This window comes from Pinus tabuliformis, chromosome 8 (assembly GCF_031772625.1).
Source record: "Pinus tabuliformis cultivar Carrire ecotype Pingquan chromosome 8, CPIR1, whole genome shotgun sequence".
Lineage (NCBI taxonomy): Eukaryota > Viridiplantae > Streptophyta > Pinopsida > Pinales > Pinaceae > Pinus > Pinus tabuliformis.
Genome location: NC_142294.1, coordinates 1,983,410,934 through 1,983,555,112, shown reverse-complemented (window position 1 = coordinate 1,983,555,112; position 144,179 = coordinate 1,983,410,934).

Genomic DNA, 144,179 nt, shown 5'->3' with positions numbered 1-144,179 from the left:
GTGATTGGAAAATTCCAACCTGTACCTGGAATCTGCTGCTATCCCTGTTTATCACTCGTTCCTCAAAAGACGAGTCTTCTTTGAGCTCTTTTCATCTGACTCGAAAAATATGAAAAGTTTGCCGAGTTTTGGCCTTCCAGCTCGTTAAAGTGACCGGAAGAGCTATCCCTCCTCTAGATTTTAATATTTTTGGACCTGAGGGATTATTACACAAAAAGGTCGAGTGCTTGTTTTTATTCAGCTCGTTAAAGTTATCGAAAACTCATCCCTTCTGTATTGTTTTATACTTTTTCGGACTTAAGGGATTAGATGACGAAAAAGGAATTTTGGAGTTAACTTTCTGTACCTTTTCAGACTCTCTAAAAATGAAAAGGACCGAGTTTTCTTTGTCGTTAGACTCGTTAAAATGATTAAATAGCGACAAACTTGTCTTTAGACGAGAACGATTTTCCCTATCGCTAGGCTCGTTAAAACATAGCGATGGGCTTGCCCGAAGGGCAGGTTATAGAACAAGCATATGTTATCCTCCTCAAGCTTGACAAAAATAAAGAGGTACTGGTCAGAAATGACTGGGGAAAAATTGGGAGAACCTCAAAGCTTTAATGGTAGCAAGTCGCTCTTGAACATGACACTTTGTCCTCCGTATCACATCGGGTTGGGTTGTTTTCATTCACCGGTCTCATCACCATGGTCCTCGCCAAACCATCCACATTTGGGGTAATGCTACCGATCCATCACATCAGTGTCGTTATATGTTCAAGAGATGTTGTTCAGAAAGAGTCAACCGTGTCCCATCCACTGCCATACATTATCCTTCATCCACCCATGATCGCCACCCTGAATCATATCTCACAGATTGTTTTCACCTCCACTAAAATCATTAGCTCCGTTCCGTGTCATTGATGTGGGATTCATTAAGGCCCTCCTCTGACGGATCGCTTCTTGTCGACTTTAGCTCATTATCCAAGAAGTTGATCTAGGAACAAACCCCCTCAGTACTTTGAAACTTGCATGCCTCAATGGCAAGTTTCTCACTTCCGGCGACAGGTATACATCAATGACCTTCGACCAGAAGATTTTGCGTGGTGTTCGACGCCAAGTCCTTTATTCACACCACGTGAATTGTACTGCAGTACCTTGAGGGTCATTGTCATTATTGGTGATTCCTCTCGCGCTTGTTAACGGTTTACATTATTGACCGGTAATCAAGCGATGTCTTTCCATGTTCGACTTCAGCGCAATTCTCACATGGATCGACTTGTACTTAGAGTGAAGATCGAACGAGTTTGAAGACCCCGGATCTAGTTTCATCCATCCGGGCTGCGATATATATTCAGGAAAAATAAAGACATTTGACATGTACATCATTGCAGCAGATGATCATCCTACTCAAAGGATGATAATTTCAGCAGAGAATTATCAGTCTACCATCAGACGATCGTCTGTTCTATGTACCAAAATGAATTTATAAAGCTGAGCATGGGAATGCCTGCCTCAGCTAGATCATGAAAGCAGAATGAAAAATAATTTATTGTATTGTATTTTATTACAGGGCACCTCTCAGCAATTGAATGAACTTCGGATCCTCCTGATAAAGCATTTCACCTGATAAACGACCTCATACTTTAGGGGGCAACTGTTATAGACATTTTTGTGCCTAACAGCATGAAGCATGAAATGTCGATTATCTAAGGGATCCAAAGTCCCTAAACATGTTGTTCCTACCCCTAGAGGAACAAGGTCAGCAAACCACAGCACTGAAAATCAGTTCTCCACCTGAAAACACTAAAAAACAAGCTATTTCTGGATCATGTCAGCTGCCCCACTGAGCATCTGCGCTGAATGTCAACTGCCCCACTCTGTACCTGCGCTGAATGTCAAAAGCAATGAAGGCTACCTGCGCTGGGCGAGATTGGCCAAGTGGCACAGTCATTCTGCAAGGTGTCAAATGCCCAGGAAGCTTCCAAAATGACACTTGGATCAGGGAATTCGCCTTGTGATGAGTAAGAGGATCTAGATCTCCAAGTGGAAGCAAGAAACTCCAAGTGGACTCAAGAACTAAATTATAACTGAAGTGGGAGAGGACAATAGTCAGCTTCATGTCAGTCTCAAGCTGACTCATCCTTTCTCTAAAACTTCTATATATAGAGCTCTCTCATGAGGTCTATAGAGGCTGGAATTTTGTGCAAGTAAGGAAGTGCTGTTGGTTTGAGTATAGAACTATTGGGTGATTGCTTTGAAGGAGGTGAAGAGGAGATTTCTTTCTGCTGGGAGGTGTTGCTGGATTGGGCCTATTATGGTTGTAACACTCTCAGAACTTTACTTCTTCCATTAATAAAGCATTTGAGGTTCTTCTATATGCATGTGTCTTAATGGTGTATTGATGCTTGTATATTTGATTTATTCTAATCCTTGAATCAATTATGGATGTATGCTTTTTGTAGTTTCCCTTTCTTGTGCTTTTGCAGGATCTTTGTGTAGCTGGGCTAGTGAAAGAGCAAGGAGCTGGGAGCAAGCAGCAAAGAGGGAAGATTGGATCAATCATTAGCGGAAGATAACGGTTAGTGGATCTCTTCCTCCTCTCTCTTACATCTCATAAAGAAGTAATCTTAAATAGCTTTGCATTCGGTTGTTGCTGAGGTACTATCACCCTTAGAGTGGGATAGGGTCATTCCGTATTGGATACTTTTCCCAACAACACTTCACCTCATCCTCCTATCTATAACACAATCCATATCCCGATGTGCCTCTGAGATAAAGCAATACATGCTTGCTTGCCTTCCAGAAGAGCTTGGTTCGCTTAACCATAGCTTGTGAAAGCTGGTTAACAACATAGAATATATCGGGTCATGTATTGACCAGATACATAAGCAACCCCCCCAACTGTCGATAAACAGTGGCATCCACTACCTCCGCTGAAGTAGCATCCTCCTTCCTCCAACCTCGAGGAAGAGGAGTATCAACAGGTTTGCAACCATGCATGTTGAACTTCTCTAGTATCTCTCGGGCATACTTACGCTGAGAAACAAATAGTCTATCACTGCGCTGCCAAATTTCCAATCCCAGGAAATAATGAAGGAGGCCCAAGTCCTTCATCTCAAACTCTCTAGCAAGATCCTCCTTGCATGAAAGTATCAACAGCTCATCTCCCATCAAAATCAAATCATCTACATAAAGTACAATGATCAGAAACTTACCCTCCACCACAATCTGGTATAGGTTAGGATCTGCTTCACTCTTGGAGAATCCAAGTCCAGTGAAATAACTGTCTATCTGTGTGTACCAAGCACGATGTGCTTGTTTCAACCCATACAACGCTCTCTTGAGCCTGCACACATGTGACTCACTACTGAAGATCTCAAAACCTTCAGGCTACTCTATGTACTCCTCCTCCTCATTGACTCCGTTGAGGAACACAGTCTTCACATCCATCTGATGGATGTGCCACCCCATCTGCACTGAGAGAGCAAGAATCGTCCGTATGGAATAATACCTTACGACAGGTGCAAAGGTCTCCTCATAATCGATCCCCTCTATCTGTGAGAAGCCTCGGGCAGCAAATCTTGCCTTGTACTTCTCCATACTCCCATTAGCTCCCTGCTTAACTTTGTAGATCCATCTCGAACCCACCACTGATTTCCCCTCTGGTCTTTGGACAATATCCCATGCACTGTTTCTGACAATCGAATCATACTCTTCCACCATGGCATCTACCCATGCAGGATCCTCCACAGCTTCCTTGAAAGAGGATGTCTCAGTCACGACACATTTTCTCACAAGAGCCATGTATCCAGTGTACTGATCAGGTGACTGTCTCTGTCTGCGCTGTGCTGTAGGTGGTCCTACAACCTTCTCTGCATCTTGAGCCAGTCGCTCAGTTTCTGTAGTGCCCTTTTGCCCTCTGATGGTTGGCGCTTCATGAGTGGTCTCTTCCACTCCATGAACTTCATCTTGTGGCTGATCCACATCCTAAAGCTCATCCTTAGGAACTAATAGCTCCTCATTTGCATGCAAGTGTGGCTCCCTCTCAAGCGAACACTTCATGGCTTTCTCCTCCTGAAATTTGATATCCCATCGCACAACAGTCTTGCGACTGTCTGGAAAATACACACGATAGTTGTGGGGCGTATCAGTGTACCCCACAAATATCCCAACCTCTGCGGTCGGCTCCAGCTTCTTCCTGGCATCCTTCATCACATGCATGTAAACAGGAGAACCAAAAATCCTCAAATGGGAAATATCAGGCCTCTTACCAGAATAAGCCTCCTCGGGTGTACTCATGCCAAGTATCTTGTGAGGACAACGGTTCTGCACATATATTGCAGTATTTCATGCCTCTTCCCACAAGTGAAGGGGTAGGCCCTGATCATGCAACATCGCCCGTACAACACCCACGATCATTCTGTTCTTCCGCTTAGCAACCCCGTTCTGCTGTGGGTTATGGGGAGCTATGAGCTCTCTTAGAATCCCTTCCACGCTGCAGAAGTCCTTGAACTCGCCAGAGATGAATTCACCACCATTGTCGCTCCTAAGAGCCTTCAACTTCTTCCTTGATTCCTTCTCGACCAGTGCTTTGAACTCACAGAACTTTGAGTATGTCTCGCTCTTCTTCTGCATGAAGAAGATCCAGCACTTTCGAGAGAAATCATCGACAAAGATCACATAGTACTTGTGCTTTTCTGTCGAAGCTACTGAGAAAGGTCCACACACGTCTGTGTGAATTCTCTTAAGGATCATCTGGCACGACTATCCTTCTCGTGAAAGGTGGCTTTCACAAATTTTCCCAAAGTACACCCCTTGCACTGATCTGACTACGCAAGAGTGCCTTTAGGAAGCCCAGTAGAAATCTGCTGCAGTATCTTCAAGACTCTATGGTGAAGGTGGCCCAATCTCTGGTGCCACATCTTGCCATCATCCCGGCTCACCAATCCTTCTACCTTGCATGCCATTGCTGTGTAGCCATCTACATGCAATTGATAAAGGTTCTTGACTCGAACCCCTATCTTCCGGGTTTCTCCAATTGTCTTACTGCACAGGAAAGCCTTTCCCTCACTGAAGACAACATCATATCCCTTGTCTTCTAACATCGCCACAGAGATAATATTCTTTTTCAATCCTAGAACATGCATCACTTCCTTCAATACGAAGGGTTTACTAGACTCCCTCTCAAAGGAAATGGTACTGATACCAGTCGCACTATATCTACCATCATCTCCCATCTCGATGTGCACTTCAAGATCTTTCTCATCCAGATCATAAAACAAATCTTGATCTCCTGTCATGTGAAAAGACGCACCACTGTCCAAGAACCATACCGATCCCATCACACTTGATACCAAGCATGTGATCAATGAAAAATCCAGCTCAAACTGAGAGGCTAAGGCCTCTCCCGCTGCAGATCCAGCAGCTTGCTTATTTTTCTTCTTCTGCAGATAATTTGTGGCATAATGTCCGTGCTGGTGATGGTGAAAGAACTTCACCTTGGACATGTCCTGCTTCTTGCCTTTCACACCGGAATGAGAAGCTTTCTTGTTCTTCCCCTTCTTTGCTTTGGCATCAAAAGCGCAATTTTCTTCATCAGATTCCTTTGATGAAGATACGTCCCTGGTATTCTGCCCGATCTCCTCTTGCACAAGATCAAACCAAAGTCTCTCCCATCCTGTCAATTTCTCTCGACCATTGACAGAGTCCTGATAGGAATGCCAACTCTTTGGAAGACCAAGGAGAGCCAAGCTCACCAATTCCTCATCATCAATAGTCACCCCCACACTTCTCAGCTCGTCCTGACATTGGGTGAACTTCGTGAGATACTTGGGCATACTGTCTCCTTTCTCACACTTAATATTTCTGAGTTTATCCTTGAGCGCCAACTTCCTCTGGTCGCTCTTGCTTTGGAATAAATCTGTCAATGCTTTCCACATCAAGTATGGAGATGCCTTTCCATGCAGGCTGGATACAATGTGATCCTTCACGCCCTCCAACAGAATCCTTCGACACTTTGTTGTCTTCTTTTTCCAAGCCTCAACTTGAGTAGCACCAGTAGGCTTTGGGACCTCAGCATCTATGAACTCCTTCAACCCATTGTCATCTAACACCGCCTCCATTCAATCTTTCCATGCAATATAATTCGAGTTGTCTTCAAGGGCATACTCCAATCACAATCCGTTGAAAGACATTTCAACTTCGACACTAGGAAAACACTACTGCAAATTCAAATTCCACCAACTCAAAACTCAACCACTTCTAATCTAAAATTCGTGAGAACAAAGTATTTCTCGTACAAAGATTGACTATATGGACATTTACCAGATATCTCACCTTCTAGAAGAAGGATGAATCCAGATCCTACCTGGCCTGATTACAGACTCTGCCTGAAGAAATAAAATGTAATCACTTTTTGAATAATAGATCTGATGATCATCTTTGCTCTGATACCATGTAGAAATTTGAATAATATAACACTTATTCACAGAGATTATCCTGATTATACACTATTTGCGGAATGCATGCATAATACATAACCTCCTCTACCATTGATCATCAATTTGCGGAATTAAAAAAACAATCGCATGCGCACATTGAAACATCAATCACACATATCAACATAGTATGTAATGGGGAAAGCATACAGCTGAAAACCCCCAACTATCTGTATATTATAATGATAGATAACATGTAACAATACATAGTACAATACTCCTCACAAGTACTTAGTACTATCTCCACATGCTACACACAAACTAGCTTAGATCTGAACAAGTCATGGGTTCAAATCTCCTCCACTGTTTTCCTGCCTCTATTGCGCAATCCAAGTTGAGAAAGAAGATCCAAGTTCAAATTCCCTTGGCTTGTACTGCGCAATCCTCATTGGCAATCTCAATCAATGATTGTGCAAATCTCATGCACAACTATAGTTACAATTGATAGTAGCCTCACCCTTTCACCCACCTCTAACACTTTTCTCCACTGAACTGTCCATGCACTGAGTTAACTGATGTATTATTTAGTTGATTTATGAGTTAATAATTAGTGAATTAATTAATAATTAATTCACAGCACTCATCGCTAGTGTATTTGGCAGTTAGACTAAATACAACTAGTTCAACTAAGTCAAACTGAACACAACTCCATCAACTCCTCAATCAACTCCACCAAACTCAATCACTTGAGTTTTAACTGAATTCCATCATGCAATAGCTCAACTAACCCATAGGAAAAGTGTATTTCCTTCTGGCAGTTGCATGTGCCACATCCGTAGCTCGAACTGAAGCGCTGCAAGAGGATAAGATAATGTTTATAGTCCAAATATTATTAAGAGCTAATAATATTCGACTATTCTATTTTTTGACTGGCAGTCTAAAAACAGACTTCGCCCATATGTCTAAAATTAGAGGTCCATCTATTTTTACCAACATGACCAATCATCCATAAATAGCATCCAACAACTCATAGACCATGATCCATATGTCTAAAAATAGACTTTGCGCCAAAAATAGCCTGCGGGCCCACTTAGTGAAGGCGACTTCTTTTCACTAAGCTCCATCATCTTGTTGCATTTTCAACAAAGTCAAGTCACCAAGGGAGGAGCAAAAGCAAAATTCTTTTTGTCTAAATCTCAACAGAAGGCATTCACAAAGTTGAAAGATCACCTCTGCTTGGCACCAGTGCTCGCATTACCAGACTTGCAACAACCATTTGAGGCTGAGTCAGATGCCTCTGATTATGCTATTGGGGCAGTCCTTACTCAACAAGAGCATCCACTAGCATATCACAGTGAGACACTTTTAGACACAGTCTGGAAGTATCCCACTTATGACAAAGAGATGTATTCCATTGTGCAGGCCTGCTGACAATGGAAGCATTACATTTTTGGGAAGGAAACGGTCATCCACACAGACCACTGACCCCTGTAGTTCATAAAGACCCAAGGGAAATTGCAGAATGATCTCCATCAGAAGTGTTCCACATAATTGCAATAGTTCCATTTGAATATCAAGTATAAGAAGGGCAGCACCAATAATGTTGTAGATTGCCTTAGTCAACCACCGATCTGGCATTAACCACTGTACTCAACTCTTGTGGGCATGATACTTCTGATTGGCCACTTCTCTACAAAAGTGACCCAGAATTTGGCCAGACATACCAGACACTCTTGGAGGGTCAACATGTTATAGATTTTCACCTTTACGATGCCCTATTATGCTACCTGGGTCACCTTTGTGTTCCTTCACGCGAGTGTGCCAAGATGATTTGGGAAGCGCACTACATTCAGGCTGCTGGGCATTTGGGGGTCGAGAAAATGGTGGTAGTACTACAGAATTATTTCTATTGGCCGAATCTTTGACAAGATGTCGGGAAATACATCAGATCATGCACTACCTGCGCCATTTCCAAACCGACCATTAAGAAGTAAGGCCTCTATACCCTGCTGCCTACCTCGAGTCGACCTTGGCAATCCATATCCATGGATTACATGTCAGGCCTTCCTTCCACTAAGCATGGAAACAACTGTGTTTTTGTGGTCATCGACAAGTTCTTGAAGATGGCCATTATGGTAGCCTGCAAGAAGAATATCACAATAGAAGCCATTGCTAAACTCTTCCTTGAACGAGTGTGGGTACACTTTGGGATCCCATTGTCTATCATCTCAGATCGGGACCGCAGGTTCCTCAGTACATTTTGGTCCAGTCTCTGGTCGATGCTAGACACCAAACTCACTAAGTCACAACCTTCCATCCTCAAACTGATGGTCAAACAAAGGTTGTCAAGAGGATGATCATACACATTCTGCACATGTACAACTCAATGCATCCACACACATGGGATGAGAGCCTCCCCTATGTTCAACAAAGCTACAACCGGGTTCTCCACAGCTCGACTAGCCACAACCCTTTTGAGGTGGGCTTGGGATTCCAGCCACTATGTCCCATTGATGTGGCCATGCCATTTGCAACTATTCACGCAGATTTGGCTCATGTCCAGTCCGAAACAGATAAGGCAAACAACTTCATTGAGCACATCCAACATATTCGCCAATAGGTCCATGAAATTCTGGAGAAATCAAATTCCAAGTACAAACAGTGACATGATCAACATCGGGTGCCACAAAAGTTTCAGGTGGGCGAAAAAGTCTAGTTGCATTTGCAAAAGGAACGCCTTACAGGAGCCTATCGAAAACTCAAACCACTTCAATATGGTCCTTACACCATTACCAAGGCTATGGGAGACAATTCATTTGAGCTCAACATTCCCCCATTCCTTGGCCAGCAACTAGTGTTCAATTTGGACCACCTTCGACCATACTTTCCACCATTACTAGACACATCCAACATTGCAGAACAACTCACACCTACAGAGTTAAATCTAGATTGCATGGAACAAGCTACAACTGATTGGATCATGGACACACAGATCAAGAAACTCACGAGCAGAATATCCAACTATATCGAGTTTTCAAAGCAAGCCAACTCCTTCACCAAGGAAAGTGGCTCACTAGGGACCAAGTTCAACAGAAGTTTCCTCATCTCATGGAGGAACTCAATGCAATGGGGACCATTGCTTCCTAAGGGGGGAGAAATGAGCCAGGTGGATATTGGTGGCCACCCGCCAAGTCCACTTGGACCCCCACCATTGTTTCTTTCAACTTTTCAGTTTCCTTAATTGTAGCACAGTTTACTATTTTTAGCAATTTTTGGGGTCCTGAACTTCCGAAGCCGTTTTGAGGCCCTAAACGACATTTTTTGGGAAAACTAGGAGTAACATGGATCCATGGATGTTACACTAAAAAATGTCACCATGACTATTTACAGTTAGTATGGCTCAATCAACAGTCATGCTACCCTCTTAGGCAAGTCTTATGCCTCTGCTCTCCATGTCAAACTCAAAAAAGAGAGAAAGTCTTGTATAAATGTATTTATCTCTGGGGACGCAGGTTCTCTCAACCTTACCTGCGGGGACGCTCTCTATGTTCACAAAAACTGCGTCTTTGGACGCTCTGTATGTAAAGGGACAGGTGCGTCCCCCTGTAAAGGTTAGAATGCGCAAGTTTCATCTTTAAAAAGTTACTTGTGGTCATTTCTAGAGCATTCTAGAAGGTTGTTCGACGTGTATTGGGCGCCTCCAGATGGTTCATGCACTCCTATCAAAGAGGAACTTATCCCATCAATAAGGGAGCTATCCCACCCAAAGAGGGGATTATCCCATTGATGGTGGACCTGATTAACCTCCTATTGAGCACTATAAATACAGGCATTGGGCCAGAAGGAGGAGAGGTTAGAGCTATACATTTTCTAAGGGTAAATGCTGCAGGAATTAGGACTCCCATTTAGAAGCTTGTGAGGAGAGATTGCCATCTTTGCTTGTTCTATTTGGAAGTGGGTGTGCTTTGTCAAAGTAAAGGAGAACTCTTGAAGGACCCTGGGAAGGACTTGCACAACACCAAGGCTCAGGTTGTATTTTTTCTTTTGTTACCTATTAATGCAAATGAGTCCATTCTTCTCAATAACTTGTTGTTTATGAGTTATTTCATGTACTCCTTGGTCTACATGTTGAATATGATTTGTTTTATGTTATAATCAGGTGCTATTTAATTGTTTGACTGTTGGTGATTGCAGGTTTTGGAAAAAAGGAGGAGCTCATCCAGATCAACAAAGCTTGGACTTCTACAACAGCGTTTGGACAAAGGTAAGAACAAAACACTTGATATCTCATATTATAATGCATGTTTAGAGAAGGATAGATCTTGTTTGTCTTGTTTGTCACTAGAGAGTCTTAGGCTCCTAGGGAGGTTGGTTGTGTCCGCACAATCGACTCTTTCCGCCTGACAAATTGGCGACTCCACTGGGGAATCCATGAATGAAAAAGATTTTTCCTTTGAATGAACTTTGCTCTGAGAAAATTGATTTCTTTTTCTGGTTTTTTGACTGTGTGAATTTGTGTTTGGGTGGATTAGCTTAGCAGTAAAATAGATTTAGTTTTTCTTGATTTTTACAGTCGGATGCACCCTCTTAGTATTGCACAGTGTGTCCCTGGACGCACTTTTGCTGTGCGCACAGAGCGGGTACACACCTGTTCTAACGGGTTGCCTGCGTCCTCTGCTAAAATTTGAGAAAATTCCATTTTTCATATTTTTTCCTCTTAAATTTTGCTTTTTTATAGATTTTGCTGCCCAGATCCATTAGTATCCTGTCAAAGATCCTTCACCTGAATTGGTTTTCGTAGCGTTAAGTGTTTTAGTGGATTTCATTGAAATTTAAGCCTAGGGTTTGATTTTTGAGTAGATCCTGTAGTGACTTTAATGGTGGAAGTTGTCAAGCCTTAGATCTCTCTGGTTTGGTCAACCTTCTTAAGATTCGGATCTGTCGTAAGAATACCCGTGTGAGCAACCAACCTGTTGAGTTGTCTCTTTGGTCAAATTTCAAAGTGCTTGTTGATTAAGTCTTGATTTCCATTTTACAAAAAGAACAAAAAGATTTGAGTTTTGTTTTGATCAGCTCTTGATTCTGCAATAGCTGGTCCTTGATTTGATTTTGGTCAAGTAAAACAACCTAGAAACATCTTTGTAGGTTTTGGCCTCGTTAAGTTTGCTTAGAGTAAATTTACCTTTTAGTTTGCTTGTGAGTGAATTTTCGTAGATTTTAATAGTTGTTAAGATTGATTTTTGTTAAATTAGATTTATTTGCTTTATTAAAAGAAAAATACAAAAACATCTTTTTTAAAAGTCTTGTTTCAAGTAGCTTTTTGATTTTTGAAAGAGAAAGGAGTTTTTTCGTGCAAGTATTAAATGGTCCTGTTTGTATGCTTTGAAAGATTAAGAGCTTTATTTATTTGATTTTCATTGCAAAAGAGAGTTGTTTTTTATAAATTTGCATTCTCTAAACTTTCTTAGCTAAGAATTTCATTGAAAAAGAGAAAGTAGAGTAAATCATCTTAGGTGCATTTTTGTAGTGGTTTGAGTCGAGTCTACACACCACTGGTTTCATCTCCGCCACCTTTTGAGTTAAAGAAAAACCATAAAATTCACGCTTAAAGTAAAATTTACATAGTAACTTTTCTTTTACTAGGGCTCTGAAGCACCAACTTAGCTTAGGCTAGTGTCTTGGAGTAGGTGAGTACTTAACTCTCCAAGACAGTAAAACCAAACAAGTAGCTGATCTTGAGTTAGAATCAAATCCAATTGTTACATTTACACTCTGGGAAAGCTCCTCTTAAAGGAGAAGCACGAGCTCGTGTCCAAACCAGTGAGGGGATCAATCCTCCCTCGTTGGGAACGACGCCAGACAGTACATATTACAAACGGTAAACCTCGGATTAACCATTGTCGAGGAGCCAGGGGTCACTTATCGGTAAACCTTGGATTATTGTCAAGGAGCCGGTAAGGGGATTGAGCTTGTTACTCTGCCCTTGCGTGCTGTCGGAGTTTAGACTGTTCCCCCAGGTGTACTTGTGGCCGTTGGTAACCTTAGTGACCGTAATCTCTAGGATTCTACCCAAGGTGACGGTGGAGGGAAGATCCCACTGTACCTGGAGCAGACGTCGGTTATACTCACTTGGATTTTCCGGGGGGTTCGCTTCACTTCGAGACGGTTAAAGTGGAGGAACTTGTGCCGGTCTATTCATTAAGCAGGTTGCCGGGGTAACTGTTCCACCCTCCACTTCTGTACTGAATTCGGCGATGTTGGGTTTCATCTCCAACTAGTGTTTTCGGTCCGGAAGGCTACTGTTTGTGTGTGGTTTGACGCCCTAGATTCTTTAGGCGTGTGCATCAAAATTTGTTTGGTTCTTTAGCGGCTTTAGGTGGTTTGATTTGAAATTTTTACTTTGTTTTCATGTGTAGTAGTTAAAAGTCTTTAGCTGTGGCGGAATTACCGAGACAGTCCCGTAGACTTCGGGGCAAGTCTCCTGAGATTGTTACCGGAATAGATTTGTTAAGAAAACTCCGTAAATCGCGGGGTGAATCTCCTGAAGACATTCCGGGTCAATACGAAGGGTTAAAGGTCCTTGTAACTCCTCCTAGTGACAGTAGAGTAGGTTCACCTGAAGAAGGAGAATCTTCCTTGGTAGTCCATCCAAATTACCAAAGTTTAGAGACAGGTTATAATCCCGAAGCTGTTTCAGTTTCTGAACTTGTTGGTAGTTTTTCGTCTGCTAGTGATACAGGCGAAGAACCTGAAATATCTGAACTTGTTACTCCAACTTCTAGTGTTCCAGATTCACCGAGAATAGAAAGAATTATCACCGAAAATCTCCCTTCTGGTTTGATTGCTATAGAAGAACTTGCTCCAGAAGAGGATATAGGTGTCTCTAACCTTGAAGGTCAACTTACTATTGATCTAAGGGAGCGTGAATCCATCTCTTACAGTCCTCCTAGAAGTACTTCTTGGTACCTTGCGTTAACCAATTTTTTAGACAACTCAGTAGGTTTTTCTACACCTCGTACTCCTTTTCCACCTGGAGGTATTTATACTCCTGTAAATATGTCTGGTCAGTCGTCCGTGTTTACTCAAAGTCCTGAATCTTTTTTACACGGCGGTCCTTCTGTTCCCACTGGGTATCAATCACTTTCTGGTACCTTTGCGGGGGCATCTCCTCAACCCGTTGATCATGGGTTATTTGCTGGAAACAGTGGTAATATAACATTGGGTGTAGGAGACATTTACATGATGTCAGGTTCAGTTCCCGTTTCCCAACCTCAAGGTGGCCAATTAACGCCTGGGGGGCAACCGCAGTTAACGCCTGGGGGGCAACCTCAAGGTACACAAATCGTGTCTGGGGGGCAACCTCAAAGTCAGTATGTACCTATGGTGCAATACATGCCTCAAGGTCAACCCCAGCCTCAATATATACCCCAAGGTCAACCTCAGTATCAATATCAACCTCAAGGATGGCAACTTCAAGGATGGCAACCTCAAGGGTATCAACCCCAAGGTTATCAACCTCAAGGGTACCAACCTCAAGGTCAAGGTCAACCCCAGTATCAGTATTTACCTCAAGGTTATCAACCTCAAGGTCAATATTCGAGTCAAGGTTATCAACTGCCTCAAGGTCAGTCATATGTTCCAAGTATGGGAACTGCACCTTACAATTATCAATCCTACCCTCAATCTGGTTATGGATCTCAGTATCCTCAACCTGTTACGGGTCAATACCCTGGAATGTTAGTATGGGATCCATCACAGGGTCAACAGGTGTTGCAGCCAAGTATACAGATGGTTCCTCAAGCTGGACGATCCGTAGTTTCTGGTCCAACCCAGCAACCGCAACCTGTCCAGTCAAATGTTCAAACTTCTGTAACTTCGGTAGTTACTCAGCCGCCAGTTGCACCTAGTACTCCATCTCAAACGGCTGCTGCAACTACCGCTACATCTACCATACTTACTTCTGGAGTATCGACGGCTCCAGTTTCTACTGTCCCTGTTACCACACCTCAGACATCTTTACCGTTGTCTGGATCTACGATTCAAACCACGGTCCAGATGCCTGTAGGTCAGCCTGGTATAAGTACGGTTGTTACTACTCAACCTCAATTTGTTCAACCTCCGTACCAGGGACAGTACCAACATGGGCAAGCTGTCCAACAACCGGTTTACCAGTATCAACCGTATCCTGGGTACACTTATCAACAACCTCAACAACCCCAGTACGGTCCGGTTAATCCTGGTTTTCCAGGAGGATATAATATCCCAAATGCGACTCCTGTTCCTAGTTATCCTGGATATCCTCCTCCTGGGGCTGGTATTGTGACCCAGAGTTTTAGAGATCCTAACCGGCAGTTACCGTTTATCGCAACTTTGGATTTACCAGACTTGACGCGCCTAACGAATGATCCAATTCAATATCTTCAGTTCTGGCCGCCAATGCCAAATAAGTTGCCCAGTGATATACCCAAGTTCGAAGGTAAGTCTGGAGAGGATCCATCCAATCACGTGATGACTTACCACCTCTGGTGTGCTTCAAATTCTATTTCGGATGATTCGATCTGCTTACGTCTTTTCCAGCGTACACTCATTGGTCTCGCGGCCAAGTGGTACATTGAGTTACCACGGGCCTCTTTTTACAATTTTAGCCAGTTAGCTACCTCGTTCTTAACTGACTTTCAGTTGCCGGTCAGATACGATAACGGCACGGAGTTATTAACTTCACTAAAACAATCGACGTCCACGTATATTTCTGATCACATTCATGAGTGGAGACGTCGAAGAAGACTAGTCAAAGTTTTTATCCCAGACCAAATCTTAGCTGAATGGTTTGTCAAATCATTATTACCGAAGATTACTGAAGATGTAGCTAAGGCCGGAGTAGTTACTGAGGAGAAAGTCATTGCTCAGGCACAATACCTTAACTTAGTTTACACTCAGTCGGGGACGTTACACGAGAAGATTCTGGATCTTCCAAAGTCGAATCAAATCGCTGCTGCTCCTTCGGGATCTCATGCCGCTGATGGTATGATTGGTATCGTGAATACGAAGAGCAAGAAGAAGTCTTCCAAGGCTTCAACTACTCCAATTATCACTTTGCCTTATTCTCCGACAAGAGAGTCTTCTCTTGAACTTACCGCCGATATTCACGCTGTAGAGTCATCTACGGCCAAATCAAAAAACGGTGGAAAGAAGAAAGGAAAGAAGAAGGCTAAAGCAGACAAGGCTCCAAAGGAGAAAACTGAAAAGTCAGAAACCAATGACGAAAAGCGCAAACCTCGATATCCTTGTCTTATTTGCGAAGAGGATCATTTTACGAGAGATTGCCCTCATCGGGCCGAGGTTGTGAAAATAGTCAAAGGTTCTCCCACTCCTGTTGTGTTAAAAAATCCATTTCCAGAGCAGGAGAATAAGATGATAGGTTCTTCTTCGAATGCCAGTGAAGCACCCATTTTGATGATGTCTCATGTGAGGATTGCGACTCGATCGCAAGATTATGGTAGTAAGGCTCCTGTTGATGGTAAGGAAGCAGAATCTTCTCATTCTAACCCATCAACCTCAGCTCCTGGTTCCGATCCACTACAGATCGAAAAACCTAACCCGGACTTAGTAATTAAACCGCCCGCCAAGGGTGTACTTTGAAGGTCTGCTTTCAATCCACATGCGAGAGCAGCCCAGAATTACAACATTGTTGAGGACTTAGCTGTTTCACCCTCCGCAATGTCAGCGTTAGAAGTGCTGCAATCATGCCCAGCACAACGAAAATTACTTTTGTCAGCTATCGGAGCTGTTGATGTTCAGGACCCGAACCTAATAATCTTCGATCTAGAAAATAGTACACCGCGTCTCCCCCATCAAATGGCTTTCCAAATTCCAGTGATAGTCAAAAACAGGCCTATTCATCGGACTGTGATTGATGAGGGAGCTTCTACGTGTATTATGTCGATTCAATGTTGGAGATCGCTTGGTTCTCCTTCATTGAACCAATCCCCCACCATCCTTAAGGCCTTTGATGGCCGTGGGTTTCATCCGTTTGGTATTCTGCAAGAATTGCCTATAGGGGTAGAAGGTAAAACCGTTAGTCTGGATGTGGAAGTGGTTGATGCCCCTCTAGACTACAACCTTCTTTTGGGTCGAAGTTGGTCATATGCTATGACAGTGGTCGTTTCATCGGTCTTCAGAGTAATCAAGTTTCCATATAACGGTAAGATCGTGACTATTGACCAGCTGACATACTTTTCATCCGACCCAGCCTCTTCAGAGAGTATCCAGCATGTCGGTAAGACGACCATCCCTTATAGGGACGTTGGTGTAGGTTTAGTTAAGGATTCCGGTTTACTGGGAACTTTTCCTCTCCCTCCACTCAGCGTAGACCCTTCATTTGCAACAATTCATATGATTACATCAGAAAACATTATTTATGATGATCCTTGGATCGTCCCATCTGACTCTGAGATAGACTCATTCGGTAATGCTATGCCTTTGAGTCCATATGAGATCGCTTATGAAGCCGTCATGTCTTTTACCGACTCGCGTTCAACCGAAATCGACCAAATGAATGTGGTCAGTGAAGAATCACTTTTCACCTCAACCTTAGAACGGATAGCGTTTCCCGAAGTCGTGTCATCTGACGAACAACTTCGCGAAATCCTAAGTGTAGACGATCTACCGTGGGAGGATCTCCATCATAGATCTTCGTTTTTACCTAAGGATGATGCATTTGAAAATGATTTTTCATCTATCTTTACCGCTGAATATGTCAAAGACGCTCAGGATCCAATGAAACATTCTGATTCAGAGTTGAATTTAGGGAATATTTCTCGTACTATTCCCATTGATATTTCAGTGAAGCCCGGAATCGAGGAAAACATTCATATAGGTGACGCTTGTACAGAAGATGAAATCCAAACTTACAAGGCCCTATTCCAAGAATTCCGCGATGTGTTTGCCTGGTCTTACGAGGAAATGCCGGGAATCGATCCTGCCATTGTTGTTCATGAAATAAAGACCTACCCGGATGCTAAACCCGTCCGGCAATGGTTGCGTCAGATTCACCCTCGAAAAGCGGCTGCAATTAAAGCAGAAGTCGAAAAGCTGTTGAAAGCAGGTTTCATATATCCGATCCCGTTAACGGATTGGGTATCGAATATTGTTCCGGTTAACAAGAAACAAGGAACAATAAGAATCTGTATCGACTATAGGGATATAAATCGAGCTTGTCCAAAAGACAACTATCCTACGCCTTATATCGATCAAATTATTGATGATTGTGCCGGAAGTGAAATGTTTTCCTTTATGGATGGTTTTTCGGGCTATAATCAAATCAATATTCTACCTGCCGACCAACCATTCAGGACTCCCTGGACTCATTCATTCACAGATTTAGAAGCTTGTGAGGAGAGATTGCCATCTTTACTTGTTCTATTTGAAAGTGGGTGTGCTTTGTCAAAGTAAAGGAGAACTCTTGAAGGACCCTGGGAAGGACTTGCACAACACCAAGGCTCAGGTTGTATTTGTTCTTTTGTTACCTATTAATGCAAATGAGTCCATTCTTCTCAATAACTTGTTGTTTATGAGTTATTTCATGTACTCCTTGGTCTACATGTTGAATATGCTTTGTTTTATGTTATAATCAGGTGCTATTTAATTGTTTGACTGTTGGTGATTGCAGGTTTTGGAGAAAAGGAGGAGCTCATCTAGATCAACAAAGCTTGGACTTCTACAACAGCGTTTGGACAAAGGTAAGAACAAAACACTTGATATCTCATATTATAATGCATGTTTAGAGAAGGATAGATCTTGTTTGCCTTGTTTGTCACTAGAGAGTCTTAGCCTCCTAGGGAGGTTGGTTGTGTCCGCACAATCGACTCTTTCCGCCTGACAAATTGGCGACTCCACCATTTCTGGCAATCTGTTACACTAAAAAATGTCACCATGACTATTTACAGTTAGTATGGCTCAATCAACAGTCATGCTACCCTCTTAGGCAAGTCTTATGCCTCTGCTCTCCATGTCAAACTCCAAAAAAGAGAGAAAGTCTTGTATAAATGTATTTATCTCTGGGGACGCAGGTTCTCTCAACCTTACCTGCGGGGACGCTCTCAGTGTTCACAAAAGCTGCGTCCAAAGACGCTCTGTATGTAAAGGGACAGGTGCGTCCCCCTGTAAAGGTTAGAATGCGCAAGTTTCATCTTTAAAAAGTTACTTGTGGTCATTTCTAGAGCATTCTAGAAGGTTGTTCGACGTGTATTGGGCACCTCCAGATGGTTCATGCACTCCTATCAAAGAGGAACTTATCCCATCAATAAGGGAGCTATCCCACCCAAAGAGGGGATTATCCCATTGATGGTGGACCTGATTAACCTCCTCTTGAGCACTATAAATACAGGCATTGGGCCAGAAGGAGGAGAGGTTAGAGCTATACATTTTCTAAGGGTAAATGCTGCAGGAATTAGGACTCCCATTTAGAAGCTTGTGAGGAGAGATTGCCATCTTTACTTGTTCTATTTGGAAGTGGGTGTGCTTTGTCAAAGTAAAGGAGAACTCTTGAAGGACCCTGGGAAGGACTTGCACAACACCAAGGCTCAGGTTGTATTTGTTCTTTTGTTACCTATTAATGCAAATGAGTCCATTCTTCTCAATAACTTGTTGTTTATGAGTTATTTCATGTACTCCTTGGTCTACATGTTGAATATGCTTTGTTTTATGTTATATTCAGGTGCTATTTAATTGTTTGACTGTTGGTGATTGTAGGTTTTGGAGAAAAGGAGGAGCTCATCCAGATCAACAAAGCTTGGACTTCTACAACAACGTTTGGACAAAGGTAAGAACAAAACACTTGATATCTCATATTATAATGCATGTTTAGAGAAGGATAGATCTTGTTTGCCTTGTTTGTCACTAGAGAGTCTTAGGCTCCTAGGGAGGTTGGTTGTGTCTGCACAATCGACTCTTTCCGCCTGACAAATTGGCGACTCCGCTGGGGATTCCATTAATGTGAAAAGTCTTTTCCTTTGTATGAACTTTGCTCTGAGAAAATTAGTTTATTTTTCTGGTTTTTGGCTCTGTGACTTTGTCTTTGGGTGGGTTAGCTTAGAGTTAGAATCCTTTTCGTTTTTCTTGAATTTTCCAGTAGGACGCACCCTCTGAGTATTGCACAGTGCGTCCCTGGACGCACTGTCGCTGTGTGCACAGAGCGGGCCCGCACCTGGCTTAACTGGCTGCCTGCGTCCACTATTAAAATTTGAGAAAATTCCATTTTTTGCCTTTTTTCTTCTTAGATTTTGCTTTTTCTTAGTTTTTACTACCCAGATCCATTAGTCTCCTGTCAAAGATCTTCACCTAAGCTTGTTTCATTGGCATTCCTGCTTTAAGCTTTCATCAATTGGGTGTTTTGAGTTTCTTTTTGAGAAATTCTTAATTTGATTTCCTTTGGTCATTACTTGGAGGTTTGTCTCAGTCCTTTCACAAGTTTGCATCTTTTTGCTTCTGTTTTTGCAAAAAAAAAATTCCCCCTCATTCGCCGGGGGGGGGGGGCTAAATTGTGTATGAGTGTTAATCGCCTTTGAGTGTTTTTATGTTTTGATCTTTGGAACTCTCACCCAATTTTCTCGACTTGCACTTGATTGGTTCTTAGATCACATTAGAATCGTCTTGTCTTTGAGAATTCTCTTGCATAGACCACATTTGCATAATTAGAATTCTCATTTTCAGAATATGAATGAAAAATGTGCATAGATTACATTTGCATACTTTTCAAGTGAATTGTGCATAGATGACAATTGCATAGTTTACATTCTGAAAAATTAATTGTAGATTTAGATCAGTTTTCTTTGATTTGAATTTACACAAAATTAAAATAAAAAATGGTTTGGAATTGATTTGCATTAGTTTTTCTTGATAAAATTAGTGCATCAAGTTTTTGCGTTGTTGGAAGTGAATGGAAACTCTCTCCTTACTTTAGTTAGGATTCATCGAATTGAAAAGATTACATTATCATATTCGATTGCATTCAGTTGAGTCGGGTCATAACACCATTGGTTTCATCTCCATTTACCCATTTGAGTAATAACAGCCTTAATAACATAGCGCTTAATTAAAATTCATCTAGTAATTTTTACATTTCTAGGGCTTTGAAACACCAACATAGCTTAGGCTAGTGTTTTGGAGTAGGAGAGTAATTAACTCTCCAAGACAGCAAAACCAAACAAGTAGCTCATCTTGTGGTAGGATAAATCCAATTGTTTCATTTGTACTCTGGGAAAGCTCCTCTTAAAGGAGAAGCACGAGCTCGTGTCCGAACCAGTGAGGGGATCAATCCTCCCTCGTTGGGAACGACGCCAGACATGCACGTATTACAAACGGTAAACCTCGGATTAACCATTGTCGAGGAGCCAGGGGTCACTTGTCGGTAAACCTTGGATTATTGTCAAGGAGCCGGCAAGGGGATTGAGCTTGATACTCTGCCCTTGTGTGCTGTCGGAGTGTAGACTGTTCCCCCAGGTGCATTTGTTGCTGTTGGTAACCTTAGTGGCCATAATCTTAGGATTCTACCCAAGGTGACGGTGGAGGGAAGATCCCACTGTACCTAGAGCAGACGTCGGTTATACTCACTTGGATTTTCCGGGGGGTTCACTTCACTCGAGACGGTTAAAGTGGAGGAACTTGGTCCAGTCTATTCATTAAGCAGGTTGCCGAGGTAACTGTTCCACCCGCCATTTCTGTACTGAATTATGCGATGTTGGATTTCATTACCAACTAGTGTTTTCGGTCCGAAAGGTTACTGTTTGTGTGTGGTTTGACTCCTAGATTTGATAGCGCGTGTTAATTTGTTTGTTCTTACTTTTAGAGACCATAGGTGTGAATTGTGAATTTTAATTGTTAGGTGTGAATTGTGAATTGTTAATTTTAGTTATAAATTGTTAATAAAATTCACTGAAGTTGAATATAATGGCAAATGTTCCGGAATTTATCAACCTAGGAACCCCTCCTAATGAGAATCCTAGTACTTTTCCTTATTTTGGAAATGTTGGTCCTCCTTATATGGCTACTTTGTCATTACCTGGATTTACAATAGGTTTACCGATATGGTTATTTTCAACTTCGTTGGCCCAAAGTACTCCAATTGTTCCACCTCAACCGGATGCTTCACCTCAACAGAGTTCACCATCTCAACATCACCAACCTTCTATTGACCCTTTACCTTCTTCGCCTAATTTTTCTTCCTCCATTTCTTCCTCTTCGCCTGGTAAAAGCCTTGATGCTAGTAACCAGGAGGCTAAGAAGAAGAAGAAAGGGAAGAAGAAGAAGAAGAAGAAGAAGCAAGATAAGAAAGAAGTCAACCAACCAACCATGGCTGTAAGTGTTAGTTGTGTTGAGGAAAATTCCGACATGCACCGTAAACCCAAATACCCTTGCAGGCTTTGTAAGGGTGACCACTTCCTTGTCAATTGTCCTGGTATTCCAAAGGTCTTGGAAGTATGGTCAGAAAAATCTCATCCACTTTCCGTTGATCCATCAACCAGTGATAGTCAGGTTCCTGGGAAAAAGAGTAAAGTTAGGTTTCCTTGTAAGTTATGCAAAGGGAGTCATCAAACTCACATTTTCCCTCACATGGATGAAGCCTCAACATTGTTGGAAAAACTTACTGTTTCACAGCAAGAATTTCCAACTAGTTACCGTAAACTTTCTCCCAACCTACCGTCAACTGACGGAGTGATTGATCTAAATTCAAGTACGGTCGATCACACTCTTCCATTGGAGAGTGAAACTCATGTCACTCATGTTGATGATCCATTAGTTGATCAAGTGGTCGATTCAATTTCACAAAGAGTCGATCCCACTTTCCCTTTAGAGAGTGAACTTCATACTGCTCAGGTTCTTCTTGTTACATCAGATTCTTTTATGCCGGGGGGCATTTCACCTGTTTCTATAGAACCCCCTCCAAGCACTGAGGTCTTTTCCTTTGATTGGAATAGACTGACAGAACCTCGTCTTCCTTCCTCCATCCCTTTCCAAATCATTGTCAAGGCTGGTGGTAGGGACATACATCGTACTCAGGTAGATGAAGGTGCTTCTGTTAGTATTTTATCCTCAACTGTTTGGAAAGCTTTGGGTTCCCCTCAGCTTGCGCCTATTACGCAGAACCTGAAAGCTTTTAACAGAACCATTAGTGAACCTTTAGGGATCCTTCCTAAGTTTTCAATTACCTTGGAAGGTAAGACTGTTTGTATTGATCTTATGGTAGTTCGAGGTCCCTTGGATTTCAATTTACTCCTTGGGCGAGATTATGTTTATGCAATGAAAGCTGTCGTATCGACACTCTTTCGTGTGATGTCTTTCCCTCACAATGGCCGTATTGTGACTGTAGACCAGCTTTCATTCCCTAGTCTTGTTTCAACTACCAATAATATGACAGCCCTAAATGTTCCTGATTCTAAAGTGGTATCTACCCTGCCACGGGTTAATTATGTGGCAACTGATCCCATGTTTTCAGTTACCAATGTAAGTGAGCCTCTCACTGGTTGCTCATCTTCCTTTGATTTAGATATGGTAATTGACATGGAAAACTCTATGGGATTACTTGAACACGATGTTCTTATCCCTTTTGAGTCCCTTGACATGTGTTCCTTCCAGAGAACTATTCTTCCTTCTGATGAAGACCTCTTGGAAGCCATGATCAAGGTGTGTCCATTGACATGTCTTTCTTCCAGTTGGAAGCCATGATCAGTGAGCAAGAGGATAGTTTGTTCCTCTCTCAACCTCGTTAAAAAATGAAATTGGATGTTATGAGGAAAGTTCCTGTTACTGAGTCAACCTCATTAAAAAATGAATAAGGTAGATAGTAGGATTAGCGAGGAAAGTTCCTTTTACTGTGTCAACCTCGTTAAAAAATGAATCAGTGTGTTCGAGGACAGTTCCTTTTCCTGTGCCAACCTCGTTAAAAAATGAAACAAGCTACCTCATTAAAAAATGAATCAGCTAGATTTTAGGCTATATAGATTGTAGAAAGTAGGATTTTGAGGATAGTTCCTGTTACTGAGTCAACCTCGTTAAAAAATGAATCAGGTTTGAGGATAGTTCCTGTTACTGAGTCAACCTCGTTAAAAAATGAATCAGGTTTGAGGATAGTTCCTGTTACTGAGTCGACCTCGTTAAAAAATGAATCAGGTATGAGGATAGTTCATGTTCCTGAGTCAACCTCGTTAAAAAATGAATCAGGTATGAGGATAGTTCTTTTCTTGTGTCAACCTCCTTAAAAATGAAACAACTCCCTTTTCAAGTTAAATATTGAAAGTAAACCTTCATTTCATGCAGCCGGTTGAATGCAATGAAGCCTGGGGGGCATGTACCTCGCTTTGCCTCATTATGCTGGGGGCATGCGAACTTCTTGAGCATAGTTCCTTGTCTTGTGTCAAGCTCGTTAAAAAATGAAACAAGGGTAGGTTAAGTAGGTAGACTGTAGAGTAGTTATGAGCATAGTTCCTTGTCTTGTGTCAAGCTCGTTAAAAAATGAATCAAGATTTTTAGAGCATAGTTCCTTCCCTTGTGTCAAGCTCGTTAAAAAATGAATCAAGGTTTTTAGAATAAAGTTTTTGTTAGGTAGATTGTAGAGAGTAGTTATGAGCATAGTTCCTTGTCTTGTGTCAAGCTCGTTAAAAAATGAAACAACTCCCTTTTTCAAGTCGAATCTTTTCAAGATCTTGAAAGTAAAGCTTCATTCCATCCACCTGATTGAATGCAATGAAGCTTGGGGGGCATGTACCTTGATTTGCGTCATTATGCTGGGGGCATGTGAACTTATAACAAGCATAGTTTTTCGTTTCAAGCTTGTGTAAACATGAAACCGAATCCGAGCATAGTTCTTTTCCTGTGTCAAGCTCTTTAAAAAATGAAACAAATCCTCCTCTACTTGAGTCGAGAGATTGAATAGATCTCATAAATGTTAAGTATTTAGGTTAGTTATTTCAGTGTTTTGCATTATTTTCTTACAGTTTTAGGTCGAGTCTTTCAAATGATCTCGTTCATGAACCTTCATTTCATCCAACTGGTTGAATGAAATGAAGCTGGGGGGCATGCGCTCTAGCAGTTACGCTTAGGGGGCATCAAGCACAGTTTTCTCTCTGTTTCAAGCTTGTGTAAAAATGAAACTACTTTGAAGCATAGTTTTTCTCTGTTTCAAGCTTTTGTAAAAATGAAACCTAGCTCGAGTCAATTTAAGTTATTTTCAAGACTCGTTAAACTCATGAAAATCTCGAGATTATTTTTCTATCTTTCATTCTCGTAAAACAAATGAAAATGCCGATTCCTTTCCGTCTTTTCCTGCTCGTAAATTAAATTGAAAGTCGGCCATATGAGTACATTTTTATCATTTTTTCGAACTCATTAAAATTTACGAAAAAGTGAAAACCCTGAGTATGTTTTTATCATTTTTCGAACTCGTTAAAACTTACGAAAAAGTGAAACATCAGAGTCATCTTTTAAGCCCTTTTCTGACTCCTAAAACATGAAAAGATTGCCGAGCGTTTCTTTTACACTCGTTAAAACGGAATTAAAAGACGGTCCCCTTATAGCTCTTTTCTGACCGTAAAATCAGGAAAAGATTGCCGGGTTTTTGTCGTTTCAAACTCGATAAGGAAATAAAACGACGTGTCCTTGATTGCTTTTTACTTTTCAGGTCAGTGGCACTAATTATGAAAGTACTCCTTGGTCGCAAGATCAAGCGGTTCCCCCAGGTATTATTTTATACTTTTTCGGGCTTGAGGGACACAAATCTACGAAAAAGTTCAACTTGGAGTCTTCTTAAGTTTTTCAGACTCTCTAAAATTGAAAAACGCCGAGTTTCTCCTATACTGGGCTCGTTAAACATTTCACAGTAAAGGACCTGTTCCATTACAAACAGGAACGAACCACTCCTTCCTAGGGTTCGAATCAAAACTAGGTTGGACTCATCCGAAGGGTGAGCTTATAATCAAGCATATGTTATCCTCCTCAAGCTTGTTAAAAATAAAGAGGTACTTGCCAGAAATGGTGGGGGAAAAGAGAGAAGAATGAACCTGTTTGTTACCTTTTGTCTCAAAAGAAACTTTATTACCACTCTTGAACACGACACTTTTCATTCACTTGGGTTGGGAAATCTTTTACCTCACAGTTGATCAAACCACTTTGAAAGTCTTTAGCCGGGTTCCGGGGATTAACTTTGAGTTATTCGTCACCAAGCCATCTGTCGTGTCGTTATATGTTCAAGAGGTCTGCAAGCAAAACTTTCATCTGCAAAATACTTGTCTTCCATTTGACCATCCCTGAGTCAGTCCTTACAGCAACATTTCTTCAACTTGAACAATGATTTCGTGTTGCGGGCTTGCCTGCAACGGGTCGCTTTCTATCGACATCAGCACATTATCTAGAGAGATGACTTAGAAATCGTCAGTACCTTGAAGTCTGCATGCATCAATGGCAGGTTTCTCGCCTTTGACGTCAGTTTACATCATTGACTTTCGATCGAAGGATTCCGTGAAATGTTCGACATCAACTCATTCATTCACATCTCATGGATTGTACTGGGTACTTTGAGAACCATTGACATTACTGGTGGTCTCTCTCACGCTTGTTAACAGTTTACATCATCGACTGGTAATCAAGTGGTTTCTACCATGTTCGACATCAACTCATGTATTCGCATGGCTAGAATCGTACCAATTCGGGAAGTAGAAATGAAGACCCTGGATCTAGTTTCCACCATCCAGGCTGCGAGGAGTTTTGTATTCATTATCTAAGTAGACTAATCATAAACAGATGGCTGCGTCCATACTGTGTCTACAAAAGTCTATGATTGTGATGTATTGCAAGATCATTCCTGTATCAGAGTAGTTAGTCTGTTAGTTAAAGTTTTAATCTGAGTATGGGAATGCCTACCTCAGTGATGATATAATCTTATACATGTATTTTGTGTTGAAAATTGCAGGTTCTGACCAGGCTCTCCATGGGATAATCCTTGAAATGATAAAGCACTTCACCCTTCCTAGATATTACAAACCCTAATCTATTCCAGGCTTCGCACTTTAGGGGGCAATCTGTTACACTAAAAAATGTCACCATGACTATTTACAGTTAGTATGGCTCAATCAACAGTCATGCTACCCTCTTAGGCAAGTCTTATGCCTCTGCTCTCCATGTCAAACTCCAAAAAGAGAGAAAGTCTTGTATAAATGTATTTATCTCTGGGGACGCAGGTTCTCTCAACCTTACCTGTGGGGACGCTCTCAGTGTTCACAAAAGCTGCGTCCAAAGACGCTCTGTATGTAAAGGGACAGGTGCGTCCCCCTGTAAAGGTTAGAATGCGCAAGTTTCATCTTTAAAAAGTTACTTGTGGTCATTTCTAGAGCATTCTAGAAGGTTGTTCGACGTGTATTGGGCACCTCCAGATGGTTTATGCACTCCTATCAAAGAGGAACTTATCCCATCAATAAGGGAGCTATCCCACCCAAAGAGGGGATTATCCCATTGATGGTGGACCTGATTAACCTCCTCTTGAGCACTATAAATACAAGCATTGGGCCAGAAGGAGGAGAGGTTAGAGCTATACATTTTCTAAGGGTAAATGCTGCAGGAATTAGGACTCCCATTTAGAAGCTTGTGAGGAGAGATTGCCATCTTTACTTGTTCTATTTGGAAGTGGGTGTGCTTTGTCAAAGTAAAGGAGAACTCTTGAAGGACCCTGGGAAGGACTTGCACAACACCAAGGCTCAGGTTGTATTTGTTCTTTTGTTACCTATTAATGCAAATGAGTCCATTCTTCTCAATAACTTGTTGTTTATGAGTTATTTCATGTACTCCTTGGTCTACATGTTGAATATGCTTTGTTTTATGTTATAATCAGGTGCTATTTAATTGTTTGACTGTTGGTGATTGCAGGTTTTGGAGAAAAGGAGGAGCTCATCCAGATCAACAAAGCTTGGACTTCTACAACAGCGTTTGGACAAAGGTAAGAACAAAACACTTGATATCTCATATTATAATGCATGTTTAGAGAAGGATAGATCTTGTTTGCCTTGTTTGTCACTAGAGAGTCTTAGGCTCCTAGGGAGTTTGGTTGTGTCCGCACAATCGACTCTTTCCGCCTGACAAATCACAATCGACCTCCCTAGGAGCCTAAGACTCTCTAGTGACAAACAAGGCAAACAAGATCTATCCTTCTCTAAACATGCATTATAATATGAGATATCAAGTGTTTTGTTCTTACCTTTGTCCAAACACTGTTGTAGAAGTCCAAGCTTTGTTGATCTGGATGAGCTCCTCCTTTTCGCCAAAACCTGCAATCACCAACAGTCAAACAATTAAATAGCACCTGATTATAACATAAAACAAAGCATATTCAACATGTAGACCAAGGAGTACATGAAATAACTCATAAACAACAAGTTATTGAGAAGAATGGACTCATTTGCATTAATAGGTAACAAAAGAACAAATACAACCTGAGCCTTGGTGTTGTGCAAGTCCTTCCCAGGGTCCTTCAAGAGTTCTCCTTTACTTTGACAAAGCACACCCACTTCCAAATAGAACAAGTAAAGATGGCAATCTCTCCTCACAAGCTTCTAAATGGGAGTCCTAATTCCTGCAGCATTTACCCTTAGAAAATGTATAGCTCTAACCTCTCCTCCTTCTGGCCCAATGCCTGTATTTATAGTGCTCAAGAGGAGGTTAATCAGGTCCACCATCAATGGGATAATCCCCTCTTTGGGTGGGATAGCTCCCTTATTGATGGGATAAGTTCCTCTTTGATAGGAGTGCATGAACCATCTGGAGGTGCCCAATACACGTCGAACAACCTTCTAGAATGCTCTAGAAATGACCACAAGTAAATTTTTAAAGATGAAACTTGCGCATTCTAACCTTTACAGGGGGACGCACCTATCCCTTTACATACAGAGCGTCTTTGGACGCAGCTTTTGTGAACACTGAGAGCGTCCCCGCAGGTAAGGTTGAGAGAACCTGCGTCCCCAGAGATAAATACATTTATACAAGACTTTCTCTCTTTTTTGGAGTTTGACATGGAGAGCAGAGGCATAAGACTTGTCTAAGAGGGTAGCATGACTGTTGATTGAGCCATACTAACTGTAAATAGTCATGGTGACATTTTTTAGTGTAACAGATTGCCCCCTAAAGTGCGAAGCCTGGAATAGATTAGGGTTTGTAATATCTAGGAAGGGTGAAGTGCTTTATCATTTCAAGGATTATCCCGTGGAGAGCCTGGTCAGAACCTGCAATTTTCAACACAAAATACATGTATAAGATTATATCATCACTGAGGTAGGCATTCCCATACTCAGATTAAAACTTTAACTAACAGACTAACTACTCTGATACAGGAATGATCTTGCAATACATCACAATCATAGACTTTTGTAGACATAGTATGGACGCAGCCATCTGTTTATGATTAGTCTACTTAGATAATGAATACAAAACTCCTCGCAGCCTGGATGGTGGAAACTAGATCCAGGGTCTTCATTTCTACTTCCCGAATTGGTACGATTCTAGCCATCCGAATAAATGAGTTGATGTCGAACATGGTAGAAACCACTTGATTACCAGTCGATGATGTAAACTGTTAACAAGCGTGAGAGAGACCACCAGTAATGTCAATGGTTCTCAAAGTACCCAGTACAATCCATGAGATGTGAATGAATGAGTTGATGTCGAACATTTCACGGAATCCTTCGATCGAAAGTCAATGATGTAAACTGACGTCAAAGGCGAGAAACCTGCCATTGATGCATGCATACTTCAAGGTACTGACGATTTCTAAGTCATCTCTCTAGATAATGTGCTGATGTCAATAGAAAGCGACCCGTTGCAGGCAAGCCCGCAACACGAAATCATTGTTCAAGTTGAAGAAATGTTGCTGTAAGGACTGACTCAGGGATGGTCAAATGGAAGACAAGTATTTTGCAGATGAAAGTTTTGCTTGCAGACCTCTTGAACACATAACGACACGACAGATGGCTTGGTGACGAATAACTCAAAGTTAATCCCCGGAACCCGGCTAAAGACTTTCAAAGTGGTTTGATCAACTGTGAGGTAAAAGATTTCCCAACCCAAGTGAATGAAAAGTGTCGTGTTCAAGAGTGGTAATAAAGTTTCTTTTGAGACAAAAGGTAACAAACAGGTTCATTCTTCTCTCTTTTCCCCACCATTTCTGGCAAGTACCTCTTTATTTTTAACAAGCTTGAGGAGGATAACATATGCTTGATTATAAGCTCACCCTTCGGATGAGTCCAACCTAGTTTTGATTCGAACCCTAGGAAGGAGTGGTTCGTTCCTGTTTGTAATGGAACAGGTCCTTTACTGTGAAATGTTTAACGAGCCCAGTATAGGAGAAACTCGGTGTTTTTCAATTTTAGAGAGTCTGAAAAACTTAAGAAGACTCCAAGTTGAACTTTTTCGTAGATTTGTGTCCCTCAAGCCCGAAAAAGTATAAAATAATACCTGGGGGAACCGCTTGATCTTGCGACCAAGGAGTACTTTCATAATTAGTGCCACTGACCTGAAAAGTAAAAAGCGATCAAGGACACGTCGTTTTATTTCCTTATCGAGTTTGAAACGACAAAAACCCGACAATCTTTTCCTGATTTTACGGTCAGAAAAGAGCTATAAGGGGACCGTCTTTTAATTCCGTTTTAACGAGTGTAAAAGAAACGCTCGGCAATCTTTTCATGTTTTAGGAGTGAGAAAAGGGCTTAAAAGATGACTCTGATGTTTCACTTTTTCGTAAGTTTTAACGAGTTCGAAAAAATGATAAAAACATACTCAGGGTTTTCACTTTTTCGTAAATTTTAATGAGTTCGAAAAAATGATAAAAATGTACTCATATGGCCGACTTTCAATTTAATTTACGAGCAGGAAAAGACGGAAAGGACTCGGCATTTTCATTTGTTTTACGAGAATGAAAGATAGAAAAATAATCTCGAGATTTTCATGAGTTTAACGAGTCTTGAAAATAACTTAAATTGACTCGAGCTAGGTTTCATTTTTACAAAAGCTTGAAACAGAGAAAAACTATGTTCAAAGTAGTTTCATTTTTACACAAGCTTGAAACAGAGAGAAAACTGTGCTTGATGCCCCCTAAGCGTAACTGCTAGAGCGCATGCCCCCCAGCTTCATTTCATTCAACCAGTTGGATGAAATGAAGGTTCATGAACGAGATCATTTGAAAGACTCGACCTAAAACTGTAAGAAAATAATGCAAAACACTGAAATAACTAACCTAAATACTTAACATTTATGAGATCTATTCAATCTCTCGACTCAAGTAGAGGAGGATTTGTTTCATTTTTTAAACGAGCTTGACACAGGAAAAGAACTATGCTTGGATTCGGTTTCATGTTTACACAAGCTTGAAACGAAAAACTATGCTTGTTATAAGTTCACATGCCCCCAGCATAATGACGCAAATCAAGGTACATGCCCCCCAAGCTTCATTGCATTCAATCAGGTGGATGGAATGAAGCTTTACTTTCAAGATCTTGAAAAGATTCGACTTGAAAAGGGAGTTGTTTCATTTTTTAATGAGATTGACACAAGACAAGGAACTATGCTCATAACTACTCTCTACAATCTACCTAACAAAAACTTTATTCTAAAAACCTTGATTCATTTGTCAGGCGGAAAGAGTCGATTGTGCGGACACAACCAACCTCCCTAGGAGCCTAAGACTCTCTAGTGACAAACAAGGCAAACAAGCTCTATCCTTCTCTAAACATGCATTATAATATGAGATATCAAGTGTTTTGTTCTTACCTTTGTCCAAACGCTGTTGTAGAAGTCCAAGCTTTGTTGATCTGGATGAGCTCCTCCTTTTCTCCAAAACCTGCAATCACCAACAGTCAAACAATTAAATAGCACCTGATTATAACATAAAACAAAGCATATTCAACATGTAGACCAAGGAGTACATGAAATAACTCATAAACAACAAGTTATTGAGAAGAATGGACTCATTTGCATTAATAGGTAACAAAAGAACAAATACAACCTGAGCCTTGGTGTTGTGCAAGTCCTTCCCAGGGTCCTTCAAGAGTTCTCCTTTACTTTGACAAAGCACACCCACTTCCAAATAGAACAAGTAAAGATGGCAATCTCTCCTCACAAGCTTCTAAATGGGAGTCCTAGGTTAATCCGAGTAGAGATTCAGCATTTACCCCTCAAGGTCAACCCCAGCCTCAATATGTACCCCAGGGTCAACCTCAGTATCAATATCAACCTCAAGGATGGCAACCTCAAGGATGGCAACCTCAAGGGTATCAACCCCAAGGTTATCAACCTCAAGGGTACCAACCTCAAGGTCAAGGTCAACCCCAGTATCAGTATTTACCTCTTGTAAATACTGAATAACCTAGTACTCTACTCGGTATTTACCCCTCCTAATGAGAATCCTAGTACTTTTCCTTACTTTGGAAATGTTGGTCCTCCTTATATGGCTACTTTGTCATTACCTGGATTTACAATAGGTTTACCGATATGGTTATTTTCAACTTCGTTGGCCCAAAATACTCCAATTGTTCCACCTCAACCGGATGCTTCATCTCGACAGAGTTCACCATCTCAACATCACCAACATTCTGTTGACCCTTTACCTTCTTCGCCTAATTTTTCTTCCTCCATTTCTTCCTCTTCGCCTGGTAAAAGCCTTGATGCTAGTAACCAGGAGGCTAAGAAGAAGAAGAAAGGGAAGAAGAAGAAGAAGAAGAAGAAGAAGAAGCAAGATAAGAAAGAAGTCAACCAACCAACCACGACTGTAAGTGTTAGTTGTGTTGAGGAAAATTCCGACATGCACCGTAAACCCAAATACCCTTGCAGGCTTTGTAAGGGTGACCACTTCCTTGTCAATTGTCCTGGTATTCCAAAGGTCTTGGAAGTATGGTCAGAAAAATCTCATCCACTTTCCGTTGATCCATCAACCAGTGATAGTCAGGTTCCTGGGAAAAAGAGTAAAGTTAGGTTTCCTTGTAAGTTATGCAAAGGGAGTCATCAAACTCACATTTGCCCTCACATGGATGAAGCCTCAACATTGTTGGAAAAACTTACTGTTTCACAGCAATAATTTCAAACTAGTTACCGTAAACTTTCTCCCAACCTGCCGTCAACTGACGGAGTGATTGATCTAACTTCAAGTAGAGTCAATCACACTCTTCCATTGGAGAGTGAAACTCATGTCACTCAGGTTGATGATCCATTAGTTGATCAAGTGGTCGATTCAATTTCACAAAGAATCGATCCCACTTTCCCTTTAGAGAGTGAACTTCATACCACTCAGGTTCTTCTTGTTACATCAGATTCTTCTATGCCGGGGGGCATTTCACCTGTTCATACAGAACCCCCTCCAAGCACTGAGGTCTTTTCCTTTGATTGGAATAGACTGACAGAACCTCGTCTTCCTTCCTCCATCCCTTTCCAAATCATTGTCAAGGCTGGTGGTAGGGACATACATCGTACTCAGGTAGATGAAGGTGCTTCTGTTAGTATTCTATCCTCAACTGTTTGGAAAGCTTTGGGTTCCCCTCAGCTTGCGCCTATTACGCAGAATCTGAAAGCTTTTAACAGAACCATTAGTGAACCTTTAGGGATCCTTCCTAAGTTTTCTATTACCTTGGAAGGTAAAACTGTTTGTATTGATCTTATGGTAGTTCGAGGTCCCTTGGATTTCAATTTACTCCTTGGGCGAGACTATGTTTATGCAATGAAAGCTGTTGTATCGACACTCTTTCGCGTGATGTCTTTCCCTCACAATGGCAGTATTGTGACTGTAGACCAACTTTCGTTCCCTAGTCTTGTCTCAACTACCAATAATATGACAGCCCTAAATGTTCCTGATTCTAAAGTGGTATCTACCCTGCCACGGGTTAATTATGTGGCAACTGATCCCATATTTTCAGTTACCAATGTAAGTGAGCCTCTCACTGGTTGCTCATATTCCTTTGATTTAGATATGGTAATTGACATGGAAAACTCTATGGGATTACTTGAACACGATGTTCTTATCCCTTTTGAGTCCCTTGACATGTGTTCCTTCCAGAGAACTATTCTTCCTTCTGATGAAGACCTCTTGGAAGCCATGATCAAGGTGTGTCCATTGACATGTCTTTCTTCCAGTTGGAAGCCATGATCAGTGAGCACGAGGATAGTTTGTTCCTCTCTCAACCTCGTTAAAAAATGAAATTGGATGTTATGAGGAAAGTTCCTGTTACTGAGTCAACCTCATTAAAAAATGAATCAGGTAGATAGTAGGATTAGCGAGGAAAGTTCCTTTTACTGTGTCAACCTCGTTAAAAAATGAATCAGTGTGTTCGAGGACAGTTCCTTTTCCTGTGCCAACCTCGTTAAAAAATGAAACAGGCTACCTCATTAAAAAATGAATCAGCTAGATTTTAGGCTATATAGATTGTAGAAAGTAGGATTTTGAGGATAGTTCCTGTTACTGAGTCAACCTCGTTAAAAAATGAATCAGGTTTGAGGATAGTTCATGTTACTGAGTCAACCTCGTTAAAAAATGAATCAGGTTTGAGGATAGTTCCTGTTACTGAGTCGACCTCGTTAAAAAATGAATCAGGTATGAGGATAGTTCATGTTCCTGAGTCAACCTCGTTAAAAAATGAATCAGGTATGAGGATAGTTCTTTTCTTGTGTCAACCTCCTTAAAAATGAAACAACTCCCTTTTCAAGTTAAATATTGAAAGTAAACCTTCATTTCATGCAGCCGGTTGAATGCAATGAAGCCTGGGGGGCATGTACCTCGCTTTGCCTCATTATGCTGGGGGCATGCGAACTTCTTGAGCATAGTTCCTTGTCTTGTGTCAAGCTCGTTAAAAAATGAAACAAGGGTAGGTTAAGTAGGTAGACTGTAGAGTAGTTATGAGCATAGTTCCTTGTCTTGTGTCAAGCTCGTTAAAAAATGAATCAAGATTTTTAGAGCATAGTTCCTTCCTTGTGTCAAGCTCGTTAAAAAATGAATCAAGGTTTTTAGAATAAAGTTTTTGTTAGGTAGATTGTAGAGAGTAGTTATGAGCATAGTTCCTTGTCTTGTGTCAAGCTCGTTAAAAAATGAAACAAATCCCTTTTCAAGTCAAATCTTTTCAAGATCTTGAAAGTAAAGCTTCATTCCATCCACCTGATTGAATGCAATGAAGCTTGGGGGGCATGTACCTTGATTTGCGTCATTATGCTGGGGGCATGTGAACTTATAACCAGCATAGTTTTTCGTTTCAAGCTTGTGTAAACATGAAACCAAATCCGAGCATAGTTCTTTTCCTGTGTCAAGCTCGTTTAAAAAATGAAACAAATCCTCCTCTACTTGAGTCGAGAGATTGAATAGATCTCATAAATGTTAAGTATTTAGGTTAGTTATTTCATTGTTTTGCATTATTTTCTTACAGTTTTAGGTCGAGTCTTTCAAATGATCTCGTTCATGAACCTTCATTTCATCCAACTGGTTGAATGAAATGAAGCTGGGGGGCATGCGCTCTAGCAGTTATGCTTAGGGGGCATCAAGCACAGTTTTACCTGTTTCAAGCTTGTGTAAAAATGAAACTACTATGAAGCATAGTTTTTCTCTGTTTCAAGCTTTTGTAAAAATGAAACTTATCTTGAGTCAATTTCAGTTATTTTCAAGACTCGTTAAACTCATGAAAATATCGAGATTATTTTGCTATCTTTCATTCTCGTAAAACAAATGAAAATGCCGAGTTCTTTCCGTCTTTTCCTGCTCGTAAATTAAATTGAAAGTCGGCCATGAGTACATTTTTATCATTTTTTCGAACTCGTTAAAACTTACGAAAAAGTGAAACCTCAGAGTCATCTTTTAAGCCCTTTTTAGACTCCTAAAACATGAAAAGATTGCCGAGCGTTTCTTTTACACTTGTTAAAATGGAACTAAAAGACGGTCCCCTTATAGCTCTTTTCTGACCGTAAAAACAGGAAAAGATTGCCGGGTTATTGTCGTTTCAAACTCGATACGGAAATAAAACGACGTGTCCTTGATCGCTTTTTACTTTTCAGGTCAGAGACACTAATCATGAAAGTACTCCTTGGTCGCAAGATCAAGCGGTTCCCCCGGGTATTATTTTATACTTTTTCGGGCTTGAGGGACACAAACTTACGAAAAAGTTCACCGTGGAGTCTTCTTAAGTTTTTCAGACTCTCTAAAATTGAAAAACGTCGAGTTTCTCCTATACTGGGCTCGTTAAACATTTCACAGTAAAGGACCTGTTCAATTATAAACAGGAACGAACCACTCCTTCCTAGGGTTCGAATCAAAACTAGGTTGGACTCATCCGAAGGATGAGCTTATAATCAAGCATATGTTATCCTCCTCAAGCTTGTTAAAAAATAAAGAGGTACTTGCCAGAAATGGTGGGGGAAAAGAGAGAAGAATGAACCTGTTTGTTACCTTTTGTCTCAAAAGAAACTTTATTACCACTCTTGAACACGACACTTTTCATTCACTTGGGTTGGGAAATCTTTTACCTCACAGTTAATCAAACCACTTTGAAAGTCTTTAGCCGGTTCCGGGGATTAACTTTGAGTTATTCGTCACCAAGCTATCTGTCGTGTCGTTATGTGTTCAATAGGTCTGCAAGTAAAACTTTCATCTGCAAAATACTTGTAATCCATTTGACCATCCCTGAGTCAGTCCTTACAGCAACATTTCTTCAACTTGAACAATGATTTCGTGTTGCGGGCTTGCCTGCAACGGGTCGCTTTCTATCGACATCAGCACATTATCTAGAGAGATGACTTAGAAATCGTCAGTACCTTGAAGTCTGCATGCATCAATGGCAGGTTTCTCGCCTTTGACGTCAGTCTACATCATTGACTTTCGATCGAAGGATTCCGTGAAATGTTCGACATCAACTCATTCATTCACATCTCATGGATTGTACTGGGTACTTTGAGAACCATTGACATTACTGGTGGTCTCTCTCATGCTTGTTAACAGTTTACATCATTGACTGGTAATCAAGTGGTTTCTACCATGTTCGACATCAACTCATTTGTTCGCATGGCTAGAATCGTACCAATTCGGGAAGTAGAAATGAAGACCCTGGATCTAGTTTCCACCATCCAGGCTGCGAGGAGTTTTGTATTCATTATCTAAGTAGACTAATCATAAACAGATGGCTGCGTCCATACTGTGTCTACAAAAGTCTATGATTGTGATGTACTGCAAGATCATTCATGTATCAGAGTAGTTAGTCTGTTAGTTAAAGTTTTAATCTGAGTATGGGAATGCCTACCTCAGTGATGATATAATCTTATACATGTATTTTGTGTTGAAAATTGCAGGTTCTGACCAGGCTCTCCACGGGATAATCCTTGAAATGATAAAGCGCTTCACCCTTCCTAGATATTACAAACCCTAATCTATTCCAGGCTTCGCACTTTAGGGGGCAATCTGTTACACTAAAAAATGTCACCATGACTATTTACAGTTAGTATGGCTCAATCAATGGTCATGCTACCCTCTTAGGCAAGTCTTATGCCTCTGCTCTCCATGTCAAACTCCAAAAAAGAGAGAAAGTCTTGTATAAATGTATTTATCTCTGGGGACGCAGGTTCTCTCAACCTTACCTGCGGGGAGGCTCTCAGTGTTCACAAAAGCTGCGTCCAAAGACGCTCTGTATGTAAAGGGACAGGTGCGTCCCCCTGTAAAGGTTAGAATGCGCAAGTTTCATCTTTAAAAAGTTACTTGTGGTCATTTCTAGAGCATTCTATAAGGTTGTTCGACGTGTATTGGGCGCCTCCAGATGGTTCATGCACTCCTATCAAAGAGGAACTTATCCCATCAATAAGGGAGCTATCCCACCCAAAGAGGGGATTATCCCATTGATGGTGGACCTGATTAACCTCCTCTTGAGCACTATAAATACAGGCATTGGGCCAGAAGGAGGAGAGATTGAAGCTATACATTTTCTAAGGGTAAATGCTGCAGGAATTAGGACTCCCATTTAGAAGCTTGTGAGGAGAGATTGCCATCTTTGCTTGTTCTATTTGGAAGTGGGTGTGCTTTGTCAAAGTAAAGGAGAACTCTTGAAGGACCCTGGGAAGGACTTGCACAACACCAAGGCTCAGGTTGTATTTGTTCTTTTGTTACCTTTAATGCAAATTAGTCCATTCTTCTCAATAACTTGTTGTTCATGAGTTGTTTCATATACTCCTTGGTCTATATGTTGAATATGCTTTGTTTTATGTTATAATCAGGTATGAGGATAGTTCTTTTCTTGTGTCAACCTCCTTAAAAATGAAACAACTCCCTTTTCAAGTTAAATATTGAAAGTAAACCTTCATTTCATCCAGCCAGTTGAATGCAATGAAGCCTGGGGGGCATGTACCTCGCTTTGCCTCATTATGCTGGGGGCATGCAAACTTCTTGAGCATAGTTCCTTGTCTTGTGTCAAGCTCGTTAAAAAATGAAACAAGGGTAGGTTAAGTAGGTAGACTGTAGAGTAGTTATGAGCATAGTTCCTTGTCTTGTGCCAAGCTCGTTAAAAAATGAATCAAGATTTTTTAATTTGCAATTGGCGACTCCGCTGGGGATATCCATTGTTGTCAAAGTCTTTTCCTTTGAATGAACTTTGCTCTGAGAAAATTGGTTTATTTTTCTGGTTTTTGACTGTGTGAACTTGTATTTGGGTGGATTAGCTTAGGATTAAATTAGTTTTAGTTTTTCTTGAGTTTTTTAGAAGGACGCACCCTCTGAGTATTGCACAGTGCGTCCCTGGACGCACTGTCGCTGTGTGCACAGAGCGGGCCCGCACCTGTCTTAACAGGCTGCCTGCGTCCCCTGATAAAATTTGAGAAAATTCTATTTTTTACATTTTTCCTCTTAGATTTTGCTTTTTCTTAGTTTTTACTGCCCAGATCCATTAGTCTCCTGTCAAAGATCTTCACCTAAGCTTGTTTCATTGGCATTCCTGCTTTAAGCTTTCATCAATTGGGTGTTTTGAGTCTCTTTTTTGAGAAATTCTTGATTTGATTTCCTTTGGTCATTACTTGGAGGTTTGTCTCAGTATGGGGGGGCTAAATTGTGTATGAGTGTTAATCGCCTTTGAGCGTTTTTATTTTTTGATCTTTGGAACTCTCACCCAATTTTCTCGACTTGCACTTGATTGGTTCTTAGATTACATTAGAATCATCTTGTGTTTGAGAATTCTCTTGCATAGATCACATTTGCATAATTAGAATTCTCATTTTCAGAATATTGTTGAAAAATGTGCATAGATTACATTTGCATAATTTTCGAGTGAATTGTGCTTAGATTACCATTGCATAGTTTACATTCTGAAAAATCAATCGTAGATTTAGATCAGCTTTCTTTGATTTGAATTTACACAAAAAAAAAAAAATGGTTTGGAATTGATTTGCATTAGTTTTTCTTGATGAAATTAGTGCATTAGAGAATTTGTTATATTTTCTCTTAGTGATCAATTTTTGCATTGTTGGAAGTGAATGGAAACTCTCTCCTTACTTTAGATAGGATTCATCGAATTGAAAAGATTACATTATCATATTCGATTGCATTCAGTTGAGTCGGGTCATAACACCATTGGTTTCGTATCCATTTACCCATTTGAGTAATAACAGCCTTAATAACACAGCGCTTAATTAAAATTCATCTAGTAATTTTTACATTTCTAGGGCTCTGAAACACCAACATAGCTTAGGCTAGTGTCTTGGAGTAGGAGAGTAATTAACTCTCCAAGACAGCAAAACCAAACAAGTAGCTCATCTTGTGGTAGGATAAATCCAACTGTTTCATTTGTACTCTGGGAAAGCTCCTCTTAAAGTAGAAGCACGAGCTCGTGTCCGAACCAGTGAGGGGATCAATCCTCCCTCGTTGGGAACGACGCCAGACACGCACGTATTACAAACGGTAAACCTCAGATTAACCATTGTCGAGGAGCCAGGGGTCGGCAGGTAGAATATTGATTTGATTATAGCCCGAAAAAGATTACAGTCCGTGTAAAAAAGATTCAGGACTTTGAGTAAACACGGACGACTGACCAGACATATTTACAGGAGTATAAATACCTCCAGGTGGAAAAGGAGTACGAGGTGTAGAAAAACCTACTGAGTTGTCTAAAAAATTGGTCAGTCGTCTGTTCTTCTCAATAACTTGTTGTTTATGAGTTATTTCATGTACTCCTTGGTCTACATGTTGAATATGCTTTGTTTTATGTTATAATGAGGTGCTATTTAATTGTTTGACTATTGGTGATTGCAGGTTTTGGAGAAAAGGAGGAGCTCATCCAGATCAACAAAGCTTGGACTTCTACAACAGCGTTTGGACAAAGGTAAGAACAAAACACTTGATATCTCATATTATAATGCATGTTTAGGGAAGGATAGATCTTTTTTGTCTTGTTTGTCACTAGAGAGTCTTAGGCTCCTAGGGAGGTTGGTTGTGTCCGCACAATCGACTCTTTCCGCCTGACAAATTGGCGACTCCGCTGGGGAGTCGCCAGTGGAGTCGCCAATTTGTCACACGGAATCAGTCAATAGTGCGGACACAACCGCCCTTCCTAGAAGTCTAAGACATTCTAATGACAAACAAAACAAACTAGAGCTATCCTTCTCTAAACATGCATTATGATATGAGATATCAAGTGTTTTGTTCTTACCTTTGTCCAAACGTTGTTGTAGAAGTCCAAGCTTTGTTGATCTGGATGAGCTCCTCCTTTTTTCCAAAACCTGCAAACACCAACAGTCAAACCATTAAATAGCACCTGATTATAACATAAAACAAAGCATATTCAACATATAGACCAAGGAGTATATGAAACAACTCATGAACAACAAGTTATTGAGAAGAATGGACTAATTTGCATTAAAGGTAACAAAAAGGAACCATTACAACCTGAGCCTTGGTGTTGTGCAAGCTCCTTCCAGGGTCCACAAGAGTCTTCCTTTACTTTGACAAAGCTCACCCACTTCCAAATAGAACAAGCAAAGATGGCAATCTCTCCTCACAAGCTTCTAAATGGGAGTCCTAATTCCAGCAACATTTACCCTTAGAAATGTATAGCTTCCAACCTCTCCTCCTTCTGGCCCAATGCCTGTATTTATAGTGCTCAAGAGGAGGTTAATCAGGTCCACCATCAATGGGATAATCCCCTCTTTGGGTGGGATAGCTCCCTTATTGATGGGATAAGTTCCTCTTTGATAGGAGTGCATGAACCATCTAGAGGCGCCCAATACACGTCGAACAACCTTCTAGAATGCTCTAGAAATGACCACAAGTAACTTTTTAAAGATGAAACTTGCGCATTCTAACCTTTACAGGGGGACGCACCTGTCCCTTTACATACAGAGTGTCCAAAGACGCAGTTTTTGTGAACATAGAGAGCGTCCCCGCAGGTAAGGTTGAGGGAACCTGCGTCCCTAGAGATAAATACATTTATACAAGACTTTCTCTCTTTTTTGGAGTTTGACATGGAGAGCAGAGGCATAAGACTTGCCTAAGAGGGTAGCATGACTGTTGATTGAGTCATACTAACTGTAAATAGTCATGGTGACATTTTTTAGTGTAACAGATTGCCCCCTAAAGTGCGAAGCTTGGAATAGATTAGGGTTTGTAATATCTAGGAAGGGTGAAGTGCTTTATCATTTCAAGGATTATCCCGTGGAGAGCCTGGTCAGAACCTGCAATTTTCAACACAAAATACATGTATAAGATTATATCATCACTGAGGTAGGCATTCCCATACTCAGATCAAAACTTTAACTAACAGACTAACTACTCTGATACAGGAATAATTTTGCAGCACATTATCTAGAGAGATGACTTAGAAATCGTCAGTACCTTGAAGTATGCATGCATCAATGGCAGGTTTCTCGCCTTTGACGTCAGTTTACATCATTGACTTTCGATCGAAGGATTCCGTGAAATGTTCGACATCAACTCATTCATTCACATCTCATGGATTGTACTGGGTACTTTGAGAACCATTGAATTACTGGTGGTCTCTCTCACGCTTGTTAACAGTTTACATCATCGACTGGTAATCAAGTGGTTTCTACCATGTTCAACATCAACTCATTTATTCACATGGCTAGAATCGTACCAATTCGGGAAGTAGAAATGAAGACCCTGGATCTAGTTTCCACCATCCAGGCTGCGAGGAGTTTTGTATTCATTATCTAAGTAGACTAATCAAAAACAGATGGCTGCGTCCATACTGTGTCTACAAAAGTCTATGATTGTGAATTTGTCAGGCGGAAAGAGTCGATTGTGCGGACACAACCAACCTCCCTAGGAGCCTAAGACTCTCTAGTGATAAACAAGACAAACAAGATCTATCCTTCTCTAAACATGCATTATAATATGAGATATCAAGTGTTTTGTTCTTACCTTTGTCCAAACACTGTTGTAGAAGTCCAAGCTTTGTTGATCTGGATGAGCTCCTCCTTTTCTCCAAAACCTGCAATCACCAACAGTCAAACAATTAAATAGCACCTGATTATAACATAAAACAAAGCATATTCAACATGTAGACCAAGGAGTACATGAAATAACTCATAAACAACAAGTTATTGAGAAGAATGGACTCATTTGCATTAATAGGTAACAAAAGAACAAATACAACCTGAGCCTTGGTGTTGTGCAAGTCCTTCCCAGGGTCCTTCAAGAGTTCTCCTTTACTTTGACAAAGCACACCCACTTCCAAATAGAACAAGCAAAGATGGCAATATCTCCTCACAAGCTTCTAAATGGGAGTCCTAATTCCTGCAGCATTTACCCTTAGAAAATGTATAGCTTCAACCTCCCCTCCTTCTGGCCCAATGCCTGTATTTATAGTGCTCAAGAGGAGGTTAATCAGGTCCACCATCAATGGGATAATCCCCTCTTTGGGTGGGATAGCTCCCTTATTGATGGGATAAGTTCCTCTTTGATAGGAGTGCATGAACCATCTGGAGGCGCCCAATACACGTCGAACAACCTTCTAGAATGCTCTAGAAATGACCACAAGTAACTTTTTAAAGATGAAACTTGCGCATTCTAACCTTTACAGGGGGACGCACCTGTCCCTTTACATACAGAGCGTCCAAAGACGCAGGTTTTGTGAACATAGAGAGCGTCCCCGCAGGTAAGGTTGAGAGAACCTGCGTCCCCAGAGATAAATACATTTATACAAGACTTTCTCTCTTTTTGGAGTTTGACATGGAGAGCAGAGGCATAAGACTTGCCTAAGAGGGTAGCATGACTGTTGATTGAGCCATACTAACTGTAAATAGTCATGGTGACATTTTTTAGTGTAACAGATTGCCCCCTAAAGTGCGAAGCCTGGAATAGATTAGGGTTTGTAATATCTAGGAAGGGTGAAGTGCTTTATCATTTCAAGGATTATCTCGTGGAGAGCCTGGTCAGAACCTGCAATTTTCAACACAAAATACATGTATAAGATTATATCATCACTGAGGTAGGCATTCCCATACTCAGATCAAAACTTTAACTAACAGACTAACTACTCTGATACAGGAATGATCTTGCAGTACATCACAATCATAGACTTTTGTAGACACAGTATGGACGCAGCCATCTGTTTTTGATTAGTCTACTTAGATAATGAATACAAAACTCCTCGCAGCCTGGATGGTGGAAACTAGATCCAGGGTCTTCATTTCTACTTCCCGAATTGGTACGATTCTAGCCATGCGAATAAATGAGTTGATGTCGAACATGGTAGAAACCACTTGATTACCAGTCGATGATGTAAACTGTTAACAAGCGTGAGAGAGACCACCAGTAATGTCAATGGTTCTCAAAGTACCCAGTACAATCCATGAGATGTGAATGAATGAGTTGATGTCGAACATTTCACGGAATCCTTCGATCGAAAGTCAATGATGTAAACTGACGTCAAAGGCGAGAAACCTGCCATTGATGCATGCAGACTTCAAGGTACTGACGATTTCTAAGTCATCTCTCTAGATAATGTGCTGATGTCGATAGAAAGCGACCCGTTGCAGGCAAGCCCGCAACACGAAATCATTGTTCAAGTTGAAGAAATTTTGCTGTAAGGACTGACTCAGGGATGGTCAAATGGATGACAAGTATTTTGCAGATGAAAGTTTTGCTTGCAGACCTCTTGAACACATAACGACACGACAGATGGCTTGGTGACGAATAACTCAAAGTTAATCCCCGGAACCCGGTTAAAGACTTTCAAAGTGGTTTGATCAACTGTGAGGTAAAAGATTTCCCAACCCAGGTGAATGAAAAGTGTTGTGTTCAAGAGTGGTAATAAAGTTTCTTTTGAGACAAAAGGTAACAAACAGGTTCATTCTTCTCTCTTTTCCCCCACCATTTCTGGCAAGTACCTCTTTATTTTTAACAAGCTTGAGGAGGATAACATATGCTTGATTATAAGCTCATCCTTCGGATGAGTCCAACCTAGTTTTGATTCGAACCCTAGGAAGGAGTGGTTCGTTCCTGTTTGTAATTGAACAGGTCCTTTACTGTGAAATGTTTAACGAGCCCAGTATAGGAGAAACTCGGTGTTTTTCAATTTTAGAGAGTCTGAAAAACTTAAGAAGACTCCAAGTTGAACTTTTTCGTAGATTTGTGTCCCTCAAGCCCGAAAAAGTATAAAATAATACCTGGGGGAACCGCTTGATCTTGCGACCAAGGGTACTTTCATAATTAGTGCCACTGACCTGAAAAGTAAAAAGCGATCAAGGACACGTCGTTTTATTTCCTTATCAAGTTTGAAACGACAAAAACCCGACAATCTTTTCCTGATTTTACGGTCAGAAAAGAGCTATAAGGGGACCGTCTTTTAATTCCGTTTTAACGAGTGTAAAAGAAACGTTCGGCAATCTTTTCATATTTTAGGAGTCAGAAAAGGGCTTAAAAGATGACTCTGATATTTTGGTTCGTGAAAAATGACAATTTTCCCTCTAAATCCCTTTGTCCTGCACAAAAACAACACATTACTCATACCTGTTTAAGATAGGCAAAAATACATCGAAAAACATCTTTTCATGGTAAAAAATGAACAAATTCATCCAAAAAACCTATAAAAAGACTTTTTACCATGTCATTTTTACCATTTTACTGTTGAGGTTGAACAAAGGGCTTTTGACAAGAAACTTCCCGTGGTCGCTGCGGAAAATCCGACCGTCAGAATCGAACGCCGTCTCTTCCAGGTATTTTTCAACATCCTACTCTTCATTTCTATCCGATTAAAATTGTTTTTTAGGCTTTAGTTTTGTTTTTTGGGAGGGTTTAGGTTTCAAAATGCGCTCCTCGGTGGACGCAGGTGCCCTTCGGGTGACCTGCGTCCCCCGACTTTTTCCTATACAGGAAAATGGTCGGGGGATGCAGCCCACCTTCAGGCCAGCTGCGTCCCGACGCCCTGTGTTCCAAACGCGGGGTGCGTCCTCCGTGGAACGCGGAATTTGAAACCCCAATCTTCACAAATAACCATTTAAATTTCCCCAAATTAATTCTAATCATTATTTCTTGGTGTGTAGGGCACTCACCATGTTGGATTGGAGAGAAAGAGAGCACGAAGAGGTTGATGAAGCTGCAATAGAACACCAACCTTCCCTGGATGCCCTAAAAGCATGCGGGTTATACAAATACTGGGCCATACCGGGCATGAGGGCTCAGGTAAGATTTTTAGAATGGCTGGTTGAGAGATGGAACGTTCAAGAGAAATGCTTTTACATAGGAGGGCACCAGCTCGAGATAGAGCCCTTGGATGTATACTTTCTTACTGGCTTGCCAAACAGAGGCGAGCAACTCAATCTAGCCGGGACTAGGCCGGGTGGCCAATCCCTTGTTAGTCTCCGGGAAGATTGGTGCACTCCTGGGGCACACCATTCGAAAGGCGTGGAGATCAAACACATCTCTCTGCGTGAACTCAAAGTGATTTCTTTCACGGTTACCAGAATTTGCGGCGCAGCCGCTTTGCACATTGCTTCTGGGTCCCAAATGCGGATGGCAATTGACTGTTACCAAGGCACCATTTTCAACTGGTGTGATGCTGTGTCGGCTAATATGAAGAGCCAACTGACTAAGGCAAAGAACGGACGACTGAAAACTTTTGGATATGGGCCTTTAGTCGTGAGCTTTGCCTTAGAGAGAGTTCCGATGCTGATCCCTCAGCAACTCACTGTTGATATCTTGGGTCCTCGGGAGCCAAAGCTGGTACGATGGGTTGCGGTGATGGCCCGGCATCCTGACGAGGGCGCGACGGTTGTTCGATTCACCGATAGTTATTTTCACTGGTTAGAGGACCAGGTTTTTTCGATCCAGGACTTTCCGTATGCCGGAGTAGACTTTCGACATGATCCGGACATGGTTCTTCCACAGGGAGAACAATGGGATGACATAGGTACTTTATTTTTCACAAGTTTTCAAATTATGTATTTTTTTGTTTTTTATATATATCGTCTCAAAACTGACAATAAAATTTTCAAAATGCAGATGTTGGTCCACAGCGCCCAGCCAACCTCCGGCCTTTTGAGAGGAGACATCCAGCTGCACCGGTACCGGCCCCACAGGACGCGGCTGCAGAATTACTAGCTGAGTTGGAGCATGATCTAGAGCGTCTGACGGCAGATATGCCTGAGACTACTATGGATGACATTCCTATCAGGCTTCAGCGCTTTGTAGTCGCAGTCCCTGGACCGTTTAGGAGATTTTTGCGTAAGGTAGCCCGTGCAGTGGTGTCGTATAGGGAGCACCACCAGTGATTGACTAGTCACTTTTGTAGACACATATGACATTTTTGGCTTTTTGTACTTATCATTTTTGCTGATCATAAGGTGTTTTTCAACCTATGATCGAAGACGATGTATATTTTTTGACACACTCCTATCTATATATATATCACTATTACCGGCTTATCTTGTTTAACATATGTGGTGAAATGTTTTTAAATTTACTTGCATGATTATTGTAAATGTCTGTCCAACATTCGAGAAGCAATTGCATCTGCTAATGTATTTAAAGACCTTGGAATATGTTGATATTCAATGTAATCAAATTCACGTTCCAAGAGACGCACTCTCAAAAACAACCTTAATAACACAGGATTTCTAATGGCATAAACTCTATTAAGCTGTAATGCAACAAGATCAGAATCTAACCTCACTATCAAACGTCGAATTCCAAATGAAATAGATTCGGATAATAATTCAACCACTGCACTGTATTCTGCAATGTTGTTCGTTGTTTGACCGAGGCTTACCCCATGCATAGAAACTAACTCGTCAGAGGGCGAATAGATAACCCAAGCTGCGGAAGAGATATTCCGTGTACTACGACAAGCACCATCAGCAAATCCAATGTATGTTTGGAGAGGCGTCGACATCTGCAATATCAAGAGTAAAACCAAGATAAGCTAGAATAACGACAAAAAACACACTCTCTAAGCTAAGCACACTGACTAAACTAACAAACACGCTAGCTAGAAAGAAAATCTAACCTATCTAAAAATTTCTCCATACCCACCATTTAAGCATAATACCTCTTTAGGTAAAGTCCATTTCTGGGTTTACCCAAAGAGTCCCCATCAAAATCAACCAGCTCATAAGCCCCTTTTGCTAGCTTTCGCTTTACAATGTAGGGTCCATGCCACATAGGAACGAATTTTCCAGCACCTAGCTTATCGTTAGCTTGATCATATAATAGCACTAGGTCTCCTTCCGAAAAACTTCGAGGTGTTACATTTCTATCATACTGAGCTTTCATTCGCTTTGCGTGAGTCTCGATAGCCAATGTAGCGTCACATCGAGTCTCATCTAATTTAGCCAAGTATAATAAACATTTCTCCTCTTCGGAAGTAGCTGGGAGTAATTCGACAGCCATTTGAAGTGATGGGATTTCGCATTCAATGGGTAACACAGCTTCCAAGCCATAAACTAGCTGGAAAGGAGTGAACCCTGTTGAATTTTTCACTGAGGTTCGGTATGCCCATAGCGCTGAAAATAACATGTTGTGCCAATTCGACCAATGAACACCAATGGTTCGTCGGATCATGATAACTAGAACTTTGTTGATAGACTCAACCAAACCGTTGGCTTGCGGATAATAAGGAGTAGAGCTATCGTGGCGCAAACCAAGGTGGCTTGTAAGCTCATTCATCATGATGTTTCGAAAATGGTTCCCATGGTCAGTAATGATTGCTTGTGGGACACCAAACCTAGTTATTATATGATTGAATACGAAAACTGCAGTTGTTTTGCCGCTTGCGTCGAATGTAGGCATCGCCTCGGCCCACTTAGTAAAATAATCAACCGCAAGGATGATATACGCATGCCCCCCGGCCGAGTGAGGGTTACAAGTAATAAAATCGATACCCCATTTGGCGAATGGACCAACGGCAATTATAGGGTGGAGAGGAGCAGGTGGAGCGCGCATCTTGCGATCAAACACTTGACAGTTGTGGCACTTCCTGACGGCAATGATACAATCCTTAAACATAGACGGCCAGAAATAGCCAGCGCGCAACACCTTCTGAGCTGTGGCATACCCAGACATATGACCGCCACATGCTCCAGAGTGACAATCATTTAAAACCCTCTCAGCCTCTTCGTGAGTTAAACAACGTCGAAAAACTAAGTCTGTCCCCCGGCGATAAAGTGTATCTCCAATAATTTTGTATTGCTGGGATTGAAACCGAATTTTTCGACGTGCTGCTTTGGAAGCTTCAGGCCAAAAGGTTTGGGTTTGGAGATAGATGATTATATCCCCGTACCACGGATCTAAAGTACTAATAAGAAACAAAGATTCGTCCGCAATGGACTCCTCTGCCACAGTCTCTGTGTCAGCACTCGGGAAATCACACATCAATTCCGCAAAAACTAAGGATTTCTTAGACTTAGACTTCTCGAACTCCAAGTCGAACTCTTGCAGGATAACAATCCATTTAGAGTACTTGCCCCCTAGCAGTTGTTTTGTCAAAATATAAATCATAGGGTTGCAATCCGAAATAACTGTAGTTTTACGGAGAAGAATGTAGTGACGGAAACGCTGGACAGCTTGAACGGCTGCTAGGGCCAATTTCTCCACATGCGAATATTTTAACTCAGTGGGATTTAAGGTCCTACTAAGATAATATATCACATGTTCCGCTCCGAATTCATCTTCTTGAACTAACACCATTCCAATGGTGGAATGCGAAGCTGCAAGGTATAAGAAGTAGTCCTGGTTGTAGTTGGGAGGATGCAACAACGGTGCATGGGTCAACGCGTGTTTAAGTGCATCAAAAGATTGTTGAGCAATCTCGTCCCAAAAGAATTGTACGTTCTGTTTCAACAACCGTGTAAAACCTTTAGTGACCTCGGCGTAGTTTGGGATGAATCGGCGTAAAAAGTTCGCTTTCCCTTGCAAACTTTGGAGTTGGCGCAAACTCGAAGGAGGAGGCAATTTGATGATGGCTTCGACCTTCGAGGGATCGACGCGAATGCCGGTTTTTGAAACAACAAATCCCAGCAATCGACCTGTTTCTATACAGAAAACACACTTGTGGGGATTCAACCGAATTCGATAATGCCTACACCTCATAAAGATTGCTCGTAGGTGGACAAGGTGATCAGCTCGATGTAAAGAATGAGCAGGCAAATCATCGAGAGTGCAACCGTATCTCGATGATTTGCCTGCTCATTCTTTACATCAAGCTGATCACCTTGTCCACCTACGAGCAATCTTTATGAGGTGTAGGCATTATCGAATTCGGTTGAATCCCCACAAGTGTGTTTTCTGTATAGAAACAGGTCGATTGCTAGGATTTGTTGTTTCAAAAACCGGCATTCGCGTCGATCCCTCGAAGGTCGAAGCCATCATCAAATTGCCTCCTCCTTCGAGTTTGCGCCAACTCCAAAGTTTGCAAGGGAAAGCAAACTTTTTACGCCGATTCATCCCAAACTACGCCGAGGTCACTAAAGGTTTTACACGGTTGTTGAAATAGAACGCACAATTCTTTTGGGACGAGATTGCTCAACAATCTTTTGATGCACTTAAACACGTGTTGACCCATGCACCATTGTTGCATCCTCCCAACTACAACCAGGACTACTTCTTATACCTTGCAGCTTCGCATTCCACCATTGGAATGGTGTTAGTTCAAGAAGATGAATTCGGAGCGGAACATGTGATATATTATCTTAGTAGGACCTTAAATCCCACTGAGTTAAAATATTCGCATGTGGAGAAATTGGCCCTGGCAGCCGTTCAAGCTGTCCAGCGTTTCCGTCACTACATTCTTCTCCGTAAAACTACAGTTATTTCGGATTGCAACCCTATGATTTATATTTTGACAAAACAACTGCTAGGGGGCAAGTACTCTAAATGGATTGTTATCCTGCAAGAGTTCGACTTGGAGTTCGAGAAGTCTAAGTCTAAGAAATCCTTAGTTTTTGCGGAATTGATGTGTGATTTCCCGAGTGCTGACACAGAGACTGTGGCAGAGGAGTCCATTGCGGACGAATCTTTGTTTCTTATCAGTACTTTAGATCCGTGGTACGGGGATATAATCATCTATCTCCAAACCCAAACCTTTCGGCCTGAAGCTTCCAAAGCAGCACGTCGAAAAATTCGGTTTCAATCCCAGCAATACAAAATTATTGGAGATACACTTTATCGCCGGGGGGCAGACTTAGTTTTTCGACGTTGTTTAACTCACGAAGAGGCTGAGAGGGTTTTAAATGATTGTCACTCTAGAGCATGTGGCGGTCATATGTCTAGGTATGCCACAGCTTAGAAGGTGTTGCGTGCTGGCTATTTCTGGCCGTCTATGTTTAAGGATTGTATCATTGCCGTCAGGAAGTGCCACAACTGTCAAGTGTTTGATCGCAAGATGCGCGCTCCACCTGCTCCTCTCCACCCTATAATTGCCGTTGGTCCATTCGCCAAATGGGGTATCGACTTTATTACTTGTAACCCTCACTCGGCCGGGGGGCATGCGTATATCATCCTTGCGGTTGATTATTTTACTAAGTGGGCCGAGGCGATGCCTACATTCGACGCAAGCGGCAAAACAACTGCAGTTTTCGTATTCAATCATATCATAACTAGGTTTGGTGTCCCACAAGCAATCATTACTGACCATGGGAGCCATTTTCGAAACATCATGATGACTGAGCTTACAAGCCAGCTTGGTTTGCGCCACGATAGCTCTACTCCTTATTATTCGCAAGCCAACGGTTTGGTTGAGTCTATCAACAAAGTTCTAGTTATCATGATCCGACGAACCATTGGTGTTCATCGGTCGAATTGGCACAACATGTTATTTTCAGCGCTATGGGCATACCGAACCTCAGTGAAAAATTCAACAGGGTTCACTCCTTTCCAGCTAGTTTATGGCTTGGAAGCTATGTTACCCATTGAATGCGAAATTCCATCACTTCAAATGGCTGTCGAATTACTCCCAGCTACTTCCGAAGAGGAGAAACGTTTATTGTACTTGGCTAAATTAGATGAGACTCGACGTGACGCTACATTGGCTATCGAGACTCACGCAAAGCGAATGAAAACTCAGTATGATAGAAATGTAACACCTCGAAGTTTTTCGGAAGGAGACCTAGTGCTATTATATGATCAAGCTAACGATAAGCTAGGTGCTGGAAAATTCGTTCCTATGTGGCATGGACCCTACATTGTAAAGCGAAAGCTAGCAAAAGGGGCTTATGAGCTGGTTGATTTTGATGGGGACTCTTTGGGTAAACCCAGAAATGGACTTTACCTAAAGAGGTATTATGCTTAAATGGTGGGTATGGAGAAATTTTTAGATAGGTTAGATTTTCTTTCTAGCTAGCGTGTTTGTTAGTTTAGTCAGTGTGCTTAGCTTAGAGAGTGTGTTTTTTGTCGTTATTCTGGCTTATCTTGGTTTTACTCTTGATATTGCAGATGTCGACGCCTCTCCAAACATACATTGGATTTGCTGATGGTGCTTGTCGTAGTACACGGAATATCTCTTCCGCAGCTTGGGTTATCTATTCGCCCTCTGACGAGTTAGTTTCTATGCATGGGGTAAGCCTCGGTCAAACAACGAACAACATTGCAGAATACAGTGCAGTGGTTGAATTATTATCCGAATCTATTTCATTTGGAATTCGACGTTTGATAGTGAGGTTAGATTCTGAACTTGTTGTATTACAGCTTAATAGAGTTTATGCCATTAGAAATCCTGTGTTATTAAGGTTGTTTTTGAGAGTGCGTCTCTTGGAACGTGAATTTGATTACATTGAATATCAGCATATTCCAAGGTCTTTAAATACATTAGCAGATGCAATTGCTTCTCGAATGTTGGACAGACATTTACAATAATCATGCAAGTAAATTTAAAAACATTTCACCACATATGTTAAACAAGATAAGCCGGTAATAGTGATATATATATAGATAGGAGTGTGTCAAAAAATATACATCGTCTTCGATCATAGGTTGAAAAACACCTTATGATCGGCAAAAATGATAAGTACAAAAAGCCAAAAATGTCATATGTGTCTACAAAAGTGACTACTCAATCACTGGTGGTGCTCCCTATACGACACCACTGCACGGGCTACCTTATGCAAAAATCTCCTAAACGGTCCAGGGACTGCGACTACAAAGCGTTGAAGCCTGATAGGAATGTCATCCATAGTAGTCTCAGGCATATCTGCCGTCAGACGCTCTAGATCATGCTCCAACTCAGCTAGTACTTCTGCAGCCGCGTCCTGTGGGGCCGGTACCGGTGCAGCTGGATGTCTCCTCTCAAAAGGCCGGAGGTTGGCTGGGCGCTGTGGACCAACATCTGCATTTTGAAAATTTTATTGTCAGTTTTGAGACGATATATATAAAAAACAAAAAAATACATAATTTGAAAACTTGTGAAAAATAAAGTACCTCTGTCATCCCATTGTTCTCCCTGTGGAAGAACCATGTCCGGATCATGTCGAAAGTCTACTCCGGCATACGGAAAGTCCTGGATCGAAAAAACCTGGTCCTCTAACCAGTGAAAATAACTATCAGTGAATCGAACAACCGTCGCGCCCTCGTCAGGATGCCGGGCCATCACCGCAACCCATCGTACCAGCTTTGGCTCCCGAGGACCCAAGATATCAACAGTGAGTTGCTGAGGGATCAGCATCGGAACTCTCTCTAAGGCAAAGTTCACGACTAAAGGCCCATATCCAAAAGTTTTCAGTCGTCTGTTCTTTGCCTTAGTCAGTTGGCTCTTCATATTAGCCGACACAGCATCACACCAATTGAAAATGGTGCCTTGGTAACAGTCAATTGCCATCCGCATTTGGGACCCAGAAGCAATGTGCAAAGCGGCCGTGCCGCAAATTCTGGTAACCGTGAAAGCAATCACTTTGAGTTCATGCAGATAGATGTGTTTGATCTCCACGCCTTTCGAATGGTGTGCCCCAGGAGTGCACCAATCTTCCCGGAGACTAACAAGGGATTGGCCACCCGGCCTAATCCCGGCTAGATTGAGTTGCTCGCCTCTGTTTGGCAAGCCAGTAAGAAAGTATACATCCGAGGGCTCTATCTCGAGCTGGTGCCCTCCTATGTAAAAGCATTGCTCTTGAACGTTCCATCTCTCAACCAGCCATTCTAAAAATCTTACCTGAGCCCTCATGCTCGGTATGGCCCAGTATTTGTATAACCCGCATGCTTTTAGGGCATCCAGGGAAGGTTGGTGTTCTATTGCAGCTTCATCAACCTCTTCGTGCTCTCTTTCTCTCCAATCCAACATGGTGAGTGCCCTACACACCAAGAAATAATGATTAGAATTAATTTGGGGAAATTTGAATGGTTATTTGTGAGGATTGGGGTTTCAAATTCCGCGTTCCACGGAGGACGCACCCCGCGTTTGGAACACAGGGCATCGGGACGCAGCTGGCCTGAAGGTGGGCTGCGTCCCCCGACCATTTTCCTGTATAGGAAAAAGTCGGGGGACACAGGTCACCTGAAGGGCACCTGCGTCCACCGAGGAGCGCATTTTGAAACCTAAACCCTCCCAAAAAACAAAACTAAAGCCTAAAAAACAATTTTAATCGGATAGAAATGAAGAGTAGGATGTTGAAAAATACCTGGAAGAGACGGCGTTCGATTCTGACGGTCGGATTTTCCGCAGCGACCACGGGAAGTTTCTTGTCAAAAGCCCTTTGTTCAACCTCAACAGTAAAATGGTAAAAATGACATGGTAAAAAGTCTTTTTATAGGTTTTTTGGATGAATTTGTTCATTTTTTACCATGAAAAGATGTTTTTCGATGTATTTTTGCCTATCTTAAACAGGTATGAGTAATGTGTTGTTTTTGTGCAGGACAAAGGGATTTAGAGGGAAAATTGTCATTTTTCACGAACCAAAATATCAGAGTCATCTTTTAAGCCCTTTTCTGACTCCTAAAATATGAAAAGATTGCCGGGCGTTTCTTTTACACTCGTTAAAACGGAATTAAAAGACGGTCCCCTTATAGCTCTTTTCTGACCGTAAAATCAGGAAAAGATTGCCGGGTTTTTGTCGTTTCAAACTCGATAAGGAAATAAAACGATGTGTCCTTGATCGCTTTTTACTTTTCAGGTCAGTGGCACTAATTATGAAAGTACCCCTTGGTCGCAAGATCAAGCGGTTCCCCCAGGTATTATTTTATACTTTTTCGGGCTTGAGGGACACAAATCTACAAAAAAGTTCAACTTGGAGTCTTCTTAAGTTTTTCAGACTCTCTAAAATTGAAAAACACCGAGTTTCTCCTATACTGGGCTCGTTAAACATTTCACAGTAAAGGACCTGTTCAATTACAAACAGGAACGAACCACTCCTTCCTAGAGTTCGAATCAAAACTAGGTTGGACTCATCCGAAGGATGAGCTTATAATAAAGCATATGTTATCCTCCTCAAGCTTGTTAAAAATAAAGAGGTACTTGCCAGAAATGGTGGGGGAAAAGAGAGAAGAATGAACCTGTTTGTTACCTTTTGTCTCAAAAGAAACTTTATTACCACTCTTGAACACGACACTTTTCATTCACCTGGGTTGGGAAATCTTTTACCTCACAGTTGATCAAACCACTTTGAAAGTCTTTAACCGGGTTCCGGGGATTAACTTTGAGTTATTCGTCACCAAGCCATCTGTCGTGTCGTTATGTGTTCAAGAGGTCTGCAAGCAAAACTTTCATCTGCAAAATACTTGTCATCCATTTGACCATCCCTGAGTCAGTCCTTACAGCAACATTTCTTCAACTTGAAAAATGATTTCGTGTTGCGGGCTTGCCTGCAACGGGTCGCTTTCTATTGACATCAGCACATTATCTAGAGAGATGACGTAGAAATCGTCAGTACCTTGAAGTCTGCATGCATCAATGGCAGGTTTCTCGCCTTTGACGTCAGTTTACATCATTGACTTTCGATCAAAGGATTCCGTGAAATGTTCGACATCAACTCATTCATTCACATCTCATGGATTGTACTGGGTACTTTGAGAACCATTGACATTACTGGTGGTCTCTCTCACGCTTGTTAACAGTTTACATCATCGACTGGTAATCAAGTGGTTTCTACCATGTTCGACATCAACTCATTTATTCGCATGGCTAGAATCGTACCAATTCGGGAAGTAGAAATGAAGACCCTGGATCTAGTTTCCACCATCCAGGCTGCGAGGAGTTTTGTATTCATTATCTAAGTAGACTAATCAAAAACAGATGGCTGCGTCCATACTGTGTCTACAAAAGTCTATGATTGTGATGTACTGCAAGATCATTCCTGTATCAGAGTAGTTAGTCTGTTAGTTAAAGTTTTGATCTGAGTATGGGAATGCCTACCTCAGTGATGATATAATCTTATACATGTATTTTGTGTTGAAAATTGCAGGTTCTGACCAGGCTCTCCACGAGATAATCCTTGAAATGATAAAGCGCTTCACCCTTCCTAGATATTACAAACCCTAATCTATTCCAGGCTTCGCACTTTAGGGGGCAATCTGTTACACTAAAAAATGTCACCATGACTATTTACAGTTAGTATGGCTCAATCAACAGTCATGCTACCCTCTTAGGCAAGTCTTATGCCTTTGCTCTCCATGTCAAACTCCAAAAAGAGAGAAAGTCTTGTATAAATGTATTTATCTCTGGGGACGCAGGTTCTCTCAACCTTACCTGCGGGGACGCTCTCTATGTTCACAAAAACTGCATCTTTGGACGCTCTGTATGTAAAGGGACAGGTGCGTCCCCCTGTAAAGGTTAGAATGCGCAAGTTTCATCTTTAAAAAGTTACTTGTGGTCATTTCTAGAGCATTCTAGAAGGTTGTTCGACGTGTATTGGGTGCCTCCAGATGGTTCATGCACTCCTATCAAAGAGGAACTTATCCCATCAATAAGGGAGCTATCCCACCCAAAGAGGGGATTATCCCATTGATGGTGGACCTGATTAACCTCCTCTTGAGCACTATAAATACAGGCATTGGGCTAGAAGGAGGGGAGGTTGAAGCTATACATTTTCTAAGGGTAAATGCTGCAGGAATTAGGACTCCCATTTAGAAGCTTGTGAGGAGATATTGCCATCTTTTCTTGTTCTATTTGGAAGTGGGTGTGCTTTGTCAAAGTAAAGGAGAACTCTTGAAGGACCCTGGGAAGGACTTTCACAACACCAAGGCTCAGGTTGTATTTTTTCTTTTGTTACCTATTAATGCAAATGAGTCCATTCTTCTCAATAACTTGTTGTTTATGAGTTATTTCATGTACTCCTTGGTCTACATGTTGAATATGCTTTGTTTTATGTTATAATCAGGTGCTATTTAATTGTTTGACTGTTGGTGATTGTAGGTTTTGGAGAAAAGGAGGAGCTCATCCAGATCAACAAAGCTTGGACTTCTACAACAGCGTTTGGACAAAGGTAAGAACAAAACACTTGATATCTCATATTATAATGCATGTTTAGAGAAGGATAGATCTTGTTTGTCTTGTTTGTCACTAGAGAGTCTTAGGCTCCTAGGGAGGTTGGTTGTGTCCGCACAATCGACTCTTTCCGCCTGACAATGGACCAATGTTTCTCTTCCCAAAGTTGTAATTCTCGAATAGATATTTCTAACGAGATATCATGCACGTCAAACGGGGATCGTATGCCAAAGTTACGACCCTGAGAAGTTGATGTACCAATTTACCGAAACAAGGCCCATAGTTTGGCATTCCATCTAGGGTTAGGTTTTTGGATGTTTAGGGTTTTCCATTATTTCTCAACAATAAATAGGCCTTCGAGCCTCATTGTAACACAGTTCAGAGGCATGTAGCCACCACATCTCTTTTCAGAGATAAGCTACCATCGCCCTAGCTGGTTTATTTCCATTTATGTTTGTAAGCATATTTCAGTATTTTACATTAATGAAATGAAGTATTATTTCCGTTGCATCTTTATGTTTATGGTTATCTCTGTAATTTGTTGCGTTCATGTTTAAATCCGGATCATCAAGATAATCAATAAAAAACACCATAAACACTCTAGAAATTCAATGATAGAGGACACAAAGACTGAAAATAAGAAGAAAACCCCTATTTTCTCCTATACTTTGGGATCATTGCGCTTGTCACATGAAAAAGAGTGATCATTGTGACTGTACTTAAAAAATTTGTGATGTCATCGTGAACCTCAGGTATAAAACCGCGATGGGTGACAAAATGAAGAAAAAAATAAGAAATCTCCAAGACTAGACAAAAATCAATGTCCTCAAGCAAACACTAGCAAGTGAAAATATTTAAAAAAAGTGAAACAAGTTAGAAAAATGACGGTTGGTCAAACTCATTAAATGAAAAGGTGAAGGATTGAATGGAAAGGGATATAGCCTCCCCAACAGAGTCACCATTTTGTTGTCAAGGTTAATCCTCTCTATGGATAGAGATGATCCCTATAGCCCAATGAATGGGTCTAGCAACTGAAGTGACAATCAACTAGACATCTTCCTAGGTTACAATTGAAAATAAAATGAACGATATGGCCTACCTCGTTTTGATGCTATTATGATCTCCTTTGTTGAGGACCCTGAACCACTTGTACCATGGGCTTGTTCCTGCTTGTCTCAGTGTTTATGAACTTGTGCAAGTGATCAAGACACAACAAGGCATGCCAAAACAAATAACAAATCCAATAGAAACCTACTTAATCGATCAATTAATTTCAAGCAAAATGATACATGAACATATGCATTTTGGGAAGATGAACCAAAATTTGTGTATTATTAGAAAATAAAGGGAAGATTACAACCAAATCCTTGATGTTGATAGGCTCTCCTTGAGTGGTAATCCAAATCCAAGCCAAGAACCCTGCAAGCACTCCTTCTCCAAATCAAATGAATAGCCTCTAGGCACAATCTTAGCATAAGGGTGAAAATAGACATAGACCAACCAGCCTCTAACCTGACCAACCATTTGGGAATGGAAGAGGATGAATATATAGGCTAGGAAAGGGGGTTAGGACCTCTCCAAAGATAGGATTAGGCCCTCATATCAAGGAGGTAACTCATAGGGATAAGGCCATGAAGCCAAGTTGGGAGAATTCAACCTCATCTACGTCGAACAACCTCCAACTCGTCGCTCTGGAAGCTTCTAGATCACAAAGCTTCTCATCCTCTTTGGTAAAATTGCCTTTTTGGGATCATCGTGGGTATACAAGTAAATAGAGCAATGCCATCATGGGTCTGGCATAGTGCAACATGCGATAATCGTTGTTTTAAGCCTCATAAGACCGATGGTTCTCAAATTAGGGTTTAAGAGCTATTTCCTTCAAGGGAAGCTCAAGGAAGTTTCAAATCAATGTCTTAGGAAGGATATGAAATGCATATATGAATGAGTACACTACATAATGGTCATGTTTCGGGCACTTCAGGGCATGTCATAGGGAAGTGCAGGAGGCGTGACAAAATAATGTGTAACAATTTCTTCTTGACTGGTCTTGTATGTGCTTCATCTTCATCCTCTAAGACGTGGATTGATATGGAGTATTTATGTGATCTTGGTATTTAATCTTATGTCATGATCTTGTGTCCCTTCATCTTCTTGGTTGATGATTTCTTCATGATTTCAACCTCACAAGTGTCTTTCATATGATCTCCTTTGCATCCTCCTTGATCATCATCTTGTCATGTCAATATACATTACCTACAGATGGGATTAACTCATGAAAGGATGAATTCAATCTAGAGAACTCCTAGTCTATCCAATTTTTCATACATTTCACTAGCTAATATGGAATAAAGTACCAGTTGAGGAGGAGGCTCAAGGATTGCATAGTGCGTTGTTCCAAGAGGCAAGAATGATGGTATGGAGACTATGACTACGTAATGCATAGTATTTGAGGGTTAGAGAAGGAAGACTGTGGAGTTGAGAGAGTCAAGGAGACAACAATGAGGGATTTATCAATGAAACTATATAATGAAAAGTTATGGTAGACAAGGAGGGACAAGATTTCACAATTGGGAAAGTCAATGAGACAATAATGATATATTTCTCACTTTGATGGAAAAATGCATACTTTTGAGAGGCCAGTGACTGAAGAATGCGAAATTGTGCAAGTCAAAGAGGCAAACCGGAAGGGATTTCTCATTGTGATTATGTAATTCATAGTTCAAAGGAGAGACTAAACCACTGGATTGTGTAGTTGCACAATTCAGAGAGATAGAGAGTCAGACTACTGACTAAAAATGTGTAATGCGCAGTGAAAGACTAATTGAGAGGCAAGATTGTACTGTTTATGAGGGCAAGAAGGCCTAGTTGAGCACTATGACTATGCATTACATAGTATTTAGAGGCTAATATTTTGTTGTGTGCATTTTATGAGGGAAATATAGGCTTATTATGGCCTGAGACTACACATTGTGGAGTTTAGGGAGACAGTTTGGGAGGAGGTTGATTAGAGAAAGGTAAATTGAAGAAAATGACTAAGTGTGGGATCCAAGTGGTGAGAGATGGAACCAAAACATGTATTTAACATTACCACACACTTATATATGATCAACACTCAACATGGAATCATTTACCACTCACAATCAACATGCTCTTATTGAAACGAAAGTAGTACAACATTTACCTCCAAGTGCGACACATAAGGTACACTTTGCGACATAAGCGACGACACTAGAGAAACAGTGCTCAAGACTTGGGGAATGTGTCTAATACATGTCTTTATGATAGATAGAACACCATAGTGAAGGAGAATGAATCAGAACTTCCATTCAATAATGTACGAACGACTCCCTTTGACAAGATGTGATACTTCCCTAACCATAAGAGAACACTTGTAAACTAAGAGAAAAGTGACAACGTGTTGTACTATGAAACAACCCCCCCATTTATAAATGAAAATAGCTAGGCTTAGAAGTGCAAATGGGGACCCTTATAAATTTTTAGGCTTAGGATAATAAAACCATAACTCTAAGAAAATTCCTAGAAAAACCTTGCAAAACTAACTAAGGATGAAATCCATATCGCAAATTGCAAATCGCACTTTTCCGCATGACCATGTTAAAAAAATGTTACAAAAGTGCGATATGCGATTAAGTCTCCCTCTACAATAACATCACCTGGTCATTTCGCAATCACATTTCACACTTCGCATAGTTCAAAAAAACTCTACCATTCCATTAGAACAACCACAAACGACTTGCGAAATATGATATTGTGATTTCGCAATCACATTTCGCTCAAAATATCCAGTAATGCTATACTATATCCTTTTTAAGAATGCAATGCACGCTTAAGTCTGGTAAAACATTTGGAATAATTATGTTTTAAATGCTAAAATAAATGAGTTGATAGGTTATTAAATATTTAGCCGCCCGAGGAAGGATAATTATTTTACTGGTTATGGGTAATTATAATCAAGTATCTCATTAAAACCTTTCTCACAATCCAAAATCATTTCGTAGAAGTTTTCAATCTTAATTGCTAGATATCATCTATGCTGATATATTTTGTCTATATCAGGAAAGCGATAAAAGACTTGTACCTTAGAAAGGTGATGTAGAAACAAAGAAAACAGACCATTGTTGAAGCTGAGTTTACAGAGATGGCCCCTATCTTTGTTGATACGGTTTGTGATGCTGCCAGAGGTGCAATGGCTTGGGAAGTAATTTACAATAGGCTGGAGAACGATCATCCTAAGATCATTGTTATGAGAGCAAAAACTAATTCCTAAAGGCCTTCAAACCTCCAATGAAAGGATGCTTCTTGTTCATTCCTTCATAGGATAGGAGCAAGGGATAAAATCCTCCCCTATACAGATATGATCAGGTGGGTGATTGAAAACCTTATAATTGAAGATAGGTAGTTCAAGAATTCAAAGATGGAGCTCATTGGGTCGTTCAGAGCAGAGGATCTGAAGAAAATGTACCACATACCTGATCCCCAGGATATCTGCAATGGTACATTTGTGGCTAACTTCGTAAAGAAGAATCCATACCCCTTCAAGCTAGTTCAAGGTTGGAGGGTTTTGGACAACAAATTCAAGTATGAAAAATCAGGTATGTATGCTATAGCCTCTTTGGCTAACCCCTACAACTATGCAGCAGCCATGTTATGTAGATTGTATGGGCTACCCAATAATACTAAGTTTTCAATTGAATGGATTCCTTTGATTGATGCCTGTGTTAATTCCCATATCATGAATTGGCATTCCATCCTATCTGACAACCTAGCCACCACCATTATTGAATATCGACAAAAGAAAGCTTCCTTCTCAGATAACCTCCCTCCCTTCTATTTTAGTGCCTACATTATGGATTCTATATGTTTTTGCACAACATTTCCAACCATGGGTTGGAAATGGACCTTACAAGATCCTTACTCAATCCATCTTAGTCATAAACAAATATGAGAGTCACATTATATACCCCACTTCTATAAGATATTCCATGTTTTTATATTGCCCCTACATCAAAGTATTTTCAATAAAAATGCCCCCAGGTTCTCCCAAGAAGCTGCATCAGACCTGCTTATCGTTGGCAAGTATTTTATTGAATAATGGTTCACCTATATTAGGGTTTTTGGTAGCACAACTAATCCACGCATCCTTCCTCTGTATGTTTCTGATAAGTTATTAGCGAGATACATTTCCTACCAAACTATGGGAAAGGGCCTAACTAAAGTTCTAAAAGATGGCAAGAAGTCATTATGGCCCATTTTCCCTGTCAAATGCAGTTATTTTGCTTTAGTCAATTTTTTTCATGCCACTAAGGAATCAACACATATAGAATCCCTTAGGCTTCATACATTGCCTAAGAGGCAATTTGATCCAAGCAAAGTGACATACAATGTCACTACTGGAGTCAAACTGAAGCCATACAATCATGATGATAATCATTTTGAGGATTTGTTACAGTCAGCTCTATCCTTCGAACAAGTGCTCGAATGGGCAAAAGCAAATTTGAAACCTAAAGATTTTCAAAGATTTCAGTAATTCAAAGTTGAGAGGCTCTGGGTGATCCCAATGCATCTATTAAAACCCGAGGATAAGACTACTCCAAGCGTCACTATTAATAGTGGAGGACCTAGCTCTCAAATAGACTCTCAAGTAAACATTGAGAAGACACCAAACACAAGGAAGTCCCAAGATGTAGACAACAGGGCTGAGTCCAGCAGAAAGTTACCTGAGAAGCAAGTGATGATCACCCCGACTATGGAAATCGGTTCAGAGACCAAAGGCGGTAGTTTGGAGCAAGAGTGGGATCAATTTAATCAGAAATTGCAAAGCATTCCCAAAGCCTCAACTGCCCAAGAAACAGTGGAATTCAAAACTCCTCCACATGTTCAAAAGGATACATAGCCCAAGTCTATCAACAAACAATCTACATTTATGGAGGAACAAGTAACAACGTCCCAGCATACTGAAATTATCCCTGATCTACCCACATCGAAGATTGTTCTCAGAGTGACTGAAATACCTCTATTTGATGTGTTTTATAGCCCTCTCCAAAAGGCTGTGGTTAGAAGGAAAAGGAAAAGGAGAAGGGTAGATGCACCTGAATTCCCACTGGAAAGGATCCCATGGACGTGGTCTCGAAAGAAATTCCTTTCAGTCCGGCCGAGAACTTGACTAGACTATCATAGGTCACGAGAGCATACACATCGGCCTCTATGGACAAAGCCACTGAGGTATCTACTCTGCTAAGGGAGAAAGAGGATAGAATTGCATAGCTCGAACAAGAACTCGAGATAGAGAAAGCAAGTGCAAACATATAGGCAATGGAGCAACTAAAACATACAACTCCAAGAATTGTAGCAATCCATGGAAAGATACAAGGACGTTCCCACTACTGAGGAGTTCATCAAAGAGGCCTTGGAATTAAATTCCCTTCTGGTGAGACAACAAGAGTATTTCTGCCAAAAGATGTCGCATATTACTCCCTATCTAACTACTAGTGACCAGCTAACAGACAAGGAAATCGACCAGAGAATAGAGTTTAATGATTTAAACACCAGAATCTCTGAGTTCATTGAGTGGCAGGAAACAGAAGATGGAAAGAAGGCCAATCTACTCAAGATTGAAGAAACTCATAAGGACATTCTCTTTACATATTGGGATGCCAGAATCAAATAGGTTGAACTAGCAATTGCAAGGGCAGCAGGAGTATCAAAGAACATCGTCAAAGTAGTGAACCACATCCTGTTCACCACCAATCTCATCAAGGAAGGCAATACGAAAGAAATGCCTGATTTAACTGCTCTATATAAAGACTAGCAAGAGAAGGCGGGGATTTAGAGAGAGGCAATTGCGAAACTAACTACGACCAACTAGGAGTCGTATTGGCAGTATCTGGTTAAGCCACATAGCCAGATTATGACTCTCAACTATTCCCTTCACATGACTCAAAGGATGTTGCCACCGCTCACCGATGTGATCTTCACCGGATAGCTCAAGACTCATTTCGGGCCACCTCCTCAAATTCAACCGATGACCGATATTTGTGACTTAAAGGACAAGCTGGCAAATAGCAAGTCATCCTCCTAGTTCCATTTATTTAGGATCTGTTTATTTTTGGAGTTAGTTGCCTAGTTAGGAGGAAAGTTTTTTGAAACCTCCTCAAATTTTGTATAATCTATTTTTTCACTTTTAGTTCGAGTAGTATTTATACCCTTCTCATGCATTTAGAGAAGGGTCCATAATTTTATCAAAAACATTTACTATTGTAAGTTTGTGAATGCTTTGGTGAAATGATGGAACATGATTGTTTCTTTTAGATATCAAACTACTTTCCTTTGTTGATGCACTTTTGTATTCTTGGGAGACAATTTGATTTGAAGAAAGAAGTTGGTCTATGTCATTTGTCAAATGAGCAGGACTTCACACATATGGTACTATTATCATGTATGATTGATTTTGTTTACATTTCATTAGTGGCAAAACTTTACTTTCATGGATTATATGTGAGATTTATTATTTCTATTAAGTGTTAATTGCACTTTTGTATGATGCCTAGCTGAAGTTGTGATTTTCATATATAACTCATCATATATGTGATATATTTTATAAATTCCTTTGACTAACTATTTAGTCAAAGTAATTATCTTTTACGTTATCATCTCTATTTAGTTGTGTCCAATCCTTATTATCACAAGCTAAATAGATATCCTTGTAAGTCGCATATCATAGAAAAACACTCAAGTTTATATTAGAATAAGTTAGTTAGAGGAATTGCATTGTAGAATAGATTTCCCAGATTATCATTATTCTATTGCAAGGCACTCATATACCACCCACTCTCATCTTAGAATCCACACTAGGAAACTGGTCCCATTATCCCCAGTCGGACCCACCACTTTAAACAGAAAAGGAGTTGTCTTAATGTCCAGATCGGGTGGTTATCCCCCATGTTTTGGCAACAAAATTATGAGGCCGCAACATTTTGGCACTAGAAGGAGGGCATTCAACTGTGAATGGTAGATGAAGCTAAAAATCATTTGAAAATAATTCATAAGAGTCAAAACCCCTCCACCATTTCTACACCTTCTCAAACTCATTCAGAATCTCTTGATCAGAAGTCTGAAGTGGTAGAAACATCTCCCTCATCTCCTGAAGTAGTAAGGTGACCACCTTCCCCAGAATACACTCCTGAGTCTCCCGAAGTTCATTCTTTGATACAACAATTGGAACAGATATCCATTTCTGTAGAGAAGCCATAGAGACCCAAAGTATCTGAAGAGAGTGTTACCTCCTTATTACAACAAACTAGCATATTGACTAGACTGCAAAGTGAGAGACTTGGGGTTACCCCTTTCGAGTTCCCCATTCCTCCATGACATAGGAAAGTCACTTCATCAACATCTGAATCAGATACTAGCGAGATCACATCACCTTTCCATCCATTTACTCCTCCATCCACTTCTATCCAATCCACGACTTCTCAAACATCCACTTCTCCAATTAGTACTACAATTATCAGTACTAATCCAGTAGTAAGTTCTTCACCATCTATACCTACTTCTGGACCAACCTTCCCAATTTCCTAGTCCCCAACTCAAGTTATGGCCAATCAACCTTGGACAAATCCTGGTGTTGTTCTAGTTGCAAATCCAAATGCACTCCCAACAAACCTAGAAAAATGGTTGCCTAAGTATAATCCTGATGATGCTCTCCCGGCCGAAGAACATCTAAATAATTTTATGTTAGCCATGAATCTCAATGGGGTTGCACATGAAGATGTTGTAATCAGACTGTTTCCTTATACCTTCCAAGGATCTGCTAGGTCTTGGTACCTTTCCCTTCCAGCGGGTTCAATTAGAGATTGAGATACTTTTCAAGAAGTATTTATTGCAAAATTTGGTGATGATAGGACCATAACATCCTTGATCAATGATCTTTCTAATTTAAAATCTAATCTAGATGAAAATATCAAACATTTCAACTCAAGATTTAACAAATTTCTAAAAAAAATCCCAACTGCCTCTAAACCTATTGTAGATGCACAAATAGAATGGTATATATCATCTCTGCCTTCTAATATTGCAATTTTTTTATAGATCCAACAAGGCTACCCTTGTAGAAAACATGAAAGAAGCCTTGTCTGTAGAAATAAGAATCATATATTTGGAAAAGAGATCACAAACAGACGAAAGGAAGACCATAAAATTGACATTTAAGGATGACACAAAGAAGAAGGCTTCAAAAGACCCTTTCGATCTTGAAGGTCTTCAGAAAGCGTTAAAGACAATGTCCAACGAAACGGTCGAAATCAGAAAACAAGTTGCAGAATCCTTTGCTCCTAAGAAACCTTTTCGATCATTCAAAAGGAAACCTTCTTCTATGTCACAACCCCAAAACACCATTTCAAATGTTGAATCTAACCAAGAAGAAGAAGAAGATTCGCCAAACGAAGAGGAATCTGAAATGGAAGAAGAGATTGAACTAAATAGGATGTGTGGTTTATTCTCCCAATTGAAGTAGAGGCACAAGCAATGCCAATGACTACAAGAAGAAAAAATTCGCCTAACATGTCTATCACAAATCACAAGAAAAAAGTTGCTACCAATTGCTGATAAATATAAGACTAGCCAATCTAATCCTATCCCTCCAAATTCCCCAAATGTCTCAAAAACATTGGTAATCTCTGATACGGTTGAATGCAATATAGTGGATGACATGAAAAAGACTAGAGATAACATCTCGCTACATGAGCTCACTAAACTTAAACAACAACAGAGGATTTTATTAAGAGAATTGAAAGCAGTTGCAGTATCTCCTCTGTCATCTGTTGTAGTTACTCAAGCTACCTACAATATGGGAAAACCTCCCCATCCACAAATAAGGTAGATCCTTCAGATCTAGTTCTGATTGGTGATAGGTCTATTTTTCATGTTCCTCCATTTCTGTTCACTTATGAAATTTTCAACAGGAACGTTCACAACTGCCTTGTTGATTCAGGAGCCTCCTCAAATATAATGCCAAAGACTGCGTGTACCAAATTAAACAATACACCTCAAAAATCTACAATACACATAGTTCAGCTAGATAGGACAAAAGTTGAAGTCCTTCGAGAAATAGCCTCAATTTCAATTAGGCTTTCCTCTAATCCCAAATTTTCCCAAATAATTGATATTATAGTAGCCGATATCCCTGAATTTTATGGTTTAATTCTCAATAGAGACTGCTCTAAAAAGCTACATGGTTATTTCACAACTGAATGGTTTCACATGTAGTTTCCACACAATGGTAAGCCTAACCAAATCAGGGTAGACCGAGAGAAATTCATGAAATATATAGTTACCAACCTCGAGGAAAGAAACGAACCTATTTTTTTAACTAATAATATCATTGGAAATTACTCAGCCAAGTCCTCTTTAGGATCCTTTAATGCTCAGAGGTCTCCTTTTTTAGATAACGTTGTAGTCTCTCAAATCGAAAATTTTTCACAAACAGATCCTTCCAAATGTCTAAATTTAGTAGATAAAGTTTCTAATAACTCTCCGTTCTGGACTCTCTATTTTGACGGTTCTAAATCAGAAGATGGCACAGGTGCATGATGCATTTTGATCAATCCGCAAGGAGAGAAAACCATGCTGGCCTACAGACTTGAATTCTAGTGCACTAACAATGTTGTTGAATATGAAGCACTAATCCAAGGACTGTATAAAGCCATCAGTATTAATGTCAAATACCTACAAGTCTACGGTGATTCAGAGATAATTGTGAAATAGGTGAGAAATACAATTCATTGTGTCTCTGGGCACCTTAAACACTATCAATCTTTAGCTCAGAAATTGACTTCTCATTTTTCTGCTTTCAACATATCTTCAGTCCTTAGATTACAAAACACAAGTGTTGACTTGCTTGCAAATGTGCCATCCAGGCTTATACCCTCAGAAAAATTTAGTCCAGACAGATTTTCAATAGAATTAATATTTAGGCCATCAATTCTTGACAATGTAACAAATTGGAGAGTATTCAACAATGATGCAGATATAGTTAATTTCCTTACATCAGAGGGATCATATGAAGAATAGATCATAGATGAACATGAGCATGATCTAGAAATCAAACTTAATCATGATCATAACCCGATCCCAAAGTCTGTGGTTAAAATGGAAGATCTTTATGATCTAAAGGATAGATTTAAGAAAAGTACTAACTCCAAAACTCAAAGTTCTACTTTGAGATTTGAAGTAGTAAACCTAGGGTCAAACGAAAAACCTCAAAATGTCAACCTAGGTCTAGGCCTATCATCTGAAGAAAGAATATCATTCATCAGGTTGTTGAAGACATATAAAGGTGTTTTTGCTTGGGATTATGCAAATCTCAAAACTTATGATGCCTCTATAATTCAACACACCATACCCATGACTTCAAATGAAAAGCCATTTCAACAGAAGCTTCGCAAAATTCACCCCAACCTTGAAAGTCAAATCAAATCTGAATTGAACAAGCTTCTGAAAGCCAAAATAATCTTCCCTGTTAGACATTCTAAATGGGTATCAAATATGGTACCCGTAAGGAAAAAGAATGGAGATATTAGGATTTGTATTGATTTTAGAAACCTGAATCAAGCTTGCCAAAAAGATAATTTTCCCTTGCCCACCATGGAATATATTTTACAATCAGTGGCAGGTTCTGAATTAATGTCCTTTCTAGATGGATTCTTAGGATATAATCAAATACTTGTCCATCCAGATGACAGATTAAAGACAACATTCAGGACCAAGTGGGGAACATATGCCTATCAGAAGATGCCTTTTGGACTCATTAATGCAGGTGCCACATTTCAACGTGCTACGGAAAATGCTTTCAGAGGTCTAAATAATAAATCAGTGGTTATTTACTTGGATGACATCACAGTCTTTTCTAAGGATAGGAACAATCATTTGGCTGACCTAAAACACATTTTCGAAAGACGCAAGAAATATGGTATTTCCTTAAACCCCAAGAAATCTTATTTTTCTTTACCAGAAGGCAAACTCCTTGGGTTTATAGTAGTCAAAAAAGGAATTTATATTGATCCCGATAGAGTCCAAGAGATTGAAAAAATTCCCCTCCCACACAAAAATAAAACCATGCAATCATTCCTAGGCCAAATAAATTTTGTAAAAATATTTGTCCTAGATTTTTCACAAATTGTTCTACCTCTTCAAGCAATGATAAGAAAAAATGCAGTTTTCAGATGGAACAAGGATGAAAGAGAGTCATTCGAGTTGATAAAAAAATATATTATTAATTCTCCCTCATTAACAACCCCAAACTTTCTCAAACCTTTTGTATTATATAATTTCTCATTTGATACATCATATGCAGCAGTTTTGACACAACTAAATGATGAAAATATTGAGGCACCTATCTCCTTTTTCAGTTCTAACTTACAAGGTGCCGAATTAAATTATTCAGCTGTAGAGAAACAAGCATTTGTTATTTTTAAAACTTTGAAACATTTTAGACCTTTTCTTCTTAAAACCCATACAAAGATAATTGTACCCTACCTTGCAGTAAGACAACTATTGATCCAAAGAGAAGTAGGGGAGAAAAGAGCTAATTGGGTAACTGCACTCCAAGAATATGATGTAGAAATTCGGCCAGCTAAAATTGTCAGGGGCCAAGGTTTTTGCAGGATGTTAACAGGAGCTTCCTAGTTACCATCAAAAGAATATCAAGGTAATGAAGTACAAATATCAGAGGTAAGCCTCAATGAGACCCAATCACAATATGCTGATTTGAAATTTTATCTAAAAAATGGATATGCTCCTATGCATCTTAATTATAAAACAAAGTGAGATTTAAGATTGAAATCAAATCAGTATGACCTAGTCAATGATGTATTGTTCAAGAAGAATTATGATTCAGTATTGCTGAGATTCCTAGAGAAACCTGAAGCTGAAAAGGTCATGCACGAATTACATGATGGACTAGCTAGAGGACATTTTTGAGGAAATACCACAACCCACAAAATCCTACATGCAGGGTATTATTGGCCAACAATATTTAAAGATGAACATGAATATGCAAGGAAGTGAAAAAATTGTCAAACCACAGCTGGAAGAGAAAGAAGGCTAGCATTCCCTTTACAAATAGTTAACATCCAACTACCATTCGAACAATGGGGATTAGACATAATTGGTGAGATTGTTCCTAACTCTTCCAAACAACATAGGTACATCCTTACGACTATTGATTACTTTACTAAGTGTGTAGAAGTTTTCCCATTATAGGTAGCTAATACATGCAATATTACAGACTTTATTGATTAGTACATAATTACCAAGTTTGGCTTACCCTCAGCTTTAATGTTTAACAATGCATCTTACTTTTCTGGAAATATAATGGTAGAATTTGTTCTTAAACGAGGTTTCAAGTTGAAATATTCAGCCAATTATTATCCTTAAGGTAATGGATTAGCCTAATCAACAAACAAGAACCTCATTAGAATTATCAAAAGAACTATTGATCAAAATCACAGGAATTGGCACAAAGCATTAACATTTGCTCTATGGGTAGACAAGATTACTCAAAAGGCCTCTATTGGTTCTTCTCATTTTGCTTTAGTTTATGGAAAAGAAGTTGTTCTTCCCACAAATGTAGCAATCCCATCTCTTTCCCTAGTGAAATTTATTGATGAAAACCCTTCATCTTCTCTCTAGGCCAGACAATTTCAAATTCTCAAGCTTGAAGAAGAAAAAGAAAAAGCTAAAGAAACCCACTTCCATCATTAACAATTAGTAAAAGCTTCTTTTGATACAACTTCTGCTAGTCATAAAAATCTTGTAGGTGACTTAGTTCTCAAATGGGACAAAGCACATGAGGAGAAGGGTAGACATACCAAATTCAAAAGACTATGGCTTGGCCCTTTTTAGATCATTGAAAAAATTGGACAATCAACATTTATTTTACAATATTTGTCAGGTAAAAAGGATTCTTTGCTCGTCAATGGGAAAATTTTGAAAAAATACTTCTCCTAAGATATAGCCTCTTCCAATTTTGTAACATATTGCTAGGAAAATAATGGTCAAATAGTATTTACTTTTGGCTTTTCAAAATAAAATCTTCTTCTTCTTCTTCTTCTTCTTCTTCTTCTTCTTCTTCTTTTTTATAAGTAAGAGTTAAAAGGAATAATTAGCACATTTGAGTGCTAAATTAAACTTGATTTATTTGGAACAACCTGATCTTGCTTAAAACATTTATTTTACAAACAAACTCTTATCTTTATAGAATATGAAGGTTTTGTTATCAGTCAAGAAAAGAATCTTTAACCTAGTAAATATTTTTGCAGATCAACATCTTAAAAACTCTATCATTATCACCCAAAACTCTCAAAAGAGCTAATGATCCACCCCATCTGTTAAAATTTTCCTTTTTCAGAGTGTAATTCTAAAATATAAAAAACTTAAAAGATGAAAAGTCTCATTACGAGCTTGTTTACCATGTTCATAGGGAAGTGATTAAACTGATATTACCAATATTGCATACCAAATAGGGTAATAGCTAATGGTCTCCTCGATCAGAAGACAAGGGGTCTCATCAAGAGCCAACTTGTTCAGTTTAGTTACAACCAGTGAATGGCATTGTCATTAGTAGGTTACCACGCCTAGACAATGTCTTTTAAGAAACCAAAAAAGAGCAAAATTACATTCAAAAAAGGAAAAAGAGGACAAAGTCCAAGTGAGATTCAATCCAAGTAAATATCATTTTGAAATTTGAAAATTCATATAGATGGGATAATGAATCATTGTTGGTTAAAAGATAACCCTGTCGAGGCTATGAACGCCTACTAGCAGCAAAGGCTCTATCTGTGATAAATGAGTAAACTACAAAAAACTAATCTGCAAAAGACACCTACTATATTTCTTTAAACTTTATTGGCTGATGCAAGTCTTTATACTTCTATCATTACAAGAGTAAAGTAATTAAGTAAATAAGTTGAGCATGTAATAATGATTCCAGAGACGTGTTGTTTACCTTATAAATCATGTAATCATTATTCTTATAACCCTAATTACTTTGAAAGTTTTTAGAAATTTCAGAAAAACTACTCAGAGATAATTGGTTCTCCCAAGTGAATCGCCAATTGTTGTACTACAAAACAACCCCCCCATTTATAAATGACAATATCTAGGCTTAGAAGTGTAAATGGCAACCCTTTTAAAATTTTAGGCTTAGGATAATAAAACCCTAACTCTAAGAAAATTCCTAGCAAAACCTTGCAAAACTAAGGATGAAATCCATATCGCAAATTGCAAATTGCACTTTTCTGCATGACCATGTTAAAAAACAGTTACAAAAATGCGATATGTGATTAGGTCTCCTAATGCGATAACATCACCTAGTCATTTCACAATCGCATTTTTCACTTCACATAGTTCGCAAAAACTTGACCATGGCATTAGAGCAACCACGAACGATTTGTGAAATGCGATATTGCGATTTCACAATCGCATTTCGCTTAAAATATCCGGTAACGCTATATTGTATCCTTTTTAAGACTGTGATGTGCGATTAAGTCCAATAAAATGTGTGGAATAATTACGTTTTAAATGCTAAAACAAACGAGTTGACAGGTTATTAAATATTTAGCCACCCAAGGAAGGATAATAATTTTTTTGGTTATGGGTAGTGATAATCAAGTATCTCATTAAAACCTTTCTCACGATCCAAAATCATTTCACCGAAGTTTCCAATCTTAATTGCTAGATATCGTCTATGCTAATATATTTTGTCTACCTCAGGAAAGTGACAAAAGACATGTCCCTTAGAAAGGTAATGCAGAAACAGAGAAAACAGACCATTGTTGAAGCTAAGTTTACAGAGATGACTCCTATCTTTGCTGATATGGTTTGTGACGCTGCCGAAGGTGCAACAGCTTGGGAAGTAATTTACAATAGGCTGGAGGACAAGCATCCTAAAATCATTTTTACGAGAGCAACAACTGATTCCAAAAGGCCTTCATAACTCCAATGTAAGGATGATTCCAATTCATTACTTCATAGGATATAAGGAGCAAGGGCTAAAATCCTCCCCTATAGAGATATGATCAGGTGGGTGATTGAAAACCTTATAATTGAAGATAGGGAGTTCAAGAACTCAAATATCATGAATTGGAATTCCATCCTATATGACAACCTAGCCACCACCATTACTGAATATCAATAGAAGAACGCTTCCTTCTCAGATAACCTCCCTCCCTTCTATTTTAGTGCCTACATTATGGATGCTATATGTTTTTGCACAACATTTCCAACCATGTGTTGGAAATGGACCTCACAAGATCCTTATCCGATCCATCTCAGTCATAAACAAATATAGGAGTGACATTACATAACCCACTTCTATAATATATTCCATGCTATTGTGTTGCCTCTACATCAAATGATTTTCAATAACAATGCCCCAAGTTCTCCCAAGAAGCTGCAGCAGACCTACTTTTTGTTGGAAAGTATTCTATTGAAGAATGGTTCACCTATATTAGGGTTTTTGGTAGCATAGCTGATCCACACATCCTTCCTCTATATGTTTATGATAAGTTATTAGCGAGAGAGATTGCGTACCAAACTGTGGGAAAGGGCCTAACTAAAGTTCTAAAAGATGGCAAGAAGTCATTATGGCCCATTTTCCGTGTCAAATGTGGTTCTTTTACTTTAGACAATTTTGTTCATGCCACTAAGGAATCAACACATATGGAATCCCTCGAGCTTCATACATTGACCAAGAGGCAATTTGATCCAAACAAAGTGGCATACAATGTCACAACTAGAGTCAAACCCAAGCCATACAATCATGATGATAATCATTTTGAGGATTTGTTACAGTCAGACATATCCTTCAAACAAGAGCTCAAATGGGCAAAAGAAAATCTTAAACTTGAAGATTTTCAAATATTTCAGGAATTCAGAGTTGAGAGGCTCCGGGTGATCCCAATGCATCTATTAAAACCCAAGGATAATACTACTCCAAGCATCACTATTAATAGTGGAGGCCCTAGCTCTCAAATAGACTCTCATGTAAACACCGATAAGACACCAGATACAGGGAAGTCCTAATATACTGACAACACGGCTGAGTCTAGCAGAAACTTAGATAAGAAGCGAGTGATGATCACCCCGGCAACAGAAATCGGTTCAGAGACAAAAGGCAGTAGTTTGGAGCAAGAGTGGGATCAGTTTAATCAAAAATTGCAAGGCACTCCCAAAGCCTCAAATGCCCAAGAAATAGAGGAATTCAAAACTCCTCCACATGTTCAAAAGGATACAGAGCCCAAGTCTGCCAACAAATAATCTACACCTATGGAGGAACAAGCAACAACATCCCAACATACTGAAATTATCCCTACTCTACCCACATCAGAGATTGTTCTCAGAGTGACTGAAATACCTCCACTTGATGTGTTCTATAGCCCTCTCCACAAGGTTGTAGTTAGAAGGTAGAGGAAAAGGAGAAGGGTAGATGCACCTGAATTCCCACCTGGAAATGAGCCCATGGACATGGTCTGGAAGGAAAATCCTTTCAGTCCGGCTAAGAAATTGACTATACTATCACAATTCACGGGAGCATACGCATCAGCCACTATGGAAAAAGCCACTAAGGTATCTACTCTGCTAAGGGAGAAAGAGGAGAGAATTGCACAGCTCGAACAAGAACTCAAGACAAAGAAAGCAAGCACAAAGAGATAGGTAGTGGAGCAACTAAATAAATTGCAACAAGACATGGAGGTCTTGAAAATTAGCCATGAGGCCGCTATATCAGCGAAAACCATACAACACCAGGAATTGCAGCAATACATGGAAAGATACAAGGATGTTCCCACTACTGAGGAGTTCATCAAAGAGGCCTTGGAATTAAATTCCCTTCTCGTGAGATAGCAAGAGTATTTCTTCCAAAAGATGTTGCATATTACTCCCTGTCTGACTACTAGTGACCAGCTGACAGACAAGGAAATTGAGCAAAGAACGGAGTTTAATGATTTAAACACCAGAAGCTCTAAGTTCATTGAGTGGCAGAAAAAAAAATATGGAAAGAAGGCCAATCTACCTAAGATTGAAGAAGCTCATAAGGACATTCTCTTTATAGATTGGGATGCCATAATCAAATAGGCTGAACTAGCAGTCACAAGGGAAGAAGGAGTAACAAAGAACATCATCAAAGCAGTGAACCACATCCTGTTCACCACCAATCTCATCAAGGAAGGAAATACGAAATAAATGCCTAATTTAACTGCTCTGTATAAATACTGGCAAGAGAAGGTGGGGATTCAGAGAGAGGAAATTGCAAAATTGACTATGACCAACTGGGAGTTGTATTGGCAGTATCTAGTTAAGCCACATAGCCAAATTATGATTCTCAATTGTTCCCTTCACATGACTCAAAGGATGTTTCCACCGCTCACCAATGCAATCTTCACCAAACAACTCAGGACTCATTTCAGGCCACCTCCTCAAATTCAATCGATGACCAATATTTGTGACTTAAAGGACAAGCTGGTGGACAGCAAGTCATCCTCCCAGTTTCATGTATTTAGGCTCTGTTTATTTTTTGAGTTAGTTACCTATCTAGGAGGAAGGTTGTTTGAAACCTCATCAAATTTTGTATAATCTATTTTTGCACTTTTAGTTAGAGTAGTATTTATACCATTCTCATGCATTTAGAGAAGGGTCCAGAATTTTATCAAAAACATTTGCAAAGAATGCACTATTGTAAGTTTGTGAATGATTTGGTGAAATGATGGAACATGATAGTTTCTTTTAGATATCATACTACTTTCCTTTGTTGATGCACTTTTGTATTATTGGGAGACAATTTGATTTGAAGAAAGAAGTTTGTCTATGTCATTTGTCAAATGAGTAGGACTTCACACATATGGTACTATTATCATATATGATTGATTCTGTTTACATTTCATTAGTGGCAAAACTTTATTTTCATGGATTATATGTGAGATTTATTATTTCTGTTAAGCGTTAAATGCACTTTTGTATGATGCCTAGCTGAAGTTGTGATTTTCATATATAGCTCATAATATATGCAATATATTTTATAAATTCCTTTGACTAACTATTAAGTCAAAGGAATTATCTTTTACATTACCATCTCTGTTTAGTTGTGTTCAATCTTTATTATCACATGCTAAATAGATATCCTTGTAGATCACATTTCACATAAGAACATCTGGGTTTATATCAAAATAAGTTAGTTAGAGGAATCACATTGTAGAATAGATCACCTAGATTATCATTATTCTATTGCAATGCACTCATAAACCACCCACTTTCATCTTAAAACCCACACTGGGAAACTGGTTCCATTATTCCCAGTTAGAGCGACCACTTTAAACAGAAAAGGAGTTTTCTTAAGGTATGGACCGGGTGGTTATCCCCCATGTTTCGGCAATAGAATTCTGAGGCCGCAACACAGCGACACTTGAAAAAGCTAAAGAAAGTGAAAGTGACACATGCCAGATAAAAGATAACATGAAACATATTGCTTCTTAAAGTGAAAGCAAGAAAAAATGACAATCTTGAAAGTGAAAGTGACAATTGTGAAAGAAAAGGTGCGCTAAAGAAAAAATTGAGAAAACTCGCTGAAATAGAACTACTATTGTAATTGAATTAAGGAAGACTGTAAATGGAGAGTGCGCACTGACTATCAACATGGTTTGATCAATAGATCGTCCTTATTTATTCCATAGTCCTTTTCAATAGAGATTGTGTAAGCCTTACCTTCATGAGTTGCACAATGCATATCTAAGCTTGCATAGAAAGAAGTGCATTTGTGAATTATTCAAGGACTGAGCATGTGTGAGAAAGTGAATTTGACACTTAGCATCTCAGAGAATGAATGAGTGACAATGAAGTAAATGAGAAAAATCAAGGACTAATGGATCCTAGGATCACAATTAGGCTCCAAAATTCAAGTGTAAGAAAAAATTTGGAGGGTGTTTATCACAACAACAACACTTGGCGACACACTGGTAGAACTCCAGCTTCTTTGCTTAGGTCTTATATTTAAGTGAAAGATCTTAGTATTTCAAGAAGTATAGATTCATTGTGTACATTGCCTTAGCTTCCCCAATTGAATTTTGTATAGATATAGTCTCCTCCATTCCTTTTCTTAGTGAAATGCATCAACAAACTTGCGATGTCACAATTGTTTCGATCTAGGAGAAGGTTAATATGTAATTGTGATTCTAAGATAATCAGAGTCTTAGTTCATCTTTGGTGTTGCTCTGTTGCTAGTAGGCCTAGAAAGTACCTCGACAGAGTCACTACACGAACACAAGAATTTCTTCATTTCCAACTAGCTTGGACAGTACCCCGACAAAGTTACTTGCTTCACCTCTTTGCACAGGAAGCTTTTCTCTTCTTCCACCCTTTATTGATTTTATTTACAACACCTATGATTAGGAACTTATTTATTTACTGAGGCATAAAATGGATCCTGACTTATTGCAAGTAGGAGAGGTTGTCCATGTAGAGACAAGAGTATACACCTCTTATATCGATATGCTCACTATTTCTTTTACCCTAAATTCCCTTCTCTACTCGATTGGATTAGCATGTAAAATACCAAGTAATTCCAACAACAAGTTAAGGAATAAGGATACTAGAATAGATACGGGATTTATAGTTCGACCAACGTTTTTCATCCAGTATGAATCATATTTTCTGTCTAGACATCATTTACTTCAAGAATATGTAAACCCAAAAAGAGAAGAGGGTAACAAATTAGCTAGGAGTTGTTCATCATCACAATTTCCCTTTCAAGATTTTCCACATTATGTTTTGAGCCAAATTGGAGCATATTTCATGCAAAGTATTATTAAACAAACATGAAAGAAAAGGCATAAAAACATAAGAAAACAAGATGAAAATAACAAAGCGAACACTCATATAAAACCCTAATTCCATAATTGTTACAGTTGTTGCGCTTTCCTGCTATGCAAGTTGTCAAGCACTATAATCGCATTTTAAAACCTTAGAATTTACCTTCATTGTGATTCATGACAACTCTGGATAGGAAGAAGCATAAAGGGGGAGACATAGTTAGGTTTGATCCTCAAGATCTGGCCTTGATAAACTCAGATCCAACAATTAGGGTTTCTTTTGAATAGACTCGTTGCATTAGGTTTTGTGAGAAGATACAAGGTTATAGTGTTCAACTGACCAAAGAGTTTTCTTTGAATTTCACCAGGGTAGATGTTAAGATTAAAGAGTTGAGTTTTTTAGTGTCATATGTCACCATTTCAGCTTCTACAAAGATTCCTCTACAAGGAGAATAGTGGTTCAAAGCCAAAATACAAAAACAAGGAATATGGAGCTATTGTGCTAAGAAGATATTTCCTAGAACCCTACAACAAACTTCTTAAGGTCATCCAGATATATTTCACTTGTGAAGGCAGATTTGGGAGAATTTATCAGTATTATTTTAGGCTATTGATGCATTTCACAGGAAAACATTGTTTGAATCTGCCTTTCTATTTGTTTAGAAGCATTAGTAAAATGGAAGATAAAGTTCAATGTAAGAAAAGTCAAGTAGAGCCCAATCTCTTTAATTTCTCTCTGAATAAATTGTTAGTGGTGGAAGAATTGAAAAAGAAAAATTAGACATGGTAGGAATTCATAGATTCATCCAAGTTGACAGTTGAGTTTCCAACTAGCCCCCAGAGTTAAAATGATACACCTTCATTTGTGGCAAGGGATGTGCAATCACCAGTGGAAAGCTCAATGAAAAGGCCATAAATTTAATTTGACCCATCATAAAATAAAAATGGTAAGAAACTTCATTTTTCTCCTGAGGTGGTGGATGTTCCTAAGAAACCACTCACAAGAGCTTCTATGGAAATATTTCCCATGGAGAAAACACTTGAACATTCAATTAAATTTCTAGATATCATACTAGAGGATGTTTTTCATATGATAAGGACAAAGAGATCTTAGAACTATAGGAATAGTTAAAAAATGTTCACTTAGCCATTCCCCAACTACAATATGACAATAGGGAGTTGAAGAAGGTTGTTTTAGAAAAGACACCTAATATTAGTGAAATAGAACCAGTGATGAAGACAAATTCATGTATCACTAAGTCCAAAGCTAAAGAGAAGGTAGTAACAAAGAACATTCAAGAGTTAGAGGCTTCATCAGTAAGAATTCTTGTAACTAGGTCTTGAACAAGAAAGTTGTAGCTATAGAAGGAAGAGTCAGTTCAAGAAGAGAAGAAGGCTAACATGGATGAAGGGAAACATACTTTCCATATGTTGAGGAAGCAATTGAAGAAATCTCAAAATGAGATCAATACATGATCATTTGAACATGCGTGAGCCAGCATTGTATGAGGCCAAGTATATGCTGAAGAAAACTCTTCCCTTGCATAGACAACTCAAGAATCTTTGCAGACAAAATCTCACTTTGAAGAAAGAGCTAAGGTTTTTTGAACAATAGTTGCAGGAGGAATTACAGGACATACAAGAAAAAGAAAGAGGAAAGCTTGATCTATTAGCCGAAGAAGCTAAAGTTTGAATCTAGAAAGGCATACAACACTGTCAATGCCATCAACTAGTTGTTTTCCATGCTCAAAGACCTCAATATTAGTCAGAATTTTGAAGGTAAAATTTCGTTGTGCTTTTACTATAGGGATGTTTATGAAGGATGGAGGGTTTGTAGTATGAAAAGAGGCTTTTCAAAGGGTATTTGACTATGTTCAGGTAATTTTTCAAATGCACGACTCATTCAGAGGCTCAGAAAATTATTAGAAGTAGACAAACCATCAACTCATTGCGCTTCTATTGCTGCATTTCTACTGAAGAAGGGAGTAGTGTAGTGCCTGCAATTCCCTTCCACACAATGAATGATTTGACTTTGCATTTCGAGTCTAAACTTCACCAAACCAATTTTTTTGGTCATGAAAAATGTGTTAAATTAAATTGGATGTTTGAGCTCCATATTTGTGCAGGCATCTAATATAATTTGGTTAAGATTCTTTTGGTCAAAACAACTTCCTTGTTTCTAGACATTAGTTCTATTTCGCTGCTATTGGGAGAAATTGAAATCTTTTTGGGGAATTTGGTTCTAAATGAAGGAAATATTTCTCTTTGATGTATATAGGATGTATTTTCGGTTAATAAATGTTTGGTTAGGTTTGGAGAAATAAGACATTGTGCATTGTATATATTTATTAAAGTTTCAATGAATGATGAAGGCTTAACTCGACCTTTACAATGATTCATGTGTCAATTTCTTATTGGTGATGTTTTATCTTGTGTATGTGAATTTCTATCTTGTTATAATCATGCTTGATTTTTTATGTCTTCATGTTTAGTTAAGCAAGAATTTATTTCATAATTCACTAATAAGTGCTCTGTTTTAGCTTAACATTTTATGTTTTTCTTCCATTGTGACATCTAGAATTCATCCTTAGTTAGATGCTTTAGTTGTCACTATTTTCGCTACTTCTCTGATCACCATCTCTACAAAGAAATTTGAAAAAAAACACCATAATGATTGCCTACCTTACCCCTGTCTAAGGTTTCCTCAATTTCCCCATCATATCACTGAAAATCATTAAATCCATATGACTCCATGCCCATTGGATTTTCCCTCTTCCTTTGCCATAAAACTGTTAAACCTATTCCTCTCTGATCTCAATACCTAGCCTAAGACCTAAGTGACTAAATATTCATGTAGAGAGAGCCCTCTTTGAAGCTGGAAGGATTTGTGGTTAACTTTGGTTTCCTCTCTTCATACTAGAGGAATTACGAAATGCTAACATAGTGGGGTCATTTTCATGGAAACGAGAATTGAAAACTTCCTTTGAAAAATATTCTATTAGAGACAAATTGGGTTCCTGAGGGTGAAAACGAACTAGAGACTGATAGGCTAAATATTTACCCAATGGTTAGTGATTCTAGAATCAACTGCAATCATTTTCTATTGGAATCCACCTGAGGTCTTGACCATTCCAAAAAAATTATTTTGGAAGAAGAAGCCTGCAAAAAAAGCAGACACCAGTTTCATAGAAAGATCCTTTCCCCTCCCTGAAAGATTAAAATCAGTCGATGAGGTTCAATTTGATTTGAAATTTGAACAGAATTCATCAAATCTAAATCATAAAATAGCCTAACATAAACAATCTTTGATTAGGCTAAGTTAAAATCCAATATTCCTTTTTAGAAATAGATTTTATCATAAGCAAACAGGGATATTTGGACACAATTTCATAAACTAGAACATCTTGTGTATCAATTGTAAGAAGTTACTTCTAAGCCCTATAGGTTCCAGCATTCTATTCCAATAATTTCAGTCCCAATATATTCTGCTCCATTGAATATTCCATTATGTTTTGCTCCTATTGTTTCTATTATTTTTACTCCTCCTTCCTCATCAGTTTTTCAAACAATAATCTCCTTACCTCCCTCATCCTCATCTCAAACCCCAAACATTAGTGCAGACTATCTCACACAGCCATGGATTCTCGCTATGCTCCCTTAAAACTACAAGGTTCATTAAATGATTTTCAACTAAATTATGGTGAATGCTTGTCCCAGTTCGATGGTACATGAGTTATTACAGCACAACAACACCTTGATAAGTTGAATGCTTTTATATACCTAGAAGAGGTAGACCATGAGAATTCTAAATTGAGAATTTTTGCTCAGAGTTTTTTGGGAGAGGTCAAAAGATGGTATAGAAGCCTACGAGCTGGGAGCATTTCCAATTTATAGCAGCTTGAGCAAAGTTTCCTTGCTAGATGGGAAGTAAATAAAAACCCTTTGTAGATATTAGTTGAGTATGACAACCTAAAGAGAGGTCCAGGAGAATCAGTTCAAGATTTTTTAGTAAGATTTAATAAGGTGTACAATTCAATACCAATTGAAATCAAACCCCCTCTAGGGTTGGATTTTCTTCATTACCCAGATGGATTTGATGTTGAGCTTTCCTATTAGCTTAGAGAAAGGAATCCCTCCACTTTGGAGGATATTCATAAAAATGTTGTTGGAGTGGAAGCAAATTTGATGAACAAAAAGGCCAAAATGAAAGTTGGGAAAAAAGGAGTTAAAGAGGAGGCTTAATCTTCATTAGATAGCAAGTTGGATGTTATGGTGAAAACAATGGAAAATTTGATGGAAATATTGACTTAGAGAACAAAGTTGTTGGTAGAGAACAACATACACCTCCTCAAGTAAGAAATCCAAATTTATGGAGGCCTCAAGTTCAAATAAAACAATGAGAACAAAGAAATCAGGGAGATCAACAACAACAAATCAGACCTCCTTTCCAAGAGAATTTGGCAAAAGATGAAGAAGAAGCAAAAGGTCAAGATTAGATACATTATTTTGGTGAATAACAAGACACAATATTTTTTGACAAAAGAAGAACAATACTTGTTCTTTCAGCCACAGGAAGATATCATGCATATGGAATCAAAAGATTACAAGAAAGGGTACCAAAATGCAATCATGGAAGTACAAAGATAATATAACTTGAGAAACAAAAAGGTTCCAATAAATCCTCCAAAGAAAGGCCAAGCTTATGCACCTACTTCCAACCAAAATAAATTTGATCCTCCAAAAGAGATTCCTGAAAATAAAGACACAACCATGAAAGAGGTAAAGAAAGGCCAATATTCTTTCAGTTTAGAAAATGAAATATCTAAAATCAAAATGTCTATTCCATTTAATGAACTGATCAAGAATGGGACATACAAGATTCATATTTTCAAAGCACTAAAGATAAGATATGTTTAAGATATTGTTAATTTGAATGATGATCATCCTGAACTTCTATTTGGTCCAAAAGTTGAAGGAGATTCTCAAGATGGAGATGTCCCACCTTTCTATGTTAGATTGAATGTGCATGATTTGATTCTACATAATGCAATGTTAGACTCAGGTGCATCACATAACCTAATGCCAAAGGTTATCATGGAGAAACTTGGTTTAGAAATAACATGAACATATAAATATCTCTTTTCCTTTGATTCAAGTAAAGTGAAATGTTTGGGTTTAATCAAGGATTTGGTTGTATCTCTCACTCAAATTCCAGAAAAAAAAAAAAAATAAATAAAAAATAAAAATAAATAAAAAATAAAAATAAATAAAAATAAAAAAATAAAAAATAAAAAATAAAAAATAAGAAAATAATAAAATAATAATAAAATAAAATAATAAATAAAATAAATAAAATAAATAAAATAAAAAATAAAATAAAAAATATAAATATAAATATAAATAAAAAAATCCTAATGATGGATATATTTGTTGTTGATATTTCTCCAAAGTTTGATATGCTTTTATCAAGGTCATGGGATGCAAAATTGAAAGGTACTTTATAGATGGATATGTCATATGCCATTATTCCTATTTTTGGACAGCCAAGGAGATTGTACAGAGAAACCTTGATGAAATACATGGTAAGTGGCAAGAAAGGGCCTAATAACCATCCTATTTACTCAGTTCATTCTGATATGGATACTTTCATATTGTATAATGATTTGTGTTTGGAGGAAGAAAGTCAAAACATGTTCAATATATTAGAAGAGAAAGAAGGTGAATGGCAGGAAACAAAATCAGAACATAAAGATGAGAATGATGGCTTCTGGAACATGGAATTTGATGGAGAAGTTAGTAAAGAAGGGGCTAGAGCTAGTGTGTGGATGATTAGCCCAAAGGTGGACAAGTCAAAGTTATGTTCTTTCAATCTAGCCTTTGATTGTAAAAACAATGTGGCTTAGTATGAAGAGTTTATTTTGGGATCGCAGATTTTGAAAGACTTGGGGGGAAAGAGGATTTCTTTCCATGGGGATTTAGAGCTCATTATCAATCAAATTAAAGGTGTGCATAAAAAAAAGATCCTAGGATGAGGGCCTATAGGAATGTTGTCCTATAAATGTTGCAATTGTTTTTAGAATATGATTTATCTTTGATTCCTAGAGAGAATAATATGATAGCTGATACATTGGCCACCTCAAATAGTGTGTTGAAGATTCCTATTTATCACAATAAGAAGTATGAAATTGAATTCAAACATAGACCAGCAGTCCCAGATAATGTAAAATATCGACATGTGTTTAAAGATGACAAACATCTTAATAATTTTTGCAAATTTCTGAGGAATTTTCTAGTTTGCGCATAGTTGATGAAAATGTTGTGGTGAGGATGAACAACAGGTTTTTGATTCAGTTTCAAATGGTTTTGAGAATCAAGTTGTAGATGTTGAGGTCATACATTTGAAGAATAATGTGATACCAAAAGGTTTGGTCCCTCTTGAGAAGTTGTTTGATCAGAATGATGTAGCTAAGAAACCCAAAGTAGTTCCCACAAAGATTGAAGTATAGGACTACAATATAGGGACAGAGAAGCAACCTAAAATGGTCAATATTTCTATATCTTTGACTCATGAAGATAGACAGAAATATCTTGATCTTTTGAAGGAATACTCATATATTTTTTCCTGGGGATATGAAGACCTCAAAGTGTATGATAAGAGCATTATTCAACATACAATTCCAATCAAGTAGGATTAGAAACCTTTTAAACAAAAGTTGAGAAGAACCAATCCATTGTTTCTTCCTCTTATTGAAAAGGAAGTGAGAAAATTGTTTGATGCCAAAATTATTGTTCCTTTAAGGTTTTAAAAATGGATTTCTAATTTGGTCCCTGTAAGAAAGAAGACTGGTGAAATAAGGCTTTGTGTTGATTTCAGAAACCTCAACAAAGTGTCTCTTAAAGATAATTATCCTTTACCTAAGATGGACCATATATTGAAAAAAGTGGTAGGCTCTAAGAGGATATATATGCTTGATGGTTTCTCAGGTTACAATCATATTTTGGTGCACCCTGATGACCAAGAAAAGGAACTTTCATCACACCATGGGTAACCTTCATGTATGCCAAAATTCCCTTTGGGTTGATGAATGCAGGGGATGCATTTCAATGGGCCATGGATATTTCATTTGTTGATGAAACTGATAAATTCATTGTAGTTTACCTTGATGATATCATTGTATTTTCAAAATCTGATTATGATCATTTGCAACATTTAAGACAGGTTTTTGACAAGTGCAGAAGGTTTGGCATATCCTTAAATCCAAAGAAGTCAAATTTTTCAATGGAGGAAGACAAATTGTTGGGGCATATAATCTCAAAGGATGGTATTAAAATTGATCCGAACAGGGTTGCTGCAATTCATAAAATTGACATTCCAAGGAATAATAAGGAATTTCATTCATTTTTGGGGAGAGTTAATTTTTTGAGAAGGTTCATTATTAACTTAGTAGAAATTATAAGTTTTTTGACCAACATGTTGAGAAAGGAAAGTGAATTCACATGGACAGTTGAAATAAAGAATTTTTTTGATGAGGTAAAATAGACCTTGGGTAGTGCTCTTATTTTAGCTAGTCCAGATTATCCTAAAGACTTTATCCTCTTCTCTTTTGCATCAGAACACACCATTGTAGAAATATTAATGCAAAAACATCAGTGAGGTGATGAACATTCAGTAGCCTTATTTAGCAGGGGTTTGAGAGATTATTCTCTTAAGTACAATATTATGGAGAAGTAAACCTATGCATTGGTTAAAGCCTTGAAAGATTTTAGAGTTTATGTACTTCATTCACATGTGATTAATTATGTCCCAAATGTTGTTGTAAAATACATTCTAACACAACCTGATCCTAAAGGTAGAAGTGGCAGATGGATAGTAGTTATTCTTGAGTATGATGTGGAGATTAAGCCTACCAAGCTAGTAAAGGGTTAAGGATTGGAAAAATTGATGGCTGATTCAAATCTGAATGTATTGGAAATAAATTTTATGGTTGGTTTGTCGGATGACAATGATTTAGAACCTTCTCAATAGGTATCTGAAAAAATTCTTTCCTCTCCATGGTATGTTGTTTTATATATGTTTTACGACACTTACAAGCTCCTCCAGGGATGACAAAAACAAAGGAAAGATTTATGAAACTAAAGGTTGATAAATTCCTCATTTTGAATCAATTTATGTATTTGAAAGACTCAAGAGGTGTGTTGTTGAATTGTTTACTGGAGGATGAGGCATGGAAGGTTATGGAAGAATTTCACAAAGGGGTTTGTGGAGGTCACCATTTATGGAAAGCCACAACTAACAAGATTTTGAGGGTTGGTTTTTACTGGACAACCCTGTTTGTTAATGTTTATAAAATGGTTTCAAGCTTCAACAAACGTAAAAATTTTGAAGGAAAAAGGAATATGTTGCCTCTACCCATGAAATAAATTGCAGTTGAAGCATCATTCCAACAGTGAGGTCTTGATTTCATTGGGGAAATACATCCATCATCTTCAACCCAACATAAATGGATTCTGAAAGCCACTAATTATTTTACAAAGTGGATAGAAGTGATACCAACAAGACAGGAAACAGAAACAATCATCATCAAGTTTCTAGAAGGTAATATCCTCTCAAGGTTTGGTTTCCATCATAGAATAATCATTGATAATGATGTTTCTTTCAAGTATAAGAAAATTATTGAATTATATCATAAATATCATATTGCATTCAATCACTCTACTGCATATTACCCACAAGGTAATGGTTTAGTTGAGTCTTCAAAGAAGAGTTTGGTGAATATTATAAATAAGTTGTTGTAAGAAAATAAGAAAACATGGCATAAGAAGTTGATATATTCATTGTGGGTTGATAGAGTGAAAACTAAAAAGGAAATTGGTATGTCACCCTTTCAACTGGTGTATGCAACAAATGTTCTTTTTCCTTCTTCCTTGGGAATTCCAGTAATGAAGTTGTTACGGGAAGTAGATTCAGAACCAAAGGACTTGCAGAGAAGAATAAATAAGATGATTCAATTGCAACAAACAAGAGAGGAAGTGTATAACAAAACCCAAGCAATCTAGGATAAAATTAAAAATATTTTTGATCGGAGAACAAAAGCTAAATATTTTTATGATGGTGACTTGGTTCTAAAGTGGAATGTTAGGAATGAAGATAAAGGTAAGCATGGAAAATTTGAAAATATTTGGAAAGGATCATTCAACATTGCAAATTTCCATGGGAGTAATGCATATTTGTTGAAGGAATCAACAAGAGAGTTTCTTGTTGGAGGGCATGTAAATGGAAGGTTTCTCAATCATTGTTTTACTAAAAATCAATTGCTTTTGATCACTTCTTTGTATATAGCCATCCAATTTCTAGTGTTGTAGGCGTGGACAGCTGTCACTAGAATTTGAAGCCTGAGGAGAAGGCCCTAAGATTTCAATGAACTGCTTCCAATTTTTTAGAATGTGATAAGTCATGATTCATTCATGAGTTAGTCATGAGGTAGTCATCAGTCATTCATGAGCATTCATGAGTTAGTCATCAGTCATTCATGAGCATTCATGAGTTAGTTATGTGTCAAGTCAAGAGTTAATGAAGCCCAATGGCCAAGCTATTAGTCTACGATTTTCTTGGAACCTCACAGGGAGGATGTCATCCCCATTGGATCCAATGTTAGTGTCCTATATTATAGTAGTCAAAAACAAGTTTAGTCTTTTAAATTTATTTTGGTAAATGTGTAAAAATTTTACCATGATCTCTTAGAGATAAATTTATTAGTATTTGTGAAAAATGTAAGATTATATTATTGATGTAACCATGTCATAATTGTGTGAGTGATATTGTAAATATAGTCATTGATTCCCTAAAGATTGGGTTAAGTGAGTCTAGGGTTGATGTATCATACAAAATCATGAGTGAGCTCATAGTGAGTTATGTTTTCTCATCATTGGCACAAATTATTGGGGCCAGGATAATCATTTAGGCTGTCAAAAAAAAATTGTGTAATGACATCACCCTCCAGTATAACGGTTATGAGACACGTTGTGCATCTTTCCTTTGTTGCATTTTCATGATTAGAGCTTCAAATTATAATGATTGTCCTTGAAAGGTGAGTTTGGTCACCTTGGGAGTTCAAAATCTTGTTTAAAAATCTAAGAAACTGGAGATCCACTTTTTGTTCCATCGAAATAATTCTGGACATCGGTTGGAGCTCACTACGCTAAGTCTATAGAGGAGTTGTTGTGCTCAGGCACGGTCACAACGCTTCTTCAATTCGAGACATTATCGCCACTTCCAAGTTTGAAATCCTCATTCTTTTGAATGATTCATCTTGTATGATGTTCAATTTTCCCTTAGTTGTCGAAGAAAATACTCATATGACCTTGCAACCTCGAATTCATATCTCATTGTGTTTTCCTTATTGTGCCTAGAGAATTCATTGTGCTTTCACATAATTGCTACGTTTTCTCTTTTATCTGTGTCAAACATTCAAAATTTTGCCTACGACCTATATCCCGGAGCCTGAAAATTCCATATAAGTGGTCTGGAGTCTCACAACCTTGGTGATGCCATCCTGAAACAACAATAAAACTATTTCCCTCATGCACTATGCTTTCTTGTTATGCCTGTGTATTTGAATTTCCACTGTAGATTAAAGAAACAAACTACTGCATTTGGGTCTAGAGGTTGGGTTTTTCTTCCTAAACTTGTTAATGTAGGGATTTTATTACAATTTTTTCCATGACCACTCATCTAAAACTATAATTCCATAACTACTATAGTTATTGCACTTTCCTGCAGCGCAAGTTGTCAAACACTTGCTCAAGGCTCAAAAATATTTGCCTACAACATTATAAGGGAGACCACTTAGTTGGGAACTTAGAGTAACTCCTTTTCCGTTGAAATCGTGGTTCTGGCTGGTTAAACTAGGTCCAATTGCATTCGCTCTATCTCCACTGGATTAAAATATGACTTTCACCTACCAATAGAGAAGAGACATCAGATCAATCCTCTTGCTAATCAGGCAAGAAAGTGATCCTTAAGTTGATATGGGGCTCAACGAAGCCACAACTAAAGTTTTCCTCTTCAAGAAGAGGACTTCTAATATGTAGAAACAAGAATTAAAATCCAAAACTTAACCTATGATGAACTTATCCTATCTCATTTGAAAGAAAAGAATAGTCTTTCTCTCAATTGAGAGCAAGCTAAAATGGCGGAACAAGAAGCATGTAGGAATTGGAATTGGAATGAAGGAAATAGACCAAGGAAATAGTTCACGAGATCTAATCCTTGTTAAAACAAATACAAATAGCTAAATGCCTAATAAATAGTTACCAGACACTTAACTGTAAATAACTTCAACTCCTAATAAAAACATGTATCAGAATGAGAAATTCATGTCATAGTATTGAAGTAGTTCAAATAAAATGCCATGTAGAAAAGAAAAACATCTATAACTCTAAACTGTTAGATAGATAGCCAGCCTAAAGAAATAAATATTTTTTCTTATACAATATCTAGTTTTCAAGACGCATTTCTCATTAATTATGCAAGGCATCTTGATCAGAATTTTAAATGGGATAACAATTAACATTTAACAATGGTGCGAAAGACAACAAATAACTCATATAATAGAAATGTAATTGAAAACTGAAAACATTTATTTCAATAATTGATGTAAACAATAGTGTCATACAACAATTACATAAATAAATTTTATTATGAATATGAATCAAGTTACAGAACCTCAAAAGTTTACAATAGTGCAAATGAGCGTTGAAACTCATGTATAAACATATTGAAAGCTCCTAAATTATTCTTCCTCTTCTCCTAGATTCGAATCCTTCCTGACTCAACCCAGCAATGGGTTTTTATACATGATTTATAAATAATAACCATTTCCCCAAATCTCTCAACAACAAAGTTATTAAAAATACAATTAAACAGAAGGATTGCTTTGATTGGGATCTGGAAAAACACCAATGGGATAGTTAAGAACGAATTCCCCAATTTACTCCTTGCAATGCTAAATTAACCTGGTGGTTTTCAACAACTTTCTGCTAATAAAGGATTCATTTTCTACCTGAAGGAATTTCATTGGATTGTTTTCGTTTTCATCCATATATCAGAAGCCCTCTATCAAAACTAAAATCAAAATTAGCCATTATATACTAAAAATAGAGTAAAACAAACTTTGAACAAACTCTCATTAAACTTGAAATCAATATATATCATGACTTTTCTATTAATAAGACAGCGCCCCCTTGGAGGTGACAAATGGTAAGCATTGAAAGGCATCAGAGAAATGCATATTGGAGGTTTAAACATAGTCACACAACAAATCTTACAATATATGGGTGTTACGGAGCAGACGCGATACCAATCCTTAAACCATCATTTATATGCCCAACTTTATAACTAAGTGGTTTTTTTTAATTTAGTGGCTATAACAGTGGCCAAAGGATGATACACATGGCAAGAGCTGAGTGGTATCAAAGGTAAGCCCATCAGAACTTTTTATAATGTGTGCAAACAAAAAAGTCAATTTTGGGAGGCTCTGATATAGAGCGGATGCGATTTGACATTTAATTTGTTTTTTAAACTGTATCGGGTCTAAATATCGGAGGTGAATGGATTATTGGAGGTTTTAGAAATGTTACAATTTAAAAGTTCTAATATACAGGTGGATGTGATATTCCAATTAGACCATCATTAATACGCATATCGGGTCTGACATATTAGAGCCTGGCAGATATCGGAAGTAGGAGGGGGATGCACATTGAGATATCAACGATGGAGAGAATATCGAAGATCAGAGTAGGAGATTATATCGCTATCGGAATATTAGCGAGATTGGCATATCGGAATATCGACGATCAGAGGGAGTGTTGTATCGGATTTTTTTTAAAACCTTTCGCAATTGAAAATCTCCAATAAGTGTTGACCCTCATAGGAACGTGATTAATGATGTGGTAGGTGGGTTCTCTCGTTGGCTATATTAATTTTGAATATATGCCATAAGACATATAAATATGAGTTCAAACTTTGAATATTTTTAATATAGCTCTGATACTATATCAATATATATATGTGCCACTTGTTTTAAGATTTAGGCTTAAAGCCTAGGTATGAATCTTGGTCTCGGGGGCTATGAAATGCATGATATAAGAATAAATAAATAAATTATTTTCAAATACAAACATTTCCAAAAATATAATTATTTACAAAGTGAAAAATTTATAAAATAAAAGGTAAAATACATTATATATGGCCAAAGCAGTAAAAAAAACATCCAATCTTCAATTAGGTGCTATTTGCAAACCAAATGTCCAAATGAGATCAAATGAGTTATGATAGGAAGATAGGAACAAATTGAACTCATTGAATCCATCCAAATACTCAAAATCAAATAGTAATATAACCAATCATTCAATCAAAGGGTCCCCATAATGAGAATTAAGTGAATAATGGGGGGGTTGTGTTTTTACCACAATAACCCTGTAATCACATTTTAAAATGCTATAATTTACCTTCATTGTGAGCCATGACAAATCCAGATAGGAAGAAGCATAAGTGGGAGACATAGTTAGGTTTTCACCTCAAGATCTAGCCTCGATAAACTCAGATCCATCAATTAGGGTTGCTTTTGAACGGACTGGTTGCATTAGGTTTTGTGAGAAGATACAAGGTTATAGTGTTCAACTAACCAAAGAGTTTTCTTTGAATTTCACCGCAGTAGAGGTTTGAATTAGAGAGTTGAGTTTTCCAGTATCTCTTGTCACCATTTCAGCTGCTACAAAGATTCCTCTACAAGGAGAACAATGGTTCAAGGGCATGCCTCTAGACATAATCGACTATAAGGATTTCCTAAACCCAAAATACAAAAATAAGGAATATGGAGCTATTGTGCCAAGAGAATATTTGCTAGAACCCTACAACAAAATTATTAAGGTCATCTAGAGATATTTCACTTGTGAAGGAAATTTTGGTAGAATTTATTAGTATCATTTTAGGCTATTGATTCATTTCACAGGAAAAAACCTTTTGAATCTTCCTTTCTATTTGTTCAGAAGCATTATAAAATGGAAGATAAAGTTCAAGGTAAGTAAATTCAAGTAGAGCCCAGTCTCTTTCATTTCTCTCTAACTAAATTATTAATGGTGGAAGAATTGAAAAATAAAAATTAGACGTGGAAGGCATTCATAGATTCATCCAAGTTGACAACTAAGTTTCCAACTTGCCCCTCGAATAAAATGGATACACCTTCATCTATGGAAAGGGATGTGCAATCACCAGTGGAAAGCTTAGTGAAAAGGCCATAAATTTCAGTTGACCCATCAAACAAGAAAAAAGATAAGAAACTTCAATTTTCTCTTGAGGTGGTGGAGGTTCCTAAGAAGGCACTCATAAGAGCTTCTATGAAAAATTGGCCAATGGATCAAACACATGAACAACCAATTGAATTTATAGATATTATACCAGAGGATGTTGTTTCAAATGATAAGGACAAAGAGATCTTAGAACTGCAGGAACAACTAAAAAAGGCTCACTTAGCCATTGCCCAACTACAACATGACAATAGGGAGGTGAAGAAGACTACTTTAGAAAAGACACCCAAGATTAGTGAAATATAACCAGTGATGAAGACAACTCCATTTATCACTAAGTCCAAAGGTGAAGAGAAGGTATTCACAAAGAACATTCAAGAGTTAGATGCTTCATTAGTAAGAATTCCTGTAACTAGGTCTTCAACAAGAAAGTTTCAGCTACAGAAGGAAGAGTCAGTGAAAGAAGAGAAGAAGGCTGAGAGGGATGAAGGGTAGAAAACTTTCCCTAGGGTGAGGAAGCAATTGAAGAAAGCTCAAAATTAGATCACTAGGCTTAAGAAACAAGATGAAAGGGTTAGAGAAAAGATACATGATCATTTGAAAATGTGTGAGTCAACATTGTATGAGGCCAAGTATATGTTGAATAGAACTCTGCCCTTGCATAGATAAGTGAAAAATGTTTTTATACAAAAGCTCACCTTGAAGAAAGAGTTAAGGGCTGCTAAACAACAGTTGTGGGAGGCATTGTAGGAAATACAAGAAAAAGAAAGAGGAAAGCTTGATCTATTGGCCAAAGCAGCTAAAGTCTAAAACTTAAAAGGCTTACAAGGTTGTCAACACCATTAACTAGTTGTTTTCCATGCTTAGAGACCTTAGCACTAGTCAGAATTTTGAAGGTAAAATTTCGTTGCGCTTTCACATAGGTGATGCGCTTTTACTATAGGGATTTTTTGAAGGATGGATGGTTTTCAATATGAAAAGAGGCTTTTTAAAGGGTAGTTGATGATGTTCATGTAATTTTTCATATGCATGACGCATTCAGAGGCTCAGAAAATGATGAGAAGTAGAAAAACCATCAACTCGTTGCGCTTTTGTTGTTGCATTTCTATTGAAGAAGGGAGTAGCACAACACCTGCACTACACTTTCACGCAGTCAACGATTTGACTTTTCATTTGAAGTATAAACTTCACTAAACCAATTTTTGTGGTCATGAAAAATGTCTTGAAGTACATTGGATGTCTAAGCTCCATCTTTGTGCATGCATATAATGTAATTTGTTGAAGATTCTTCTGGTCAAAGCATCTTCCTTATTTCTAGAAATTAATTATAATTTTGTTGCTATAGGGAGAAACTCGAATCTTTTTGGGGAATTTTGTTCCTAAAGGAAGGAATTAATATTCTTTGATGTACATAGGATGTATGTTTTATTACAAAATGATCGGTCAAGGTTAGAGAAAGAAGACACTATGCATTGTATATATTTATTAAAGTTTCAGTGAATGATGAAGGCTTAAGTTGACCTTAAAAAGGATTCATGTGGCAATTTATTATGTTGATGTTTTCTCCTGTGTATGTGAATTTCTCTCTTGTTATAATCATGTTTGATTTGTTATGTATTCATCTTTAGTTAAGCAAGGATCTAATTCAGAGTTCACTATTAAGTGCTCAATTACAGCTTACTAAAAATTTTATGTTTTTCTTCCATTGTGACATCTAGAATTCATCCTCAGTTAGATGCTTTAGGTGTCACTATTTTCACTACTTCTTTGCTCACCATCTATACAATGAATTTTGACAAAAAAAAACCATAAGGATTTCCTACCTGTCCCTTGTCTAAGGTTTCCTCAATTTCCCCATCATATCACTAAAAATCATTAACTCCATATGACTCCATGCCCAATGGATTTTCCCTCTTCCCCTTTAATATCAATACCTAGCCTAAGACCTAAGTGACTAAAGATTCAAATAGAGAGAGCCCTCACTGAAGTTGGAAGGGCTAGATTCTAGTTTTAAAGTGGTTTGTGGTTACCTCTGTGTTCCTCTCCTCAGTAAAGAGGAATTACAAAGTGATAACAGGGTGAAAAATAGGAACTTGATTCACCATATAACTCATGCATCCACTTACACTCAAAAGGATATCCAATGTAATGATAAATATGATTAGCATCATAAGATTCACAAGAAAGACTAGGAGATGATTAATTTCAAAATAATTTGGTAGGTATGAATCCTTTGGCCAGTGATAATATTTAAAATGATCAACGTCATAGCATTGTGCATCAATGAAAGGTATACACTATAAACCTAGGTTTAATACAAAATATTTGCATGAAGATGACTTATATGAAACAAGATCCTCAAAGCGATTAGAAATCAAATCTTGAAAGTTAAAAGAGTTGTGTCTAAAATGCCATAATCCTTTCAAGAAGGAATTTGTGTTCAGTGAAACCATGCAAAGAAAATAATTTTGCGAGAAATTCTAGATCTGACATAGTTCGGAGATCTCATCAGGATATTGAAACCCTAACATAACCATCAATCAAAGTTTAAGTTCCTCAACTTTTTGACAAGTCCCAAAACTTTCAAGGATTGTAGAATTAGATTCCAAAGATTGAATCAGATCATGCATGATGTGTGGGTAGTTACTACCAGTAATTTACATAAGACCACTACTAACCAGATGGCAGCCATGTACATAAATAATTTCATGTCACCATGCATATTCAAAAAAACAAATAACCCAAGTCATAAGGTTCTTTTAAATGCACATGTAAGGATGGATAGATTTGACAAATCTCATGAGTAACCTGAAGTGAATAATTTTCTTCATGTGAGCCTGGAAATGATAAGGGATGGAATGGATACTTGATGAGTGATTTACTTTCCTTTTCACCAAGGATAAACTCACTACCTTTTTTCAATTCAAAATCCTGCTCATTAGGTAATGAATTTACAAATCATGGAGTGTCTTCGTCACAAACTTGATGCATTGCACACAATAGGGCTCAAGGAATAGTGAGTTGAAGAGGAAGTTTCCATGAGAAAATATTCTTTGGCTGAATTGGATTCAAGATCAAAAACTTTCGAATATAAATATTCTTAATAAACTGAGAGATGAGTTGGTGCACTTGGGAATTCATCATCATATACATTAATGGAGTCAACATCATCAGTATGATGGTTTCCCAAGTCTTTATATTGATTAGACAAATTGATTTCATTTGATTGACTACCGAAATTAGTAAAATATAAATTAGTTGATAATGAAGAAACATTAGCTTAACACAAAGGAATTTGAAAAAGAGAATAAATATCAAAATAATCTTCACCTTTCTGCTCCTTTACCTATGAATTATGACCACCTTGCACCTAATCACTGCTTGGATTAGCAAACTAAGAATCAGAAGAGTTCGGAAGAGACTGGTCAAGCAGATCAAGGGGAAAGGGGATGTGAGTAAGTCATGATAGAGGATGAGAAGCATCCCTTGAGATTTGATTCTTTCAGTTAAATCAGATTCAAGTTTGAAGTTGTGTGTGTTAATATCATCTTTAACAAGCAAGGGATTGGTCTTCACCCTAGTCTTCATGAACCATTCCAAACTTTCCTCCATTGGATCTGGATCATGGAAATGGATGAAGGTTGAATAGACAAATCAACAATTTGATTCTTGTAGTTCCCTACTTCAACATCATCACAATAAGGCACCCAAATTGGTGCTGGAAAAGGAGGAGGACAAGGAACGAAAGGAATAGAAGGTTCTTCCTTTGAAATTAGAGGTGTCTCCTAGTTTCAAAATTTTTGGGGAAAAGAAACATTTGGGGCTTTAGATTCACCTATAAAGAGATTTGAACCAAACTTCAAAATTTCCTTTTAAATAAATCCCAATCTGCATCTTCTCCAAGAATCTCATAACATAGGTGAAGGAATCTATTAGAAAAATCTTGAATTGATTCATGAGGTTCCATTCTAAGTTTATTAATTCTTTTAAAATCATCTCGATAATTATACCTATAGAAAGCTTGATAAATCTCCTTGAGTAACTGATCAAATGAATGAATGGAAGTAGGTGGTAGGGTATGAAACCATCGGTTAACTAGACCTTCAAGAGTGAGATCTTCACAATCAATTTCATAAGATTCACAAAACTTGGAAAACTGAAAGATATGCTTGGCTATGGATATATCACCCTCACCATCAAACATCAGTTGTGGCAAGTGACAAAGAGGTTCATTAGGGATTAAAAGTTTGCAAATGGATCTATTAGAAAAACACCCAGGAAGTATGGTTTGGGAATGAACCATCTAATATAAGAGATTGAAAATAGACTCAATAGGCGCAAATTTTCATCTGAACCTCCTTCTAGTGCCAACTCTTGATGGTGATAGAAATCCATCAACGAAGGAGGTGATCTGCAATCCTTTAGCTACCGGAATTATCCAAGATCTTTTACTTCTGTGATGTTAATAGAATTGAATTTAAAAGAGCATAAAACAACCACATGTGCATTCTTAAACAAGAGGAAACATGACAATGATCAACAAATCAAGAACATGATACATTTGATAATGAAGTTCACCAAGTGTGGGTTACGTCTTCGGGCCCAGTGTCAAGACGGTGGAGGCTGCTTCATATAGTGTTGGAAATGATGATGATGTACATGTTATGTTATTTGCCATAACAAGGTCATATTCCCTCAACAAGAGTGGCTTGTCTCTCCATGAGACGTATTCCCTATAGAAATTCTCACTCAAAATGGGCTTCCTTCAGCTTGACAAACTAACAATTATCTCACATAATGTGGAAGCATGACAAGATAATGACATCTCACGTAATGTGGCAATAGTGTTCCCTCAACATAGCATCCAACATGGATCTCAAGAATAATACATCATCTCAGTAATAATGAAAGGAAATGTAACATGACTATTTCATGTACCTTCACTTTTGAAGTTAGCCAAAAAATGAAAGGCTCAACTGCAAAAATTGACTACACCACTGAATTTCTGGTGTCAAGTAGTGTAAAATCGATTACCAATTCATCCAATTCTGACACTGTCAAATTCTAGGCCTTTAGGAACTTTTAGATTCCCCATGATTCTCCAAAGATTCTGCTCCATGCACTAACTGGAAATCTACTACTCAAATGAAAATCTGATCTCACCATTACAATCCTTGCAGGATTCTGAGACTTTTGAGTATAAAGTAGGCTACATTCTGATTATGGTGAATTTCAGCCTCCAAGGGAATCTAAAGTTTCCTCAATATTCTTCAAAGATTTTGTTCTGCTGGGAACCTACAATTTTGCTGCTCAGATGGAAAATCCGACTTCACCATTGCATTCCCTGCGAAATTTCGTGAAATTGGACTATGAAATTGAAATCATTCTATTAAAATAAATTTTACCTCCTAGGGAAAATTCTCCAAGTTCATGGTTCCACTCCTGCATCTGGGAAAAGTCCCCCCCTTGGGGCATGGTTCCGCTTGTTTGAAACTCATTCATGGTTAACATGTGCTCTCCGCTCCATTGCCTCCTCTCCGTGCAAATAAATTTGTGGCTTATCTAATATAAAGGTGGCGGAAATTACAATGAAGTGTTTTTGGCGCGTTGGTTATGACGTTGGAACCAAGGCAGGGAGGTCGGGACTTCAAATCTACAGACACCCACCTTGGCACATAGACTTTTGGTATTAATATTTAAAATGGCATGTGGTTATTACATTTGTTATAATCCCCCCCAGTTACGTCATTCACATGCAAGCGATAACATATTTGGTCAGCGGTTAATGTTTAGTTTTGTCGTGTGTAGTGGGCAAGGTCCGCACCATGCAGCCCTGACCCAACTAATAGACATATGTGGTAATAATAGAGTGGGGGTTGCGAGGGTGACAACCCACCCCCCATATTTTTAATATTTTTTTTTGTTTTAGTAACAACCATTAGTTATTTTCAAATTTTTAGAAAGTAAGGGATATTGGCATTTTAAAGAGGCAACAATTTTGCCCGTTCCAGTGGCCAGATTCTGGTGACCACTATCGGTGCAATTTGTAGGTCCATTAACCCTTCCACTTGGCCAAGTCAACCCTGAAATTTTACTAGCCCTATCTCCTCCATACGGACTTGGATTTGAGTGTCATTCACACCGGTGGAATCAAGGCGACGAGCACGACGCTCTAGTCTTGGTTTGAGAGAAATGTGACCACTTTGAATTTTGACCATTTTTGAGCCATCTTAGACTTTTGCATGTGTCTGGATCCACCTAAATCAAGGGGTCTCCCCAATGTGAAGTCCCAATTAGACCTCACACTATTTGGAGTAAGATCCCCATCTAGAGTATCAACCCGAACACCATAACTCCAAGGTTTTCCCTAGTTGTAATGAATAACACAAGAGAGAATACACATAACCTTTGAAATTGGCAAGTAAGTTGACACTGTGAAACACCAATTGCAATGTGTAAAGGGATAGCTTCACAAGAGGGAAGTGAGAGTGAGCCTCTAGAAAGAAAGTAATAGTATTATCCTAAGAGAGGCACTCGAGAGCAAGGAAATATTAGTTAATTATCTAGCGAATTAGTTCACATAGACACAACAATCAATGAAGAAAATACAACACACGTTCAACAAGATAAGTACCAAATCCAATGGAGTAGTTCAATTTCTTTAGTACATATAAACATAACATATATCATAAACATATAAATAATAGTCTTACAATATCCATGATACATCCATGATGATGTGTTGGCTCAACAAGCTTCTGATTATTAAGTGAAATATCCAAGTACATAGTTACAATGGCGATCCACTAGTTCCAATAGTGGAACATTGAGTCACTTCTTGCTTCTCCAAAGAATGATCTTCTCTCATATGCCAAGCTAGATAAGCCAGGGATACCTCTCCAAAATATTAAGCCTCCAAAATCCCTTTGCTTGAGTTATGAGGGTGTATTTATAACAAGAGGAATGACCTTTCATATCCCCGTGACTCTTGAGGTTCCCCCATGACTCTTCGACTTCCAAGTGACTCTTGAAATTATACAAGGCTCTTGGACTTTTCATAGTTACTCTTCAATCTACATGTGACTTTTCATATTCCATATGTGACTCTTGGACTTCCACACATTCACATTTTGTCATTTTTTGGAAATACATAATTACACTCCTCATCATGTGGTAAGACCCATTGACACATATGACATTGTGATGACACTTGTACAATCCATGACTTGGAAAATATGACTTAGATCTTCATGATGATGTATCAATGCTAAGTTTCTCTTCTTTCTGCTTCCTTGACGTATTCATGATTGGTCTTGCATGTGCTTCATACTCATCTTCTAAGAGACTAATTGATATCGAGTATTTAAGTGATCTTGATCTTTAATCTTCTATCATGATATTGTGTCCCTTCATCCTCTTACTTGATGATCTCTTCATGATTCTAGCTTCACAAGTGTCTTTCATATTGTTATGCTCTTAACCTACAAAAAGATACCCAAATACAGAATATGCGAAGAAAGATACCCAGAACATAGAATAGTGAGAGACAACAGCAAATATTTTATTATTCAGAAAGCAATGTTCACAGGCCTCTTCGAGGGGGCAACCTCCAATAGAGCAGAGCTCGATTCAAAAATAAGACACGATGCTCCTCACAGGGAGTCTCTATCCTTTATATATGACTCATACATGCAATACCATGGATCAATACCATGGGTTTTATTAATACCATCTATCTAATACTACGGCCCATTTGCAACTAACTATGGTCTCGTCATTAATAGCGGGTTAACCACTTACAATTATTAATATGGGCTTTATTGACTCTTGACTATGACTCGATCCCATTACATAAATAAGGGGGTTAGGGTGGGACCCTAACATGCCCTCCCCCTTAAGACTAGCCTTATCCTCAAGGCTGAAGCTGTGGAAACTGTTGAAGAATAGTGGCTGGTTCCCAAGTTGAATCTTCCGGAGATGTGTCTTTCCACTTGACGAGGACTTCCCTAATCAGGTGGGCCCGCAGGTGCCTGTCTCGTGTGTCTAGGACCTGTTTAGGTTGGAGCCAAATTGACCCTTCTTTGTCCAATTTAGATAGACTGGTTTGAATTCTGCAATTGCTCCCAATCACTTTCTTCAGGCATGAGACATGGAGAACTGGATGGATTTTTGCAGTAGGTGGCAAATCCAACTTGTAAGCCACTTCTCCAATGAGCTGAAGTACTTGATATGGTCCATAGAATTTTGGGGATAGTTTCTGACAACCCTTGTCTTTGAGTGATGTTTGCTTATATGGTTGCATCCTCAAAAAGACCTGATCCCCTTCTTGAAATTGGCACGCTGAGCGATGCTGGTCTACCTGTTGCTTCATGCGATTTTGAGCTTGATGAAGATTCTCTTTAAGATGGGCGAGCATGGTTGCGCGGTGTTGTAGGAGTTGATCCACTGCTTGTACCTTTGAGAACCCCTTGATATAAGAAGTAGGGGAAGGAGGGAGTTGACCATATATTGCTTCATAGGGAGTCATTTTAGTGGTGGCATGATAGTTGGTGTTATAGCACCATTCAGCCAGAGGTAACCATTGTACCCAAAGATGTTGCTTTTCTGAAGTAAAACACCTAAGGTAGGTTTCCAGACATTTGTTGACTGCTTCAGTTTGACCATCCGTTTGTGGATGATAGGAAGTACTGAGTTTTAGTTGAGTGCCTTGTAGCCTGAAGAGTTCCTGCCAAAAATTACTGGTGAAGATCAGGTCGCGATCGGACACAATAGAAGTGGGCATGCCATGCAATTTGAAGATCTAATCCATGAAATATTGAGCAACCAAAGTCAGTGTAAACGGGTGGGGTAGGGTGTAGAAATGAGCAAACTTCGAAAGTCTGTCCACAACCACCATGATGACTGACTTGTTTCCTGACTTTGGAAGACCTGTAATGAAATCCATAGAAACCTCCATCCGTATTGATGCCGGGATGGGCAACGGTTGTAATGTGCCTGGTGCGTTGACGATCTCCCCTTTGTGGCGTTGACAGACATCGCATTCTGCTACAAAAGTAAGGATGTCCTTTTTCATGCTTGTCCAAAAAAATGATCTTTTGGTGCGTCTTCTGAAATCCTGAATGTCCTGCAATGGGGGATGAGTGCAATTCTTCCAAAATGTGACTTTTGAGGGTGGAAGTTGGTGATATTACGACTCTGTCCCTGTAGCGAAGAATCTCATCCTGCCACGAATAGCCCTTGGTGGAATTTGGATCCGCCTGCAATTGAGAAATAAGTTGGGAGAGCCCGGGATGTGAAAACCATTCCCTGCGAGCCTCTTCAATCCATTTTGGAATGGGAAGGGAAATTGCTAGCAGGGTACTTTCCTCCTCAAATTGGCGAGATAATGCATCTGCTACACTATTGTCTTGCCCTTTCTTGTAAACGATCTCATAATCATATCCCAGCATTTTGGCGAGCCATTTATTTTGTTATGGGGAGGATAGGCGTTGCTCCAAAAAATATTTAAGACTGTGATGGTCTATGCAGATTTGGAAAAGTCGCCCCAATAAGTAAGGTCGCCAGGTCTCTACTACATGTAAGATGGCCATCATTTCCTTCTCGTAGGTAGATTGACCCAAATTCTTCCCACTTAGTTGTTGACTTGTGAAGGCCAAAGGTCGTCCTTCCTACATTAATACCGCCCCAATACCCGTACCGAAAGCATCACATTCAATGACAAAAGATTTGGTGAAATCAGATAGTGCTAAGATGGGAGTGGAACACATGGCATTTTTGAGAGCTGTAAAGGCCTGTTGTGCGTCCTCATTCCAGAAGAATGAATTTTTCTTCAGGAGTTGAGTGAGGGGCTTCGCGATGCGACCATAATTGCGGACAAATTTGCGATAATAGCCTGTGAGACCCAAAAATCCTCTCAGGCTCTTCAGGTCCTAGGTTGAGGTCAATCATGCATTGCCTGGATCTTTTTGGGGTCCACATTGATACCTTCACGCCCCACAATGTGGCTCAAATACTCAACTTCTTCCATGCCAAATGAACACTTGGAAATCTTAACAAATAATTTATGCTTGCGGGGCAGTTGCAAGAGTAGATCTACATGCTGAAGATGTGCGGCCCAAGTGCAACTATAGATGAGGATGTCATCGAAGAAGACAAGTACAAATTTCCTGAGATATGGTTTGAGAAGGTGGTTCATAAGGCTCTGAAAAGTAGATGGGGCATTACAAAGACCGAATGGCATGACCAGGAACTCATAATGGCCTTCATGAGTTCGGAAAGCAGTCTTTGGAATGTCGACTTCCTTCATGCGAATTTGGTGGTAGCTTGAGCGAAGATCTAGCTTAGTGAAGAATTGAGCCCCATTGAGTTCATCCAGCAAATCGTCAACCACTGGGATGGGAAATTTATCTTTGACTGTCAACTTATTGAGGGCCCTGAAGTCTGGACACATTTGCCACTCCCCATCTTTCTTGAGCACCATGACCACCGGTGATGAATAAGGACTAATGCTGGGACGAATGACACCTGCTTCCAAAAGTTCCTTGATTATTTTTTCTATTTCATTCTTTTGGGTGAACGGATATCTGTAGGGGCGCACATTTGGGGGTTGGGCCCCTAGAACCAAGGTGATGCTATGATCATGTTCCCCTCTCGAGGGTGGAAGCTCATGAGGCTTGTCAAAGACCGGCAGATGGTTATTTAAAATCTGTTGCATCTCAGGATGAATCGGCAGAGACTCGGTAGCAATTGCCTGGATGGAATTAAATTGATCTATAACTCCATGATGGCCCTTTTTTAGCAATTTTTCCATCCTATGCGAGCTGATGATAGAGGGAGCTCCCGCCTGGAGTCCACGGAGGGTATGTGTGGAGTTGTTTTGCTTAAAACTCATATATAACTCCTGGAAATCCATTGTGATTGGCCCAAGAGTGCGGAGCCATTCAGCGCCGAGGACAATGTCGCACCCTCCCATGTGTATGGAAAACATGTGGGTTTTCAACTGATAATCCCCCATCTGAAGTTTGACATTTTCATAGTGGCCTTCACATTTCATTGTGCCCCCATCCACAATTTGGACTTGGAAGTTAGAAACTGCTCGTACAAAACAATGCACTGCTTCTGTGACTTTTTGATGGATGAAATTATGTGTACTTCCACTATCAATCAAGACTACTACTGAGCGATGTTTAATAAAACCTCTGATTTTGAGATTTTGAGGTGAAGAAATCCCTGCCAAAGCATGCAGCGAAATAACTAGTTCGTCAGAGACATTGTCCTTTTGGTTGTCCTCTTCTACCGCCTCATGTTCCTCAAGTGGTGGATCTTCCTCTGATGAGTTGTAGCCAGTGGCATCAATTTGAAAAAAATTGGGCTCCTTGCATTTATGACCTGGAGAGTATTTTTCATCACAGTAGTAACATAATCCTTGCTTTCTTCTTTCGGCCATTTCTGCAGGTGACACCTTTTGGACCTTAAGTGTTTGAGTCGTGTTGTGAGCCTGTGGGGGGCGACCTTTAGCCGAGAAATTTGGGCGATTGTACTGAGCTGCTAACGCACGTTCCACGTTACGAGCTACCTTGCAAGCCTTCGTCCATGTGGCAGGGTGGTGCAGTAGGACTTGGGCTTTTATGGCTTCTTTAAGACTGCTGATAAAACATTCCATGTAGAACACATCTGAGAGACCCCAAGTACAGAAGGCTAAGGCTTCAAAGGATGTAATATATTCATCCACTGTGCCAGTCTGTCGGAGCTTAGTAAGACGACCCAAAAAAGAAGATTCCTGGTCAAAGCGGTCTATAAGAGCTTTTTTGAAGTTAGTCCAAGCCCGAAAAGGTCCATTGCAACGTTGATGCCATTCCCACCATTGCCACCTTTCATTGTCCAAGTACATGCTCCCCACCATAAGCTGAGTCTCATCATCTAAGATGTTATTTAGATTGAAATACTGCTCCATTTGTGCTATCCATGCTGATGGGTGAGAACCATCAAATTTATGCATATCCAACTTGGGAGGTCGCTGACGGGATTGGAGGTGGGTGCCCCAAACGTGAGGAAAGTGGCTAGACTCACCCTCCCTGTTTCCATTGCCATTATATGCCTCCTTGTGGGCTTCCTCCTTGCCCTTCGGGATTTGGAGAAATAGTCTGTCAAGTTGACTTTGGATGGTTTGCAAGGCTTGTTCAAGGTTTTTTTTTTTTTTTTTTTTTGAGTTTTACTCCTTCCTTATGAATACTGCAGTCGCCAAATCCTCAAAATGTAAACGCTGCCAAAAGCCCTGCGAAACTTATGCTCGGGTATAGGAACCCCACACAACTACTCAGATCTAGTGGATCTGAGAGATCTGAATGGCGGATCGGATAGCTCTGGGTGGTGGAACAGACTGCTGCTGTGGATCTGATGGATCGAATAGATCGGAATGGCTGGTCTGCTAACTCGGAACTGCGGGACTGATGTCTGCTACTGTTGTACCCCTTTGCACGAGCGGATCTGGCAGAGATGATGCGTGATCCCAAGATAGAAAAGGGAACTATGGTCTCGAGGAGTGTCAGGTGCTACAAATCGCAATATACATAAGGGTCTGGCAGTAGTACTCGGCCCAATGTTTCAGGGCTCTAACTAAAAGAGGATCGACCGTACCCTTAGCCGTACAACCCAACTACCCTATCGTATGCGTGAGTAATCTCTCCGAGTGCTGTTCTCGGTGTACTGTAGCAGCAAGATGGCCGACGGTTTATCTATGGTGAGGTTTCAAGGGAGCCTAGGGGGCTTCCGATATACCCAGAGGGTACTTGGAAGACAGCCCGTGCGTGGTTCTGTCTAATGCGCTACTACTCAAAGGGATACCCACAGGGGTTACAAGGAAGTCCAACAAACGTGACCACCTCTTGTATTTCCTGCATGCATGACTCCCCAAATCTGCAGGTTTATGCGCTCAACGACAAATCTCATGGTTTAAAGACACCGGAACATGTCTCTAGCCAAAAAAAAAAATTGCTAAGAAATGGAGATCCCACCAGCCCTGGAAAGTGCTCTGATACCACTTGTTATGCTCTTAACCTGCAAAAGATACCCAAATACAGAATATGCGAAGAAAGATACCCAGAACAGCAAATATTTTATTATTCAGAAAGGAATGTTCACTGGCCTCTTCGAGGGGGCAACCTCCAACAGAGCAGAGCTCGATTCAAAATAAGACACCATGCTCCTCGCAGGGAGTCTCTATCCTTTATATATGACACATACATGCAATACACAGATCAATACCATGGGTTTTATTAATACCATCTATCTAATACTACGACCCATTTGCAACTAACTGTGGTCCCGTCATTAATTGTGGGTTACCCACTTACAATTAATAATATGGGCTTTATTGACTCTTGACTATGACTTGATCCCATTACATAAATAAGGGATCAAGTCAACATTGTATGAGGCCAAGTATATGTTGAACAGAAATTTGCTCTTGCATAGATAAGTCAAAAATGTTTTTATACAAAATCTCACCTTGAAGAAAGAGTTAAGGGCTGCTATACAATAGTTGTGGGAGGCATTGCAGGAAATACAAGAAAAAGAAAGAGGAAAGCTTGATCTATTGGCCAAAGCAGCTAAAGTCTAAAACTTAAAAGGCTTACAAGGTTGTCAACACCACTAACTAGTTCTTTTCCATGCTTAGAGACCTTAGCACTAGTCAAAATTTTGAAGGTAAAATTTCGTTGCGCTTTCACATAGGTGATGCACTTTACTATAGGGATTTTTTGAAGGATGGATGGTTTTCAGTATGAAAAGAGGCTTTTTAAAGGGTAGTTGATGATGTTCATGTAATTTTTCAGATGCATGAATCATTCAAAGGCTCAGAAAATGATGAGAAGTAGAAAAACCATCAACTCGTTGCGCTTTTGTTGTTGCATTTCTATTGAAGAAGGGAGTAGCACAACACCTGCACTGCACTTTCACGCAGTCAACAATTTGACTTTTCATTTGAAGTATAAACTTCACTAAACCAATTTTTGTGGTCATGAAATATATCTTGAAGTACATTGGAGGTCTAAGCTCCATCTTTGTGCATGCATATAATGTAATTTGTTGAAGATTCTTCTGCTCAAAGCATCTTCCTTATTTCTAGAAATTAATTATAATTTTGTTGCTATAGGGAGAAACTCGAATCTTTTTGGGGAATTTTGTTCCTAAAGGAAGGAATTAATATTTTTTGATGTATATAGGATGTATTTTTTATTACAAAATGATCGGTCAGGGTTAGAGAAAGAAGACACTATGCATTGTATATCTTTATTAAATTTTCAGTGAATGATGAAGGCTTAAGTTGACCTTTACAAGGATTCATGTGGCAATTTTATTATGCTGATGTTTTCTCCTGTGTATGTGAATTTCTCTCTTGTTATAATCATGTTTGATTTGTTATGTATTCATCTTTATTTAAGCAAGGATCTAATTCAGAGTTCACTATTAAGTGCTCAATTACAGCTTACTAAACATTTTATGTTTTTCTTCCATTGTGACATCTAGAATTCATCCTCAGTTAGATGCTTTAGGTGTCACTATTTTCACTACTTCTTTGCTCACCATCTATACAATGAATTTTGACAAAAAAGACCATAAGGATTTCCTACCTTTCCCTTGTCTAGGGTTTCCTCAATTTCCCCATCATATCACTAAAAATCATTAACTCCATATGACTCCATGCCCAATGGATTTTCCCTCTTCCCTACCATCAAATTGTTAAACCTATTCCCCTTTAATATCAATACCTAGCCTAAGACCTAAGTGACTAAAGATTCATATAGAGAGAGCCCTCTCTGAAGTTGGAAGGGCTAGATTCCAGTTTTAAAGTGGTTTGTGGTTACCTTTGTGTTCCTCTCCTCAGCAAGGAGGAATTACAAAGTGATAACAGGGTGAAAAAGAGGAACTTGATTCACCATATAACTCGTGCATCCACTTACACTCAAGAGGATATCCGATGTAATGATAAATATGATTAGCATCATAAGATTCACAAGAAAGACTAGGAGATGATTAATTTCAAAATAGTTTGGTAGGTATGAATCCTTTGGCCAGTGATAATCTTTAAAATGATCAACGTCATAGCATTATGCATCAATGAAAGGTATACACTATACCTAGGTTTAATACAAAATATTTGCATGAAGATGAATTATATGAAACAAGATCCTCAATGCAATTAGAAACCAAATCTTGAAAGTTAAAAGAGTTGTGTCTAAAATGCCATAATCCTTTCAAGAAGGAATTTGCGTTCAGTGAAACCATGCAAAGAAAATAATTTTGTGAGAAATTCCAGATCTGACATAGTTCAGGGATCTCATTGGGATATTGAAACCCTAACATAACCATCAATCAAAGTTTCCAAAGATTGAATCAGATCATGCATGATGTGTGGGTAGTTACTACCAATAATTTACATAAGACCACTACTAACCAGATGGCAGCCATGTACATAAATAATTTCATGTCACCATGCATATTCAAAAAAACAAATAACCCAAGTCATAAGGTTCTTTTAAATGCACATGTAAGGATGGATAGATTTGAAAAATCTCATGAGTAACCTGAAGTGAAGAATTTTCTTCATGTGAGCCTGGAAATGATAAGGGATGGAATGGATACTTGATGAGTGATTTACTTTCCTTTTCACCAAGGATAAAATCACTACCTTTTTTCAATTCAAAATCCTGCTCATTAGGTAATGAATTTACAAATCATGGAGTGTCTTCATCCCAAACTTGATGCATTGCACACAATAGGGCTCAAGGAATAGTGAGTTGAAGAGGAAGTTTCCATGAGAAAATATTCTTTGGCTGAATTGGATTCAAGATCAAAAACTTTCGAATATAAATATTCTTAATAAACTGAGAGATGAGTTGGTGCACTTGGGAATTCATCATCATATACATTAATGGAGTCAACATCATCAGTATGATGGTTTCCCAAGTCTTTATATTGATTAGACAAATTGATTTCGTTTGATTGACTACCGAGATTAGTAAAATCTAAATTAGTTGATAATGAAGAAACATTAACTTAACACAAAGGAATTTGAAAAAGAGAATAAATATCAAAATAATCTTCACCTTTCTGCTCCTTTACCGATGAATTATGACCACCTTGCACTTGATAACTACTTGGATTAGCAAACTAAGAATCAGAAGAGTTCGGAAGAGACTGGTCAAGCAAATCAAGGGGAAAGGGGATGTGAGTAAGTCATGATAGAGGATGAGAAGCATCCCTTGAGATTTGATGCTTTCAGTTAAATCATATTCAAGTTTGAATTTGTGTGTGTTAATATCATCTTTACCAGGCAAGGGATTGGTCTTCACCCTAGTCTTCATGAACCATTCCAAACTTTCCTCCATTGGATCTGGATCATGGAAATGGATGAAGGTTGAATAGACAAATCAACAATTTGATCCTTGTATTTCCCTACTTCAACATCATCACAATAAGGCACCCAAATTGGTACTGGAAAAGGAGGAGGACAAGGAACGAAAGGAATAGAAGGTTCTTCCTTTGAAATTATAGGTGTCTCCTAGTTTCAAAATTTTTGGGGAAAAGAAACATTTGGGGCTTTAGATTCACCTATAAAGAGATTTGAACCAAACTTCAAACTTTCCCTTTAAATAAATCCCAATCTGCATCTTCTCCAAGAATCTCATAAAATAGGTGAAGGAATCTATTAGAAAAATCTTGAATTGATTCATGAGGTTCCATTCTAAGTTTATTAATTCTTTTAAAATCATCTCGATAATTATACCTATAGAAGGCTTGATAAATCTCCTTGAGTAACTGATCAAATGAATGAATGGAAGTAGGTGGTAGGGTATGAAACCATCGGTTAACTTGACCTTCAAGAGTGATATCTTCACAATCAATTTCAAAAGATTCACAAAACTTGGAAAACTGAAAGATATGCTTGGCTATGGATATATCACCCTCACCATCAAACATCAATTGTGGCAAGTGACAAAGAGGTTCATTGGGGATTAAAAGTTTGCAAATGGATCTATTAGAAAAATACCCAGGAAGTATGGTTTGGGAATGAACCATCTAATATAATAGATTGAAAATAGACTCAATAGGCACAAATTTTCATCTGAACCTCCTTCTAGTGCCAGCTCTTGATGGTGATAGAAATCCATCAACGAAGGAGGTGATCTGCGATCCTTTAGCTACCAGAATTATCCAAGATCTTTTATTTCTGTGATGTTAATAGAATTGAATTTAAAATAGCATAAAATAACCACATGTGCATTCTTAAACAAGAGGAAACATGACAATTATCAACAAATCAAGAACATGATACATTTGATAACGAAGTTCACCAAGTGTGGGTTACGTCTTCGGGCCCGGTGTCAAGACGGTGGAGGCCACTTCATATAATGTTGGAAATGATGATGATGTACATGTCATGTTCTTTGCCATAACAAGGTCATATTCCCTCAACAAGAGTGGCTTGTCTCTCCATGATACGTATTCCCTACAGGAATTCTCACTCAAAATGGGCTTCCTTTAGCTTGACAAACTAACAATTATCTCACATAATGTGGAAGCATGACAAGATAATGACATCTCACGTAATGTGGCAATAGTGATCCCTCAACATAGCATCCAACATGGATCTCAAGAATAATACGTCATCTCAGCAATAATGAAAGGAAATGTAACATGACTATTTCATGTACCTTCACTTTTGAAGTTGGCCAAAAAATGAAAGGCTCAGCTGCAAAAATTGACTACACCACTGAATTTCTGGTGTCAAGTAGTGTAAAATCGATTACCAATTCATCCAATTTTGACACTGTCAAATTCTAGGCCTTTAGGAATCTTTTAGATTCCCCATGATTCTCCAAATATTCTGCTCCATGCACTAACTAGAGATCTGTTGCTCAAATGAAAATCTGATCTCACGATTACGATCCTTGCAGAATTCTGAGACTTTTGAGTATAAAGTTGGCTACATTCTGATTATGGTGAATTTCAGCCTCCAAGGGAATCTAAAGTTTCCTCAAGATTCTTCAAAGATTTTGTTCTGCTGGGAACCTACAATTTTGCTGCTCATATGGCAAATCCGACTTCACCATTGCATTCCCTGCGAAATTTTGTGAAATTGGACTATGAAATTGACATCATTCTAATAAAATAAATTTTACCTCCGAGGGAAAATTCTCCAAGTTCATGGTTCCACTCCTGCATCTGGGAAAAGTCCCCCCCCTGGGGCATGGTTCTGCTTGTTTGAAACTCTATCATGGTTACCCTATGCTCTCCACTCCATTGCCTCCTCTCCGTGCAAATAAATTTTTGGCTTATCTAATATAAAGGTGGCGGAAATTACAATGAAGTGTTTTTGGCGCGTTGGTTATGACATTGGAACCAAGGTAGGGAGGTCGAGGCTTCAAATCTACAGACCCCCACCTTGGCACATAAAATTTTGGTATTAATATTTAAAATGGCATGTGGTTATTGCATTTGTTATAAGCCCCCACAGTTATGTCATTCACATGCGAGCGATAACATATTTGGTCAGCGGTTAATGTTTAGTTTTGTCATGTGTAGTGGGCAATTTTCGCACCATGCAACCCTGACCCAACTAATAGACATATGTGGTAATAATAGAGTGGGGGTTGTGGGGGTGACAACCCACCCCCAATATTTTTAATATTTTTTTTTGTTTTAATAACAACCATTAGTTATTTTCAAATTTTTCGAAAGTAAGGGATATTGGCATTTTAAAGAGGCAACAATTTTTCCCATTCCGATGGCCAGATTCTGGTGACCACTGTCAGTGCAATTTGTAGGTCCATTAACCCTTCCACTTGGCCAAGTCAACCCTGAAATTTTACTAGCCCTATCTCCTCCATACGGACTTGGATTTGAGTGTCATTCGCACCGGTGGAATCAAGGCGACGAGCACGTCGCTCTAGTCTTGGTTTGAGAGAAATGTGACCACTTTGAATTTTGACCATTTTTGAGCCCTCTTAGACTTTTGCATGTGTCTGGATCCACCTAAATCAAGGGATCTCCGCAATGTGAAGTCCCAATTAGACCTCACACTATTTGGAGTAAGATCCCCATCTAGAGTATCAACCCGAACACCATAACTCCAAGGTTTTCCTTAGTTGTAATGAATAACACAAGAGAGCATACACATAACCTTTGAAATTGGCAAGTAAGTTGACACTGTGAAACACCAATTGCAATGTGTAAAGGGATACCTTCACAAGAGGGAAGTGAGAGTGAGCCTCTAGAAGGAAAGTAATAGTATTATCCTAAGAGAGGCACGCGAGAGCAAGGAAAGATTAGTTAATTATCTAGCGAATTAGTTCACATAGACACAACAATCAATGAAGAAAATACAACACACATTCAACAAGATAAGTACCAAATCCAATGAAGTAGTTCAATTTCTTTAGTACATATAAACATAACATATATCATAAACATATAAATAATAGTCTTACAATATCCATGATGATGTGTTGGCTCAACAAGCTTCTGATTATTAAGTGAAAGATCCAAGTACATAGTTACAATGGCAATCCACTAGCTCCAATAGTGGAACATTGAGTCACTTCTTGCTTCTCCAAAGAATGATCTTCTCTCATATGCCAAGCTAGATAAGCCAGGGCTACCTCTCCAAAATATTAAGCCTCCAAAATCCCTTTGCTTGAGTTATGAGGGTGTATTTATAACAAGAGGAATGACCTTTCGTATCCCCGTGACTCCTGAGGTTCCCCCATGACTCTTCGACTTCCAAGTGACTCTTGAAATTATACAAGGCTCTTGGATTTTTCATAGTTACTCTTAAATCTACATGTGACTTTTCATATTCCATATGTGACTCTTGGACTTCCACACATTCAAATTTTGTCATTTTTTGGAAATACATAATTACACTCCTCATCATGTGGTAAGACCCATTGACGCATATGACATTGTGATGACACTTGTACAATCCATGACTTGGAAAATATGACTTAGATCTTCATGATGATGTATCAATGCTAAGCTTCTCTTCTTGCTGCTTCCTTGACGTATTCATGACTAGTCTTGCATGTGTTCATACTCATCCTCTAAGAGACTAATTGATATGGAGTATTTAAGTGATCTTGATCTTTAATCTTCTATCATGATATTGCGTCCCTTGATCCTCTTACTTGAGGATCTCTTCATGATTCTAGCTTCACAAGTGTCTTTCATATGATCTCCTTTGCATCCTCCTCGATCATCATCCTGCCATGTTAAGATACAATACTTGTAGATGGGATTCACTCATGACAAGATGACATAAGTCTAGAAAACACCTAGTCTATTCGATTCTTCATTCATTTTGTTGGTTGATCTAGAAAAATGTATTGGTTTGAGGAGGAGGCTCTGGGATTGTGCAGTGTACAGTTTCAAGAGGCAATAAGGATGGTCTAAATACTGTGATTGTGTAATGCACAGTAACAAAGGGTTAGAGAAGGAAGATTGCACAATTGAGGGTTTTAAGGAGACAAAAACAAGGGCTTGCTCACTGAAACTTCACAATGGGCAATTCTGTGAAACAAAGACTCCCAAGATTGCGTAGTTGGGAAAGTTAGTGAGATAATAACAAAGGCTTGCTAACTATGATTGTAAAATGTGCAGTTCTAGGAGGCCAACGACTAAAGATTGTGCAATTTTGAAGGTCAAAGAGGCAGAAGAGAAGGGATTCTCATTGTGATTGCATAATGTGTAGTTCAAGGGAGAGACTAAACCATTGGATTGTGCAGTTGCACAGTTCAGAGAGACAAAGATACAAACTGTTGATTGAAACTGCACAATGTGCAGTGAAAGATTGATTGAGAGGAAAGATTGCATAGTTTCTAAGGGAGGGAATGCCTAACTGCACAATGTGTAGTCCTATGAGGCTAAGCCTACGTAGTACATATTTCTTGGTGGCAAGACAAGCTTCTTGTGGTATGATACTGTGCAATGCACAATTCAAGGAGATAGTTTCAAAGGAGGTTGACTCAAGAAAGATCGATTGCTGAAAATGACTAGGTGTGGGATCCAAGAGGAAAGAGATGGAACCAGAACATTACTTGAACATGATCACTCACTTATAGATGACCAACCACTCAACATGGAAGCATTTACCACCCACAATCAGTATGTTCCAATTGAAACGAAAATAGTACAATACTCACCTCCAAGTGCGACACTCAAGGTACACATTGCGACACAAGTGACTACACTAGTGAAACCATTCTCAAGACTTGGGGAATGTGTCTAATGCATGTATTTATCATAGATAGAACATAGTAGAGTAGGATAATGCATTAGAGATTCCCTTCAAGAATGTAAAAATGAATCCCTTTGACTAGATGCAACACTTCCTTAACCACAAGATGGCACTTGTGAAAGTAAGAGAAAAGTGATAATGACACTTGCAAAATCTAAAGAAAGTGAAAGCAACACATACGATAATGAATATAACATGAAAATGATGCTTATTAAAGTGAAAGTAAGAAAAAATGAGAAACTTGAAAGTGAAAGCAACACTTTGAAAGAAAAGGTGCTCTAAAGCAACAATTGAGAAAATTCATCAAAATAGAAGTGTAATTGCAATCAAAGTGAGGAAGATTGTTAATCGAAAGTGCACATTGACTGTCAACATGGGTTTCACAGTACACTATCCTTATGAATCACATAATCACTATCAATAGAGATTACATAAGACTTACCTTCATGAGTTGCGCAATGTATATCTAACATTGCATGGAAAGAAGTGATTTTTGAACTCTTCGAGGACTGAGCATGTGTGAACAAGTGACTTTGACACTAAGAATCTCAAATAAGTATTAACCAAACATGAAGAAAATGAGAACAAATAAGGAAGAACAGATCATAGGATCACACATAAGCTCCAAAATTTAAGTGAAAGCAAAATTTTGGAGGGTGTTTGTCACAGTGCAACATGACCCTATTGTTGAGTCACTAAATTGACATTCTTCGTAATTGTAGAAGGAAATCCAACACATGGAATTTGTTTCTAAAACCTCCAATATGGATTTGTGTTGGTCAAAACTCACCCATCTTGCACGTATGGACCTCCAACATCAGATCAAAGGAAATATGCACCACTTTTGACCAGTCAACTTCAAGCATGTTTTCTAAGCAAATGAAAACGAATTTAGAAAATAGAAACCATGGGTTTTCCTCAAAATGAGCTCAATTAGGTTTCACTTGGGCGGTTTCTCAAATTTGTTACGATTTGGGAGATTTTACAGGTTCTTTGGAGCCTTATTTTTCAAATTGCACGAGAAAACAATTTTCCAATGTGTCATTCAATGCACAGGAGTTAGAGGCAACATATCAAGGAGTTAGAAATCAAGTTGTAAATGTAAAATTACCTATCATACATCTTTTCATATTTCTAGCAATAATCTTCTCAGTTTGTTATTACGAAAACAATATAAATATCTCATCTATCTCATTGTTTTAATCATTGGTGAAGGAAAACTTTTATGTAATGAATTCTTTGTTCTAAGTCAATATCAAAGGATCATTTGTTTCCATTATGTTCAGTTAAGAAAAATGTGCCTATTCTAAACCATTTTTTCTAAGTTTCTACAACTCTTACGCCTTAGGAGGGCTCCCTGAAGTGTGTGAGTATCACTTCTCTTTCTTGTTTATTTTCTATATACAGTTTCTTTCAATGCTCTGTTTTAATACTATGTTCTTAGATAATAATTTTCAAGTTTCTTGCAGTAATAAAGCGCTTGAGAAAATTCATTTTGAAAAAGAACAAAAACATTTGATGAGATTACCTTTGTTTCAGTCTTCTTCTTTCTAATAGTTTCAATCTCCAAAGCTCGAATAAATTCATGAAATTTCACACAGACATTTACACACAAATGGACTTCCAGAACTAGCACACACGCTGAAGTAGTTTACATTTCTTCATTTTAAAAGTCTTCCTTTACATTTCATAACATAGTTGTCTACATTTCATAACGTAGTTGTCTACATTTCATAGAATAGATTGCTTTCATTTCATATCATAGATTGTTTCCATTTCATAGCATAAATTGGTTTTGTTCTCTATAGATCATAGTTTGAAATGCTTTCCAATAGTTAAATATGTTGCTTCAATTTTATTAGAATAGATTCATTGTCTTCTAGATTAAAATTATCGTTTTTTAGATTAATGATTTATTGTTTTTGCTTTCATTACTTCCATTAGAATAATTGTCTTCACTTTCATTATCAAGTGTGTGTGTGCTTTGCCTAGTTTTCATCTCATTAGGATTCCATTACTTTCATTCAAAGAGTATAATTTTGTTGCATTCTTTAGTCATTAATTTCTTTGTACATTCTTTAGTCATTAATTTCTTTGGTAAATGCATTAGTCATTAGTTTAATTGGTTTAAATAGAATAGAAGCTCTTTTAGACTTGAGATTGAAAGTTAATGTCCTAGAATATATTGTGCAAGTGTACTTCACAAGTATACTAACCTTGGTTTGACATTTAATGACAAGTAATTTAACTCTCAATTAAATTACCCAACACTACTACACGAAAAATGTGAAATACATTAAAAAATGTGATTGCAATCACGTTTTTCCATACATTTCACATTTTTCATGTAGTAGGGTCCATTAAAAGTATGCAACATAGGTACTCCTTGGATGGAAAATTAAATTTTTCATCCAACAAGTGTTCCTACTCGAAATTTGAGTAAAATTGTAAGGTTGAAAATACGAGTTGAAAAAGTAGTTTTTTTTTTTTTTTTTACTCCAAAAATGATGAATCCACCCCCACGGTTGACATCATCATATTGAATCCTATTGTTTCTTGTAAAGTTGATTTTTTTGTACATTTTTTTAGGCCCATTTTTGACCTCAAAATTTCTCTAATGACTCGGGGGAGGAAATACTTCTCCTTCACCTTCTTCCATGTATTTCTTAGAACTAGGATAATAAGGCTCCTCAATTGGATTTCCCTTGTCTGGTTCTTCAATTAATGGTCTTACAAAGAAAATTCCTTCTTCTTCTTCTCCCTTTAGTAGGTACTTCAAGTTGTTGTCCAACAAGTTGCCCTCCTATTGTATAGGAGAAAAATAACAGCTTCAGCTGAAGATATTGGTTCATCTACAATTTCTTTTGTTGAAGAGGTTGGTTCTTCTCTAGTCCCAATTTCAGATCTTTGTATCTCATGAAGCCTTCTTCTACCTTCAAAAGTAGGAATTTGTGATGTGGATGGTGATGTGTTTCTTACTCCACCACGTGGTCTAGTGGAGGTGGTAGTTGATTGTAAAATTAAAGTTCATCCTCTAAAAAATCTGCTTCTAGAATCTCTTTCTCTATACATGCATTCTAAAACGAATGAAATTTGTCTTTTATGCAACTAGGAATGGAGTTCATTTCAACAACTAAGGTTAGGAGGAACTTCACAGTATGATGTGGGTTCTTACCTCTCGTCTTACCCTTCCTCCTATCCAAATTTTTGTAAATTAATGAGTAATATAGATTAAAGGCTAAATCTTTTTTATCCTCCTCAACAATGGCGCCAAAAATTTCGATCAATTTAATTACATATTAAACTCTGTTACATTAAATTATCAATATGAGTAAGTAATATTTTGAAGTATACAACACAATATATGCTAGGAGTTTAGCTTTCAATTTTAATGGAAATAAATCATAATGAAAGAAAGTCCTATTCTATGAGTGACATGAAATGAAATATTGTTCTATGAAAGTGTGTAAAATGACATGAAATGAAATACTTGATCTATGAAAAGTGACAAAAATACTAATCTAGAAAAGAAATAAAATATAATCTAGGAAAGTAGTTGAAATTTATTCTAAAAAAAGAACGCACATCTAATCTATGAAAGTATGAAATTTTACTCTAGGGAAGCATATAAATCTAAATTATGAAAGCAAAGAACTTATTCTAGGAAAGTATTGACATCTAAACTATGAAAGCAAAGGTATTTACTTCTGGGAAAACATGGAAATCCTATTTAAAGAAAGTAAGAAATCTTACCTAATGAAAGCAAGAAAATATGTTCTATGAAAAGCATTAAAAAATAATCTACTAAAGAAAATATTGAAATGTAATCTAAGAAGGAATGTGAAGTTGCTATATGAAAAACAATGTAAAGGTTGTTCTATGAAAGCATTAAAATTTGAATGCATTTGAGAATCTAATCTACAAAAGCATATGAACTATCCTGACAAGAATGATTGTAAAGTCAAAATGATGTAAATGAGAAAAATATCCTATGAATGAATAAATATGAATGCTTATAAGTAAATCTTTTTGTGTTTGCTTATATTTTCTAGGCCCTTGATTATAACCTGGAAGAGAAGAAAGCAACAGTTAGAAACCTGAGACAAAGTATCTATTGTATCATAATAGAGTAAAAACGAAGTTAAAATAGAGAAAAAATAAGAGACTTATACTACAAGTGTATCACACATCCACAAGTGGGCCCTCCAGGTGATCACACGAGGTTAAAGAAACACTTAAAACTCTGTTGTAATTGATACAAGTTATCATAAATAAGTAATGGAAACAAAACGATCAATGTTTGATGTTAAATAAAAAATAACAGTGTATATAAATTATATGAATGTCTATTGTATTCTTTATATATCCCTTATTTGTCTAGCGAGTCAATTTATAACTTTTACAAAAATAACCAACTCAAAATATTGTTGCTACATATTAGAAAATGGATGATGGTTAAGTGTCCAATTATAACTTTGAAATCCAATTCCTATGATTCGATAATGACTCAATGACTATACATGAAGGCATGTTATGGACACATAATCATCCTTGTGTTATTCCATAGTTTGTTGGATCTAAAGAATATCACTCGTTTGCTTGAAATCGGTTCCACCACAAAATAGAAATCCTAGTGAAATATGGCCCTCTTCTTTATACCATGCGACAGGTTGACTAGAGGTTTGATCGTGCCACTGTGATAATCCAATGGGTTATTTGTCATGTTAGATAGGTGGATCACCATATTGAAAATGTTTGCCACTTGTCCATGTTCTTAGGTTTGCTTCATTACTTCAAGAACCATGTTAATCTTAGATTCTCCTTTGGTTTGACAAAGAAGCTATGGAAATTGTCAGTTTTTTTGAATCTTTTCACACTAGTTTAATTTTATAAAGAAAAACATATCAAACCATAGAAATATTGGATTTATTAACTTTGTAGCTCATATGAACCATGTTTATATGAAATATGACAAGCTAATGCAAAATAGGTTGATTATGAAAGCTTCTATGAGTGATAAAACTAGAGTATCAGACTAACAAAAAGATATTAATTCCTATACCCAAAAAAGCCAAGTGTTAGCATCTTCTTCTCTAAGGTTGATCTTCCTCCATGAGAGCTAGTCATGCTACCCCACTGCCCATGACTTGAATGAGTCTCCATACATCCTTGATTGCATGGGCCTTTGAGGACAAAAGGATATTTTTTATCCCTCATGTAGATTCCTATGACTCCTACCACAAATAAGTAGATTCTTATGGGTCTAAGGTTATACTTCATTTCTTTAGCAAAGTGAGTTTCATGAAAAGCAAAACCTAAATCCAAAGAGAAGATAGGGTAGTTGCAAAGATATTCAGAGGAGCAATTTTGTTAGGTAGAGTACTCAACCCAATAAGAGGGATAAGGGGGGGTGGGGTTGGAAATAGTTTATCCCTAAGGGACTAGGTAGAAAGTCCTCCAATTGGGCTTCTATTGATTTCAAGTATTCCACCTCCCATGAACCAAAACAATTTGTCTTATAATTTTGTAAAGGAATAGAAAAAGGAGAATTATAATGCTTCCCTATGCATTCTTGATCGTAGATGGGTAGCACATGGTGTTTTTTGTGTTGTCCTATCTAGTACTCTACTATATGATAATAATTTTATATGCTTTAGAGGACCTTTAATATTGCAATCTTGCTTCAAGTGAAGATGGGAAGAAAAATCAACTTATGATCTTTGTGTAACAAAAATTTCTTCCTACAAGGAAGAGACCAATCCTTCACAAGATGCTTGTAAAAACAACATTGGTCAAATTTAAAAAGGATTCCTTCATAATATACAATTTGATTGAATATATAATACCCCTTAGTAATTATAATAAAGTCCATAACCTCCTTTGATCGCTCCAAACCAACGAGAATGCAAACCATTTCCATGTAGTGTAAGTTCTTATAAGAGTTTTCCACATCATTAAATAAACCTAGGGCATTCGAATTTCCTTAAATACATCATCCAAGCTAAATAAGAATAAAATCCATGTGGGTGGAATTTGCACAAATTTTAGGTGCCATTGTGTAGGAAGAGAGCTTAGGATCCCAAAGTCTATTCAACTTTTATGATTTTATTCATGCCTTGTCCCAAGTGAGGATCCATCATTTAACCAATACCATACTATCTGATCAATATCTAAGCATACTTGCAAAATTTTCTGAAGTCTAGGATTATAGGGCTTTTTCATTCATCCTTTTAATTGGGAACCATCCTACAATGGTTAAATATTCCAAGTCCACAATCTCATGGACCTCTATGCTCTCTCCTAGTTCTAAAGTTATGTCTTCCACTTTCTTTTTTTAGATTTCCCCAAACCTCCCAATCCCAATTCCTCCTAGTTAGGGGTCAAATATTTACAATATGGAACTCTACTCATTAGATCTCCTAACACATACTACTAATAAAACCTTTCTCATCTATACCTCCCACAGATTCAGAGGAACCCAGATATGAAGAACATAAAATTTCTAGTAGCAATTCTAAGGGCAGAGTACCATCATTAATTTGAGTGGGTAGTGAAATATTGAGTGGTGAGTGTGAGTGTGGTAGTTGATTTGTGTCTAAGCTCAATGAGTGACAACCTTGATCCACCAGATCCTCCCACCTATATATTCTTTTATGCACTCTCTTTGTGAGATGACAACCTATCATAACAGATGTGACAAAGGAAGAGGGTTTCATTATCAATGAATCCACCTCAATGTGCCAAGTTCTTGAAAAATCGTGAATCACATCCCCTAGGACAATTAGGGTATCATCCTCTAGCGGGTGGTCTCCAAACTGTGAAGTATGACGAGGAGGAGGATTGTGATCACAATATGACTCGACTGGTATAGACCAATTTTTTTTCCTTGTAATGGATCGTTTGTGTAATCAATGACCTCATAATCCATTTCACCAAGTCCACCAATGTGACCTATAAAGGGAACCGATGTCTACAACAAAATAACTAGGCCAATGAAAAAATCCTCGGTGCAGATATCTCCCACACTCACCCGAGTGAAATCTTTCAAATGATTGTATTAACCCTAAAATTAAAATCCTAACAAAAGAAAAAGTTCATTAAAAATCTCATACCATAATTATATAAAATCAACATAATTCCATCTTAACCTAAATCTATTCTATAAATTAAAATTAAAATTAAACATAAAAATAAATAATTAAAATAAGTTAATTAATTCTTATTATTTATTTTTCAAATTTCTATAAATCATCATTTTTTCTCAAGGTTTAATATATCAGAGTTAGTACCAGCAATTAGGAACAATTATCTCCTCCATGATTTAAGTGATCGGAGATCGATTACTATTAATTTGATTACAAGTGTATTGTCCTTTAAATAAGATACTCTTAAACTTCACGAGAGAAATGAAATCAAAATCTTGTATGAGAATACTAGTTATTAAAAGTATATGTATTTTTTTCTTTTCATTGTCTTATAATGGTGAGATATCTAATTTACCAAAGTTATTGGTGTGGAACATGAATAATTATTAAAAAAAATGAATATGATAATCAGACTGATGTATATAATAAAGTGTAGATTTCGATTGTGGTATATATTAAGAATTTTTTTATATATATAATTGTAATATATATATAATTTTGGATAAGCTATCTCCAAAATTCTATTAATAATATAAATAATCAATCCAGACTTATATATCATTTTGAACAATCCAATCGTAACACTCTGCTCTATTTCTACTGCTGCATTATCTCTACTCCCATCGACATCCAAGAATCTTTTGCATGTTTTTGGATCTCTCTACACATTAGGTATCGAGAAACCCATTCTCCATTCTCGAAATCCCATCTGCGTAGCTTGTGAACAGACCTGTCAACTCTCCTATTTGCGTACTAGTGTGTTTATTGTGACCCTAAACTGGGCTCGGTATAACCCGGATTTGGTGGGAGAACCTATTTTTCTGACCCAGGTTACCTTGAATTGTTGAGTTTAGCTGGCATAATCAGTTTATTGAGTGAATCCATATTACATAACAGTGCTAATTTGCATGCGAATCTTTCTCATTCAAATAATGCGGCTCGTCGTGAAGCCTGTCATGCCACCCTAGCTATGATTGTACCTATCGGGATCTTCTCGTAAAAGGACTCTAGTCTCATCCATTTTGAGCCTGATCTAATTGCTTCTATTTTAGCTACGCTCGTTCTGGTGGAGTCATCATTCACATTATAGACACGTACATCATAAAGTACATTTGAGGTCTCATTTGGCAAGAGGTTCCAATGATATTACTATGTATTCAAGAGTGTGTATGGTGGGTCATAGCAGAGGCTTTAATACAGAACTCCTTTGGACTTTTAGTAAATAGTTATTGTTTGTTTGGAACTTAATTATGGTGATGAAATTTTTTTTAAGTTTGATGGGCTTTGACTCACCCATGATGTTTTATGTTGGAGGTGATTTTAAATAGAATTAAATTTTATGGTTTTTATTTCTTCCTACACAACTGTTAGTAATTATTATTTATGTGAGAAATTTAGTCGCATTTTCAATAATGTTGATAGTTTTAATAATTTTGGGAAATAGTTTTCTTTATCTTTTTATATGTAATTTTGGGAAATAGTTTTCTTCACCCTTTTATATGCATTATTTGAGGATGGTCAGGTTCAAATCATCATGAGGTATTTGTTTGTGGGATTTTGAGTTATGGTTGTTAGCTTGGGAAACAATAGAATAATGGTAACTTGTAAATTGTTCTTATCATAAGTTTAGTTGTTAAATTTCAAGGTAAATGGGTGCATTTTTGTTAGAAGCCAACACCTTTGCATTTAGTTGACCACATGGAGGATCAAAGTTTTTTAGTTCATCCTTGTGAGCATTCTAGAAAGATTTTCATCCTTTAACCTTATATTGGGCAAGGAGGAATAACATCAAAGATTAATAGTTAAGCTTCTAGTTTTGAAGCCCTATCAAGCAAGCATGTATAAGCAAAGCCTAAGCCACAATGAGAAGTAGTGCCTCAAGCCCAAGCCAAAGTCAAAGTTGTAACGAGAGTCAAATCCATGAGTGTTTATGGTCTTCTTGAAACCATCATTTAATAGAGAACATACAACTTGTGATATACATCAATTTGTAGTCATCTTCAAATCACCATTTGTAAGCATGTCTAGTTAGCAAAAGACATCAACTTCTAGCCAAATTTGGAAATATTTTTAGAACCACCAAGCCTTAGAGTTGAATTCCAATGTTGGTGGTAAATAGTAAACACCATTTAGTAGAAGACTTTGGATTCTACTAGTCATTGGGTTTGTGAACACCTCAAACCACCATTTAGTAGAAGACTTTGGATTCTATTAGCCATTGGCTTTGTGAACACTTCAAAACACCACATTTAGAGAGCACATTTAACCATTGGCAACTATCCTCATCTCTTTTCTTGGACTCACAAGAACCCCTTCAGATTATGAGGGGAATGTTAGGCACCTAATTCGTTAGGTTTACATTGTGGAAATTGAAACGTCATTAGGAATCCAAAAGACCTAGAAAGATAAATCAAATGGTTAGAATTATGTCTTTAAATGTATATGATTAATAAAAAAATAATTCACATTTATTTTTCATTTTAAATAACCCAACAATAATAAATATATTATTATTATTAAAAAATAAAATAATCAATTTTATAAAAGCTTTCCACTTTTTTTTTTTTAAAGATAAAAATAATTAAGCTAAAACTACATTTCCTTAATCCCATACCATTTCTAAATGTGTATTATTTTTCCAAATTGAAAAAGGAATTTAAAGTTGTAGTATTTCTTATCTTTTTTCCCTAATATTAAATAAGATTAAGAAATAAATATATATATATATATTAGGTTAGTTAGAAAGATAGATATAATTCTTTATCTTAATCTTATGAAAAGATTTAATAATAAGTTTCTTATTTTTCCTAAATTTTTACATTGTTTTATATATATATATATATATATATATATATATATATATATATAGATATATATATAGGTGTAATATTTTTTATTTTATTCCCTGATATTTAATAAGATTAAAAAATAATTATATACATTAAGTTAGTCAAAAATCAAGCCATAACTCTTTAATCTTGTGAAGAAATTTAATAATAAATTTCATATTTTTTCTAAAATTTAGAAAAACTTTTACCAAAAAATATATATTTAAAGTTACATCATTCCTTATTTGTTTGCCTAGTATTTAGCAAGATTATAAATAAAGACATATACTAAGTTATAAGGTAAATATAATTTTTTATTCTAACATTCTGAAAATATTTTGTATATCTATTATTTATTGTTGAAACTAAAAATAAATTAAATATTATAATTTATTATCAAATTGTAAAATAAATTTGAAGAAATATTTATGTTTTCTTATAAAACCATAATAAATTAAATATACACGAAAACATTTAGAACCTTGAAGGATATTTGAGAGTACTAATCTCAAATCATGGAAACATTCATAATCTTGAAGGAAATTTGTTGACACCAATGTCAAATTTGGGTCCATTAGATATAATAACGTTCTTCCTTCCACGATTTTCATACTTATAAAGGAATTCACATGCATCAATGCACATGGATGAGAAAAAATTTCATTGATATAGCGGATCACAAAGCAACTCTTGGTTCTACAATGGTACCTGCGTGGGCTTTAAGGAATATTTATTTGATCAAATATGATACTGAGTACTTCAATAAACCCTTCCACTGAACATGGATACTCACAAATATGGAAAAAGATCATATCAATGAAATGCGTTATCATAAAACAATTCACTAAGAAGTCAAATGGCACGTAACTAAGAGGTCAAAGACAATTACTATGAAGGCAAAGTTGCAAAGGATACATAGTGGTCAACAGACCATTATCCCTCCCAGGACTAAGAAGTCAAATGGCACGTAACTAAAAAGTCAAAAACAATTACTATGAAGTCAAAGTTGCAAAGGATACATAGCGGTCAACAAACCATTATCCCTCCAGTGATTGAGCAAGGGCTTAAAATCAAGATTACACTGGAGAGACAAATCAGGCACCAAAGGACAAAGATGAAGAAGGAAAGTCTTGGACTTCATTGCACCTACTAAGAAGTGTATAGAAATCCATGTGGAATATCAACAATGATTGGTGCAAAGAGCTTTCTTTTAAAAACATTCATTCCAACTGCCAAATATTAACCTAATCAATAACTTAGTAGAATGTTATAAAAATCAATAACTTGGTAGAATGATAAATTTTATATCGGATTTAAGAGGTGACAAATAAAAGAGGACCTTTTATTCTTTCTGCCCAGAAATCTTAGATTGTAAGTGAAATTATAGCCACAATCAAAATAGGAGGACAATATTTTGCAGTGATTATTTCCGTCTAATCTTATTAGTTTAATTAAGTTATTTTTTATATATATTAGAAATTTAGAGAAATAATTAAATGGAATATATCATTAAAATTAAATTAAATAGAATATATTATTAAAATAAATTCTAATTTTAAATAAATTATATATATATATATATATTATAGAATATTAGATTAGAGATATTTAATAAAAATTAATTTACTCTAAATTATTAATAATAATTGCTTATAAAATAAGTAAATATAAAATTACATCATAAACATTAAATAATAATAATAATAATAATAAAATTATATATATATTTAAATTATTTATATAGTAATATTATATTCATGATTTTATTAAAAGTATTGTTATTATATCTAATATATATTTGTTATTTGTATGATATAATTTTTAGTGGTATAAAATGTATTTTAAATGTTTGATATTTTTATTTTTTTCAGTGAAAAAAAAATTGTTGAGGTTTATTTTAAATTTTGTTAAAAATTATTGAAATGATATATATAAAATGAATGTTTAAGAGATTTATGAAGTTTTTGAGTCTATTTATGTATTCAAAAATGTATTTCAAATAACCAAATATAATTAAATATAACTAAAAAAAATAAAAACATAAAACAATTAGAATTTTTAACTGCATTATATATATATATACACACACACTCTTTACCATAGATAATATAAGGTGATTTCATTGTGATTTAAACTAATTAAGATTCATCTTAAATCTATATCTACCAAGTATCAAGAGGGATCAAATCTAGAGTTAAGATGGATCTAAATTGGTATTCTTGCATTCTATAATGAATTTCCTCGAGCCTTTAAATAAGCTTATCATAACAAATACCATGGACTAAGCCAATCTTATATATAATTCTTATTTTTTAATTTAATTTTTTTTAATGTTGACCAAGTCAACATAACATTACATATTGTTTTACAACATTGCTACCAGACTGGGTTGTAGAGCCCCTCTCGGTGCAATTAACACAAGATTTTTGTTTTGAGGATTTAGGTAGTGATAATATAAAATACTCTATATTAAGTACTTCAAGAGTATTCATTATATCTTGAAATAATATTACTAAAATATTAATAAAGTTTATATATAATTAAATATTTCCAAATAAAAATATGACACATAATAATCTTTGATTTCTATAGGTTCAGCTAAATGATTATCATTGACTCGATTTCTTGAGGCTCAGTCTAGACCTCAAATTCACTTTAATGAAAATTCACTTTAATAAAAATTCAATGATGCAATAAAGAATAAAAAAACTTAATCAATAACTAAATACCATTGGTCAAGTTCTTCACAAAATATTTAAAAAATAAAACCCATATATTCATTAAACATGAACAATGCTAAACATTTCATGATTTCAACCTTTCCATATTATGATGAGGAAATCTATTTTAAAATTATAATTTAAAATGGATGAAATTATAAAATTTAACGGAAAAAATGAATTAAACGCTCTCAAACATTTGCAATCTGATTCTACAATATCAACATTTAATATATCAAATCCATCCCTTCAAAATGATTCTTATTGAATTCATATATATATATATATATATATATATATATATATATATATAAATAATTTTCCCTTCTTATTATTTCGATGTGAATAGAAAGAAAAAAATATCTAATGTGAAATGTTTAGACTCCATCGCTACCTCGTATAAGCTAATGCTTTATTACGTCATTAACTCTAAATGTTATGGTGTAATATCTTCGAGGATTGGTGTTAATGTATGTACATCTAATACTTCTCCATAAAAAGTTTCGATGGAAAACTTTAATGGCGTGTTGCATCTTAGGTGTGTAACACGTAATCAACGATAATGTTAATGATGATGGTTAACGTCCACTGAAACCAAATTGGTCTATCGGACCTACAATTTTTTTAATTTTTACTTGTCTGGCTCCTCGTCTTTCTTGGCGAGATTGGTGTTGTAGCTTTCTTTTTTTTCTCTACGGTCTTCCAACTTCCTTTATCTTGCATCTCCTTCATCTCTTCTGGTTCTTGGGACATTGGTGCCTTAGCTTCGCGATCTATTGTGTTCGTTCTTTTGAAGATAGTCGGAGAAGAAGTTTGGTCTGGGAGATCTGCTTTGCTGTTAAATGAAGATTTATTTTGTGCAGTATTCGAATCCTCATAACTGTTGATTTGTTGGGGCGGGCTTTCTCCTTGCTTGTCTTGAGAGTTGTTTCTTTCTTCCCTGATTTCTTGTGCCTCAGAGTTTTCTCTAGAATACTCTTCTTTGATGACAGTGTAGTGTTCTTTTTGTGCTCCTTCCCACCATGTAGATCTGTGGTGGTTTTTTCTAGCAAAATTTTTCTCAGAGACTTTTGGGCAATTTTTGGCTAGATGCCCTGTCTCAAAGCAGGATCGACATCTGAAGAGGACACTTTCATAATCAAGTTTCTGGTTCCACACATAGTCTTTACTTGTTAGGTTTATTTCAGCTGGGAATTCGGCACTGAAGTCCATTTCCACACAGATGCGTGCATAGATGGTTATGGCATATTCCTCTGTTTCTGGGCACCTACAGTAAAATTTCCCAATTACATTTCCGATGGCTTTTAGTAAAAACATAGAATAATGTTTACAATGAGCTAAGTATTAAAAAATGGCATTCTTGGCTTAAGTATGTGGTAAGCCTCATTAGGTGTGTAATCAATATAAAGACATTGAATTGAATACATTGAATTGAATAAGGGTTACAATGACCTAAATATTAAATTATGCCATTCTTGCCTTAAGTATGTGGTAAGGTTTAGAAGGTAGTAAGGTTAGTAAGTGTAACGCAGGTTAGTTAACGTAAGGTAGTCTAAAGTTAATAAATAAAGTTTAAATATTTTTATTGAGGTAATGTAGCAAAGTGAGTAAAGAAGACGTAGTGTATTAAGATCATTTAATATAAAGAAGGTTCGTTAGTGATTGTGATTAGGGTCAAATTGTAGGATTAAAAATGAAGATAAAAGCTCAAGGTGGAGATTATTCATTTTGTATTTTGTGTGCTTGACATTAGGCTGGAGGGAGCTTCATGCAAGTATCATTAGAAAGTTTCCATGCTTTCAAAGAAAATAGGGTGGGCAAGTATTTAATTCAAGCAATTGGCTTTCCATAGTGTGAGTATTAGTATGTAGCTTGTTTTTCAGAATGTCAAATGGATATGAATATGGATATATTACAAAGCTTTGTAAGGGAAATCTCAAATCTTTTTTCCAAGGGAGAAAATGTTAAAAATTGCATAATTCTTATGTTTTATATATATTGAATTTGCATAATATTATTTATGTATATATAAGTGGATTAAAATTTGATTTAATTAATTTTTTATTTTTATTTATTAATTAAAATTTTGTTAAAAAAAACTTAAATGAATATGGTTTCTCAAAAAAATTTAAAGGATTTTTTAGTTTTATATATATTATAGGCAATTGGTTAACAAGAAAAGTAGTCGACATGGTAGTGGTAAGCATTTTATGAAATTATTACATTAAAGTTCCTTGTTGTCTAAGCAAAGTAGTTTTATGTATCAATTTGACTTTTGATTAAGTTGTAGATTTAAATTAAATAATTATTGGGTTCATTGATGCTTTCTACAACCCAGTATGAGGGGATGTATAATCCCTTCTATGTTCAATAGATAATTGACACATAGCATTTAAAAATAAATACTAATGATAAAATAAATATTTTAATGTCTACAATAAATAAAATATTTCAATGTTGATTTTAAGAAGAATATTTGCATATCAAGTATCCATATATCTAAAAAAAAAAAAAAAACTTGTTCTTTTTATAAGTGCTTGGTGCATCTCAATATGAGGAAGACATATAATTCTTCAAATCCACAATATGGATTTAGAACGTGATATTTAAAAAAATATTAATGTTAAAAAAAAATCAATATGTAATATAAATAAAATATTTCTATATCCACCTTAAACAAAATATATATACATGCTCTCTCTCAAGCTCTAGCGTTAATAATGTTAACTCAATTGGAGGTCAATTCTTCTCTAACACTCTTTGCTAATGAGCCGGTAAAGTGGGATGTGATACCTTCAGGTCGATTTTCCCGGATAATTTTCGGACTTAGTAGCATTGCAATTCCTATTTTTTAATTTGATTTCATAACCCATTGTTCGGGGCCTAATCTGAAGAGGTTGCAAAGTGTGGTAGTCTAATGAGAGGAGTTGTTGTGAGGAGAAGTTGATCTGTGAAGTAAAAGTAAAGTACTGATAGAGCAACCAATTGGAGATGGTGAGGTCTCTAAGTTTGTTTGTTTGTTTTTTTGGGGGCAAATCTCCTTTCTGCAATGGTGACCTGCGAATTGGAGACTGTCTTCGTGTTGTAAATGTTCTAGTTGTTGGAGACTACCAGCGTGCTTTGGAAATGGTGTTGCGGCTGTGCGGGTAATATCCTAGAGCCGCCGAAGTAGTGGGCCAAGCGGTGGACTGTGCGAGTTGTATGCAATCACCAGGGCGTTGATAAAGAGAGGATCAAAAGTGGTTTGTCGAGCTATCTATAGAATGTGAGCAGCAGTCAGCGTGAGATCTGGAACGTGTCACCTTTCATGCTCTCTTTCAACATTAAAGACGCTTTCTCGACTTTTCATGAGAAATTGCTCAACATTTTGAGTATGTTTTTGCCTGGATCGCCTCATAAGACGAGTGTGAGGGAGTGTGATATTCTTGTTAGTGAACGACAGCGTAGAGGTGAAGATAAGATTGATCCACAGATCAGAGCTATGGACCAGGAGGCGAAGTGAGCAGTATGAAACCTGTTGTGAGAAATTGTTGTCCGTGAAGGCAAAGATTGTAGTGTGTTTTTCGAAAGCCAAGAAGAATTGGCTCGTTGTTGTTGTTTATTGTGAAGCACTCGAGCCTGTTTTGGGGAAGCATAAGGCTAACCAAGAGTTGATCACAGCACAGTTGTTGCTGTTTGCTACCAGAGCTGACCGTGGAGATCAAGCTAGAGAGCCAACCATGGAGATTGAGCTAGATAGCTTGCCTGCGTGTGGAAACTTGTGCGCTGAGCCAAGGGACTATCGCATTTTGCATAGAGCTAAAAGTGTGATGGTGTGTCCAAACTTATGAAATTGTTAATTTCTGTAATGCATCGCTCTATTTTATCAAAAGGTGTGATGAGAGCCTCATAACTTTTAAGGGTCGAGATCTTCATGATATGCATGTACGTATCGAATTTAAGTTTCGTCGCTCGAGCCTGAATATATATATATATATATATATATATATGATGTTAGTGACCATGCCAACCCTCATTCACATACATTAAGTCAGGAAATTAATGTGACCTTGACTACAAAAGAGCAGTGAGTAAGTGGTAGTCTGTGGACCAGAGGTAAAGAGAGAAAATTAAAGGGATATGAGCCCTACATATTTCTTTATGGTGGAATATTGGAGAATTTCTCTTTCAAAGATGGTTAACCCACTTGGATAGACTTACCTTAATGAGGTCAATCAATATTGGAATATTGAAGAGTTTCTCTTTTAAATATGGTTAACCCGCTTGCATAGGCTTACATTAATGAGGCCAATAAGAGTGATGGCTCAAATGATGTTAATTGGAAATTAAGCTGCAAATTGATGGGAGGTTATGGTGTATGGACAATCACAAATGGAAATGAAGCAAAGCCAAGTGCGGCTAGGCCGGCACGACAGCAACATCAATCCAAGATTGGGAAAAGTGAGAAAATAAAGCAAAGATATTATTAAGGATATATGTAAAAGATAGTATAATTCCTCACATTCGTGATTGTAAGACTTCCAATGAAACTTGGACTACACTTAAGGATTTGTATGAGACTAAAGATAAATTCGTGTATTCTTTTTGAAAAGTAAGATCCTCTCCATTAAAATGGAAGAAAATGAAATTGTTAGTATGTTCATTTCAAGAATTACGGAGTTGAAAGATAAGTTGGGAGACATGGGAGAATCAATATCTAGTATTGATCTTGTTACAATCACTTTAAATGGAATGTCAAAGGACTATCAGATGTTCATTACATGACTTGTAGGGAGAAAGCTCCCACTTTTGATGAATTGACAGGTATAATAATTCAGGAAGAAGAGAGGTGAAAAAATTTTAAGCCTTATAGCACTTTTAGTGAAGAAGAATTGTTTCTAAAGAAAACAGGGAAAATGAAGTAAAGGTCAAAGTCCATCTCAAAGAAGGCCATCTCCAAAGCAAAATCAAGGTATGTCACCTTCTAGAAATGATTCTAGAATGAAATGCTTTTACTGTGGTAAAATTGGGCATCCTGCCAAAGATTGTTATTGTTGAAAATAACAATAAGAAATGCTAAAAATAGAATCCATAATATTCCAATTTTAATTTGACCTGAATTAAAATTGTGAATTAAAATTCGAATTTAGTCTCACCAACTACTTGAAAAATAATTAATTAACTCATCTTGGACTAATTAGTTGGAGAAATTCCAGCTAGAAGTCTTTGTGAATTCATGCAACAGTTATCCCTTAAATAAAGGAGATTATCCCTTAATTAAGGAGATAAGATTGAGTTGTATTTGAGTTGCAATTAGTTAGAACAGTTAACTGAGTTAATTCCAATTACATTAGTTCCAAATAGTTTGAGGAACTAATTGTGAGTTTAGTCAGTTAATGCATAAATGCATCCAACTAGTGTACTTCAGATAATTGAAGATTCTCTCATCAGTAACTCACGCAGTTTTACAGGGTGTGAGATCAGTGTTACACTTGGTAGTAGCAGGATCACCCAGGAAAACTATGCAAGGAAATAGGAGGCTTGGAGGACAGAGGAGAATGTTTGGGAGATGCCTTGTTTGCGTGTGAGCATCCAGGAGGATTGTACTAAGAGTTGGCTAGTTGTGGGAGCTAAAGCATTGTGTAATTCTGATATATTTCCACCTTGTACGATAATATAGATAGTGAGGTTTTTAGCTGAGGCTTTCCCCTGAGTATTTTTCTGTGTTTCATGTGCATTATTCTTCTTCTAGTTATATGTGTTCAACTCGTTCTTGCTCAAATCTTTAAGCTTCCGCAAAGCAAATTGATAGTAGAAGTAGATTATAGTATTTTTCTTTATTTATATTACATTATCAGGTTAATCTACAGTGAAAATTTCTACATGGTATTAGAGCTGGATTTATCAGAGCTAAGAACAAGTATACGGAGAAGAAAATTCGAAGTTTGAAGTTCAAGGTTACAGGTGAAAATCGAATTCATTTCATACTTCAGGTTGGTCAATGGCATTCTAGGGCTTGAGACTCGAGTATGCCTTGGATGGCAGCTCGAATTACATAGCATGGAAAGATCGCATGGAGGCTGTATTAGAAGACAACGGCTTGAAGGATTACATTGATCAAGATATCACAAAGCCAGCTTCAACTAATGCACAAGAGTTGGCTAAGTGGAAGAAGTGTGTGGCGAGGGTGAGATGGATCATCCTTGAGGGAGTTCGAGACCATATTATCTCAAGTCTCCATGGGAAGGATACTCCATTCAATGTGGAAGACATTAAAGGACCTCTATCAGAATAGTAGCGACTAGAGGAAACTGATGCTCAAGGATAAGCTTCGAATAATCAAGATGGAGAACTGCGATAATATTTCCACATATATGAACAAGCTCACCACTTGCAGAGATGAGCTTAACAGTGTGGGAATAACCATTGCCGATGATGATATGGTGAGTCTCGCTCTCCTCGATCTTCCAAAGAGCTGGAATAGCTACCAAGACTCTATGAATGGAAGAGAGAAACTATCGGATTGGGAACAAATGTGGTCAGATCTCATGCAGGAGGAGATCAGGAGAAGCACTCAAGATGGTTCTTCATCAAAGAATGATGATGAAGAAAATCTAGCCTTAGCAAGTAAGGCAAGGAAATGGAAAGGGAAGGCTTCCCATTCCAAATCGAATTCTTCTCATGGAGGAAATAATTTTGACAAATCTAAAGTGAGATGCTTTAATTATGCGACTAATTTCCCATCGAAGAAGTCCAAGAAGGGATCCTTGGAAGGATTTGAAGGTGAGGCATTAGCCTCTCAGTTCGAAATGGACTACACTCGCATCGCATGCATGGTGTCTTTGATGATAGGTTGTGGTTGGTATCTTGACAGTGGAGCCTCATTCCACATGACTAGCGATAAAAGGTTATTCAGTACCTTGGAGGAGAAAGACTTCAAGATGCGCATAGAGATGGGTGACGATGAAAGGTACAGTGTTTTAGGAGTGGGCACGGTTACTTTTCAGAGGGAGCATGGAGCTCTTATCACCTTGAAAGATGTGAAGTATGTGCCTGGACTGAAGAAGAACTTGGTATCGATCGCGATGTTGGAGGACAAAGGCTACGATGTTGTCTTCAGTAAGGGAAAGGTTTTCCTTAGACACATCACCATGGGGCGGGTGAAACAGATCAGTTCACGAGTTAAGAACTTGTATGCTCTTGAGGTTCAAGATGCATGTAAAGCCTTGAGGATCAAGGAAAATTTTAGAGACTTGGTGGTTGAGAGGGAGAGTAAATTACCTCTCAACATGCAGGCCTAGAAGAAGTCTTAAACAATTGTGGAGGAGCCACGATTGGAGAAGCTAAGAGGAGACTGAGTGGAGGCATCCACTCATGCAGAGACCTCCAGTAGGGGGAAATTTTGAGCCAAGTGGGCAGAGGGAGCACATGTAGCCATACCTCCAAGTGTGAGGTGGGGTGATGTGAAGTGATAGTCCCAAGAAGGCTAAAATTGAGCAAGGTCCATTGAGAGGTTTTATCTCATGGATCGTACCTTGCTACGGGAACCTAGAGTACATAGTAGCGGGAGGAATAAGTGGGATTGATGCAGTTAGAGATCAAAGTGACAGAGGCTAGAGCACTCAGATACTGAAGAGCGCAGAGAAGGATTGACAACAGTGCTGAAAGACAGCTTCAGCTGAAGCACAAAGTTTTCAGTCAATAGAGGCAATAGCAGTCAGAGACTTTGATGATAGATGCATCACACTGATTCAGGTTGGATGTTTTTTTTTTGTTTCTGGAGTTGCTGGAGAAACAACACTAGAGAGAAGTGTTTCATGAAAAACATTCCAAAGGTTCAGGATCGGGATCGAGTTGAATTCCTTTCTTGTTGAGAGTAAGTGTTGAAAATAGCAACAAGAAATGCTAAAAATAGAATCCAAAATATTCCAATTTTAATTTGTCCTTGAACTAAAATTGTGAATTAAAATTTGAATTTAGTCTCACCAGCTGCTTGAAAAATAATTAATCAATTCATCTTGGATTAATTAGTTGGATAAATTCAAGCTAGAAGTCTTTGTGAATTCATGCAACAGTTATCCCTTAAATTAAGGAGATTGTCACTTAATTAAGGAGATAAGATTGAGTTGTAATTAGTTAGCTCAGTTAGCTGAGTTAAGTCCAGTTAAATTAGTTCCAATAGTTTGAGGAACTAATTGTGAATTCAGTCAGTTAATGCATGCATGCATCCAACTAGTGTACTCCAGATAACTGAAGATTCTCTCATCAGTAACTCATGCATGTCTATTTAGAGAAAGACCCAGTTGAGCTAAATGTCAAGGACAGGTTACTATCAGTTGCATGTGTTTTCCTATAAAGGAAACTCATCCCTGCAGTCAAGGCAGAGATTCCTTCAGGATTGTGTAGTTTTACAAGTTGTGAGATCAATGTGAGTGATCAGTGTTACACTTGGTAACAATAGGATCACCCACGAGAAACTGCGCAAGGAAATATGAGGCTTGGAGGGCAGAGGAGAAGGTTTGGGAGAAGCCTTGTTTTCCTGTGAGCATCCAGGAGGATTGTACTGAGAGCTGGCTAGCTGTGAGAGCTAAATTTTTGCATAATTTTGATATATTTTCACCTTGTATGATAATACAGATAGTGGGGTTTTTAGTTGACGCTTTCCCCTGAGTATTGTTTTGTGTTTCATGTGCATTGATTCTTCTTCTGGTTATATGTGTTCAACTTGTTCTTTCTCAAATCTTTAAGCTTCCGCAAAGCAAATTGATAGTAGAAGTAGATTATAGTATTTTTCTTTAGTTATATTACATTATCAGGTTAATCTACAGTGAAAATTTTTACAGTTATAAGAAGAAAAGTGATGAAGCGAGACATAAACACAGAAGACATTCAGGAAGTTTTGCAAGAGAAGTCCTTAATTTTAATCTTAAGGATCTTATGTTGTTTTTGTCTAATGTTGCATTTTTTGTTGAAACAGATGATGTCGATGGATGGTTTGTGGATTATGGAGCTTCACTCCACATCACATGCAATAGGACTTGTATGAGAATTTCAAGGAAACAAGCAATGGTGCTAACATTTATCTTGGAGATTATCATGCACATTAGACCAAGGGATATGGAAATATTCTAGTGACATTGCCATATGGCAGTGTCAGGAGAATTCATAATGTTATGCATGTGCCTGGGATTAAGAAAAATATGATCTTTGTGTCCACAATCAGAGATCAGAATATGAAGGTTGAAATTTTCAAAATAAACTGCATAGTAGAGGACTTACTAGATCACTATTGTTAGAAAATTATATATTATAGAGCAATGGAACACATAAAATATTGCATAAATATAAACACAAAAAACGCATAAAACAAGAGAGACACAGATATACATGGTTCACCCAATTTGGGCTACGTCCACGAAGAAACAGCCAGTCCTTCAATTTATATTATCCAGCAAACTGAAGAGATACAACCTACAACATGTCTACTGTAATTCCCTCTTTGCTCTCAATCTCCTCTCTCTTTCTCACTTAGAATACATATCTACATAGACGCAATTCAATTCCCTCATATATAGCGAGGGGTTGCCTTCTAGGGAAAAAAACCCTAAATTAAACATAACTTCTATCGTCAAATCTCTGCCTAATGAACGACCCAGATTGACTATGAAATTACAACATTTTACAAGGAAATTTTACATATATTCTTAGCTACGAGGGTGCTGCCCCCAATTCCCCTGCCAAGGGGGGCTCCCAAAAGGTCTCGGCCACCCCCCCCCCCCACCCTCGAACCCCCCCAGAAACAAATATTTTATGGGTGGCATTGTCGCCCCATTTCGAACTGGGGTCCAATGCAGTGATACCTTTGAATACAGAAGATAATCAGGCTCCACACCCAACAATCTCCCACTTGGAGACTGATTATAGCAACTCCATCGCTGCTTCATTTGCTGGACAATGGCTCCACTTTGGACCTGGCTGTTTCTCATCTTCTTCATCATACTTTAAGACCAATTGAAACTAAGCATATTCTCAATTTTTCCTTGGTTACAACTTTTGTTAACATATCTACAGGATTCTAGCTGGTGTGTATCTTTTCTTGCTTCAACTATCCATCTTCCAACGTTGACCATATGAAATGGTACTTGAGTTGTATATGTTTAGTCTTGGAATGAAATGCATAGTTTTTTGCAAGATGTATGGCACTCTGGATTTCATTGTATAACCTGCCCAACTCCTGCGTCTTACCCAATTCATCCAAAAACCTTTGTAACCAAATCATTTCTTTACTAGCCTCTGTAGCAGCAACATACTTTGCTTTTGTTGTTGAGAGTGCAACAATACTTTGTAGTTTTGAGACCCAATTGACAACTATTCCACCTACAGTAAACACATACCCTGTTGTGCTCATCTTGTTATCTCTGTCCCCCGCCATATCTGCATCAACATATCCCTATAGATCAATGTTTGAACCACCAAAGCATAATGCTTGATTTGTGGTACCTCTCAAATACCTGAGAATCCACTTCATCGCCATCCAATGTTATTTTCCTGGAGTGTTCATGTATCTGCTTACAACTCCCACTGCATGTGCAATATCAAGCCTTGTGCAGACCATTGCATACATTAAGCTTCCAACTGTTGATGCATATGGAACTTTAAACATATAAGCCATTTCTTCCTGAGTCTTGGGACACTCCTCCTTACTTAATTGAAATGGCTAGCCAAAGGTATACTAACTGGTTTTGCATTATGCATATTAAACCTTTTCAACACCTTTTCTATATACTCACTTTGGGACAATGTTAATTTGTGATTCTTCTTATAGTTATTCTCATACCAAGGATTTGTTTTGCAGCACCCAAATCCTTCATTGCAAATGAGTTTTCCAATTTTCTTTTGAGCACATTTATTTCCTGCATCTTAGAACTTACAACAAGCATGTCATCTACATACAATAACAATATAATATAGCTGCCATCATTTTTCCTTTTGAGATAAACACAATGATTAGAGTGGCATCTAGTATAACCTTGTTCAGACATAAACCTTTCAAATTTTAGATACCACTGCCTTGGAGCCTATTTTAAGCCATACAAGCTCTTCTTCAACCTACACGCTAGTTTCTCCTTCCCTTTTACCTCATATCCTTGTGGTTGTTGCATATATATCTCTTCCTCCAAATCCCCATGGAGAAAGGTTGTCTTTACATCTAACTGCCCAAGATGAAAATCTTCAACTGCTACTAGACTTAAAATAGTTCTGATTGAAGTCATTTTAACAACAGGAGAAAATATCTCATCAAAACCTATACCATTTTTCTGTGCAAACCCTTTCACCATAAGTCTAACTTTATACATTTTTCTACCTCCATCTTCTTCCTTCAACTTGTAAACGCATTTATTCTGCAATGTTGTTTTACCTACAAGAAACCTAAATAAGTCCCAAGTCTGGTTATGTGCTAAAGATTCCATCTCTTCTTTCATGGCTTGCTCCCACTTCTTCATGGTTTCTACCTATACTTCTTCTTAATAACATTCTAGTTTACCAGAATCAGTCAACAATACATAATATAATGAAGGAGAGTATCGTTCAGGGGGTCTATTTATCCTGGTAGATCTTCTAACACCACCTTCAGGTGTTTGAGGTGCTTGTTGTTGTTGTGGTTGCTGTTCTGGATGTTGATCATTATGATTTTTAGTCACCATCACTTTTTCTGTTATCTCATCAAGCACTGTGTATTCTCTATTTTCTTTTTCCTGTTTATTTTCCTGCAGCCGATCCTTATACAAAACCTTTTCATTGAATATGACATCTCTACTCCTAATGATTTTGTGTTTTTCATAATCATAAAAGCAATAACCAAAATCATTAACACCATATCCAATAAAGGTACATTTCTTTGATTTTGCCTCAAGCTTTGTTCTATTTTCTTTATTAATGTGGACAATGAATTCACAACCAAAAGTCTTTAGAAAAGATAGTTTACCTTTTTACCTGTCCATGCCTCCTCTAAAATACCACCATCCAAGGAACTTGAAGGCCCTCTATTTATTAGATAAACAACAGTATCTACAACATCTGCCCAAAATTGTAAAGGCAATCTTGCATGCATTATCATGCACCTTGCATGCTCCATGATTGTCATGTTCATCCTTTTTGACACACCATTTTCTTGTGGTGTTCCTGGAACTGTATTCTCTCTATGAATTCCATTCTCAGAATAGTACCTATCAAACTCTTTTCTGCAATATTCACCTCCATTGTCCGATCTGAGAGACTTCAACCTTTTTCCTGTCTCATTTCAACCAAAGCTTTCCATCTCTTGAAAGTATCAAATACATCAGATTTATTTCGAATACAATAAATCCAAGTTTTTCTAGTTGCATCATCAATAAAAGTAACATAATAACGAAATCCACCAGGAGATGATACCTAAGAAGGTCCCCATACATCTGTATGCACAAGCCCTAATTTTTCGCTCTTCTTTTCTTTCCCAACTCTGAGGAATCTAACTCTCTTATGTTTTCCATAAACACAATTCTCACAGAATTTTAAATCAACATGCTTCAAACCTGGAAAAAAAATTCTTGAGTGAAGAATCTACATCCCCTTCTCACTCATGTGCCCAAGTCTATGATGCCACAATGTCGTATCTTCTCTTGTAGAGGTTAAAGCATTAACAGAATTAGAAGTACCATTGCATAAATACAATGTACCAACCTTTTCTCCTTTTTTTATTACCAGGGATCCTTTTGTGACCTTCCAGGTTTTATCTGTAAAAGTAGTCACACAGCCTTCACCTCCCAACTGCCCTGTTGAAATCAGATTTTTCTTCATATCTGGGACATGCCTTACCTCCTTTAATAGCCATTGATTTCCATTTTGCTGTTTTATGAAAACTGTACCCATTCCAACGATTTTACAGGGTTTATCATCACCCAATCGAACCTATCCAAAATCTCCTTGAACATGATCATGAAAATGTTTTCTATCAGGTGTGGCATGGAATGAGCCCCCTGAATCTACCACCCAGGCATCAATAATATTTTCTAAAGAAAAAATCAAAGCATCTTTCAACACATCACCTATCACATTCGCTTTATGATTGTTTTCTTGTTGCGTGTCTCCTTCTTTTCCCTTCTGAGACTTGCAGTCTTTCTTCAAGTGTCCTTTCTTCCCACATTTCCAACACACTATCCCCGATCTAGACTTGGATCTGCCTTTTCTTGACTTACTGCAATATCTTGGGCTTTTTCCTCTTTCCATTTTTCTTCCCCTAGTCTCTGCAGTCAAAGCATTACCTGATGTCTCACCGGAGCTTTTCCATCGCATTTCCTCGCTAAGGATTGCACCAACAACATCATCAAACTTTAAAGTACTAGATCCATAGACAAAGTTACTAATGGCCATAACTAAACCATTCCAACTTTTTGGCAATGAGCACAGAAATAACAAATCCCTAACTATATCATCAAAATTTACCCCTACAAAACTTAACTGACTCGTAACTGTATTAAATTCATTTAAATGATCAACAACAGATCCACCTTTTCACATCTTCATATTAAATAAACGCTTCATAAGAAATACCTTATTTGAGGCCGAGGGTTTTTTATATAGTTTGGCCAATGTTGACATTAAACCCTCTGTTGTTGTTTCCTTTGAAATATTAAACGCTACCGACGCTGCTAGGCACAACCATATTGTTCCAAGTGCCTTTCTATCGAGAATATCCCATTCTGTGTCTATCATACTCGTCGGCTTCTTTGTCTTTCTGCTCAATGGTTGGTACAGATCTCTCTGATACAGATAATCTTCCATCTGCATCTTCCACAGCTGGTAGTTTTGGCCGTTGAATTTTTCGACCCTAAACTTACCATCTTCCACTATTGCTCCCACTCGAACCAGGAACCCTTCTCTCCTATGAGTTTTTCAAACAAATAGACCTTCGGCTCTGATACCAATTGTTATAAAATTATATATTACAGAGCAATGGAACACATAAAATATTGCAGAAATATAAACACAGAAAACGCATAAAACAAGAGAGACACAGATATACGTGGTTCACCTAGTTTGGGCTACGTCCACGGAGAAACAGCCAATCCTTCGATTTATATTATCCAGCAAACTGAAGAGATACAACCTACAACATATCTGTTGTAATTCCATCTTCGCTCTCAATCTCCTCTCTCTTCCTCACTCAAAATACAGATCTACATAGACACAATACAATTCCCTCATATATAGTGAGGGGTTGCCTTCTAGGGCAAAAAACCCTAAATTAAACATAACTTCTACCGTCAGATCTCCGCCTAATGAACGACCCAGATTGATTACAAAATTACAACATTTTACAAGGCAATTTTACATCTATTCTTAGCTTCAGGGGTGCTGCCCCCAATTCCCCCGCCAAGGGGGGGCTCCCAAAAGGTCGCAATCGCCCCCCCTTGGACCCCCCTTGCAGCAAATATTTTACGGGCGGTGTTGTCGTTCCATTTTGAACTGGAGTCCAATGCAACGATACCTTTGAATACAGAAGATAATCAGTCTCCACACCCAACAACTACAAACTTGTTGCTTTAGAAGTTAGAGTTGGAGGCCTATATAAGCTTAATGTCACTAGTGATCAAGCACTAACTTCTACAGCTATGTCAACAAAAAGTCTTTGGCACTTGAGGTATGGCCATATCAATTATCATGATTTGTTGTTGTTGTAGAAACATAAAATGGTTCAAGGACTCCCTATGTTAAAGAATGAGTATGTTGCTTGTGAGGGATGTGCATTAGGAAAAATATACAGAGATTAATTCCCCTCTAACTCTAATAGAAGAAAAAGAGATGTTTTAGAAGTTGTGCATACTGATATTTGTGGACCATTGCAAATGAGATCCCTAGGAGGAGCTTATTAGTTTATGTTGGTTATTGATTATTGCACAAGGTATACTTGGGTGTACTTCCTTAGGAGAAAGAGTGATGTTTTTGAATATTTCAAACAATTCAAAAACATGGTAGAGAAACAGACATATAAGTTTATAAAAATACTTCGTTCAAATCAAGGGGGAGAGTACAATTTAGGGAACAGCATCAACTACTGAAAAGATCATATAATAGTGCAACAATTTACAGTACCCTACACTCCAAAGCAGAATATTGTTGCAGAAAGGAAAAACATAATGTTGGTGGAGTGTGCACGGAGTATGATTAAAGGTCATAATCTCTCAAATCATTTCTGGGTTGAGGCCGTTAGAACTATTGTTTATTTAAATAACAAAGATCCAACAAGGTATCTTGATCTCAAAAACCCATTTGAAGACTTATATGGTTTTAAACCAATAGTTCATCATTTTAGTGTATTTGGATGTAAGGCCTTTGCACATATTCTGAAGGAAAACAAAAAGAAACTTGATGCTAAAGCTATCAAATCTATTTTTATAGGATACCATTCAAAATTTAAAGCTTATAAAATATTTGATCCCTTTACTCACAAAGTATTTGCAAATAGAGACATAATTATCCATGAGCAAGCAGATGAAGGCAACAAGGAAAACATCTATGAAAGGTGGTATACACTTCCTAAAGTTGAAGACACTAAAGAAGAAGCTGAAGACAGAGAGAAGCAGGACCTTGAGGAAGAATCCAATGATATAGATACCACCAGTAGTCAGAGTTCACCCAGAGGTGAAGAAGAGTCTTCAAAAAGTAGGGATGAAGAGAATGAATTTCCAAGGAAATCTACACGCCAGATTTCCCTACCTCAAAGGTATAAAGACTATGCCCTGATGAGTAGTGCTTTAAATGTCATAGAACCCATGAATTTTAATGAAGCTAATAAACATGAAGAGTTGAGAAAAATAATGAAGGAAGAATATGGCTCTATAATGAAAAACACAACCTGGGAATTGATTGAAATGCTTAAAGATAAAGAGCCCATAAGATGTAAATGGTAGTATAGATAAATACAAAGCCAGATTGGTGGCAAAAGGGTACCCACAAAAAGAGCGTATTGATTATGCAGAAAAATATGCGCCTATAATTAAATTGAACTCTATTAGATTTTTAATTGCATTAGCTACAAATTATCATTGGATAATTCACCAATTAGATGTAAAATCTACATTTTTGAATGGTGAATTAAATGAGGAGGTTTATCTTACTCAACCAGAAGGGTTTGCAAAAAAGGTCAGGAACATCTAGTTTGTAAATTAAAGAAATTTTTGTATGGGTTAAAGCAGGGACCTAGGTCGTGATATGAGAAGATAGATTCCTTCTTTCTTCAACGGGGTTTTATGAGGAGCCAAAGTGACCCAAATTTGTATACAAAACTTGATTCAAAGGGGCATGTTGTACTGATTTCTTTGTATGTTTATGATTTAATTATTACAGGTAATTCTGATAAACTAATTGATTGAATTAAGTTGAAGATGTCACAAGTATTTGAGATGAAAGATCTTGGAGAGTTATTGTCTAGGTCTTGAAGTTTGGAGAGATGTTGGTCAAAATTTGTTTCTGAGGGTAAGTATGTCAGAGAATTGTTTAAAAAGTTTAAAATGGACCAATGTAAAGTTACTTTTGTTCCAATGCAATAGAATGTGAAACTTCATAGTGATGATGGCTCAAAATAGGTTGGTGGTACATTGTATAAACAACTGGTGAGAAGCTTGAATTATCTTGCTACAACTAGTCCTGATATAGCATACTTTGTTAGTGTGTTAAGTCAGTTTATGGAAAGACCCCTAGAAATCCATTGGAAAGCAGTAAAAGGTGTAATCAAGTATCTTCAAGGAATAGTTAATTTTGGTAATAAGTATATTGATTCACTTGATGTTGAGCTGACAGGCTACTCAGATTCAAATTGGGTTGGTAATCCGGAAGATATGAGATCTACTATGTGTTATTCTTTTAGAATTGGATCCGGTTATTTCATGGAGTAGAAAGAAGCAACCTATTGCATATTTTTCATCCACTAAGGCAGAGTATAAAGCTTTGTGTGCAACAACTTGTGAAGCTATTTGGTTGGGGAGTTCTTCAAGATGTCAGATAAGAACAAAAGAAGGCTACAATGATCAGATGTGATAATGAAAGCTCAATCAAATTGGAAAATAATCAAGTTTATCATGCAAGAACAAAGGCATGTTGATGTTCAGTTGCATTTTGTTAGAGAGAAGATACAGTCTGAAGATATTACTCTAATGTATTGTAATACTTGTGAAAATGTTGTTGACATTTTCACTAAGCCTCTTGGGAAGATGAAATTTGAGTTATTTAGGGAGATATTAGGTGTGGAAATAAACCATTTCTCCATTAAGGGGGAGACTTGGAAATAATGGAGAAAGTAGTTTTATTTGTTTAGATTGTGTTTTTATCTAGGACTTAGATCCTATTTTTCCGAGTTGTGTGATCTCCCTAATTAAGTGTAATTATATAAAATAATTTTATTGTTGATTGATTTCATTAATGAAAATGTGATAGCTTTGTTTGGCAACCTCTAAGTGCAACTCGTCTCACCTGTGACATGCAAGTTCATTCAACAAATTTTGTTTTAGTTTTTATTTATTGAAATGGAAAATCATTTTATGATAAAAACATTTCAATAATAGGCTTTCTAATTCTTTTCATATATATATATATATATATATAACATCATTTTTTTAGAAGTAGGCCATATATAAAAAGAAATCAAATAGAATTTTTAAAGATATAAATTTCTTTTAAATTATTAAATTTGAAAAAATGTTTATACCTCAAAAAATTTATTTTTTTTACATACAATAAATTCAAGATTAAAATAATTCAAACTTGTTATTATTATTTTTATAGATTGTGTGTGAGTATACGGAAATCACACTTCTTATGGCTAAGAACTTGTTTTTCTATGATGTAAAATTAATTATCCAAAACCCAAAGACATATGGCAGGAGTGATAGTCCCTTGCCTTACCACCTGCCAGTAATTCTAGATGGCTTGGTTTTTTTTAAATAACATTGATACGCCAACTTGCAATTTTAAATAACACCCAATAATAATTGTGATAACGGTTAGTTTGACAACAAAATTAAGATAAATTTTCATACCATTTTTATGTTCCAAAGAAAAAAAACACGATTTAAAAAAATTAGCTTACATTTTAAAGCTCTTAACGAAAATGGGAGTAGGCAAAAACGATTTAAAGGAATTAGCTTTGTCGAATCCATGTTCATCCTTGCCATACCGGGAAGTTCAAAAAGAGAAATTCCAATCGGTATAGTCCATTCTACGGCCCAGAAAACACGCTTTGTGGTCAAATCTAGGGCTAATGTTCTTTGTGTTGAAGTCGTGATTGAATAATTTTGGGCAAGCTCTTTACGATGATAAAATCAGTTGAAAACACAAGAGTGCAACCATCATATCAGAGCTAATAAAACTGACAGTCAACGGTGCCTTCACTAGAGGGTTGTACAGGCCGATGAATGCGTTAAACAGTAACAAAATATGCACGGCAAACGCCACCTAATTTATCAATCCAGGGAGACTTTGTTGGCATTATTAGACTGTACTTTGAACCAAAGTAAACCAATATTTTGTTTTATATCTGCGGAGAAAGACGAGCTAGCCAAGGTCGGCCACCGGCTGATTTCATGTGCAAAGAAACAAAATAGTATGTGCGTACCTCCACCTTCCTAGTTGGTGGGAACAGTGGATTTGGGTTTCAAATTATTGTGAAAACGTTTCGATAGATATTTTG